The 105,334-nt window shown below is 40.6% G+C and overlaps 1 protein-coding gene and 1 long non-coding RNA gene across 7 annotated transcripts; one reads left to right on the plus strand and one right to left on the minus strand.

The window, feature by feature from the left end:
- Positions 1 to 2,352: 2,352 nt before the first annotated feature.
- On the minus strand, positions 2,353 to 4,295 carry LOC308063436. The gene is made up of 2 exons (XR_013927958.1): positions 4,217 to 4,295; positions 2,353 to 3,379 (listed from the first exon to the last, which is right to left on the minus strand). It is a non-coding gene; the product is annotated as an uncharacterized lncRNA (long non-coding RNA).
- Positions 4,296 to 4,885: 590 nt separating this feature from the next.
- FAM171A1 (family with sequence similarity 171 member A1) lies at positions 4,886 to 103,158 on the plus strand. Of its 6 annotated transcripts, XM_080386362.1 has the most exons (10): positions 4,886 to 5,222; positions 11,309 to 12,321; positions 13,037 to 13,182; positions 65,336 to 65,563; positions 71,007 to 71,099; positions 75,954 to 76,112; positions 81,081 to 81,257; positions 95,743 to 95,859; positions 98,297 to 98,411; positions 99,072 to 103,158. In XM_080386362.1, exons 3-10 carry the CDS (start codon positions 13,089 to 13,091, stop codon positions 100,771 to 100,773), a joined length of 2,685 nt encoding a protein of 894 aa, XP_080242488.1. In that variant the 5' UTR covers positions 4,886 to 5,222; positions 11,309 to 12,321; positions 13,037 to 13,088; the 3' UTR covers positions 100,774 to 103,158. The 6 variants fall into 6 exon arrangements, with proteins under 6 accessions (XP_080242488.1, XP_080242489.1, XP_080242491.1 ...); XM_080386363.1 differs by lacking the exon at positions 11,309 to 12,321; XM_080386364.1 differs by lacking the exons at positions 4,886 to 5,222; positions 11,309 to 12,321 and adding an exon at positions 12,352 to 12,479.
- Positions 103,159 to 105,334: the final 2,176 nt, after the last annotated feature.

Below are 105,334 nucleotides of genomic sequence, written 5' to 3' on the forward strand. Positions count from 1 at the left end.
GGCCAGCTGGGGCCATTAGATCACATTACAGAATATGAATTGGTTGTTCCCAACAATTTTGTAGCTAGAACTCCCTGCAGCCACCTTCTCCACTTTCCCAGTCCCTAGACTTCATCTTTGTCTCTCTGGTCCTTTCCACTTCTGTTTTCCTCCTTGTGCTCTCCCTCGGTTTAACATCTCTTAATTGCAATAGCAGGGAGGTCATGCTAATTATCTCAGCAGGGTTTATTAGCCTGGATTCCAGCCGCTGCCATGCTTTGTCTCCAATGTCATGACTCTCCTCTGAAGCATACCTTAGTGACCGGAAAGTAGGAACATGAGCTGTAAGATTTTACCAAAGTGCTTTTTTTTTGTCAAGTTGTTTTTATTGAATTTTTAATGTTTGTGTGCCTTTACCCAGGACACTACTTTTAAAGAATTTTACTAACTCCATGGACTTTAAAGTGAACAAAGAATGAAAGCCTTTTACTCAGTTAATACTTTATTGTATTATATTTTCTTATATTATATATATAGGCCTACAAGTGGCATGCACAGATACAGTTGTATGCATATATATGTGTATTTGTGTCAATATATATGTATGTATACGTTAACAATATATACATAAGGATTCAAAAAGAACAGTATTCCACAGTGACATCGCAAACACATGAACAAGTGCTTTTCAAGGAGTGGAAGTACAAGAAAAGCATGCTTGAATTGTACAACTTCTGCGTTGGTACTACTGGGTTTCCGTTTTCAATAGTTCGTGTGTATCTACATGCATGTGCATGCATACATGATTAAGTCTAACATTTGAAGAGTTCCGGTTTCCTACAGTCAACATTTCAGTAGTGTTTAAGTAGGTTATGATCACCTTGAATCCTTAATTTGAATGGGAATTGTGCGTCTAAATATTCCTGAGAACACTGTGCCTGACAGTCAGAGGTACTGAAGTCCTTCAGCCCAAAGCCAGCACATCTCAAGAGCAGGCTGGCGTGCACTAAGCCGGTCTGAAACAGAGGCAGACAAATTCGGCACACATTGGCACAGCACAGCTTTAGGGACTAATCTGAGTCACTCTCACACTGAAATAATGTCCCTGCAGCCAGGCCAAGTACAGGACTTCCAGAGCACCTCTCACTCTCTGCAAGTATGTGATCCAGTTTTGGGCCTGTCTACTTTTCGTCGGCCAAACCCACTCATTTTTATCTTCATTTTCTCAAGCTAGATAAAGTTACAGCATCATAAGATACATGTAATGAGTTCACATCTCATTTTCTGGGTTTTCCCAGAAACGTTACATTCATCACGCTCAAGCAAAGACATTGCAATGGATGTCTTTTAGTTGGCATTATGTTTTCAGTTGAAAGCAGAAACAGCCTGCATCTCAGTTTTTGTGGCGTATTCTGTATTCTATTTGATGGCCATACCATCTCTGTCAATGAGTAAGCTCAATACATTTCCCCAGTTCCGATCTCCCATACTGTTCTTTTGCAGTGTACAGGGGTTGTAAGGGAAGCTGATTAGTCCTTATGTCCTTGAGTCCTGCACTATGGGGATAACCTGGCTTTTATCTATGGACATTATTCCACAAACCCATGTTCAGCGTTCCTATAAGTATCTTCCCTCCTGGGGGAAAAAAAATAATTTAGATTTCTTATTAGTTTCTACCCCGTCCTCCCAACATACGGACGCAAACTGTCTTGCCTTCAGTAGTTTTCTTTTGCGTTGGATGCAAGGGCTGATAATAACACTTTGGGGTTTTTTCTTTCCTTTACAGAAGGCATGCGTTCAGCTGGAGGACTGTTCCTGGAGCAGCATGGGATGTGGGAGTGCTCAGTGAGGGGCTGTGAATATTCCTCGGGAAGCAGCACAGGGCTTGGTGTAAGATTAAACTGGGTAATCCGTAACCAGAGCAGGCATACAGTGTATCAGCATGGTGGGAAATACCAACAGATCAGGCAAAGGCTGTGAGCAGAGCTAAGGGGAAGGGCCTGGGAAAGCCAGAAGTTTGCTGCCTTTCCTAGAAGCAGCTGATCCCTGCTTCAGTGACAGCAACGATTTGTTACTCCCAGGAGTCTGCTCCAATAGGCAGCTATCCACTTTGCCTTTCTCAGAGCCAGTCCTGCCCACATCAGTCTTCAAAGGGTTCAGAACGCCAGACACAAAAGCAATTTCACAACACTTTAGCCCCCATCTCCTGAGGCTTGTGCCTCTTCAGAAGCCTCAGTGTTTTCCTAAGCAATCATGAAATGAGTCCCTCCCAGCCAGTTATATTTATGATGAATTACAATGCCTGGTCTTATTCACTCATGAGACAAATAATACAGTCCTGCCCATCATTTCAGTATTTCACATTTCGCTGTGTTTATCTTGCATGCTACTTAAGCTCTGTCTTTTCCAGATGATGAGTAATTCAGGCAAAACCACCTGCAGATGCTCCTTCTCTCATTCATGCCCCCCTCCCTTGGAAATCTCTGGCAGCATCTGTTTCAGACAGACAGTCCTCCAAAAGAATGGGAAGAGCTGATTGTCAGATAGCAACTGAGACAATAACCACTCTCCTATCTTTTTAATGTCATTTAATAAAAAATTCAGCAAATGTTCAATTCTGGTACATTTGTAATCAACAGCAAAGATGTCAGGTTTAATTAGCAGTCAGTGACAGGTTCTGTATTTGTGCCTCCATCAGTAAGATGTACTGTATGTTAATGCAAACTTACAGTGTATTGCAGCTCGAATGAACAGACTATTCAGCCATATCTATGTTCTCTGGACAAATATAAGGATAAAATGAAAAGGAGAGAACAGTGCAGACAGAGTTCTGTGCATTTCTAATAAGTATACAGAGAAATACGAGGGAAGATATGCAAAACCTGGCCTGGAAAAGTCCTGGCACAGGCGTATAAATATTTGCTAGTGTGGTAATTAACTTCTTGGCTGAATCTAGATTACATAAAATGTTCAGTCTCTGTGTACTCAGAAAAGAAAAGCAGCGGACCACAAAAAAAGGAAGAGTATTTAAATATAATAATGAATTGCCTTGTAATTTTTTAGTCTTCAGGTGAACCCCTTTCATTTTCAGTTCTATCATTTGTATTTTAAATGCATAGAGAAGGAGCTGCTATCTCCTTTTCACTAAAACAGGGACTATGTTAGTTCTCTCTTAAATTCTGGCATAGAGAACACTGTCATCTTCTTCTTTTAGCTGACAAAAACACTTACATTGTTCATCAGTCCTTTGGTCACCTTCCTCCAACAGGTTTCTGACATTGCCTGCCTTCCTTCCCTGCCAGACATACCTTTGACACTTTAAGTACAATCTCATTTCCATTGCTTCCTCCCTCTGTGTTTTGCATATAGGATGAGTGTGCTTGGGGTCTTCAGGGGCAACCTGAAAACAGCAGGACTGTAATCATCTTTACTTCCATGCATAAAGGTTGCAGGGAATGGCAAAATCTTAAGGGCGATGCATTTGGCTTTTGGTTATATCCAAAATAATGGGAGGTGGCAGGACAAGGAAAAGACACCACTACACCAAGATGCTTCCTGAGACAATGAACTCTGGAAATCGTAAGACTCAGAATAATAGCAAGTAAACCATCAGAACCATTTGTGAACATAAATACATGTGAAAAATGAAGCAGTTTCCACATATTAATATAATAGAATTTAATACTTGTGTGTTACATGAAACAATTTGGCAGCAAACTGTGTGCTTGAAGCTTGAGTTTAGTGACAGAAGGAAAAAAAATAATGTTGCCATGTGCATCACGTTAATTGTGTGGGAGGGACACTGTTTAGCACTAGCTAATTCAAAGCTGGGCCCTTGGGAGCTAAGAAACTAGTTGCATTTGCTGGCACAGCTGTAGCTGTCTAAGAGATTACTAAGCCATGATGAGATGTGTGTAGCACTCAGATGCAGCAGACCAGTCATTTGAGAAAAATATCAATGATTGCCTCAATATTTTGTTTTTAACTAGGTAGATAAAGCTAAAATATTCCAAAAATTATTTCCAGTAAGAACTGGTGGCATAATACAGTGAAATGAATACCTGAAATATTTTAAAAGTCAAGGTTAGACAGAGCCTGCAAAATTATACTTTACAGAGGTTCCAGAATTACAATATAAATCTCTGTATTTGTAAATTACCAATAGCTGTGAATTATTTTTAAGCTACTGTGTAACTGTATTTGGGAAAAAAAAACAAACAAACAAAGAAAGCTTTACCTTTAAAAATGGTAAGTCTCCAGTTTTTATGAAGAAACAATGAATCAAAGCAATGCAGCAATGTCTATTTGAGTCAGCAGGTGTGTTGGCACCAAAGATAAGGGGTGAATTCTGATCAGTCAGAAAGAACTGTTCCTCAGTTTAAAGAAGGAAAGAGGTTGAAGTAGGAAGGTGGGAGTTGATGGGGAAGAACCTGTACTAATAGAAATTTGGTAACACTGCTTGAATGAGACTGTGATAGTAGGCATTTTTAGGATAAAGCAAAGTTTAGAAAGATAAACTAGGATAAATGAATGAGATAAAACAGCTGGGAAGAAGGAGAAAGAAAATAATGGAAAGTACTGTTTAGAAGTATGGGTGAGGAGGAACAGTAAGCAGCTTTTTAATGGTAAAAGAAAGAACAAGGTTTTTGAGGAGAAGGTTATCATTTCCAATTCCAAAACTGATGTGCTTGAGGCTAAAAGGATGAAGAAAAAATTGGAGCAGAAAGGTAAATGAGATTTTGGTTATGTAGGCAACAACTGAAACCATGAGAATAAGTGAAGTGGCCCGAAGCGAGAGGAAGTCTGAGAGCAGAGGTAACAGGCAAATGGGAGGAAGAGGAACCACAGAAAGGCACAATTGACTAAAGAACTTCAGTGAAATTGAATTTTAAAAATCTTTCTAAGATTATGGCTTCTGAGAACGATGTTTGCCAGTTTTGTATTGATTTATAAAGTGGTTTGGGTTTTTTTTTCTTTTTTTCAAAAGACTAAAATCTGTACAGAACTTCTTAATGACAGCTCAAGGCCATTAAGCAAGACTCTCTTGCATTTTATTTTTGCTGACTTAAAAGGAGAAAACAGAAGGAACTGTCTTCAGGAGGTAAAGTGAAGCACAGGCACTCACAAACTCCTTGAATAGAGCTGTGCCTGGATGGGTGTTTTATCTCCTTCAGCTTCCAGAAGAGCTGTACTGCTGCAGTGGCATGGGGAGAGATAACAGAGAGCAACGGCGTGACTCAGTGGTGAGGAACTCTGATCTAAACTGCTTTGAGTGTATTTCATCAAGGTGATTGAATGGAGAGTGGAGGCTCTTAAATTTAGTCATTCAGAGGTTTAGGGAAGACAGCGTAGTAAGGAAGGCAGGCGTTACACCAAAATGACACTTTAGAAAGCTTCTATTTTGCTGGTATGCTTTTGCCATCCTTTTCTGTAGCACAAAGATAGCTTGGTTTGTTTAAATCTGATGGGTTTTGTTGTATTTTAAGAGCTGTGTGGCTGTTTAGACAATTATGTAAGTAGTGCCCAGCAGAATTTAAATCAAGCCTTTTCCAGAGAAAGTTTTAAGTTCTCCTAGCTAGTATCCAAATGATAGTCACCCCTTCAGCTAAATGGAGCCATAAATAACAAAAAAAAAAGGGAAAGGAAGTATTTTTGAGCTGAATAACAACTTCCTTTCAATTGTAGTCTGTGTAACCTTATAACAATGCCTAGTGTGAATGGTGTTACCTTTTCTTATTTTATTGAGAATTTGGTTACGTTGGTATTCTTACTAAATACTTAACTCCTGGAGTCAGGAGCTCATCTGAGACTCTCAGATATTTGTTGTTTGTTTTAAATTCATCTTTCAGAAATGCAGCAAAAAACTAGAGAGCATAATTACCTTAGAGGTTAAAAAAAAACCCTTGCTAGCCACAAAATGTGCTAAATAATTCCATTTGAGGGTGGGAGGAGGTGAGGTGTCTGGTTTTTAATTGGACATTTAGGATTAGTGATACTGAAAATCTGAAATTAATGCAGTAAAGGGTAAGGAAAAGAACTCTGTGTGTGTGCGCGCGCATGCATGCATCTGATGCATTATCATGGTGCTATGTTTTTGGGTACACAAGAAATAAATCTTAAGACCAGGACATAGTTTTCTTCTCAGCATTAAGCAAGACTGAATTTTTCTGTGTTTGTGTGAGGAGCAACTGGCAGAGGATAAAATGAATCATAATTGCAGTTCTCTTTTAGAGCATCTGTGGTCAGATACAGAGATCTTGATTTTCTTGTCAGTGTTCTAATTTTGCATTATCTTAATGTTTTGTCTTCCAATTAAATGAAATCCCTTCAGCCTAGTGCTAGTGAGTTCTCACTTGTTTGTTGTTAATAAGCTGTCCGCAAAGCAATACACCCTCTCTGGCCTGTCCTCTGCACTTATAAAACTTCTTAGTTCATAAAAAGATTATTTGATCCTATCCCCAAGTGTTGATTTTAGTATTTCTCCATGTTTTAGAGAGAAAGGCTTCCAGATGTTGTATACTTGAATATATTCTGCCCTAACTCAGTGGCAGCAAACTGAAGTATCCATGCCTGGCTTGCCAAGACATGTATTGACACTGGGAAATATCTAGGTACCAGGACTGGCATTTCAACATTGGACTGATAAACTAATGCCTGGAAGCCTTTTTCATCATATACTTCCACAAAATGTTTTTCCAGCAGAAGTACAGGTTGGTTCGAAAAAGTGATAAGTTATTGTACAGTATTTCTGAAATTGGATTTTCCCCTCTGGGAAAGGCTGAACAGCAGGATATGGAGTTTTTTTTAAAAACCCTTGCCCAAAGACTCCTGAGAGTCGTTGGGGTCAGTCCAGACCTTTTCTTCTTCCAAGAAAGATTGAATATCAATCAGTTAGTTGTTTCAGTCTTCAGGGAGATACAAACACTGTGCCTCAGCTATTCTAAGGAGGCTTTGTACAAACAGTGTCAACAGAGAAACCTAGGTTTTGATGTAGGCAGCTGCCTGGGGCAGCAGTCTACAGGAGCTGCCATTCACCCCAGTAAGGGACTGATGTTTCCTTTCAGCTCACCTGCTAATAGGGTTAAGCACAGCTCACTGCTCCCAGAAGTGGACTTCAGTATTTCTAGCTATGCACAGGGCCAGACTTGCTGTTGTTCCTGCTAAGGGAAGCGCTGGGGTGGGAGGGACAGTGGCCACTTTGAAGAGCAGTCTGCGATCTGCTGGTAGTGGCAGTCGCTTCTCTCTCACTTCTTCCCTGGTGCTCTCTTCCCTTCCATTGCTCTTGGCTCTGAGCCTGCTCTTCACCTTCGTGTGTCGTCTCACTCGGCAGGAGCAGAGCCTGGTCTTTCTGCTAAGAGGGAGAAGGTATCTGGGAAGGAAGGCAGCAGGGATCTGCTCATCTTCTGAGCAGATTGTGCTGGAGGGAGAGGCACAAGTTCACAGATACTGATATCCCCCATAGCTCGTGAAAGCTCCACAGATCCCACACAGCCCTTCCTTCATGCTTTCTTCTACTGTCTTAGAGCCCACTGACTCCTCGGTCATCCTTTCATCCCTGCTTCAGATCTACCGCGGTCTCCCAGTCCTTTCTCAGCTGCTGGAGCCCAGCCTCCTAAAACCCTCATTCTGAGCTCAAGACTCCCTGCTAGCCTCTCCTCTGCAGCTTTAGGCAATGCTTATAGATCTCTTTTTTTTTTTTAAATCTCAACCTAGTCCTATTCTGGTAGTTCCCACAAGATAAATATTATTTTATTTAATATAGAAATAGGGCAGTAAAACCTACTTCTGGCTCTAACATTTGTTGAAGGCTTGAGCTGGTTCACATCCAGATGTCTACCAAGGGATTTGGTGTGCAGTCAGGTGTGGGAATGTATTTCACACAGAACTGTTCCATACTGACTTCCCTACATAAACAAGAACTTAGGTCATGCTTAGGCAAACATTTCTTTACCTTACGAGCATGTATAGGCACTAGTTGACTTCATTTCAATGTTGACATACCTTTGCTGTACTATTAATATGATCTGAGATCTTCAGGCTAAAAGATATTTATGCCAAAGATAGTGTGCACCCACACTCAGCATGGTTACAACTAAAACAACAGTTGTATTCAAACACCGCTAGATTTCCAGTAAGGATAGGAAGTTGTTGTCCTGGCCATAAAACTTTGCTTTTATCTTTGAAAGCTCCAGGGCTAAGTAGCTTCTATAGTTTTTATGTGAAATGTTGAATACCACATAAGTAGTACCAGAAAGGCTCCTGGATAACAGCTTGCTGGAGACATGTCTTCATTACAAATACTTGTACCTCTTGATTCACTGATTTCACCTGCTATATAGAAAATATTTAACTATTAATCCAATATATATTTGTCATTGGCTGTCTGAGCACTGTTTTCTTAATTCACATTTGTGTACGTGGAAATAATACCACAAGAAAAACTGTCCTAGAAGTTGTGAGAGAGAACAGAAAATAACTAGTTATCCCAAATTTTTGCTTACGCATATTCAGCACGCCATTCAAGTGTGTCTGTGAAACTACTTACTATAGATATAAGCCTAACCCCAAGATAAGCCATAGACTCTTCAGGGCACTCTTTGAACATGTCTACTAATGATTGGTACAGAGTGCCTCATTAATAGCTAATCATGTTGTAAGTATATTAGTATGAATTAATTGAATAGTCAAGTATTTGGAAATGTGTGTGTTTGTACAATTTGAAATGTAATTTACATTATTTGTACAATGTAAAAATGTACAATGTGTATCCTCAATGTGGACTGGACCAATAGGAAATGCTGTAGGAGGCAAAAATTTCCTTTCCCACCTTGGGGTAGGAGTAGGTCCAGCCATCTAGTTCCCACTGCACCTTGAGTGCTAGGGCTCAAGTATTCTTTCTAAACATAAATCGCAGAAGAGTTTAGGTTGGAAGACACCTCTGGAGGTCATCTGGTCCAACCCCCATGCTCAGGCAGGGCCCAGGATTGTGTCCAGATGGCTTTTGAGTATCCCCACAGATGGAGACTCCGCACGCTCCCTGGACAACCTGTGCCAGTGTTCGGTCACCCTCACAGTGAAGCAGTGTTCCTGATGTTCAGAAGAAACCTCCTGTGTTTAGTTTGTGCCCGTTGCCTCTGGTCCTGTCACTGGGCACCACTGACAAAAGCCTGACCCCATCCTCTTTGCACCTTCCCTTCAGATATTTATATATGTTGGTAAGATCCCCTCTGAGCCCCTGCTTCCCCAGCATGAACGGTCCCAGCGCTCTCAGCCTTTTCTTGTAGGAGAGATACTTCAGTCCTTTTATCATCTTCATGACCCTTCATTGGACTCTCTCCAGTATGTCTGCGTCAATCTTGTACTGGGGAGCCCAGAACTGGACACACAGCGCTCCAGGTGTGGCCTCATCAGTGCTGAGTGGAGGGGAAGGATCACCTTCCTTGACCTGCTGGCAATACTTTGTCTCCTGCAGCCCAGGATACCGTTCCCCTTCTTTGCTGCAAGGACACACTGCTGGCTGGTGTACGACCAGAATTAGAGCTGAACTCTCACTAGAGCCTGACAAAGGTTATATTATGGTATTAATGTCATTTAGAATCATAGAATGTTATTTACTGACACTCTCGTGTTTACTCAGGCTGCAGTAAATTGGCTCCTTTTTATCTTTAGAGGTGTCTGGCCAATGGGTATCAGCAAATAAGGCATGAAGACATGACTGGACTAGAACTGATAGTTGCTTAAGTTTGAAGAGGATTTGAGCTCTAAGACATGAACTATCCCATGTGTTCATCCAGGAATCAATGGCATTACCAATATGTCAGTATTAGATACTTCAGTGCTCACTGAAGCAAGGGAGCAAAGATCATTTCAAGAGAAGATATTTGGAGGAATAGCTCAGCTTCATGACATGAATGGGTGCATTTATGAGAGTGCTACCATATAATTATATATATAAATTTATCTTATTCAGGAAGGGGACAAGCCCCGTGTGCCCAGCATATGTGGGCTGAAATAAGGTGGGTTAATGCAGGGAGTGTGTGGTATTATACACAGCTTGTGTTTTCAGAATCTGCATAGCCTATTTAGGATCAGGCATCTACAACTTGCTTTGGTAGATCAAAATATTTATGGGAATATGGTGGAAAAGTATGGGTCGTCTTTTTGTCATCTGCCATGTTATTGTTAGCTGAGATGTCATAATATTAGGAGCTGGATATTAACTTACACATAATTTGAAAATAAGAGATTTGTGAAAAACCACTCTCAGAAAAAAATTTTTTTTCTTCATGCCTAATTGGCTTTTGTGAAGTGGTAGATGTCATATGATGATATCTCTTAGTCATGGGATCCATATAGGTGAGCTAAATAAAACCCCAGAGCTATGAGACCACTAGCCTAATAAAGCTGAATTTCATAGCTTCAAAGTACTTTACTGAAGCTAGGTAGCAAAACCACACGGGAAGGCCGAAGCAGCCTGTAATTCCAATGAGCTGTGGTAGTTCTCAGTGCACAGGAGAGGGGAAACTGCTGTGGTGAGTGGCTCCAAGAAGTATTCTTTCTTCTTTGAAGGAAAAAGGCACCAACAAAAAGTTAGCCTCTCGTGTGCCTGTAGCTTGTAGTATGAATTAGAAAACATCTTTCCTTGAACAGCAAATCTATTGCAGAATGGGTCAAGTGAGCAAATGCAGCCAAACCTGAGTCTTGAAACAGACCATTTGTTTACTAGTGGTAAAGCAAAATTTTCTATCTTTGTAAAAGTTGATTAAGGGCTTATGTAAATGGCTTCATGCTTTCTTAAATGTAAATTCTAGACAAAGTTCAGTGCAATATCTCATTTCTTTTCTAGCCCAAATCATTATGTGCTATCCACTGATGTTCTGTGAAAACAGTACAGCTGTATTCAGGAAAATGCGTATTCCTCTCTGTGACAAATTGCTCTAGCTTGCTTTATGGACAGGAATAGGTTTTATATATGTTTCTAGCATGAGCTTATCTGATTTATGCCAATTTAAATCTGTGGACATCCAGAGAAAGTGAAATGGGATCTCAAAAAAGATGCTGTGTCATGTGTGATTATTTACCACGTGGCCCACCTCCTTTCTTTAGAAAGGAGCTGCCTCGCAGTCACTAACTGCCCCTAAACTTCCATCAGTTTTGTTGGAAATCCACTGTGCTCTTCAGACCATGATAACTGTTTAGACATGACATGAGTTTACTATATTGAAATCTTTGTTTTATGACAAGCAGGAGTAAGATCAGATGATCTGTGTTTGCTCATTTGGTCTCCTCTGTGAACTGATTATCCTTTTTGTACCTACTTTTCTTACAGGACCGAGCTTTACAAATAAATCCTCTAAATTGTCAGGATAAAAAGATGAAGTTGCGGTGTCTACACCGTATTTATCGGTTCTCAGAAAATGTATTTGAACAACCTAGCAGTAAAATTGGACTGAAATATATTGCAATCAGTGGAGTGTCTCTAAAAAGGAACTGGAAAATCAGTTTTAACAGTTTCTGAGGCACAAGAAGTTCATAAAATTCATAAAAGGAGCAATCTGTAGCTTGTGGTATAGTTACTCTGGTCAAATACTGAAGTGACAAAGTAAACAACTGTACTGCTTTCTACACATAAATGCACAACGCATTGCATTTTTATGGGAGATTTTATTTAAAAATAGGTATTACAAATAAAACCTGAAGCTTTAAGACACCTCTGTGAGAGATTAAACTTGTAGGTTTACAAACTTCAGCCTTACAGGCAAGCTGAAGCCTCGGCAGTGTTTGGGAGCAGATGGTGGGTAACGGTGAGCTGGCGGGGCAGAGGCTGCGCTTTGCACAGCTGTGTGAAGGCTTCCCCTAACAGCTGTCTGCGGCGGCGGCCCCTGCGCTGGGGGCACGCAGGGGCGCCGGTCTCCCGCCCCGGGAAGTGTGATGCTCGGCAGAGCCCGGGGAGGGAGGAGCGAGCGCTGCTGGCCCGCTGTCTGTGGCGGCCCGGAGGAAAGCACACCGCGGTGCTCTTAGGGACGGTGCAAAACGTGCCGGTGCGGGACCCCCCAGCGAGACGGGCCGCGCGCGGCCGCAGCTCCCGCCGTGCTGCCGCTGCCGTGCAGAAGCCCCGGCCCGGCCCTGCGCTCAGCGCGGCACCTAAGCCCCAGCCTGCGCCGTTCTCGGGCAGGTCGCGGTAGCGTTTTGTACACAGTTTTGTATAAAGACCGGTAGATGGATGCATTTTCCGTTGTGCTTTGGTCGTGTTTCTTTTTGGTTTTAAAAAACGCGCTTGAAACAGCAGCAGCGGGGGAGCAGGCCGCGGGGGACCCTGTGACACGTCTCAGCCGTGCCATTGTAAGCCACCGCGTCCGTCTTCCCCCTCGTCCCTCCCGCCGGGCTGCAGCTGAAGGCGAGGGAGGGAGCCGCCGCGGCGGGGGACGGCACCGCCGAGGAGGCCATTTTGCAGCCGTACGGGGGGGAGGTGGCGGCGGGCGGCCCCGGCCCCGCGGCAGGTAAGCGCGGCAGCACCTGGTGGTGCGGGGCGCGCGCTTCCAGCCGGGGCCGCGCGCTGCCTCCGGGCGGCAGCCGCGCTCGCGAGGCGACGAGACCCCGGCGGCGAGGCCGCGCGCCAGGCCCCGCTCCTCGCCGGGGAGCGGCCCCCGGACCCGCGGCCGGCGGGGCGGGGCGGGCCGCGGCCGGCAGGGGGCGCTGTCCCGCCGGGCCCGCCGCGCGGGGCAGGGTCTGCCGCAAAGGGTTAACCAGCGGGCGGCGGAGCCTTGCTGCCCCTGCCGGGAGACCGGAGGGGAAAAAAAAAATAAACGGGGGAAAAAAAAAACCCTTAAAAAATAAAACCAGGCAGGCAGCCGGGGCCGCGGAGCACGGCCGCCTCCCCCCCGCCGCCCGCCCGGGGGGACAACGCGGGACGCGGAGGCCGGGGCGCAGCGGCGGGACGACAATGCAGCAGGCGGAGAAAGCAGGAGGGGCAGCGCGCGGCAACATGGAGGGAGGCGCGGAGCGGGCCAGCCCCTGATGCGGCTCTTTCTCCTCCTCCTCCTCCTCCTCCGGGCAGCGGCTCCGGCGGCGATTCCCTCCCTGGCGGCGGCTGGCGGCGGCGGGTGGAAATGAGCAGGTCGGCGGCGCTTCTCCTCTGCCTGCTGGGCTGCAACGTGTGGAAGGCGGTGACCAAAACCTTAGGGGCGCCCGAGGCGACTCAAGGTCGGTGCGGGAAGGGCGGCGGGACCGGCCCGCTTTGTGCGGCGACCCCCGCGGGGCGGCGGGGGGCAGCATCGTGCGGGCGGCGGCAAACTTGGGGGGCCCGGCGGTTCGGCGGAGGAGCGGGGGCGGCCATGCGAGACCTCTCCCGGCTCCCACCGCCCGCGGAGCGCAGCGGGGGCGCCGCCTGCTGCAGACCCCCCGGGCCCGGGGTGGCGAAGGCAGCCCCGCGGCGGGGGAGCTTTTGTTAACGGAAGGGGCAGGGGCTGCCGCTGGCCTCATTGTGCTGCCCCCTCCCTCAGCGCCGCCGGAGCTATTGCATTGCGACCATCTCCCCCGGTTCCCCCCGCCTCCCCGCTGTGCCCGCTGCAGGGCCCGACGCGGCGGTGAGAGGCGGGCTGAGGGGCACCGGCGGCGGCAGGCCCTGCCACCGGCCGTGTGGGGCCGCCGGGCAGCGGGCTGGCCCCCGGGTCTGGCGGCGCGGCTCGGCCCGCCGCCCCGGGACGTTTCCGGGCCTCGGCCGGGCCTTTTGTTCGGCGCGGTGGGCTGCCCGCCGGCCGGGCGGGGGCCTGTCACGGCGCCGGGCGGCCGCTGCGCCCCAGGGCAGCCGGGGAAAGGCGCTGCCCCGGCCGGTCAGGGTCGCCGGCCCCCTCCGCCTTCGCCCGGGCGGGAGCAGAAGCCGCAGCGGGGCAGTACCCGAGCCCCCGGGAGGCCTCGGCGGCTCCCCCGGCATCTGGGGCAGCTCCCGGGTCCTCTGGGCCGGGCCGGGGTCCTGCCGTGGGCTGCTCTGGCCTGATCCTCACAGGTGCCGTGGCGAGCGGTCCCCTGGGCGGCGAGGTGCACCTGCCCTCAGCCCCGGTGGGGGCTTGGTGGGGGGACATCCCCCGTGCCCCGCTTGCCACGGCCCTTGCCTTTGGTGGCGGGGCAGCCCCTCCACCGGCCTCTGACGGGGACCCTGCGGCGGCGTCGCGCCTGCCGGGACCGCGGCTATGTGGGGAAGGAGAGAACTTGTCTACCTGGGGGTATGAAACGCATTAGGGGGAAATGCGACCTCCCCTGCGCTCAGCGCCAGCCCGGTGGCACGCGTTGTCGAGTGTCTGAACATGCCATGTGGGACGAGGTGGTAGGGCTGCTGCGCTTCGATGGCGAGCAGCGTCCGGTGCCTCCAAGCTTTCCTGTCTCATGTGTCGGTAAGAATCGGTAAGCCCTGCTTGCCGCAGGAAGGAAAATGTTAGAAGTAACCTCTTTGAACTCTGTCTTTTGCGGTATTTAGGGTATACTAACTCAGGTCTAGGTGGGCCTCTGCTCCGATACAGAGTATTCAAAAGGTGTTGGTACCTTGTAGCAAACTCTTCCAAGCTAGGCAATCTGGCATCAACTGTAATGTCCTATTTCTGCCTTTAAGGACAAAGCAATAGCAGTTCTGGAATAAGAAGTACTAAACTGTAACTCAGAAGGCCAGTGAGCTCAGGACTGTACTGAGTTTATTGATAAGTGTGCCAGAAAAACAGAACGGTGTTCATCCCTTGAAGGTAGCACTTTGGATACGAAGGTATTATCAAAATTTATTGTAATTTCTGTGTCATATGGAAAATCTTTTTCATATACGTGATCAGAGTGGTGAGGTGTTGGCAGAATTAGTGCTTTTCAACTGCCCTGTTGATCTCATCTTCTGTTGTCAAGCTCCATTCATGGTATGTGGAGACTTGTCTCTATAGCTGCTACATCCATGTCAAGCCTGGTAGCTGATGATTTGAGTAATAGGCAGCTATTTCAGTGAGTAGCAAACGTTTCTATCTAAATCAAATGGTCTAATTTTATCTTCCATGTAAGAACATCCAAGTTTTCATAGGTAGCATAGTTTTCCAAAGTGTAATTACTAGCCCAGTCTTTACTCTTCGGACATGTACATTAGTAAGTGGATATGTAGAGCTATTCTCATATTGAAGTATATTCTGCTGACTATTTACCAGCCACTTACCATGAGCCTTTTTTGAAAGTTTATGCAATGCCAGCCTGTAGCCTTGAGTAAGTTCCTAATCATCAAGCATGAACATCTTCTGGGGAAAAGAGTTTTGGTATTGGGCACAGTCCTTGTTTGTATACTGAGCATAGTAAGTGCTAAGTGGTTGTAAAATCTAACCCAACTGTTTTTCCCTCCTGCCCTTTTAGCACCATGGTGATAGTTGTAGCTACAGGTGAGGGACCATTGCCAAAGTTCAGGGATGTTTGCAGATGTCTAACTTTCCCCTTGCAGCTGGAAAGAGATTAGTGAAAAAACAAGGGATGGGAATAAAGGTGGAGTTGAGAAAGCCAGACAATGCCATCAGGGAGTAATTGTTTCAGCTGCAATATTTATTATTGGACAGTTTACAAGAGACTAGTGCGGAGAGCCCTCCTCGAAGAGCAACAGATTAGATGAGACTCAGTTAAGACATTCCATGCCTGTGTTAACAGACCAAATAAATACGTCTTGGATTTGGAGCTATTTGAAGATGGGATTTGTCATTGGTGTTCTGGTTAAGGAAGGGATAAGGAGCGATGCTTTGCATCAAGCATTTCTCTCTTCTGCTGCTCTCAGCCGTAGGTTCAGACAGTTCCAGCTTCAAATTCTGCTTGGCCAGACTGATTGCATAATCTGTGAATATGGAAAGTACTGGTAATTAAGCTCTGCACTTAGCACCCTATTTAGAAAATTGGATGACTGGCACACTGTTACCTTATTTGATTCATTATGCAGGTCTGTTGTGACCTCTGAAGGTCACAGGGGTACCCTCTAAGTTTCAGTAACTTATTTTTTTTTATTACAGTAACAGCCATACAGATGAGTTGTTCATTTTTAGTCAGTGTTGATGCTTAGAGCCCCAGCAGTGAGGTTGTGAGAAATCCATGAAGGTACACTTAGGGCTTGGTAAGGCTTTATCTCTTTAACTTTCCTCAAATGCTTGAAACCTCTCAAGTGTTTCAGGTGAGGACTAAATTATGGGTTTAAGGGTTTTTTTTTTGGGGGGGGTTGCTTGTTTAATTGTTCTATCAGGTATTCCAGAACTTGTTTTGAATGCTGCAATAAATGTGTAGAGATTTTAATTAAAACAAAGAAAACAAACCAACTCTTAAGCTGTACTCCTACTGGGAAGTGGTGGTTTGTCTGATGAGTACAGACAAAATACACAGTGAGTTTTCTTTATATGAGCAGATCCCTTTTAAACTTAGGGAGCCTTAGCAAGGGAGAATGTAGGCAAAATCAGTGTAATTTGAGAAGGGGTTAAATTTCTTTGTCGACTGTATACTTTGTTTTGCAGTAGAAGATGAGGGTGATTCATTTGTAGATGCTAGGGAGGGTCTTTTAAGAGAAAGCCTAAAATAGTGTGTTGCAATGCAGAAGTCCAGTATGACTCCTCTGCTGCAACGAGTATTGGTTTTAATTCATGTCTTCATATTTTGTTAGTTGTTCCAAATGAAGTAGTTATAATTATTTATGTTTGAGTAATAAATTGCACCTAATTCAAGGACTAGTAGATTAATATACTCAGGATATCCCACCTTCATAGTCCCAGAAGGAGATCAGGGAGATACTTCTTTTTCCTAGTATGATGGTGAATAAAAGTTCAGCTGTTGCTGCTTAGTCAGAATCCACAGCATCTTCTCCTCACTCTGTGCATGGAGGACTGGAGAGTTAATGCTTGAGTGCTGCTGTTTGGAATTGCCTGCCTGCAAACAGCCATTACATTACTTGACATTGTGAAAGCTAATTTCACAACCATTTCAGCTGGACATTTTTTAAAGGCTTCTTCTCTAGACAGCACAGTAACAGCTGTGAGAAGACCTTCAAGTTTTTGGCTTTTTTTTTTTTTTTTTTTTTTTAGTCAGTAATCCCAAGCTTGCAGTTTTACCCATGATAATAAAGTTTAGATGATGCAGAAATGAAGTCTTTCTCTCGTCTTGCACTGCCGTACTGTCTTTTCTCAGTCAGCTGCAAATTACTAATGACCTTCAAATGCAAGTATTTCTTTTATTGAGACCACAAATGGACTCCTAAGAGTAGAAGCTAAATTGCTCTAAAGCAGTACCAAAGTTGTTGTTTTATTTTAGTGGAGGAACAAATTGTTTACTTAGTACAAGATAGTATTGTAAAATCTTAATGAGGATGAGGTATTCGTTGCTTTTATCGGTTATCAGATCCAGGTAAGCAGTAGATTTTTTTTTTTTCTTGTTTACCTTCAACTACTGATGCCTGCAAATGCCTAGTAACTGATTTTCTGTCAGATGAACAAATTACCTAGGTGAGCTGAGGGTTTAAAACTGCAGTTTTTTTCTGCTAAACATTTGTATTCACCCTTTTGGCTTGTAATACCTTGCAGTAAGTGATTCATTTTACCTTAAATAATGTGTGTATGCACTTGTCAAGTGACAGCAAACTCACATGCTGGCTTTCCCTGTGGTCTTGTCCACTTGTGTCTTGAGATGGTGTTAATTGCCATGTGTTGCCTAACACAAAGGTTAAAACAACCTTCTCCTTCCCCCCTCTCTTGTCTTTTTTTCTTCAGACCTCGCACTGACGCCTCTTACTGTTTGAGACTAGAACCTGGTTCATGAAATTTTTAGGGACGGCTGTTTTCTGTGCCAACTTCTGGCCAAGTGAATGGTTTCAAATAGCAGTCCCCTCTACAGGAGAGGTTTCTGGTGGCAATGAAATGCAGTTTGACCATTATGCTTGTTAATGTAACAGAAGCCTGGGTATATGTATTTGTGTGCTAGGGAGGGAGAAGGATTGTGGTTTTAGGTTTGTCAAAAACATTAAGAAATCTCCAATGGTTTTGGTGCATGGAAGAGAAGAAATGTCACTCTGCCTTCTGTTAATACAAACTTCAAATGAGTTTTTTACTCATCTTCTGTGGGTAATGACTGGCTACAGTCTTGCTGCATGAAGAAAACTGAGAGGAAAATGTATGGCAAGGAAACTCGATGCATAGGTCATGTCAGTATAGTATGCACAGTACCTGGAAGCTTGGTGATTCAGCTTTAATGACATTTCTTAACAACCCTGCTTGAAGTTTGGCTGTTGGATAGCAGTATGGTCGGGAATGATGCTGCTTTTCCACATATCTCAAATTACTCTAGTACATTTGATCAATACAATTGTGTCGTGTGCCTTCAGCTTATAATTTAGGGGGATAGTTAGTCTTCCACTCAGCCAAAGGCAAACTAAGTAATCTCTCCAAAATACCTGCAACTTGAAATCAAAGTGTGCACTTTCAGTTTTTCTGTAACCTTATACACTGACTACCTTATGCGAGCTGCAATTTTTGTAGGAGTAGTTTCCCTTTGCTCCAGTATATGTCAGTTCTGCCTTTAGATATGAAGAAAGGCAACTTCTGAGAGAAACGACACTGTTGGTATTCTGCCTCTCTCACAGGTCTCAACCATTTATCTGTCAGGGAGCACAAATAAGGGAGGCAAGAAGTCTGTGTAAGTTGTTGTATTTACTAGAACAAATGAGTTTAATAATACTAAATATAATACATGCTAAATATACACTAAAACATTTTGTTTTAGGAAATAACAAAGAGAACTGAATGTTGCTTTTTTTTGTTTTCTTCAGAAATTCCAGAAACGCTTTCCTGTAAGCTGGCTTACATTAACTGAAAAGTTAATGTAGTATCTGGCTTGTTGTGCATGGTAAGAAGCATTATACACGTGCTTTTTACAAACACAATCTTTATTTTTATTGGAAACTGGAAAGTTACATACATATTTGTTAGTACAGAGCCATAAGAATGTAGACATACTGTAATTTCTTGTTGCTTTTAGTAAGTGCATTGAATCTTTCACTTCAGAATATTAAGACAGAATCGTACTTCACTTAATGGTGAATCTGAGCCCTTGAGAGTAGTATTGAAGTATATTTCAACATAGAGCTACATTTTCATTTCATGTAAAATGCCAATGTTGTGGTTCAGATATACCCATGTCACTTTTTTGCTGGTTTGAAGAGCAACAGATCTCAAGACTAGCTGAAGGAAAGATTAATTTATGTACAATATAGTCTGTAAGTTTAGCTCCCTCACTAGCTACTTGGGGGATTGGGTATATTAAAACAGAACTACTGTGGACATACAGTATATTTTGAATAGAAGCAGTCTCCATAGCAGGGCATAAAATTCCCTGAAATCCAACACTGAAGCTATCTTTCAATTGTTCCTACTCTTAGCTTTTGCAGTTCCGTGAGCTGTCACTGTCTGTGCCATACTGTGGAGGCACGCTAGGGAGTGAAATCCTGGCTTTATCTGTTATCCATATACCTCACGCACCAGGAGGTGAAGCCTCCCTGTCTCTGTGAGTAGGAACCTGCACTATGGAAGACTCTGCTGTGCTGGTGTAACGGTTGTTTTTCAGAGGGAGAGGTGAGCACACAACAGTAGAGGAGACCCCTGCATAAGCCTTGCTGGACTTGGAGTGGCTCTTGTAGAGGCCTCTCTGCTCAGTGGGAACCAGGCTTGGAGGAGACACAGTGGCAACTGCATTTAGCAGGGAGGAAATGGAGTGCCAGGGTGAAGCCAAGGGGAAGGAAGTAGCTGCATCCTTTTGGCTCTGGGATGACAAAGAAGCTGAATTCATTAAGGTGCAAAATGCTTCCAGTTTTCTTAAGTTCTAGCTGCAAAAGTGCTGACAACTACTGTACTATGTGGTAGGTGTTAGTAATACAATAGCAATGTTTTAACAGTAAAGGGGAGCTTACCTTGACAATCAGTGAATGCTGAGGTAAATAAGAGGTAGAGGCATAAAGTACTACTGCTTTGTTCAAGAAAAGAGTCCTTTCTCCTTAATGCAGTAATTACAGAGGTGGTAGCAGTGTTGGGACCTCCCTCTTGTTTCATCCTATCTTTGTGACTGAATTACTGAAAAAACTGTATTTCTTTCATCCTTTATAAGCAAGGACATATACAGCAATAAGTATTTCTCAGGTGATGTTGAGACTTGCTTGATAACAAAGCAACAACAAATTAAGATAAATGCTGTATTTGGACTGCTTTTGGAAGGGAATTAATGTATCGGCAGTTTTGTCCATTCCTCTTGCTCTCCACCATGTCATGAAAAGTTGTGCAAAGTGAAAGGTTAAGATCCAAATGTCTCATCTCTCGGTCTGTGCTTGATAGGTGGATGTAAGACTTCTCATGGGAGGGATATGCAATTGTCATCTGAGGTAGGAGGCATCTCGCCTAACTCAGGTGCCTGCAAGTGTCTACATCTTAGCTAGTCATCCACAGACATTTTACAGACATGAAGATCTAATCTTTTCAGCTAATGGGGCTGAGTGTCATTCCTGTCACCTGGAGTAAGCACATTTGGTCAGATGAATTGTGCTGTGTGGATCTTGACTGACTAGCACGGCAGCCTAGACAACGCTGTTTGTACTCCCATTCAGTCATATTAATCCTCCCTCAGATACTGTAACTGGAAGTTTCATCAGCGTGGTGTTGCCCTCTGGCTTGGCCTTAGAACTACTGAATATATACTATGTAATAAGCTTTGTGAAGGAACACACACTCTTGGGTTGTCTGGCTGGGTTATCTTGCATTTCTCAAGGCTCAAACAAGAGTTATTATCTATTTACATTTCTAAACCATTTGTCTTTGTAGCATTATGCTTATGAGCCTAAGTCTTTCGTTCTCAAGAGTAAATAAACAAAAAGAATGGTTTAGAAACAAGTAAGGAGGCTTGCAGAGTTGTTCGGGCTTGTCAAAGTGTTTTTTGCCATGTTTTTAATTACCTTTATGTTCCCAAGAGTTGATTTATTCTGGATTAAGCTGCATTGTTACTCTCACCTTTGTGTATTTTCTTTTACTGGCATTTGTGTAGAAATGTGGTAAACCAGATTGAGAAAGTTATCCAACTGAAAACTGCTGTATGCACCAGTTCAGCCTTCACCTGGATCATTTCCCCAGTTGGATTCATTGGGAATTAACACAATTGCTGTTGCTGTTGCAGAGGAAGGGGCTGAGAAGAGCTGATAAGGGAAAACAAGTACGTGGCAGCAGTGCCATTGATGCAGGATTAAACTTTTCGCAGAATTATAAAAGAAGGTGTAGGGCACAACATTTAGCAAGTTAACTGTTTTAAGAGTTACCGCTCAAAGGAAATGGCTATGGTCTGAAAATAAGATACCACCCCATTGTTCAAAGGAAAAGTGTAAAGAATTTCTTAAAAATTAATTTGCCTACAGTAGATGAAAAAACTGCATAAGAGCAGTGAATACTGGCAGACCTGGACCTAGGTACTGGCAGATGATTTGAGGTACTTTCAGCTGTGACTGTCTCCATCAGGACAGTTTTTTGTTCCTGCCTCGGTCCAGGTTGTACCCTGTGTGGTAGTTTAAACAGAGCTTCATCCACTTTTTCATTTCAAGTGAACTGTGAGGTGTAGTGCTCACGAGCGTTTCTCCTAGTTGTAGGGTAATGGGTGGGTTAGGACCTGGGTCATCTTTGCTCTCTGGATGTCCCAAATGGCTTGAGAGGAAATGATGCACTTTGACCCATTTAAATTCCAAAGAAATGTGGAGGGCAGTACTGGATGTTTAGTTTAGCATTCTGGAAGAGAACTTTTGTCAGCTAGCTGTGAATGTACATTTTGGCATAATGAGCGCGCGATGCCTGATGGTGTCTGGTCACTCCTCTCTGAACTCTGTCAGCCAGTGCGATTCTCACTTTCCTCCAGATAATTGCCTTGCTTTCCTTAGTTACTGCACTTCTGCATTGATGCCTCCTAGATTAAGATCTCTGCTGAGAGATAAGAAGTTTTCACTCCTTTTGCTACCCTTCCTTCTTCTGTCCCTGTATTGTTGACCCTCTCATATCTTGAAAGGCTTGGAGTGCTTTTGTTGCTGACTGGCAGGAAAGTCTGGTAGGGAGTGTTCGTGGCTGTTTCTTGCTTCTGTTTGAGTTGGGCAAGTATTGCTAGGGAAATAAACGGGTCCAGGAGCTCTGGAGACAGGACTGATGGTCTGCAGGGGTGAGGTGGATGAGGGTGGGAACGCGCAGGGGGCAGCAGGGCGATAAACTTGCCCAGGCGCAGCGTTGTGTTTGCAGAATGTGTGACATCAGCTCAAGATGGGAGCAACAGTTGCTCTCTTCGCTTCCCTCTGAATTGTGCTCCTGGCAAGTTCTGAAACCTGCTGAGTAGCATGCTGACCTGGACAAATATTACAGTAGTTCAAAAAGCTACTTGTGGTAGTAATGTTGATAGACACAGTGAAATACAGTGATATACTTGCTCTTTTAGCTTTACTGCTAGTACCCAGAGTATTCTTGCAACTCAGCTTATTTCAGCGTGTGGTGCTACAGTCAAGGTCCTGGCAAATAACTTAAGTTTGAGCCAGTCTCTAGGTTCATGATGTATGATTTACAGGAGCCAGGGACACAGATGTTTGAAATGAGAGCTGCATTTTCATTGTTTTGCAGAGTGCCTGTGTGGGGACTCACTTTTTTTTCCTACTGTTAAAACTTTTGAAGAAAACAAATTTCTTTATATTAAAGTTAAAATTTCCTTTGTTCTTGCAGGATAGTTATTTCATTCTTTAGTGTACTGCAAGTTAAAACTTTTTAGAGGTAACTATGGCATTAAACTTGATGTAAATATTGTTAGCAGTCTATATGCAAATTAAAAAGACACTTGCTTCAAGCAGCCTGAAGCAGTAGGAGCAAGAGCTTCTAACGGGTTTCATTCCAAGTTTACTTATTGCTGCAAGCTATTGAGTTATAACTGCAAGAGGCTTTGGAATGTTAAACTAGTAAAAGTACTTTAAAATTCGATTATTGAAGGAAGAGAACCTGATGTACTAAAATTCTTGTCAAAAACTTAGTTTTTCCAGACATTTGATTAGGTAAGGACTACCTTCTTTAGATCAGATAAGAATAGCAATCTGCTCTGTGAAGCTTTGCCTCAGTGAAAACTACTTGGCACTCTAGCTAGGTTCAAAATCTTGCTGGAGATCTTGTTTTAATTCATAACTTTACCTGTGAGTATGTAGTTGATCTTTCAGTAACTTTCTCTTTTCTTTGGGTTTTCTTTGTTTGTTTTTGTTTTTTGGTGGGGTTTTCTTGTTGAAGCATGGTTTACTATTGCTGCCAGAAGAGCTGAGCCCTCTCAGCAGATGTTGTCAATCAAAGCAGTGTCATGTCACAAGCTAACTTTCTGCACAGAAAAAATCTTTGGGTTTTGAGGGGTGAGTGGCTTCATAACAGAGTAGAGTAGTTTTTCTGGCATTGTAGTGGAAAAGTAATGGTTATTCCCATGTGCAAGTTAATGCATGATTTTAAGTGAATACTCTGTATTTTCATAAATTCTTTTCTGGTGAAGGCAAATACAAAAAGAGTGTATGTAAGCTGTCAAGATCAAAACTCTTACAGGTAAGTGATAGCCTTGTAGATTCCTTCACAGCAGTAGAAGGAATTTTGTTTACCATGGATGATTACAAAGATGCTTTTTAATATCTGATGCATTCAAGTAGTAACTCCTGCATCAGTTAGCCACTCAAAATGATCAAGTGTCATCTTGCCTTATCCCTACCTAGCCAACTGCATTGTGTAAAATCTTAAAGCTGGAATTCTTATGGCCAAACTATCTTGGGTGTTTCTTCAGTCTAGGTGTTATTTAATCTGTGTGCCTGTGCTTTACAAAACTCTGATGATACTGGCATTTTCAAGAAGGTATATATTGAGTAGGAGGAAGAGCAAATACACAGCAGCGTTTCCTGACCATGATGCTGACATGGGGCAGAAATTTAATTCCCTTCACTGTTACTTTATGTCATTTTGTCTAATGCTATACAGATTAACAGCTAGTAAGGATATACTCTAAATAGGCCATCATGAAAGAGCTTTGGTACCTCTGAGGACTGGCTATAAACAAATAGTATCTGACAGTATCAGGTTGCAGGGCTGATCATTGCTTACTTTCTGGTGTGTCTTTGTGGAGATAGTAGAGTGCATCCTTAATTACTCCAAAACTTGTAAAAATTCAGAAAAGCTTTTAACAGCCCAAAGGCTTTGAAGGAGAAGTGTACGTTTGCCAAAAGGAATAGCGCTTTCTCTTGCTGAGTTGCATCTCTAAGTTATTCTTACAGCAACTTGAGTGTATAATAAAAGTTAGCATGAATTAAAGGGTGTGTCTTTCTTGGAGAATAAACACTCATCGTTTACTCTCTAGTCACAGGATGAGGAAGATTCTTCTACTGTGCAGAAGAAGGTCAGCTGTAAAAAGAAAATGCAGTGACCAAGCTGGCACGTTGTCTAGGTCAGGTCCGGGAAGTAAACCAAGGCCACACAAGAGTTGGGTTTTAATTCATACCATTTTTACTTTAATGATTAGGGAGCTTTTAAGATATTTACTGATACTCAGTTATGGCAGTTTCTTCTTGGACCCTGCTGAAATAATTTTCAGATTCAGTCACCCATTTCTTGCCATTCCGTGCTTTGTTTTGTCACATTTGCGTGAGTGTAAAGGGTAAAGCCAGAGAACTGCCTGGCAGTGGGCAGCACAGTGGTGTGTCAGCAGTCTGGGCGCACTTTCTGCCTCCTGGGAAGGCAGACAGCCCCCACCTGCTACACTGATGTTCAAATTTGAGGATTATTTTGTAAGTAGATACACAGCCACTTGCCCCAAAATGGACGGCAAGCTTGGCTTCTGGAAAAAAAAAAAACAAACAAAACCAACAACAAAAACCCCTATATATATATATATATATGTATTCAATGAAAGTAAGGGGGGATGGGGGGGTGGAAGGCAAAAACAAAAAGCATAAAAATGACAGGATGGCATGTTGCAGTTGCTATATAGGAAATGAAGTTTGGGTGAGTTCCAGCTGCGAGTACTAAAAAGTTTTTTCTTTTTCCTCTTGCTCTTTCCCTCACCTTCCCTTCCCTGTTGAGTTGAGCTGAATTTGTAACTTTATTTCAGTCTGCCAGAAGACAACCTACATTTTAAAAAGTAGTCATGTAAACAAATCTGTATTTCAAACATGCTCACAAGCTTGATGTTGCTGGTAACATTAAAATCTCATTTCATGGTGTTAAACAGCAAGAGGATAAAACACCTCAAATCCAAGATGCTGTTAAAAAATCAGTACTTGTCTGTAGCTACAATGCAGAAAATACCATAAAGGGCAATTATTTTAATTCAAATAAAAATATTTAATTCAAAAAGTGAAGCAACGCAGGTAAATGTTTATTTCTGAGAAGTTTGCTGATAAGTAAATTATTAAAATAAGATGTAAATTATTAAAATAAAAACTTGTAAATAATGTTCTCTGTGCTCTTAGTATAATGCTTGGGTTAGCTTTTTTATTTTTAGACACAGACTGGTGAGCCATGATTTTATGAAGTAACCATGTATTGCATTCACTGGACCTCTTTGCCTGAGGGGGAAATAAAAATATTGTATGTTTTATACCATGTTAACCAGAATAGGGAGAAGAAAAGAACTTAATGATATGTCTATTGATCCCTCTCCTTGTCATGAATTATTAAGATACTAGCATGATTGGTTTTGTTAAATTCTAAGGTTGTTTTTTTTTTAAAGCCTTGTAAAGGGGAAACAAATGCAAACATAACCGGGTAGTATATTGATGCTAGGTATGGTCTTCGCACCTTAATTTATCTCAGTTTGCATTAACTGCCAGGTTTCTAAGACAAAAATGGGGAGTCAGTATGATTAGCTTTCCTGAATGACTGAACAACTACAAATTTAGTGTTTGTTGGAATCCTCCTGTCTTTTGCTAGAAAACAGAGATGGATACAATTGCGGGTTGGAGACCTCAGCATTCGTGCACACATGTGCAGACGTGCACACATGCTTGTGTTGTAAGGCCATATGGTATGAATCAAAGCTTACCTCACAGTAGTAAAACTGTAATGCATTTTCCACCGTTTTCAGTTATGTGTTCATGGCATGATATTCTGTACTTTGAACAACTTACAGTGATTGTCCTTGTAAACGGTCATTATTCTATGAAATTAATGTGTTATCCAGAATACTTGGCTTCAGTTTTGTCCTTGGATTACTGTGGCTATTTCAATAACACCAGAAGATGTGTCGTCTTTTCTGCTCAGTTGCTTTGTTCAAAGTATCTCTGGCTTGCAAACGTAGACAGATGTGTTTGTTCTTTCTTGTTCGTGGCAATAGATTTGAAATAAACCTTTGCTAGCAGATAGAATGAATTGAGTGTATGGGTTTGTGTACTTCCTTGTTCAAGATTTTTAAACAATCTGTTGAGACCTCTAATTAAGCATTGTTGGCTTCTGGTCTTTTTTTCTTGCAGTTTTTATGGTATTTGCATACTGTTATTGGGAGTACTTGCATGTTTCCAACTTTCCCAGAAAAAGTCAATTTTTATATTAGAATTTTAAATATTTCATGTTAACCTTTATTGCTTAGAATTTTTTTCTTTTGTTCTAGTAGCTTATGACAATTCAGCCTCTAGTCTGTGATAGTGCCTTCGATACTATTAAAAATTATCCTTTCTAAAAAACACAAATATGCTTAGCTGACCTGCTTTATATGTTTTTATCTGTATTAAGGTAAGTAGGAGTTCCAGAGGTAGTTAAGATATGTCTGATTCAACATCCAGTCAGTTTTTAGGGTATTTACTCCAAACTGGTGAATTCTGTGTATTTCTGTTTCTTTTTCCCAACTCAGTGGTGCTTTGTGCTAGAGTCTGTGTGATTCTGCATTGATGTTTTGTGACCAAAGTGGGGGGAAAAAATAAATCATACTTCTGAGATGGTATTATCCTGATGTAAGGTAAGACACACCCTTGTAAGAAGAGAATGAGAATCTTGTGGATATTCTTAATGCACATAAAAGTGCTAGAATAAAGTCTTATTCTGCAAGTTATATTAGTGAAAATTAGTACTAGTAGGTTCTTCTTTGGTAGTGGTAGTAGGTCCTTGGTTTCTAACTACTCCTGTACTCTCAATATACCTGTTTGGAACTGATATGCTCTTGTTTTTCTTTATCAGAAATCAGAAAGTATCAAATAAAATTATGCATATTTAGGTAGCATAATGTCTTCTATATTGATCTTTTTGTACAGTTTGTAAACACACTGATCCATCTCTTCAGAATATGTCTGCTGGCTGAATCTTCTGCCACACTTGTTTTTGACAAGAGAACTTCTGTTGCCAGCAGGTGTGATGTAGAAGTTGGCCTTGGTGAAGTGGCCAGTTACATCTTCACACAGTCATGACCACCTTGACTTTCAGAGGAGGTGAATGTCTGTCCTCCTTAGTGTGCTCCTGTGGTTAGAGCAAGGAGCACAGGCAGGCCAAAGTATGAGGGAGATGAATAGTTCATCAGGGAGTTGTGCTAAGACCTACTTGTTTCCTGAGTCTTGTTTCTGGAGGCTTTCCATCCTTGTGGCAGTTCTGGAGGCATTTTATGCTTTGTCACATTCACTTGAACTTGCCTCTGACCAGTGTCTCCAACTGTGCGTTATATAAGTTGTATTACCTGGATGTTTACTCACAGTTAGTTGTCCCTGACAACTTGGCAATGTTCCAACCTGTCCTTCCAGTTGCTTGAAATACAGTTTCATTTCAGCTTCCGAAATACTCTTTTCCATATCTCTTCTTCTCCCAGATTCTTAATCTATATCAGAAGGGATTGAGAAGTGTTTGGTTGCTCAGTGGTTCCTGGAGAGAGATGCTGAATGTGTAGGCGGTATAAGGCATTTCACTGGCCTTTACTACCATGCAGGGGTGTGCGTAGATGGGGCTGTAGCTAGAACAGTATGTTTCTGTGTGTTTTTCCTACTCGAGAGAAGCTTGGTTAGCTTGACAACCATGGCAGTACCTCATGGCTACTGGCTGTTGTGGTGTTGATCAGTCCTATGTATTCCTTTTTACACATTGCACGCAGACTTAGGTGGTCAGTTGTGTTGGCTTTCTGCCAACTGAGGATCCTAAACTGCGGCTTCTTTGGGGTGGGCTGGTGTGGCAGAACATACAGTAGTGAGCAGGCTCTTGGCATTCATTCCAGCCCCACTGCTGCTGCTTTTTGAGTAACTCTGCATCCAGGTCGTAGGGGTCTGTGCAATAATTGAAATAAAAGGGTGATTCTCATGAACATTTTGTGAACTCACTGAGGGAAGTGAAAAAATCATCTTGTTGGCTTCTGTGCAGTTGTTTTTGCCTTGCTGCGTGAGCTTGGAACAAATGTCTTGTTGTTTTGCTCTTGGTACTTGCAGGAGGCAGATGCTGGGCTTGCACTGCCTGCCACCACTGTAACTTCTTGCTCATACATATATATATCTGTAAATCTGTATTTCTTTGTATCTGTAAATAGCAATAGTGCATGAGGGCTCCAGTTAGTGGCTGGGGTTCTGCTGGGCTGTAATCTGTCGAGTTGCTGCATTATTTTTTTCCTTTTTCCATTGCCAGGGAGGTAAATAGCAGAAGTTCTGCTTTGTGACCACTTCTAGTGCTGTAAGCTGCACGGTAGGGAAAGGCAAATAAGGTAGAAATAGAGGAAAAAAGTTCATGTGGAAATGCGAGTAGTTGGAAGAGGTAAACAGAATAGAACAGATTACGTGAAAGGTACTCTGTGTCTTACTGGCTTTGTTCTAATGGTAAGAGAAGAATGGGTCCACCCTTGTTTGCCAAAGGCTGACATGCTCAGGACTGCTTCAGAACTATTGTCCTGCAACACTGAGTGGGAGCTGGAGGGCAGTTTACTGTTCATTAGATCTTACTGACAGCTTGGGGTTGATGGAAGTGGATACTTTGAGATGAACTAAATTTAGTGCAAGGTTGTGAAATGGCGGGGTAGCAGTTTATCTGTCTCTAAATGTTAGCTTCTCTATCCACGTTGGGTTTCTCTGCTTTGAGAGGGTTCGCACTGCCAGATATAGGGGCTTGATGTAGTCATACATGATGTTTTTATGATGGAATACCCTTCCTTCATAGGTGCAGAAGAGAGAAGCTTATGGGAAAAAGGGTATTTATTTGAAGAATTATAGACATAAGCAATTATTTTTCTTACTCAATTGCACAAAAGCTTCTGTCCAAGGTATTCTCTTGAAAGGCAGTCTCCGATTGCTGTGTGGTGCTTGCTCTTCAGGTCTTGCAATGCTGACCTTGTCTCTGATCTGATTTCACTGTGGCTGGGTTTTAGTGCTATACATTGGTCTTTACTTTCTGAGCACGTTTAACAAGAAACCCACGTGTTGTGTGCTTGAGTACTGCCTCAAACTGTTCTATTTTAATAACAGTACTCAAGGTTTTATGCTTTTGTTTGTCCCTTTCATTCAAGAGTGCCATTTGGCTCTGTCCTTGTCCCTCCTCTCTGCATATCTTCTCCCTCTAAGAAATCGTACTGCTCTCTTCAGCCCTACCCATCACATCTATATAGGTCGTGTCCAATTCTACATTCTCGTTTAATTTGATTTCTCTGTCTGCCTGGTCTCAGTCAGCTCCTGGCTACACAATAATTTATTACAAGTGACAGATTTGGAGGGGGAGGTCCTCTGCTGTGTCGTACCTCTGACTTGTACTGACGGCAGATGATCCTGCTGTGACATTCCTCTGCTTGGGTGTTTTTTAAAAAGTTCCAGGGTGAAGGAAATTACATGCTCTGCAAATTATAAAACCCAAAGGAGTTTAAAGTAACAGCTGCCAAACAGCTTTAACTCTTTACTTTCCATCTTGGTTTATATTATGAGTGAGGAATAAAGTTAGTATTTATTAATGAAAAAAAATTTGGACTACATAGTGAACTGACGAGAATCAGGTGCTAACTTTTTATTGTGCGATTCTTTAAAGAGTTAAAACATGATAACAGGGGTGTTAATCTAGCAGATGCCTTCTGTTCATGTTTTAAATCCAGCATGAACAGACGTGGATGTTTTTAATAAAAAGACAGATATTTAATTCCAAGAAATATACACATCTTATGCCACAATAAATACAATTTGTGATTTATGTTTAATTTATTATTATTATTATTATTATTATTATTGAATTATTTTCTTGGGGGCCATTTGTAGTCTTTGGAGCACTTCATAACTTTCAGTAATAGTCTCAAGACTTGGTGTATTACATAAAATTCAGATTTCCTTGCTAGTAATCTGTGTTTATTTGACTTTCTGAAACCAATTACAGACACCAGAAATAGCCTGTACTTGATTTTTGAATTACTGATGTGTTTTTTTTTTTAACTCCCCTTGCCCTCCCCCATTTCTTTGGTCTAATAGATCTACTGTCTCCTTTGCTTTCAGCCTGGAGTAGGATGATTGTTAACTGCAGAACATGTAAAGCAAATACTTGCTAGCTGAAAGTAACGGAAGGCTGTCTCATTTCTCCTTTTTGGTGTGCAAAATGATTGCATGTTGTTTTCGGAGTGAGTCTTGGTCTGCATGGTTCCAGTTGGTACTTGTATGCAGAACAGAAGTGGGGACTAGGTGAAATTCCTTAGTGTTATATTGTACATCATACCAAATGGCCCTTCTGCTATCCAATCTGCGAACGTATTACTGCAGAAATTACAGGTGGTGTGCAAGATGTGACCACAACTCTTCGTAGATGAGGAGAGGTAATGAAGTGCAGCAATATGTTAACTTCTGTGTTTGACCTAAATATGTTTGGAACACAGTTTTAAATATGAATCCTGAGCCCAATGAAAGTGTAGGAGTATGGGACTGGAACGGACTGTGTTGTCATCTCTGTAGTAGGTGCCATGTGAGCTCTTCTTGAATCTGATTGACCTCATCTTAAAATTTGAGTTATTGATTCTACTATTTGTGAATCAGAGGATGTTTCAAAGCATTTCACTGTTACTGGTAATATTGTACTATCGGTGCACATTTTTCAATGCTTCTTATCTGCAACAGCAACTAAAACAGTTAAGTCATAGTTCATGAGTGACCCAACAGCTTGATCTATCTGGTTGAATTCAGTGAAAGTCACAGTTGTACAAATGCTCTTGTGTATTTAAATTGCCCCCACCCTCACACTCCCCCAAATAAAAAAAACAACCCAGAAGACAAGCTTGCAGACATAAAGATTTTATCCATGTCTCAGATGAAGCTGGCTTTCCAACTTGTATGTACCTCAATACAATTGCGTTGACTTTAATTTGATTGAGCTCATGTCGAGACAGGTTGCGGGGGATGGGGGAAGAGAGATAGTTAATACTCATCAAAATGGGAAAAGGAAGGCATTAAAAGGGGGTGGGGGTGGGGCTAGGATCACAGAATCACAGAAAGGTTGAGGTTGGCAGGAACCTCTGGAGGTCATCTGGTCCAACCCCCGTGCTCAGGCAGGGCCCAGGATTGTGTCCAGATGGCTTTTGAGTATCCCCACAGATGGAGACTCCGCACGCTCCCTGGACAACCTGTGCCAGTGTTCGGTCACCCTCACAGTGAAGAAGTGTTCCTGATGTTCAGAGGGAACCTCCTGTGTCTTAGTTTGTGCCCGTTGCCTCTGGTCCTGTCACTGGGCACCACTGACAAAAGCCTGGCTCTGTCATCTTTACAATAAAGTAGGAAGTGAGGAAAAAATGTGAAATATGGTATTAGCATAATTATGCCACATTCAAAGCTGTTTTTTCCAAGTTGAACTTGGCTGCAAGGTGCTGCTACTGGTAAGACCAGAAAGGGTGGAAAGACTTTTGTGTTTGAAAAATTATCAAACTTTTACTAATTATTCATTCAGTAGGAGGTATCTGTCTTGGAAATGAAGCCTTGCATGTTTCCTCAAAATTATTAATTCCCTACTGGAGCCAAGAAGTTGCTAGCATGCCAGGTTATTTGGAGTTGTATTGCTTTCATAGCATTTGTTGTTAAAACACAAACAGTAAAGATACAAGGTGGACTGCCAGAAATTTTGGATGTTTAACAGTTGCCTGTGATCTCAAATAGCTCAAGGACAATGTTTTCACGTGGCGTCTTTCTATGCAGAGCTATGGCTGTGTAGAATTTAATATATAGTGAGCTGTGGTAGTACCCTGCTTGTATGTTTTTAGTGCCATATGTGTTGGCACCTATACCTTACTTGATAAGCAATTTTATAACATACTCCTTATACTGTTTCCTCCTTACAGTTAAGGTATGATCATATTATCCTTCCAGATCTAACAGAATCAGCTTCAGATGTTGCAGCCGTGAGATATTGCTATTCTATAGTTTGGATAACTTCAACTGATTTTCACCAAAAACCTGTCAGCAGTATTGGTGGATGAAGTCACTGGCAGGCTTCTTTTGCACTGATATAGATGAGGTGTGCTCAAGTAATGCTCTGCAATTCTACAGCTGTAGGAGTAATAATATGCAGATGAGGGATGGCGCTAGGCTGCTTGGGTATGAGCATCTTCATCTGCTGCTAATGTTTGTGATTATGCTGTTTCATACACCTCGGTATCCATGGTGAGTAGCTGTTATAACAGTATTTGATCCTATTCAAAAAGCAGTCTTATTCACTTGGCTTTTCAGAAGTGAATGTTATTTACCTATACAGAAAAGGTTGCTGCTACCTTGAGCTCACAGCTTGGCAAAGCCACGTGGGACTGTGTGTGTTCTCTTGATGTCAGTTTGTGCCACCTGGCACGGCTCCATTACATCAAATTCGTTTCTCCTTTCCCAGAAAGGAGGAAACAGGCACTTCAGGCCCTGAATAATCATCTAAACATCAGTGTGTGATGATTAGAGATAATAAATGAATTGTTAAACTTTATTTCTTGTTTGTATAATGTTCATTGCTACTGAGCTTTTGAACTACAGGTGAACTTGCTCAATCACACTTTTTTTTTTTTTTCTCATGGCATAATTAACTTTTTCTCTGGTACAGATTGCTCACATAAATAGTTTTGTATGATAGATCGTATCGACACTGTGGGTTTTGTTTTTACTTCCAGCTTTGTGACTTGATGCTGCATCCTAGTACTTATAAAACTCTTAGCTGTCTATCCCTCAAGAAAAGAAGAGAAGGGGGAAGGAGGGGGGAGGGAGAAAAAAAGATTTCTCAGTCAAGATGGTTGTCTGAAGGCCAGACCGTGCCATCCCCAGGTTAATCTGTATGACCTGTTGCCTTTCTTCAAGGATTTTGGGTAATAGCAGGTGCTTGAGCTCCTGACCATAGTAGGAATTGCCGTCACTGCCTCTGCACAGGAGTAGGTGGTGTAGCTGGAAATTCCCTATTTCAGGTGCTGGGCATGGAGCCGAGGACTTCTGCAGTCAGTGTCCTGGCCACTGGATGGCTGGCATGGGGCTTACACCCTGCCTTCGCAGTGCTTGAGACTGGATCACCTTTTAAAAGCACTTACTTTCTTTTTATCAGTTGTAAATCCCTAAGACTTATATTCATGGAAACATCACAGTTCAACCTATTTACAGCATTTATTACTGTAATGCTGTACTTTCAGTTGTTACAAATAGGAAGCTAATTCTCATATAAACTTTCCTAAACTTTTTTTATACCAAGATCTTTGTATACTTTTGCTTACCTTACTGTCCTTCAGGTTTTGTGGTCTTAGATACACAGTTGTGCTTTTCTTATGGAGTTGAAATACTCTTTTCAAAGTCAGTTACCAAAAAAGTATGTGCTTGCTTTATGCTGTTCTTTTGTTAATGGCAATCACAAAATGAACCTCATAATACTAATATTAAACAGCATAAATACGTCTAGTCATATCCCTATCCTGCACTTAGCATATACATTAATAGTCTTGAAATAAATGGTTTCATGGTGCGTGCAGTAACCTACTAACATGAGAAAGCATCATATTTATCAGGATCACTTTTTAGCAGTTTGATTCTTATATTTTTACTCATAATCTTTCATCTAACTTGATAAAGCCTTTAACATGTCTTTAGATTGCATCTGTATTTAGACTTCCAGAACTGATGCCTTGGGTTTTTGTACATTTTCTTGTTAGGGAAATTGTCATTTTATAGTACTTCTGCTCTTTTATTTTTAAAAGTTGGAAAGTGGCTGTGACAAAGAACATTCATGACTTTCTTCCAGTTGCTTTCCACAAAGCTGAAATTTTGATAGACAGACTCTTGTAAAAGCTATTTTGGATCTCTCTCTCTGCACTTGAGTTTTTGTCAATGTTGAATGGGACAGTACTGTCATTCTTCTTAAGCTTACAGAGCCTAAACCTTACTGTACCTGCAGTAACAAAGCTGTTAGTAATGTTCCATGAGGATTTTGCTTTCCATTTGGCATTGCAAAAGTATTCCTGTGTGACCAAGCACACCAGCCTGTGAATAGATACTAAATATTTTTACTAGTGTTTTTTCTAGTCACGCTTTTAATAATAAAATTTATAAACCTTTAATTTTATAACATTCTTTACAATGTGAGGCAACTATATTACAGTATGAATCTGTGTATTTTGGGACCAGTAACAAGATTTTCCAAGTTGGAGGCTCATCGGTTGTTAGTTATAGAGGAAGAAATGGATACAAGAGTCAATCACAGTGTTTCATGAGTCACCAAAGTGATTCTGCTATGGAAAAAGCAGATGTGGTTGCAGAATGTGTTTGGTGATTTCTTAGAAGAAAGGGTGATACTAATACTGATGTCGAGATGTTGGCAGCACCTTCTCTGAAATTCTGGCTTTCGGTCTGTTACATATTTGGAAAAGATGAGTTCAAACATTCGAAAATACCTTTTAAGTTGAGAAAGCAAAAGAGGGTGTATCTCAGATAGTGAAGAAAAAAAAAGGGGGGAGGGGGGCACAACTTAGAGCAGTCACATTTCACTTTCCATTTTGCTCTGCTAATATAGAAAGGACCTGTTTAAGGAAAGAATAACACTTGACAGTTTTGCCATGAGAAAAGTATGTAGGTAAAAGAAGTATCTGTTGAGGAATCGGGTTCTTAGCACAGCAGCCAGCTATGTAGGGGTGGAAGATATGTAATTACCTTTTTAAGATGGAACTTGAAAAGCTTGAGCTTTTTTTATTACGTATGTTTCTTGTGGTGATACAGGCCTGGATTTGACTACCCACAAGATTTCTTTATTCTAATTTAATGTCCTTTATTCTAATTTAAAACATTCCTACTAAGAACAATTGAAAATAATAGAAACACAGAAAAGATGTTATGGTACAATGAAGATCCAGCTAAAATATTTTTCCTTTGTTTTTCATTTTTGCTTTTTAGTGGAATACCAGAAAAAAATCCTTTTCTAAAAATGGCCAGAGGTGACTCGGTATTTAAATAAGAAAACTAAAACCAGCAGAAGAAGCTGAAAAAGTGACACTAATTTCTTGAGATTTACACTTCCTTTTATATTTGTATTGCAGTTTATTAGGGATTATATGTTAGTATTCCTTGATAATTTCTGTACAGATTACTTCTTTTAAGGTGTAAGTAATTTGTGTCCCTTCTTACTGCAAGAGAACTTGTGCTCTGAAAATAATCACATTTTATTCTCAGCGCACATGGAAGGTCATTAATGTGTGAATATGGGACTGAAAGGAAAAATATTGTAACTACAATTCACTGCTGATTTGAATGACTATCAAACATGGAATAATTCACTTCCTTGTTTGTGGCAGGTTTGGTTTTTATCAGTCACTAATACAAAACCACCATGGGATAGTAAGAGGAATATGAAAAACAAAACTTGTAAATGCGGATTCTAATTTTGGAAAAAGTTAAATGGCTGTTAAATGCCTATTCTATGATCACACAAAGGTGTGACTACTGCAGATGTCTTAATGAGTTGATGGAATAAAACTCATGTAATAGTGGCCCTGTTCTTCAGCAAACCGGCTTGCAGAAGGTCAGTCTGTGTGTTTCTTTGTGTACTCATTTGCAGTGTTAAAGACTCGGGTGATAAGGCGGCAAAGGTTGAAGCTTTAAATAGACTATCCAACTATTCTCAACACTTGGATGAGAACAGAGGCTACTCTTCAAGTTTAGAGAGCTAAGTCATGCAGTCTTTAGCTATAGTTTGATGTTATGACCAGCAACTGAGATACTTGGGAATTTTAGAAACAGTAGATTATTATTTTAATGCAAGATTTATAAAGCTTTAATAAAGCTCAGCTCATTTGGTATACAAATCAAACTGCTTTTGAGAGGAAGTGGTCTGATTTGTTTCAAGAAGCTTCCAATGGTCTTTGCTAGTCATAATGGCAAAGATGGGACTCTGGGAGTGCTGTTGACTTGGGAACATTGTATTGCTGAGTTTCACAGGAGAACAACAGAAGTCTCTAGTTTCTGTCTGTGGAAAACCATGATCTCAGAAACAGCTAATGTCAGTCTTTCCCTCTGAAATGCCATACTGTGTCCTGGGAAATTCTGTCTATTCTGCATGCTCCTTTGCTTTTATTTCACATCCACATTTAAAATTGAGTCATTTTATTTTAGCTCAACTTCTCTGGTTCTTGATGGGAATTGTACTTATGGTATTTTGCAAGAATGCTTTGAGTTATGGAATATCCTTCTTCATTAAGTCACTCACACAGCTAAGTCTGTCCAAGTTTACTGCAAATAACTATTTTTCAATGATATTTAATGTTTTAACTATTTTTCAGCTAAAAAATGTTCTGTTTCTACATTTGGTTTGACAAAATTTGTTGTTAGTTGCAATTTCACTTGGGATCAGATTTCAATAAGAGCAGATACCAGGAATGAGTCCTTTTTCTGCTGGGTGACCTTGTCTTGTGCCTTGCTAACTGCTCCAGTGTGGTGTACACAGTCCACTATGGCTTGCCTGCAAGCTGATCTTTTCCTGGATAGTTGTCTTAAGCAGTTTCCTATATTTTTCTTTTTTAGGGTTTGGGTTGGATTTTTTTCTGGCTGCTTTTTCTTCTCTCTTTTCCTTTGCTTCAGAATTTTGTTGGACCTCAACAGACCACACAATGCCATCCCATGGCCACTGTGTCTGTCTACAAGAAAGGTAGATTTCTCACCTAGATCAAGCTGAACTGAGCAATTCTTTGCCTGGGAAAGTTGTCTTTTTTTTTTATTCCTAATAAAATGGATATAGAAATTATTTTCTGATTGTCCACATAACTCCTTTCTTGATAACCATGAAATATTTTAAAGGATATATGTTGTGAGCAACTCTCCTGATCTCCAAAATGTAAAACTGAGTAAGAAAAATGAATATACTGATATTCCTGCATATGTCAGGGTGCATCTCCACTGTTCTTGACCTTGTTCACTCATCTGTCTTCTCTACCCCCTTTTGGCTGTACTGGCACCACCACCACCCACTGCGCAAGGTCAGTGACTTGATCTGGGTAAAAAAAAATCCTCCCCTTTAGGTTTTTTAACTAGGGTCTGTTAACCAGCCCATATATGTATGGAAGTTTAGGGATTCTAAAGCCTACAAAGTTTTTCCCTACAAAACCCTTAAGTCTAACTGGTAAGTCCCTTCTGGAACCACCTCTGAAGAAGGTCTCTCTTGCACCCATGGGAAAATTTTTTTCCTCAATCAGTTCTTTTAAAATTCCTTTATCAAATATAAGCGCTTGACAGACGGAGCCCCATCTGTCCTGATACCATTATCTGTTGTATTTTTTAAATTTGCTCTTGCTTGTAGTGCTTGTGAGAATACTTTGGCATTGTTCTTAATTGTTCCTTGGACCGCTTGCAGAGTTATGACCTTGAACAGTGAATGAACTCTTGGGAAACTGCGTAATTTATTACATGATTATGTAAGACAATACACTTCCTCCTATCCTTTAGTCTTTCAATTTCATATATGTATGTTATACATCTTTTATTTATTTATTTATTTATTTTAATTAGTCTGACTTTGTCTCTTTCTTGCCAATCTGCGGTATTGAGCCAATGCCGAAGTCAAATACCATTTTAGATACCACTCTGATTTGGTGTGGCAAATCCTATTTCTGTTCTTCGATGAATGGGGTTTTTAAAAATATATCTGTTATTATAAAGTCTGATTTACCTAATTCCAAACTGTGGTGAGATATTGCTAGTTACTTCATAATAATTGTGTATTTTTTGAGGCTGGCTGTAGATTAAGCTGTGTCTAAAAGCATAAAGGAGTCTATGGCTTTTGGGAGTGTCAATATAATGGCTTAATCAGGTGAATAGGTTTAATTATTCCAGTACTCACACTAGTAAATTGCAGAACCCAGCAAAAGATAATACACTTTATAGGATCAGTGGTTCAATTTCAGTCCGTGTACATAATTCAGGAGTCCCCAATCTGTAAAGTAATATTTGCCGCTACCATAAAAATATCCACCCAAACTGCCCAAAGGCACATTCTAGTGGTTCACCCTCATTTCCCAGCTTTGATGTCTGGTTTTGGTCAAAGCAATGACTGAGTTCTGTCACAGAGGATCTATCAGGTGGACTGTACCTACCCTCTGGCTCTGGATAACCCTACATTTGTATGGCTAAAGCCCATCTCAAACACACAAACAGAAATCAATGGATTAGTCAATTCTGTGCCTTGCTTGTTGTCAGTAAAAGGACAGTGTACCCTGCATTGTACTAGGGGAATAACTGGCAAACATTTGTTTTGTTGAGGATAATACAGTTCTATTTTTCAAAAATTCAATAATGGAGTGGTTTACTTTTAATATTTTGCATTGGTTTTGTTAATATATTGACAAATATAAAATGACTGGCCAGTCAAGAGGATACCTGGTTTTAAGTGGTTAGTTGAGGAGGTTAATGATAATTCATGCTCCATTGTAGATGTTTTTGCCGTCAAGATGTAACTTACAACATTTGACAACGGCTTGCATTGAACTTGACTTCATGCACTCCTAGAACTGCCTAGGGGATAGTTTTCACATTATATAGTTTTCTTGTCTCGAGGAAAAGCCCTTTTCAAACTTCTTATGGTTCAAGAGATTACAACCTTCCTCCAGTTCAGTGTCTGGAACTGGGATGCCCGGTTGTCTCCTCACACCAGCAAATGTGTTCATTTTGTGCTCTTTGTAACCTGTTGAAGATAGCTTCACTGGGAAGATGCTTAGGATGTGTGGAATATGGAAAAGTTGACATGTAAGGCCACTGACACAAGTGTTATGGGTCATAACAGGGGCATGAATCTGCAGAGTAGACATGAGGACTATTCATATATTTTTATCTGTGTATCTCAGCCCATCAGATACTTTTTTCAGACTCTCCTCTGTCTGATAACCACATAAAGATTCAAGTTGAAAGTTATTGAAGTTAGTTGTAATGAGTGTTCATCCCTGGTCCTTGCAACTGTTGGGCTCTTTTGTAGCTCTGGTGGGTACACTGTAGATACCGCAGTGCTACTGGGCCCCAGCTTGTCTCTTGGTAATACATACGTGCCTGAAGTACAGAAGTTGGCCTTTCTTCATAGAATCAACACCAGGGAAGCAGCAATTTGAGTAAAACCAAGGAAGAGCTTGACTCTTTGCTGATTTTATTTTTAGATGTAAAGGATAATGATAATAAGTAGAAAAAAATAGCTTATAGTTGGACATAAGAAGGAGGATATAGATCTTTCTATCTGGAAAAAGAATGAAGTATCTGTAGACTGAGTTGGAATCTCATCTGGAACCTCATGAAGGGCTTCCTGCATCAGTATTCATAGCAGGTTTCCCTTCTTCTTTCCCCCTATGCACATGCTCATGCTCACATTCACTCGCTCTTTTTAGTAACAAGCCAGGGCTTGAAAAAAGTAAGAACTGGCATTCCTGAATCCAAGACATAAAGCTCTCCTTGTAGCGTTACTTCCTGTAAAGTTGGAGAACCACTTCATAGGATCATGAGGCTACTAAAAGGATAAATGTCTTTACTTAAAGCACCTGTGAATATTAACATTCTTAATGGAGATTTTCTGCTCTAATCCAGACAGTATAGCCATATTCAGATAGCACTGATAAAGTTACAGAGCAAGGCAGGTGCTGAATGGGCAGACCTGCAGACCCTCTAGATCTTTCTAACCAAACTTCCTTTAGAGAAGAGGACTGCCTTAATGGTTCATTTCCTTGGTGTTCATCCTTTCTGAGGTGTGTGGTGCCTGATCTGGAGTCCCAAACTGGATGGCACCTGTGTGCTATTGCAGAAGAATTTGGAATAGTTATGATGTAGCCAAATATGGGGTCCGGTCCATTACAAGTTAACTTGCTTAAAATGCTAATTGGATTTGTACTTGCCTGTGATCAGTATCTTGGAGAAAAACTGTGACCAGTTTAAAAAAAATGGGAAAGTAATCAAATTATACCTCAAAATCCTGTATGCTTTGCTTCCATGTGATAATTGCATCAATGCTGTTTTCCAGTGGTGCAAGCCAAGAGGAGATTTCTGTCCTCAGGAGAAGGAAACTGTGCACATTCTTTCCTTTTGACCCTTTCCCTAGCCCAATGCACAAAGGCAGACAAGGGATTAGGGGTTGAGAGCTGCAGTATTCTTGTATGGTGTATACCCAGGAAAAAAACATCCCTTCAGTCAAATGTTCATGCAGATCATTGAAGATGTTTTGTGAAGATGTGAATTTGCTCTTTCTTCACTCATGTAGCTTTTCCGCTCCTCCACCCCCTGCCTTCCAAAAGTAGGTTGAAGTCCCATGTACTGTGTAGCTATGCAGGCTAATGTGGTTAGTGAGCCTTTTCTACATTCAGCGAGAAAGTAACTGAAGGCATCCATCCAATAACTTTCCTAAATATTTACCAAAATTGTAGAAGTTTTTGTCATTTACAATAATGCTTAAATCGGCTCATAGCCTTAGGAAATAAAAGAACCCAACTTTTAAAAAAGCCCACAAAAAACAAGGTAGTGATCTAAACCAATTTAAGTTGGCTAAATGTGAAAGATCATATGCAGTATTTTGAAAAAAGTGCAATTAAGTAATGTGGGTTTGATTTATGTTATTCTTGTCAGGTCAGTGGTGTTGCTTTTGCATCACCATATCACCTTTTGCTTGCTTGTGTCATGTTGACTTGTGAGCAACCATATTAAATTTACTTGAAAGTGAATATTTCATTGCTCTTTAAGCCCTGCTTGTGCAAAACATGCTTGTAATGAGCATGCGCATTTAACTGTAACAGACTGAAAACAGGACTCTCACAGCAGAAGAAACTGTATTTTGAAAGCTTGCCCACTACTATGCTTTGTTTCAGACGCTATGGTAAACTAATGCAGTGTTACAGCTCTGGCTTCTGCTTGTGGTTGGGCTTTTTTTTTTTTTTTTTTTTTTTGTTTGGGAGAGGGGGATTTACTGTAATTAAGGTGATATATCCATTATATTAACGTATGGGATCTGTCAAGGTACTTTTACCTTCAACTAACGCTTAATGTGTACGTCAAACGAAATTGAGGTGCAAGCAGAGTTGATAAGGTCTTGAGGAGGCATCAGGAATGAAAGTACTCCAAGGAGAAGTGGAATCCAACTGATTTTAAAAAGTGGCTTGATGAAGATAATGTTCTCTGTTAAGGATGGAGGAAAAACAGATTGCTTTTTAAACCAGTTTCCAGGCCACTTTAGTGTTATGTCTTTTCCATCCTACTCTTTCACTGTATTGTCTCAAAGGACATCTTTCAGCAAGGTCGCTCTTTCAAGATGGTTTAGAGTAAGTTGATTTATTGCAGCACAATTTGAGTGAGGATTTTTTTTACTGTATAAAATCATACAGCATCCAGTTTGCTTTCTCTTTTAAACATAGTGGACAGCAGGCAAAAAACGTATAGTTGCAAGATAGGTGACATCTCAACTAAAATCTCAACGCTACACTTTTCTAGGTGTAACTGAAAGAAGAGGGAAGCATATCAAATGCAGGAATCCTAATATTGTAGGCAGGCTTGTTATCAATATGTTTGTGGCTTGACAATGAAGATTCTAGAAAAGCTGGAATTGGACCATCTGAAAACTAGACTATCACTTAATTTCATGGCTGCTGTGTATTCTTTTAATTATGAGATGATTTTCCTAGAAAACTGTGGGTTTAATGCATTGCTTTCACCCTCATAGTGGTATATCAGTATTGATGACAGGCTGAATAACTACATTTTTAGTGACTTCGTAGTCGTCAGAAAGCAACGGGAGGTAATGCAACTGAGGGTTAAAGACTGCTTTGTGAAATTTCTCTAAACTGAAAAGTAATGGTTTGCTGTCTTTGACATCTGTTAAATAAAAGAATTCAGCTGAATTCAAGTCAGCTAAAGGGAACACTGCTCTTTTAATCAGTCTCCCTTTCCCCTTTGCTTCCCAAATACTACTCAGAAAGGCAGTTTGCAAACTTTTACAACCTTTTTTTCCAATGACCACATAATTTCTCTGCATAAATGTTCATGTAATCAGTTTTAAGTAGTACAGACATTTAACTTGCTTGCAAATCGAATTATCAAAGTAAGCATACTGTATTATTTGCATTGTCACTGGAGGAATGCTGACCTTCCCTGGAGATAGTGGATTTGAATGCTTCTGGCAGCCTAAAACAGATGATATAAACCCCCTTATTAAGTCTCCAATGCAGGATTTTTACACTCTTAGAGCTTTATCTGGTAATTGCAGCACTTTTGATGTGCAAAGGAAAGAAGTCAGAATAAGTTAAGAGATCTGAAAGGTAAGTCAAATGCCAGGGAGTAGCAGTCCTGCATTGAAACAGTCCTGTTGCTTTCTTTTGGAGATGAAACTTCCAGAGCCCCGGGGAGCTCTAGTCATGGGGAACAACCTCAGTAGACCTGGAAGGTTGCTGAAGACCATTGTGGTACAATCATCCTGCTCAAGGCACTGTCCTTCAACCACCGGTATGTGGTGTCTGGTTGGCAGAGGGGAAGGGGATATTTCCACAGAGTTCTGCTTCTGGCTCTGTCACTGTAGGATTTTACAACAAGGTCTTTTATTTATTTATTTATTTTTAATCAGTGGGCATGCTGTACATGGATGGTTTGATTCAAGCAGCCACACCGCATTGCTGGATCCATCCTGAGGTGTGACATGTTTCAATTCTTAAACATACTGTGTTCATATGGTACTGAATAAATATTCCTGGGTTTGCGCTACAATTCTGAGAACCTTCCAGTCCTCAGAACGTCAGATGCAATAAGGTTTTGCTTGCCACTTACAACTAAAACAACTGCCAGACTGAATGGTGCTGAACTAAAGTTTGTCTAGAATCGTAGTATGATTAAGGCCTTTCTTAAGTCTGTATTAATACCGTATGATGAAGTGTTCTAGCCCTCAAACAAAGCCCATGTGAAATGGAAACTGTGGTTTCTTGATTTAACTGCAAGGAAAGTTAGTCCTCGCTCTCCTTTACACATCTGAGCCAATGTTTCTATTAAAGATGTAATACATAAGGAGTGTAATGCATAAACCCCACAAAGTTCTGTAGGAAAATAATCTCCTAATTAAGAGAATACACTGAGGCAGTGAAATTCAGTGATATTCTAATTTTCAGATGTTTCATTTCTACTTGGTCTTGCTGAAGGAAATTATAAAGTTCCTATTTAATTGTTTCCTTTTTAATAAATGGCTCAAACATTCCTTCTCCTGCATGAAAATACAGTTTTAAGATAGGTGCTGTGGTAGCATCACTAATAGCTATAAACTATATGAGGGTGTATACTAATGAAATTGGTTGAATTCCTGTGGTGGCCAAGTTTTACTCTGCCTCTGGCACAGAGCATGACAAAAGCGCTTGGTGTGCAGCAGTGGACTTCAGAGCATGTCCTGCTGTGGTGAACTGTTGCAGTCTCCTCCCTGTAACCACAGATGCAATAGTAACCTTCTCAGAAGGGAAACTGCTACTTTTAAAACACCACCCATAGATTGAATTTTCTACTTTGTGAAATTTCAGCAACCTGTTACCTATTTCACTAGCTGTCAAGGTATAGTGTCAAGGACTGTGAAAGTTTATAATGCAAAATTAAAAACTCTGTATCCTTGTAGACTTGTCAAAAAGCTGCAAATCTGTTACAGGTGAAAAAAGCAAAGCATAATTAGATGCCTCTGTAATGTGAACAGTCTTTCTTTGCCCTTCACTTTTTTTTTTTTTTTGTGTGTGTGTGTGTGTTGTGTGGTGAAAAGAAAAGAGGCAGCAGCATCTCTATGCAAAGCTAGCCCAAACCCCCATAGCAGCCTTGGTTTTCCATTGAGGTGCTGTGAAAGTTTATAGGTCTTCTAGTCAGCCTAAGGCCCTGCTCAGAAAGCAGTGATCTCCTCAAAGAAATAAAACAGGAGTATTTTTCTTGTCTAGTGTAGCCTTGGATTGAGGATGGCTGTTTCCTCTTGCCTGGTTCTGCAGCATAACCTGGGACTCCGCGTGCTGCTGAGTTTGATTCATTGAGAAGATTTACATAAATACTTGTTTCTGTTTATGATAAATCCAGGCTAACTCCTTTATTACTCTCTTGATGCTTTTGCCCAATTAAATTAAAAAGAGAAGCCAGCAACTTATCCCTGCCTACAAATCAGACAATAACCATTGATCAAAATTAACCCAGTCTAAAATATTACCATATAGAAACCAACTTTAAAGTAGACTTTTCATGTTGGGGGTGGGGAGGCAGGGGTGGATGGCTGGGTTTATTTTAAGGCTGAGTAAGAAGAGCAGCCTCAGACTGTGTCTTTGGGACTTGAGTGTGGTGAGCCCACAAAGTGGTAGAGCAGTGGTTCTTGGTTCCCTGTCTGCTGATGTGTCTCTTGGTTTCAGTAATGCAAGGAAATCCGTTCTCAACACTCCCACATGATGGTTCCTGTGTTGCTGTGGCAGCAAAGCAGGGTGAGAGTTGGCTTCTGAAATAGGCACATGAGGGGATCTGCAGTAAAAAAATCAGGGCAGCGATTAGCACGTCACCAGATTCCTGCTTGTTCTTGCAAAGAGGTTGTCATCCTCAGCCCACTCGTCCCATTGCGAGCCCTCTTGAGCTAGCTTTGAATAAAAGAGATATTGTGAATGTACTTGCCAGGGAGGCAGTCTCCCCTCCAGCACAATGAAGAAATACTTCCACGTGCTCACCACACAGTTCACAAAATATCAAGCCCTTACCAAACTCTCATTAAAAACTTGGGGTGGGGGATGTGTGTCTGTGTGTGTGTGTTTCACAGAAACATCTGTTCCCCTGCAGTCACCTGGTTCTCTGCTGTTCCCATGTGTTATACTGTAGTGTCTCTGTCACACTTCCCTGAAGGAGCAATGTGGGAAAGAGCATGTTGGCTACACATGCCAGGCTCCTTGGCATGAGCAGTGTCTAGAACTGAGAAACTTCTCCCTTGTCTGCCCATGGTCTATTCCCTCAAACTCCAGGAGTGCTTGTCATCCTTTTTTCCCATAAAACTTTAGCCAGTCACGTTCCTACCTGACCCTGTCTCCATATCTGGGCAGAAACCAGGCTGGAAACTGGAGGGGTCTGGTCACTTGAGGAACTTCACAGCTGGTTTTCCTACATTAAAGTTACCATTAAAGTGGTATTCTTGGAACTAAGTTTCATACACATCAGATGATTTGCATTTTTTTATTATTTTTTAAAAGATCAAGTTCTGTGAAGGAAAGACTCTTTTTACTAGATGTGAATTGTAAATATCCATGTAGGACTTTTCAGACCAGATATAAGTAAGAATAATTTTAAATACCCTATTTTGCATGTTTTTTTGAAGCTGTCTTGTAAATTATGGTTTTATTGTGTGTGTTCTGTTTAAAAACACAGGTTGATTCAATTGTCACGGTAGCGTATAAGGCTTGATTTACATCTCTGTTAATAAGCTGTCCTCACTAATGGTGCTTTAGAATCTTTCAAAAATCCCGGTATAGTAAAAGCCAAATTACTGCAAATGAAGCCTGTTAATCTGTAGAACATAGGTAGGATATGCAGTGCTATTCACACTTCTAATGCTGTTAACCTTGTGTTGTCCATGTTCTTGCACCTTAAAAGCTTGCTTCTCTGGGTGCGCATTTATGGTGTTCTGGCAGCTGGATGCAAGTAGGATCTAGAACCAAACTGCCTGGTAAACACTTTCTATGTCCTGTATGGCCTGTGGCACTTCAAAGTAAAATTGGATTAGCGTTAAGAGCTAATTATTTTCTTTGTGCACTAACCTTTGAACAATTCAGAACTAGTTTGTTAGATTTATGCAGGCAGAACATTCAAAAATAGGAGCCTAACCTTACCCTCCAAATGTTGCTTGACTTTTTCCCAAAGGTGTGCTGCTGACATAGCAGCTGGAATCCCTGCAGCCTCTGGAATCATGGGGTACAGGCTACCCCAGACTTGCTAAGGCTTGCGGTTTCTAAAGTAGCTTAACCTGGAATTGAAAAAGTCCTACAGTTGTCCTTTGCAGCACCAGGGAGCATTTAAAAATAAAATTCTAGTGGAAAATTACTGTGTAAAAGCTAGCAAATATTTTACTGGCCATGATGAACATAATTAAACTAATTAAAAATCATCATCTATAGTCATTTAACATGCAAAAAACCACAAAGATTTTTGGAGTTAAGGTAGAATTTGCCTTTGGAGAAAAGGCAAAATGTATGTCATGGCCGCATTTAAGTGTACTATTTTTACTAGTTTTCACTTTAGGTATCTAAATAAATCATATCTCATTGCTGATGTGTTTCAAAAGGGTATAGATATACTCCACCACCGTTCATTACTGTGAGTGACAAATCTATTCTATTTGACTTTTTATTTTTCTTTTTTTCTTTTCTTTTTTTTTTTCCATAAAGCAATGTGCAGATCATCTTCTAGCACTTACTTAGCTGCTTAACCTATGGTTTCTTTAAGTGTTTGCAAGAGCCATGTGAGTGTTAGATGCCTTTCTCATTGCAGCTTGCTCTGGCTTTACCTTGCAAACTGCAGCAACTGTCCCAGATGCTGAGTGCTGTCACACAAGCTAGGCCAAAGCTTCAGGGGGACAGGGGTCCACCATGTGCCTTTCAGTTCTGGCCAGGGTGGGACTCAGATGGGTTACAGCTATTCTGAAATTTCATCTTGTGGAAAGCAAACTGCAGAAGTCAGAGGGGATGGTATACCCCTAGGTTTTCTCCCAGCACAGAACTGGAACTGGGATCTGCCAAAGCAGTGCATGCAGACCCAAGAGCCAAGAAATTTCCTTTGGTCCCATAGCAGAAGACTGGAGCTGGTGTTTTTGCACAACCTAAGTGATTTCAGGGCACGCTGTTTGATGTACTTTCCCCTCACCCCCAACGCCCTGCTGCTGGTTTTGATGCTTGCACGATGTGAAGGCAGTGCTTGCATGAGTCACTCTGTGCCTCTGGGGGGAAGGAGGGAGGGAGGGAGAGAGGGATGTAATATTCCTGCAGTCCCTGAGCAGCATCAGAGCACAATGTGTGGGTAGAGAAATGTTTGTATCTCTTAGAGTCTGTCTTGGCTACTGCGAGGGGAGAAGGCAGAGCCTTGGATATTTTTTTTTTTCTCCCCTCTCCACCTCACTCCCTTACCAGCTGGCTGACAGCCCTGAGATGGTGTGGTGAATGTGATATCTGTGGGAGGCAAGAGGCCAAGATGACCCAGTGGGCAGGAGAGCATGCCAGCTGGTGAGCGGAGCTGCCCTGTTCTGTGACCTAGCTCCATGGCAGTGTGGCTGCATACAGCCCTTGGACCACAGCGTCTTGGGACACAGCAGTATTGTAGTCCTGTGCAAATCAAATCCAAGGGAGCAGCCTGAAATACTCAATTATATTTTTTTTTTGTCCTGACACTCCCACATCCAGGGGGAGATGATACTTTGCATATAAAAACCCCACATGTGTAGAAGGATCTTAAACTTGAACAGCCAGCTGCTGTAATAAATAAATGTAGCAAATGATCCCAAAGAGAAAGGGGAAATGGGAGTCAAAAGGCCAAGGTGTTCTGGCCCAGAGCAGATGTTGGCAGTATCTGGGGTGGACGTGCTGGAAGAGGAGTGAATCTTGGATGATGTCAATGAAGTGTGTAGGTCCAACAGTGGGGGATGGGACAACTCCCCCAGCAGAGCACTAAGGAAGCCCAGCTGCTCTTTGCTGTCTGTGGAGAGCATAACTGTGCGCTGCCTCTGCTGCCTTACACCTCCGTCCTGAAGAATTTGGCAAATAAGGCAAGTGGAGTGATGGGTGTATCAGCGAGCAGGGCCTGTGGCATGGCGTAGGTGTTATTCTCTCACTACTGCACCAAGGAAAAAATTTCTCTGCATCTTGCTTCTTGTGATAACTTTTGGATCAATTTTAAGGCAAGTCTATGTAAAAGCAAATTGAACCAGTCAGTCTAGAGCTGACAAGAATTACTGGAATGTGATAAGGACTTACAAAGGAAGGTAAGTCCAGTATTCCGGGAGAAAACCCCTTATTTTTTTCAATACTTCAGTGTGATGGAGGGGCAGCATTTGCAGACCTATGACTTTCCCATAAGCATCTCTCCTTGTTCTCATTACTTTGTTGCAGTGGATATAGATTGTCTACCTCTTCCCATGTCTTCCTGTCCCCTTCCATCCTACCCAAGCTGACAGACATGGCAGGTAACCGGGTGGGCTTCCCGCTGTGTTAGCTGTCTTTGCCTGTGGTATTAAAGTCCATTTACTGTTCACCCCAACTCAGCCCAGAGGCGCTTCCCTTCACAAGGATGCACTCATTCTTTTTTTTTTTTTTTTTAATTTAATAGGAGGTGAATGTCCCACTGAACACAAAACCTTGTGTAGATCCTCTGCAAGCTAACAAACTGTTAGAATGTATTCATAGGCTTTAATTTAACTCATGCAAAAACTAGATGCTGCCCTATCTTCATTACATTTTTTACCTTCTGTTACTGCACTATTTTTCTTTCCAAGTTTGGAGCTCCTTTTCCTAAATAGTGTCTGTGAATATCAGTTTCTTAAGAACCCCAAAACAAGAAGCAACCCCACTGCCATCTTAATAGACTTCTCTCATAATTCATCAATAGCTTTTAGCCCTTTTGCTTTTATGGATTCTATTAAAAATATTTAAAAATCCAGTAGCAGTAAAAATGCCAGTATAACGCTGGTAAGCCTCATGGCTTGCTTTTTTAAGGCTTGCTCTTGTTCAGGGGTCATTCATGAATCCCTTGATATAATCTGTATGTTCAAGGGCCTTGTACAGAGCCTGGAAAACACTACCATGAAAACCAAAATTGACCAGTAGGGTCAGCTTTTCTCAAAAGGGAGTAGGTCAAGTACCCATCTGTGAACTGTAGCTGAGTGATATGCAAGAGTAATTACTGCAGGCTGCCCACACAAAATGAGAGGAGTATGCTGCTTTTGTTGTGGGTCTCCTGGAACCTGTGTTTCTTCACCCCAGGTATAGGAGCACCAGGACTCTGGTGTACCAAGGGATGTTCCCCCTACTCTGAACTTCATGATCATACCATGTTGCAGGTATTCAAAATACTGTGCTGCATGATTTGGTGGGCTTCTTTTAACTCTGGATTTAATTGATTTGGAAAAAGGTTTGGAGACTTCAGAACTGAGCTGCTACACTTGCTGGAATCAGTGTGCCTGCTGTCACTGCAGTAAGTGATCTAAAAAGGATGCATATTTTCAAGAGGACTCTTTTTGGGAGCAAAGTAGCAAAGGTTGCAGTGAAGCTGTTGAAAATGAGAAGTCTTGATTTTAAAAGTAATTTAAAATTTCTGTGCACTTTGTAGAATGAACTTCTAAAACCTGTTTTTCTCTGCAGATTGGTACAATCTCATGTGAAATTTGGGATGGGTTGTCCCAAATTTTTGCAGAGACCCAAAAGCAAAATATATGTTTGGTTAGCTGTGGCAAGTCTGCTGTGTAAACGTATTTGCTATAATTTGCTATCACTGCTACTTAAATTAAAAGTAGTTTGAACAAGGCATATTGTTTTAGTGTAAATGCACTTATTTCAGGTTTTTAAATTTATCACTTGATTGAATTTATCTCTTGCAGAGCTTTCATTTTTTTCCTTTTTTAAAATAGTATACAGACATACAAAGTAACTTTTATTATGATGTTAGTAAGTGATGGAGTCTTGGAGTGGGAGAACAGCAGGGCAAAGGTACCTAAATATGAAGCAAGGTGTTTAACAAACAGCTGTGAAAATCCTTAGCTGTGGTACTAAACACGTCATCTTGTCCAAGTTATTTCAGCAGTAGCTCATCAGGCCAAAGAGGTGGTGGTTTTATGCCAAATGAGACTTAAGCACAGGAGTGGAAAATAATCCAGACCGGAATTCCTGGGTGAGACCGTTCAGCTGTGAGCACCATGTTACGCTGTGCTAGGAACTTGGGCCAGGGAAGATGCCCTGCAACTCCTCTGGTTGCCAGAGAGGCACAGCTGCCTTTTGCAGACTCTTTCCCCATGCCCTCTGATGTAGCCTATGCAGCAGAAATGAAAAAACTGTCGAGGCTAAGGCCACATCTTCAGAGTCCAAGCTTTGTAACAGCTGATGTAACAGGCAGCTCCCAGAGCATTTTGCCAGGAAGCCCCTCGTAATTTGCAGAAAAGTGTAGGATGGTGCAAAAGTACCTTATGGCTCACAAAGCCATCTGCTTCTACCACTGTCTGTGTTGATGGCAAGTTTAGCGCTGCATCCCTAAGTGAATCATGAAATCTCACCCATTATGTTTCACAGGTGCCTATTTGATTTTTCTAGAAGTCCTTTCCACCAAGAGAATTGGAATGGTGGCTCTAGAAAATAATGTTTACTGAGATTCCTAGCTGAAAAGCAATTTTAAGAAATTCCACCCACCTCACTGCAGTTTTAACCTGTCAGTAACAAAAATGAATTTAAAAAGCAACTTCCGAAGTAGACAGCAATATTTTATACGTAAGCATGCCCATGTAAAAGAATACAAAATATATTTTGCTTGGCTTTGGTACTGCAGGTAACATAAGAATCACCATATTTTAAATGAGTGTCTGTATACTGTGAGTGTCTATACTTAGCTGAGTTATAATCTTGCATTTTATGTACTATTTACGATCCCAAGGATACTGTGGTCTATGTGAATATAACCATGAAGTAACTTTAGCCCAGTTTTAATATTCGTTTAATGGCTAGAAAGATGAACTTAAAGTTCAAATAGTAAAGGCTGTTTAATTCACATTAGCTATTAATGATTGTTACTTGCCACACTTTTTCTTTATTTGACTACCCACTCAGATGGGAGTATCTGATTGAATGATCCAAAGCCAAAGTTAAAATCCTTCTTGCTCATGTTGAACAACTTGGCATTAGCGTAACAGCCATTTCTTGCAGCAACTCTAGTCCGCAGATACGCTGTTTTACATTGCCATTTAAGGCAACTTGATTTTTAATTATTTTGTCTCTCCTATACTTCATCCACATGTATGTGGGTAGAGGATGTTAATGTGCCCGTATAATTCTGTTGTGACTACGTAGAACAGGAACTATTACTGTTTTGCTGCGCTGTGTTGTCTGATACTGTACTGGAGCAGTGGACTCAAAGTCCTTCTCTCTTTGTAAACATCTAGGCAACTCAGCTGATTGTCAGCATCCTTGGAGTAGACGTGCAATTCCTACTGGATGAGTGCTGCTAGATCTCCTAACCTCTCTGCTTTGTATGCTCTTTAACACAATGCATATTGTGCACTGCCAGCTGATGGCTGAAAGTTTGTCGTGCTAGTGTGGTAGCACAAGGCTGCCTGGGAATTTGGACTGGCTTTGAGCAATAATAGCAATCTGCTGTCCTTTTCCCTTAAGTAATTTTGTAACCTCAGGAGAATAACTGACCGCTTGAGTTAGTAGACCAGTTGTTGAAATAAATACATCAGCTTTCCCGTAAAACTGCTTGCTGCGGATTGTGAGTGTGTGTATGTACACACATCCACTGGGTTATGTGGTTAGGTTTTTTTCCCAGGGCCTAATGTGAGGCGACAAAAAAAAAAAAAAAAGTGGAGAACAGTTTTGATTTAGAACATATGCTCAGCGAAGCAGGAAGAGTACCTTATTTTTGTATTACAGAATGTTAATTTCCCAAATCCCAGGACCTGTTGAATTTATCTGAACTTTAAAATTATGTGTACAGTAATTCAGAAAAGTGGATGTCAAATAAAATTATATGTAGTGTGAAGTGATACTGAATGTATTGCTAAAAATTGATGTTTATAATTTCCTAAAGCTGTTAAGTTTCAGAAGGCAAGATGAGGATTCCTTATCTCTATTTTGCATATTTACAAGGTGGTTAGCACTCCTGTAGTGCTCACTGGAATTGTATTTATGACTAAATGTGGTAGAATAGGTTTTAAATGTATTGGGCTGGTCCTTTACAGTATTGGTTAACTCTTGTATACTGTTATTTTTATTAGTAGTTCCATTGTAAATGTGAGAACAGAATTAATTGCAAACAACAAAAAATATTATACCCCTGTATGAAATACGTATTTCCTTAACTCCCAGAAAGTATCTGTAAATTTATTTTTGCATTGGGTTTCAGGGCAGTGATACGGACTGGTAGTGTTGAGGAAGCTTCTAAGTAAATGCTGTTGGTTTTGGTGTGATTAGCTGTACCTTGTATTTTCAGTTTAATTTAGCATACATATATGTGTGCATGTATGCATAATATACATGAGCCCTTCATCTGCTAACCTTATATTCTTCTTAGGCCCAACGTAATAGAGCATATTTTGCCCTTTCAGAAGTTGGTTATTGGTCTTGTATATGTACTTTTTCATTTGCTTCCGAGCACATTCCCCATCTGTTAATGCAGATTCTGTATATAAGTTTAGCATCTGTATGATTTTGTTATTTAGAAATTCCTTCCTCTTTCTTCCTCTTTAAACATTGTACGCAGTAGATCACTTTCCAAACGTACAGCTCTTTGTTTAAACCAGTATAATGCTTTAAAATGCTTACTTAATGCATAGACTAAATGGCCTGCAATATTCAAGTTGCTGTCTGCACCAAGGAAGCAGAGCGTGCCACTGGCATGTTTTCAGTTCTACGTATCTGCTTGATAATGGGAAAGTGGATTTATTTGTCAAACTAAAAATGCCAGTGGCCCTTCATGGTAGTGTTCTTCTAAACAGATGTGTGTTTTGCAGCACAAGTGTAAGAAACAGAAGAGGTAAAATGAAAAAAATTGAGGGGTTCTGCACTGTGGGAGAGAGCTTGAGCAGAGTGATGTTTACAGCTATAATTTATGCCAGAGTGTAAGCAATAACCTTCTTCTGTTGTCAGATGAACAAACTGGTAAATAATATGAGCATTTGTCAGTCCAGTACTCTCTGACTGGACTCTTTTAGGTAGGCCACATGTGGACAGTATAATTTTAATATCAAATGTACTTATTTGAAGATACTTAGCATTACATGGGATTTTTGATTTAGCACAGTGATAGAAAATATACTGAAATCACAATACCAGTGTAATTTGCACTTAGGAAATGGCAGTAACATTTCAGTCACACCATCAATGTGTGATACATGTTGCTGGTCTCTGTAATATGCTCATCCATCATGACGCAGGGCATCACCAGCCACCAAGAAGCAATGCATGGGTTGAAACCAGCTTAAGCCCATTGCTGTCTTCGAATTTATTTATTTCTGTTGTTAGTTGTTCAGTTTTTATATTCTAGGCTGAGCTGAGCTGTGTATGTACCCTGTCTCCATGCTGGTCTGGGAGACATTCTCTTTTAATGAACATGGGAGAAAGATTTGGTCCACTCCACTCTGGTGTGGTCAGTTGATATACTGAACTGACATAGCTGCTCATCAAAAACAAACCCTCAGGTCCCATTTGTGTTGAGGTAGTCAGCTCTGTAGCAGCTGAGGTCAGTCACACCCTGCCTTATTCCCTGGGCTCCAGGGCATGTCACCCTTGCTTATCTCCTCTCAGCCTTCCTCCATTGTTTATTGGCTGGTCACAGCATTTTACATTCAGATTTATCTCTAAAGAGAACAGATAATTCACTGATTTTCTTTGATCAGCCATTTCTGCTGTGGTTCACTGGTTTGTTAATATTCTGATTTGTGAACCCTGTGAGTCCTTCAGCAGAGTGCTATTCCCTTGAGGCCCCTGTTAGGCAGGCAATTATACAACCTAAATGAACATGCTTCTCCAAGTCACACATTCCCAAAGCCTGGACGACGTACTCCAGGTTGAAAACCTTTGCCTTCTAGCTACAGTGCAGTGGTAGTCATAGTATTATTTAGGTTGGAAAAGACCTTAAGATCACCAGGTCCAACCATTAACTCAGGACTGCCACGTCTATCACTAAACCATGTCTCTAAGTGCCACATCTACATATTTTTTTAAACACATACCGGGATGGTGATTCCACCACCTCCCTGAGCAGCCTGTTCCAATGCTTGACCACCCTTTCAGTGAAGAAAATTTTCCAAATACACAATCTAATCCTCTGCTGGTGTAACTTGAGGCCATCTCCTCTTGTCCTGTAGCTTGTTATCTGGGAGAAGAGACTGACCCCCACCTGCCTACAGCCTCCTTTCAGGCAGCTGTAGAGAGCGGTAAGATCCCTGCTGAGCCTCCTTTTCTCTGGGCTAAACACCCCCAGTTCCCTCAGCCGCTCCTCATAAGCCTTGTGCTCCAGACCCTTCACCAGCTTCGTTGCCCTTCTCTGGACACGCTCCAGCACCTCAAGGTCCCTCTTAATGTCCAGATCCCTCTGCAGGGATATGGTTCTGCAAGTCATGGGACTCTGATAAGCATCACCGGGAATCAGAGCTACAAGATGACCAAGAAATACAAGGATATGTTCCGGTGCTCTGCCCAATCGTGGAAAGCAATATAAGCTGGATGAGCAGTGTATCGAAACCCTGGTCACTGTTGCTTTGAGTTTTTTATATAAAATGAGTCTGTAAGAAAGATGAATGTTTTATGTGTAACTGTTACTGTACTTTCCAATTAATGATTGTGAATTTGTGAAAGAGCAAATAATTTCTGATTTGCGTAATTGACTTCCAGTGTAGGGGAATAGAAAATATTTTTTTAAAATTCACAATTTTATTCTGATTAGAATTTTTTTCTCATAAAATCTTAACAGCCCTAAAATTAATCCCCTGCCAAGAATTGAGATCACCATGGCTGTTACAATAATTTAAACTGAAGCAAGCTTTGGTTGCTGAGTCAGTTGTTATGTTTTGCATATATATGCAGTCATCACAGCTGAAATATAGACAGTACAGCAGCCTGGTTCAAAAATATTAATTGAAAAATTAATTGACTTGGATAGAGGAGGCTTCTTCTGTGTGACTGAGATTGGATGAAGGAGTAAACGAAGGGTAATGACAAATGGCCGTGTGTCATGCTGGGGATGCTTTACAGTGTTAGGATGAAGGGAAATGTAGCAGCTCCTATTTAAAGTCTGTATTCATTATCTAGAAGATGACCTAGATCACAGGTTAGTTGATTTATTATTTTTTTAATTACTCTAAATGAGGAAATACAAACATTGTTTTGAACAGAAAAATCTCAAAAACTTGGAAACATAATAAATATTTTTGAAGGATAAGGAAGTTTCAGTATAGACAAGTTGGGGGAGGGGGGGATTAACCCTAGTGCTATAGTTAGGAGAAAACAGCCGTCATAGTAACTGGCACATAGAGGTGTCAATGAAAGCATGCTTTTTATTATAGGGTCAGGAGGGACCAACCGTAACCTCCCTCCACCCAGACAGAAATGCCAGCTGTGGCTGTAAACCCTGCACAGTGCCCTTGTGAAATTCCTCACTGCTCCAAGCAAACCCTTCCCTGGCATTGTCACTAGCATCCTGTGCTCATGGAGAAAGGAGATTGTACTGCTGCGGTGCCGGTATGCACTGGTAGAGGTACTGTAGTCAGGAAGTTATTTGGGACTAATGCAGAACAAACGTCTATTGCATCTGTTCATGCCAAGTACTGACCTAAAGCTTGTGGTACAGGTGAGCTGACCTAATTGCCCGTGAACCAGCAGGGGTGGTCCTCGTTCCCTTCTTTTCCTCTGCCAGTGTTGTACTTGGCCAGAACACTTCATGCCTCTCCGCCCCCACACTTGCCCTTTCTGCTGATTTTGGCACCTGGGGCTGCATTGCTTCAGCAGTTCAACCTGATAATCTGGGAACAAGCCATTCATTTTGTTAGGCTGGTGCTGTGCTGGGTTAGGAAATGGAACCAACACAGTGACAGGTCCAAGCAGCAGCAGAGCAGCACAAGAGAAGGAGCAGGAGTCCCCAGCCAGGCTATGGAGGTGGGAGGGGAAGGAATGCTTCTGGTTTTGCTCTGGAGTAGCTGAGCAGCTGCTGAGCTCTGCAGAGTTCTCTGCTTTGGCTGGCTGGGCTGGAGGAATGAGGTTGTTAACCATGTGTAGCTTTACCTATGCTTAATTTTTCTGTCTGCCAGCTGGGGATAACCTCCTCAAGGAATGAAGTGAAAGTGAATTGACTATTTAGATATGTGGAAAAAGAGAACATGCAAGTACCTAGATAAAATGTTAATGTAAGAATTTGCCTCTGCCTGTATTAGCTTACATGAGTGGAAGTCTGCACTGCAGAGTGCAGTGGAAATGTAGAGAGGCAGTTGAGTTGGGTTTGAGTTATTAGTGGTTTGTTTAAAAAAACCCACAAAAATAAACCACTAATAATAGTACACTTCCAAAGTGACATCTAGCTTTGCTTTCACAACAGGTTTTGGAAATAAGTGGAGATTAAACCTAAGATTAAAGCTACCTGGAAATAAGCAAAGAAAAGTGCTTGTATCCTTGCTGCCACATTGCATATACACTGGTTCACTTAAACGTAGCGTACATCTGCTTTAAATTGTTTTCATCAGATGCATACTATTTTTAATAGAGTTAGGAATAAGTTGTTCCAAGAAAATATAACACATCCATTCATGGCTAAGCAAATCCAAGCTTTCCCTTTCTGCCCTCCCCCAAACTAGACTGGGGATGCAGTAGGTATAAAGTTGGCTTAAAATCCCTGTGAGCTGTGCAGCAGCTGAGCTAAATGTGGTGTTATCCTCAGAGCTGATGTTGCAAAATCAGCTGTGGTCTTGTTTGAGTCAGTGGAGAACTCTAATGCTCAGCAACTGAAAAATATCAGTGCATTATCTTTTCATTCCATATTGATCTCCAAACAGAGTTTCAAAGGACTCTATTAGGAAAAAAGGGAGGTTTTAAGCAGGGATTACTTTTTCATGTCTTGTAAAGAATGCATTATGCGTGTGGCAAGCTAAAGCTTTGAAACTCAACTTCCATCTGCGCTCCATGACAGTATCTTTATATAATTCCATGTCTGAAAGACAAGGTTTGGAAATAAAATTAGTCTGTGTCATGCACAGTTCCTGTAGAGATCAAAAGCAGACCTGTTAATGCAACTATTGCTATTCATGAGTTTCATAGCCACGTGAGTTTCAAGTTAATTATAAATGCTTGTTTAATCACTTAACAATAGGGTATCAGAGACTCATCTGGGCATTATGCATATAGCTCTCGCTTTTTTTAATTAAAGCAAATTCCTACTTTTTTTTTTTTCCAAGAAATTAATTTTGGTGGTAGTGCTCTAGGCTCTAGTGGGTCAGGACATGCAAATCCTCTTTTAAATGTTGGACGGTTGTGTGATGAACGTCTTTATTATTCTTTAACTGCCCCGTCCTCCTCTTTGAGTATATGGTCATGTAGTAGCCTGGTTGTCACTGGGCATGGCATATATTGCTCTAGTTCTTGTACCAGAGTCCCTTTTGTGATGTTTTATTAAAATTTGTGTACATTATCACGAGGAAATAATGTATTTTGAGATAAGCTAATGTATTTATGGGTTTAGTTTCTAAATGCTTTTTTTAACAGATTTTAATCCTGAAGAGGCAAGTAGGGCACCTGTCTGACCATCGTTTCACAGACCACTGTGTTCTATTTGAATATTAAGGCTTTAGTCTAATTATTTTAATTAAAATAAACCATTTCAGCCCCCTGGAAATTAAATTCTTGTGTACTAGAGGAACCAGTCACAGTGCCAGCAATGCCTGAAGGCACTTGCAGTGGCAAGGAATGTTAGATGAGAAATGTAGATGAATCAAACTGTGCTGCAGAGAAGGGTGAAAAAGCCTCAAGTGCCACCTGAGAGCAGCCTCCTCTATGACCCTGGATCCTGCTTGTCTGCTGAGATGAGGTGAGCAAGATGCATTGACTCGTCGTTGCAGAAGGGCTTCTCTGTGCCAGCCAGGAGACTGGGTTATGCAGCTCCCATTGCATCAGATCCCTACTGGTTCTGAGGAACAGCAAGGTGGAGGAATAAAAGAAAAACTCAGAAATCCCAGTCAGTTGTGCATTTGGGGAAAAAAGTTCCTTTTTAACTTCCGAGATGTGAGAGTTAATTGTAGTCATCACACTACAAGTGCTCAGTGTGCTGAGGACGATACTGATAGTCTTCCAGCTGACCTATAAAGCAGAAATGTGTGTAGCAAATTTGGATTGCAGTGCTAAAAAGAAACACTGCAGACAACTATTTGGGCTGTCTTCATAAATGTTCTAGAATTAAACATTAATTGCAAGCCTTAACTAAGCACCTAGAACTAAAATTAGAGCTATTAAAAAAAAAAAAAAAAAATAAAATAAATCTTCCCATAGTCTGTCAGCACAAGTGAATCTGCCATCCAGTAAGCTGTTCTCTTGTTGCAAAGAAATGACATCCGAGTTTGCTTCAGCTCTGTGTACAGCTGTTGGGTCATGCTGTATCTCTGTCAGCAAGTCTAAAGGTCCTCACCTGACACTTTTTTGCAGTTTCCCTGTTATACACAGTGAACCAGCCTTCTCTTACAGTAACTGAAGAGGTTGGGTTCTTCAGATGGCCAGTCCTAATGCTGCTTCCCTGTCCCCTGGATTTTTATGTGTCTCTTCTCTGAACCCCTCTCCTTTCTAAATTCTTGAAGTGTGGGCCTGAGAACCAAGCCCTCTTGTGTGGTCCTTGCTAGAGTTTGGCTGGTAGTACTGTGGACAGAAGGTAAGGATCTTTCTGCTTGATGCTAGGGACTGTAGCAGCCCTAGTATTATCTTGAGAATTACTGAGCAGGCAATGAGCAGAAGCAGACCTCCCGCATCCCACCCTCTGCATGGTTGGGTTCCCTGGACATCAGTGGCAGACACTCACCCCAGTTGAAACCTTGGTCACATGTGGTGGAGGGGAAGGCTGTGTAGCACCGATGGTTTTCCTGTAATGTCGACCAGAGCCTGTTCTGAACAGAGGGTGTAATCATCTCTGCAGTGACTCTTCCACAAGCCCACCTATTTTGTCATTTGAGGTGGTACTTCTGAACTTACTTTTCAGGTGGTGACATCAATAAAGATCAGAATCTGTGTGCTTCTGGAGGGATTTTACATACATGTTTGTTTTTTCTTTACATGAACTTTGCTACTATTTTGAAGCATGGTTGTCGGTAGAGCCTTCTTGATGCAGTACGTTAGAAAGATATGATGGTATGTAAATGCTTGAATTGGCATCTGTGGCTAGGGGATGGAGAACACTCCTTTTTCTATGAAAATGTTTTCCTTTAGATTAATGAAAATCCTATTGTTGAGCAATGACCTTGCACATGGACAAAAGGTTAAGAGGCAGAAAGACTTACCCATTTGGCATGTAGGATTCAAAATCAGGCAAGTTACCAGTCAGCTCAGTCAGAGCGGACAATGCAGTTTTAAACAAAGTTCATAATGGCATTTTTTAAATGAGCTGGAAGTTTTCTTTTTCTAATCAAAGCCTAGATAATTTAAATATCTCTTTCTTTGGTAATATCCTGACTTTGTCCATGGATAGGGGACTCCCAGAGGAAAAGATAAGTGATAACAGTGGCCTGTGTCAGCCCATTCCCAAAAGGGATCATCTGTCCAGCAGACGTCAATGGGAGTCTGCCTGACAGAGGGGTTTGTGCGCAGAAACCATATTTCAGGATTGGGATCCAAATAAGATTGTGATCTTTGACTTCTAACCTGTGTCATAAATTTTCTCTGTTTATTTCAGTATTTGAGATCTGACATTGTGCCATCACTTAGATTGCTTAGGTTTTTCCTTTCTATGTAACATTACTGGCTTTTAAAAAACAACAACAACAACAAAACCCAAAGCAAAACAGTACTTTTCAGGAGTTTGGTTGTAGAAGACAGCGTTGATGATACCAGGAAGGATAACCTTCAGGATACTGAAGGAAACTGTTCTCAAACTGGGAGTTCACGGTAATATAAAGACGAGTTGTGAGTCTAAGAGGAGTTGCAACTGCAGAAATAGTTGTCTTAAGGTTACTTGTATTTCAGAGGAGGCAGTGTGGTTCATAAAGCAGATGGTACAGGAAGGATTGCTCAGAAAAAGTTTAGACTTAGTAAAATCTCAAAAAATCAGATTAAGGAGACAGATGGGCTTCTTGATTAGAATGCTAAAATGCAAGGGATTTTTTTTGTCTTTTTTTTTATTTCACTTTCCCAAATTATAACCTTGGAGTTGCTGGGGTCTTTTTTGTTACGTAGTTGACAATAAATTTAGTACTAGAAAACTGGGAGGGAGTTAAACTTAAGCAGATGTTTTCACTTTAACTAGTAGTTTTGGTTTGTGCTCGTTTAAAAAACAAGATGTGATTTCTGAGAGAAGACAAAGGACTATAAGAACTATAAGAAAAGAGATTTAGGCTAGACTTACTTGCTTGAGCATATACATGCAGCAACCTTGATCTCTATGTGGAATGTATGCCTGTATGTGCTGTTTTCCCATTAACCTCTTCCCACTTTGCTTTAGGATTCTTGAAGCAGAATTGCAGGGCTTCCCAAGATGGCTTGCACTATTTAACGTTTGTGAGTGACCTGTTCCTTGCTGCACTTTCAGAGAGGGGGACAGTCTTCTTGCACATACAGACAGGCTATCTGCCTGTGGTTTTATCTGCTGGAAATGAATGGTTATTATAAGTAGCTCTTGCTTTGGACATGAAATATTCCTATAGAAATACAATGCAGGGCACTTGCTAGTGGTGCAGGCAAATTACTCTGGCTCTACCTGTGCTCACTGTATTGCAAGCCAGCAGGGAACCATGTGCCAGACAGCCCAGGTCTGAAAGAGTCACATTCACACCACACTGGTCAGGACCCAGGTATGTTAGACAGGGCTGTTGGCTCAGGTATAGCCTGTCCTGAATGTGGCTGGCCTGTCTGGGGAGGTCGGAGAGATCGCAGCTGTCTCGAGTGAATTCATCAGCCCAGAGCCTGTCACCTTGGCCATCTCTGCTTTGCTCTGCAGTGAGGAAACATCAGCACTGTGCTTGATGTCCCCTTCCTTCCTCCAGGACCTCACCGGTAGTACAGAGCAAGGCTCCTTCAGAACTTAGTGATGGAATATTCCCATTGTAGTAAATAATAGAAAGCACAGCAGTATCACAAATCTGTGGAAGAATGAGGCACGCTTCTCTTGAATGAGGCAGTTCATGTTCTTGGAGTTCATCTTCCACAGTTCTTTCAGTTCCCTGCCTCCATCATGTTCTCCACTTGCTGCAGATGTCGTTCCTTCTTGGAGTCCATGTGTCTTTAATTCTGTGTGAGCTCCTTGCTGTGGTAGGCTGTACAACTCAAGAATAATGTATCTGCTTTATCCCCACTGTTTTGCTCGGAGTACCAACTAAAATGTTTGCCAGATATTTTAAAGAATCTATTCATTAGCTAATAACGAGTCTTCTAAGCAGCTTTATCTAATTAAACACTTCTTTTAGTGTACCTCATGCTTCAGTCTAAGACCTCTCTTAATTTGAGGTCAGACTGATCTTGGATCACTTGCTGTTCTTACTCTGCTCTCTCCTTTCATCAATCCCTCTGTTCTTCACATGTCTGAGTATCTCCTATATTCTGAAACTTGCTTATTGCTTTAAGTTTTCATAGCGGTCTGTCTTTATAGACTGTTCTCATCCCTCCCACTGTTTGAGAGGAGGTTTTGTTCAACAACTTCTCTCCACTTTAAAGCTTGTGATCATTATGTTGCTGTGGAAATTACTGTGATAATACAGGTTTAGTGTTTGTGACTTCACTGCTGCATTAGATAAGAAGAAAAAGGTGCTGTTGCATGGGAAAAAGCCCTGAATTAAGCAAGTTACATACATTTCACAAGTATGTCAGGGAAGATTAAACATGAAAAGGCATTGGGGTTGTTCAGGCTGCTAGGACTTTCTCTATCTTCTCAGGAAAAAACAAGTCTAAATATTAAGAAGAAGGAGAAAAAAAGCCCAGTGTCTGATCTAGTGACGGTGGTTTGGAACAATAGTTCCAGTCTGTTGGTCTTCAGGGCATCAGTCTTCCATCTTGGATGATGGTCTTTGTCATTTCCATTTGGAAATAGGATTTTGGAAACCCTTATCCTTCCTTATCAGAAAGGGAGAAGGATGCAGACAGGAGCTTTTGTATAGCGATAGAGTGAAGGATAGAGGAATTTCCTACTGGAGATATCCATGGCTAGCTCTCTTGTTTGGGAATAGAGAGCTAGGTATGTGTATACAAGAAAATTTTTGTTTATCAGTCTTTGTCTCTTGATCAATTTTAGTATTAGGCTCTATTCTAGAATTTTGGATGTCTATAAGGAATTAAATAATTTGGTACCTCTGTTGTTTTCTTATCCTCTTCCTTGATTAGTATTTAATAATACTACAGAGCTCCTTGGTTCTTTCTTTATGTGGTTGTTTTAGAAAAGGCTAAACTTTCATGTTACTGAAATTGCTAACCACAATGTTCAGCTTGTCCTGTTCCCTTGCTTTTTCTTTAATGCATAACCCATTATTCTTAACTGCATCTGTTCTTCAGCATTCTTTGCTAGGCAATTCAAAGTGGGAAACATGAACAGCACAGTTATCTGGCTTTGGATCTAAGCGTATTGTTCCTGCACATTTTGAAAATAAAAACTTATATTGCTTTGTGCCCTCACATTTGTAAATACGTGTACAGTTTGTAAATACGTACACACATATGTGTTCCTCCTTTGATTAATGAGGCTGCCTTTCACATGCACAAGATTTCACAAGTTGCTTGGTGGTCAGGGTAAGGTTTCTAAGCAGGCATTCTCTGCATGCGCACCAGAGTGTATGGACACCGTTTTTCAGTATATGTTTTTTTCTTTGACTACTAAATGCAAAACTGGGAACAAATCCAGAATCTTTAATAGCTAGAATGTATTTCATGCTGATCCCCTCTAACTTGGCATCCTCCGTTGCCAAGTTCTAAAGTGCAGGCTGCAATGATGATTAATTTCTCTAATGGGGTTTTTCTTCAGGACTGCCTGATATTTATATTTTCTGTACTGTAGGATTCAGACAGAAGGTCTCCACTTGTAAAAGGGCCCGATGTCTTTCTGGCTGAAATGCCCTTAGGACGGATGTGCTGATATTTTTGTTTTAGATCCTGACATCCTTTTAAAATTTTATATTGTTACAGCATGTTTCTCAGCATACTCGTTGTGTCATTTCACTATTGAAATTCACAACGGAGATTTTGTTAAGTTCTTTGCTGTTCTTCTTGCTGGTTTTATGTCTTCCTCGCTCAAGGTTTACACCAAGTAAGTTCTTAAAATCCTAATGCACAGTAATGATATAACAGAACTGTACCACCAATACTCTTCTGGGAAGACCAATGTGTTGTTTTTAAATATATATGAAAAGGAGGTCATGGTCTCTTTTCTGGGCAGCACATGAAGAAATGAGTTGGATGTGGAGTGTGAGCATCTTGCTTATTAGGGGCTGAATTCCCCTGACACAAAAAGGGAGTTCGCAAAATATTGTCTACTACCTTGGGGAATGGAGTAAGCTGAGGTAGGGGACTTCATGCAAGAAATCAGAATTTCCAAAGATGAGGGTGAGAACAAGAGAAAGGGGGAGATTGGGAGGCCAAAGAGGGAGCTAGGTTCTTATTTAGGAGCACAAGGTGACTGTAAGCGACAAAATCCAAGGAGTGGCTTGGTGGAGGCATTGAACCGTTGCTGGGTCATTTCAACACAGCATTTCGTTTAAGTCTAGTTACTGAAGAAAGGCAACAGCTGCTACTTTAGAGCATGAGGGAGAGGAACTATTGGAGGGGCATAAACATAATAGTAGATACAGAGGAATGCTTTCCAGAGGGACTGTCTTGCACAAGCCGCTCCACTTTATGTAACAAAAGCCTGGTGACACAATACATGGTTTAGTCGTAGGAGTGCCCCGGAGTGGACCGATATTGTACATCTGGAAACATTTAAACAAGTAATTTGTTTCTGGAAAAATGGCAAATTACTCAAGGAAAATGTAGTCCATTGTGTTTGCTTCTGACTGCATGTCTACAAGATGTATGATTCTCCTGACGGCCTTAACCATGACTTCTTTGCTTCTCGTACCCAGCAGTTGTGTGTGGTAGTATCAGGGCAGACAAGCAGGTATCACTAGGGGCTGTGACATTTTTGCCCCTTCAGAAAAAGGGCCAGTGGACAGGGAGGCAGGGGAGGAACTGCTGGCTCTCTGCATCCCACCTGGTTGTCCTGTGCTTTGAAGACAAGGACCTGAACCTGTGGGATTTCACTCTGGTTAGACATCACCAGGGAAGTCCTGTGCCAGCTGGGGCAATCTTTCCTACCAGGTTTCAAAACCTCTGACTGTAACACAGCCCACTGTTGCCCACTTTCTTTCTGGGCTTCTGTGACAGCACTTTCCTCTGTTCCCCTGCTGCACAAGGAGAGAAATGCTATGGGGAAGGGGTGAGGGAGCACAGCCCGCGTGCAGCCTTTCCCTCTCCCCACTGCTGATGGAGAAGGCAGGCTGGAGCAGAGGCATAGCAAGGCAGGGACCTTACAGAGTGACAATGCTGTGCTATCTGTGACTAATGCGTGATGTTTGATAGCACACACATTTAGAATTATGATGCTACTGTGAGATTCACTTGGTACCTGTTGTGTTAAAGAGGGATGGAGTAATTTAGCAGGAAATAACACACACCCCCCTCACAACAGTACCCATCAAAGGAAATGTTGACTGCCCCTGGTGATGTTCTGCCCAGTTGCATATGGGTCATAGGTGGAAGACAGATGCCTCCACAGCTGGATTTAGCAGTAGGGCAATAATTCAGGATGTGGTCTGGCTTGTGGCAGAATCTGCAGTGTCTCTAAAAGAGTGACTGCCAGAAATGGATTGCTGCAGGCCAGGACCAGAGGTCATACTTAGCACCAAAGTGTCAGAGGTTAGCACTGAGCCCGGTGTCTTTTTGGTCATTGGTGTGCTAGCATGTTCTAACTGCTGCCTCCTGCAGAAGCTTTTTGGACGATAATTGCTGTGGTTGTTTGTCATTACAGAAGTAACGCTGAAGGTCCATGTAAGCGATGCCAGCACACATCAGCCAGTAACTGAAGCCTTCATTGAGATTTTTACCAACCAGATCTCCATTGCATCTGGAACCTCAGGAGCAGATGGCACTGCCTTCCTCAAGTTTCAGTATAAGTTGGGCAATCAGCTGATAGTGACTGCTAGTAAACATGCATATGTGCCAAATTCTGCACCATGGAAACCTGTAAGATTGCCTGGTAAGAGATCTTTATTTTTGTTCTGAGGTAAGATTTTGCATCTAAAGGAAGTTACACAGTTTTGTATGAGAGTTTTAATGCTTGTGATCCTGGGTGGGAGAAAGAACATCTGTGTGTTTCAAAAAAAGCAAGGTTTCTTCCTCGGTTAATCTGTGACATCAGGGCTGTGCAGAGATTCACTCTCCTTCTGGCTGTCCTTGATACAGTGATACATCAGTTTTTAAACAACTCTTGGTGCTCTTACAGCTCCACAGAAACTACAAATCATTTCCAGATCTTTTTCTTTATGGGCACTCTGTTTCCAAGTACTTTGTTTCAAGAGCTGTGATGTACTCATTCATTTCTCTCCCAAGGTGTAGCAACAGCTGTTGCCCCGTAGGGTGTAGTGTACGAAATAGGCCCTGGACTTTCAGTTCTTGGCCATGTCCATAGGACAGTTTTAATCTGCATTTATGTTATCCAGATGTAAGGATTTTTTTTTCTAACTTAATTAGCATGTTTCTTCCACAGGCAAACAAATATAACATTAATACTTGCATGTTAGTTTTTATCAGAATGCCTCAAAATTTTATGGCAAGTGGTACACTTGAAATTTGTTGTACAGGAGGGGAAACTGAGTCATGAAGACTGTTTCTATACTGCTAAATAGAACAGATTGAGGTTGGCTTTCAGATCTTGAGTTGTAACATCTAGATGAAGGTCACATCCCCAGTTTTCATATGGACTTTCCTCTAATCCCCAACTACAATTAGGGTCTGAGTAGTTTGAGAATGATCCCAGGCTTGTATTATACCCAAATCACACCTAAATACCACCTGAGATTGGATAACTAAAGCCATGCCAGGTTTTAAGGGCTAATATTTAAATTGTATAAATGATCACAGGGAAGTGTTCAATCACATACCTTGGCTTCATTTTATGCATTAATATCAACATAGCCAGAGAGACTGTGTGACTTGCCGGAAGGTCAAGCAGCAAATGTATTTTCAGATAGGGAAAAGGAACTTGGATCTCTTCAAACCCAGAATTATGCTTTAGGCGTTTCAACATGCTATTTTCTTGCCTGCATTTGCTTGCTTCAGATAAGATAGACTGACTTCTTCCACATTTCCTCTACTGTATTCTGCCATGTTTTCTAGCTGCTTAATGGAACCATAGCAGAGGCTAAGCCAGGCTCTTAGGTGCATAGTGAAAGAATAAGAAGCAGCTGAAATGAGTTGCAGCAGGAAGAGTTTCAAATAAATAAAAGGGAACAATTCTTTACAGCAGCAGTAGTCGAAGACTGGAACGGGTTGCCTAGAAAGGTCATGAAATCTCCATCTTTAAAGATACTCATAACTCAACTGGACACCTCCTTGCCTGGTTGAAGCAGGTGACTTCCAGAGGTCCTTCCAACCATAATTCTTCTGTGACTCTGTTTAGAAACTTTCTTGATTTTTTTTTTTCTGTTTAAACAAGATGAAGTGCAGCTTCCCTAGCATACTCACAATTATATGCATAAAGTATGCAATAACCTTTTCTTGCCTTGTGTCTCATATCTTTCTGGCTCTGCCCTAGATCTTTTCAATGTGACCTACTCTTCCATGGCCTGGAGTTTGTTTGGTTAGGTTTTTTGCTTATTGCATTTTCTTAAATCTTGATTTTGAGGGAAGGGAATCAAACATGGCATTGTTGTTTTGGTAAGTCATTGAAGTTTAAAGAGCAGTGATTGTATACATTTTCCACAAAATCTTTTTTTCCATGGCTGAAATGTGAACTTACCTCAGAAAACAGATTACTTTGACCTCTGACCTTCCCCTGTTGGAACTGGTAGATATCTTGCCATTGATTTAATTGGGAGTAGAATCCTTTGTTTTGCTTTCTGTACCTTGAACTTAATCCTTTCTTTGATTAAAGAAACAACAAGCTACAATTTGATACACCCTATGTAGAGTTAATAGGGTTGTTCTTTGAATTACCCCTTAAAAGGGACATGACATAAAATTTCAGGCCCAAGATACTTAGGATGTTATTTTTCATATTGAATAAGATGCCTGTAGTCTTTAAAAAAACTTCACAAGAACTGTTTGTATTTAAACACCTATCATGCTTGTAATAGCATGGTATAGAACTTTTGAAAACCGTGGAAGTGGTGGTGGTGTTATTTTTAATCCGAGCTGAATGATGGGGAACAGGGAGCATATTTAAATCTTACAATCATAGAATGGTTTGAGTTGGAAGGGACATTAAAGATCATCTAGGTCCAGCCCTGCTGCCATGGGCAGGGACACCCTTCGCTGTACCACGTTGCTCAAAGCCCCATCCAGCCTGGCCTTCTTGATTCTGCAGTGTGCAGTCTGGGCACACGTGGAAAGCAGAATCCTCATTTCCCAAAAACGCCTTTTAACAGTATTAGCAGCTGTCACCTCACAGAGCAGAGACGCCATTCTGAGCAGTGTTCCACCCACGACAGTGGTTTAATCTCATGTGCCAACCTGTGTGGACGCATTTACTTTAAATTAAATGACAGCCACAAGCAGGGAGTAGGTTTGAGAGCTATAGGCTAGTAATGTTTAAAGTACTGTAACAGGACTGTGCCAAAGGATCAGGATTCTTCTGTCACACACTAGTATGCATTAGTTACAGTCTTACGTTGAGAAGCTGTGCAGTCACTGAACATGTGGTATTATTGTAATAGCTTTAAGGAATAAGCATCGAGGGTTTTCTGTTCTCATAATTCGGCAGAAATGAACTTTTCTCATATTAACCAAAATAATTACTAGCTCTTTACCACTTAAGCAGGAGGATTATTTATTTACATAGCAATAAATGGTAGGAGGAAAAGATTAAGATCTCTTTTTCCATTAAAATATTTATCAGCAGAGCCATGACTCCACTTATTAACAGTTCATTAATTTAACATCACTTGAGTTGTTGAAGTGTTCATGATGGGAGATGTGCTCATCTATCTGCTCTTGGCTACGCATAGATTTTTTCATTGTAAAAAATTGGGAAGAAAAAACTGTGTAACTGGTAGTCTGTATTTAAGAGGACATTTTTGGAACAGTGCATGCAATGGAGAGAGGGAAGTTGCTGAGGCAGCACAGCTCAGGCTACCTGACAGGGTCAGTCAAAGCACGCCATGGTATTCACTGTGGTGAAATGTAATTCTAGGAGCAGAGAACGCTCATGGTATTTCTGGGACAGGAGAGCTTATTTGGAAAACAGCGACTCTGCAGAAAACATGTGAGTCATGGTAGATGAATGGTTGGAAATCATCTCCCAATGCAGCACTGCAAGAAAGCAGAATAATTTGGTCCTTAGCTGTAAAATAAAAGCTGTAAAGACTGAGAAGGCAGAGTATAGTATATCAGAACTTGTCTTCGGTGCAGTTTCTCAGGGAAATGTGTGTCCAGTTCTGGATCCATGCTTCAAGAAAAATGCTTAAAATGGCAGGGTTGTATCAAGAGTGATTAAAACACTGGAAAATACAGCTTACGGGGAAAGACTTGGAGCTGCTTCATTTATTTTGTTCACCAGAGAGAAAGTTCATGGGGTAATTTGATCACAGTCCATCAGTACCTGCATAGAGAACAGGAAACGGGTAAGAGAGAATTCTTCTGTCTAGTGGGCTTGTGTAAAAAGAAGATCAAATGACTGGAAGTCTAACCTCAATAAATTTTGATGGGTAAAAAGGCACATAGTTAACTGCTCTCATAATTGTTTACTAGAGCATTGGTGATGCGGTGTATTCTTCACCACTGGACTCCTTTACAAGAGTTTTCTAGTTTAAGCACAGCTATTGGATCTGAAGCAGTAACTAATTCAGGGAAGGTTGTAGTTATGCAGGAGTAAGACTGGATCACCACAGTCATCCTTCTGGCCTTAAAAACTATGACTTTCTGCCTTTGTCATGCTGAGAAAAGATAGTGCAGAAAACCCCAAGGGAAGTTTAGAGGTTATATATGCATTTTAGTCTGGTGTATATGGAAGATGTTGGCATGGTTTATTGTATTGAGTTCCCCAGGGTGTCTAAATTATATCGGCTTTCTTCACACAAATTAATTGGAGTAGACACAAACAAATTTCATAATTGTGTGGCCTTAGTGCTATTTATTCTAGGCTATCTTACTTACGTTGCATGACATCTAGATCTGTTTCACATGTAGAGCATTGGAAAGAAAATTCTCAGCTGTACTTGCAATAACATCGGTTTTTATTTTATTTTTTTAATGTTCGCCTATGTTTTTAAGACCATCTTTTAGATGGTGTTTCTTAGCAGTGTGTTTCTCCTAGTTTCTTCTTTCTCCTGCATTTCTCTCAAACACTAATATTTCTGATCTTCAAAAAGAGAATATATGTTTTAAAACAGAAATAGTGTACAATCTCCTTATTTGTAGGTATCATCTGTATCATCTCTTGGATTAAGTAATACATATTAATTTAGAGGAAACTTATCTAATTCCAGAAAATCAGAAGAGTTTGCACTGTTCTTTTATTAATCAGTTCTGGAAATGTCTTCTTCAGCTTGTGGTCACTTCAGAATGGGATGAGTACTTTCCAGGTACAAATGTGGGATGCTGCCCAGTTACCAAATTACTGGTCTGCATTAATCTCCTCCTCTCCTTCTATCTTTGAAAGCCATACATGGACTGCAGGCAGGTCTACTTCTTACTGTTTTCATGGGTGCGGGAGTCAGGTGTGCTCAGTGGCTAGTCCCGTACATATTTCTGGTCCTCTGGGTCTTTAGAACTTAGCATGAAATGATACCGTGTTCTTCACTCTCCAAAGATGTGTGTGCATACAGACAGCCCCCTGTAAGGAATGTCAGTATCCAGTGGCAAAGGTGGTCCTTGCAGGCAGATTTCTTGCAGCAAATACCGTTTATCTGTCCCCTTTTACATCACTGGTGGAACGACAGTAGTTCTGCTATGTATAGCACTCTGCAGCGTAGGTGGTGACTCAGTAAGGACATGCTGTATTTTAAAGCAAATTGTTCAGACTTATTCATCATACTTTGCCTTTTTGTATGACTTTTTATGTAAGAATCTCAAAGTATTTAAAAGTTAAGTTTCATTAAAATATTCCTGAGGCAAGAAGTATAGCTGTTTCACAGAAAAATAACTCAGACTGAGTTAGTGTTTCACTCCTTTTTATGTAATGACAAGTCTTTCTGTGGATCTGGGAATTATAACCCAAAACCCTGCTTTACACCGCACTATTCTGTACTTTGAGCTACCATGCATGACTTGGAGTCAAAAGAGTAGAACATGTTGTTTAGTTCAGTAATAATTACCCTGGCAATTTAATTATTTGGTTTAGAAAATGCATGTGGTTTCTGTCATGTATACAATATGATTTTAATAGTTTGGGTGGCCTGCTTTTGCAAAATTATAGAAGAAAGTAAGTGCTGCTGTTGTTGCCTTATGGTTGTAAGAATTCAAATACCACTTCTCTCCCACAGTGTTCTCTTCACTGAGTCTCGGCCTTCTTCCTGAACGCTCAGCTACTCTAATGGTCTACGACGATGTAGTCCAGATAGTTTCAGGATTTCAAGGTATGCTGGTTTTTGGAAGTCAGAACTGAAATTTGAGAGACGCTAACCAAAAAGCCTGACAGCCTGATACTTTCTGAACTCTCTCCCATTGGTGAAACTGGTATTTCTTGGGGAGTTCCTCTGAGTTCCCTGGGGACTGCATCTCTGTGGATAGTTTTACAAAACTGATCAATAGCTAAATTCATCCCTAACTGCTGTGGTTTGATTTGAGGGGATTTGAGTTACTTGATAATAAACAAGTTTGGACTTCGGTGTGCCATTAGAGAGCTAGAGATTGAATGACTTTTGCTATCTGTTGGATGCTTTTTCATCTAGCCTCATTTAATCTTCCTTGCAGTAAACATTTTTTGATGTTCTTATTGTCTAAGAATTTTCTCTGTTTTTGTTTCTTGCTTCCTACTATGACTGCCTTAGAAATTTAGGGTATACAACAATTGAAAATTTCTTATATCTGCAATGTTGTATACTTTATATAAACTTGCTTTTCTTAAGTGCTTCCTGTGGACCCCTTACCAGACTGGCTGCAAACCCACATACTACAGGAGGAAACTCACTGTATTAGAAGAATAAAGTTTGGATCACCTTTTTGTAGGGCCACAGAAGTTAAAATAACTGTAGTATTAGTCAGATGAACACTGTTTTCTGAATTGCACAGTAAAGAATAAAAATGTTTATCTGACCTAACTTAGCTCAATTGATGTGATAGCTGAGATAAGTCTGATAGCAGAAGAACAGAAGTTTTTAAAGATAGCTTGATCAACCAAAACAGGGGGACATCCATCCTGTTAGCACTTTTGTTGTGCATAAACTGTGTATTATTCACGTGTATTACGATTACTATAATTTTAAACTCTACCAGATAGTTAATAACAGGGGAATACTACCTTCAATAGTATTCCAAGATAACAATGTTTTATCTGAGGAAATATAATACAATTAGGGCTTCCTGACATTTTTTTTTACGGTTAGAAACCATACACACACAACAGGCTTTTCATTAATGATAGCACTAGATACAACTGGAGCTGAAAAAGCACTAAACAAATTGGTAGTTGATGGAATGCTCAGAAGGAGCTGGAGAACAGCACAGCTGCCATACATATATTCTGCAATTTGAGAGCTGACGTTATCTAATGTGGTAAATTAGATGGATGGTGAACTGCGTTAAACCACGAGGGATTCCATTAGACAAAACATGAAACATTGTTTACCAGCAGTATTCTACTAGCATGGTGTATTAAATACTTTTATTCTTATACAAATGTGCTAATGTTATGCAAATAACTTAAAAGACACAGTCTTTTCATGTTTACATCTTCCTTTCTTCAAAAAAACGGGAGATGTTAAAAGGACATCTGTAACTGCCAAGTGACACTCATAAATATTTTGCACGTAATCTTGCTCCCTTCAGTGAATTGATCCAGGGTGTTTCCAATATATTTAAATTAGAATAACTGGTTCTGCTGGTATAGCAGAGAAAGAAGATAAAGGAGGAAAGTGGTACCTGGACTGTTCTAAGGGTTGGGATTTGAACTCACTCTCAGTCTTGCCCAGTAAAAACTGTTTTGTGGGACCAGCCCACACTCCTTTTCTTGGGAATTCTCCTAGGATAAAAACTAAATGAAAGACAGCCTAGACATGGTACCAGTATTTGAATGGAGTCTCCCTAGTCTCCATCCAAAATCCCTGTGACTTAGTTTTTCTTTTATTTCTCCAATGTATTTCCCAGTAACTTTGCAGTGCTTCAGAAGAGGCTATCAGAAGTTACTTTAGTACAAAAAGGAGAGCAAACCAGAACTCATTATACGGGGAACAGGCTGGGAATGCTGGTGTTTGAAGCACCAAAGGGAAAGAAAGGCCTGTCTACTACAATACGTTACCAGTTGCTTTTGAATAATTAATCAATCAAGCGACTTATGCAATTGAGAAGTTTGTCTGAGTTTATGCAGCCAGCTTCATTTTCATGATGGCATTACAATCCGCTGCTGTGGTCTGTCAGTAATTGCAAGGGATGGAGCTTGCCAGCCACTGGGTCATTTAAGTTATTTAATGCTGGCACAGCGATGAGCTGAAATTCAGCATTCAGTGAAAGGGAGCAGTATGGGTACCCTCTATCTGCCTTGACATCTGAGCAATCAGAGCATGAATTGATCGTGCTTCAAATGTTACTTCACATTGAAGCACAAATGCCGGTGTGGTGCCACGTGTCATGCATCCAGCCTGACAAGAGGTGCCTTACGGGGGCTCCTACATCTTCAGGTGTGCACTGGCAAACTGGAGCTGACAGCATTTGAATCATGGCTGGTGTGTTCAGAAGATGTTTAAAGAAGATAAGATCAGTGCTCAGCAGTCCTTTACCTCGTGCACTTGGCAAGTGCAGAGAGCTTACATGTCAATTCTATACTTGAATGTGTTTGGAGTTTGTTTGGATTTTGTAAATCAAAACTGGATATTTTCAGTAATAGAAGCTATAACAATAATCCACTCTCAGTGATAAGTGTTGGCTTGTTGAAATATACTCTTAGGAGTCTTTCTGTCCATTTTACCACTTCCAATTCCCTCAATAAGTCTATTCCCAGGCATATGCCCCAAAATCCTTTATGGCCTTTGCTAAAGGAGTATATTGGATTGTCTTCTAGCAAGGCAGTGAGAGAAGGCAAAAGCCTTGGTAGCTGCATCCCTCACAAGTCCTTCGCTGGTAGCTCCTGGCCTTCTGCCTCTTTAAAGTCTCTTTTCAGGTTTGGGGAGACCCATCTGAGGAGCTGAAGGGAGAGTTGGGATAAGTGGCAGGTTTTGGTTGAACATCCATATCAAGGAGTTTGTTAATCTAGGGTGTGAATTAACCACTCTGCACTGACTTATATGCAAATGCACTATCTACAGAGGCAATTATTTCTTCCATCTTAAAGCTTACATCCAAGTTGATTGTTGTACAGGTTTCCAGCCAGGTTTGGGGCTCAGCCATAGGAATGCTTTGCTTTGTAGGATTCAAGAAACTGAGGTTGGCTTTCGGGGTCCTCCCAGTCTGGTTAAAATTTGGCATCTTATGCCTCTCCCAATGCTACAAAATAACCATTTTTAATAGAAAACCTCAGAGCTTGCATGACCTACTGTGTTACAGACTCCACAAACACTTACTTTGGGTTTAGTTCTTAATTAGTTTGATCTTTGGAAATATAATACCTGTTCTTTGCAACCTGAATAATTAATCTTAACTAGAGATTTAGTAGAAAATCCTACAATTTTACGTTGAACTGTTAGAGATAATCCTAATGCCGGTTTCTTTGTTGTGGTGGGGTTTTTTTCTGATTTGTTACTGTGGATGTTTATCCCTATGGGCTGTAGGAGCCTGTTCAGCAGTTCAGTCTGAGGTTCCCAAGTACTTGAGCAGATCTGTCCCTGAGGTACAGCAAACTACTATAGTATTGCAGAGCACTCGAGAGAGAAGCCTTCACTGAGTTCATTGCAGTTGATTTATTTAGTCTTTTATGTCGTTTTCCATTTAAGACTAGAAATTGGGTAAGGCAGATTTCTTCCCGTTTCACATGGGTGGTGCTCAATGACTATCTTAAACACTTAAGGATACTGCCAGTTGTGAGAGCCTGCTGTAAATACTTAAAATGTTTCAGAAATTAAAAAAGAAAAGTGGTTTTATAGCTTTTTCTTGCAGAATTACCAAAGAAATGTCAGCTCTTTGGAGTTACTTGCCCACCTGCATAACAATTTTTGTTGGCCAATACAGAGTTTATTCTGTGGAATTTATACTTTCTCATGGCTAGAGCTCCTGCTAGAAAATAATGCAAGAAAAGATTCCAGTCTCCTGGTTAATGACATTGGCAGTTATAAAGCTTAGGAGTTGTGAGTCAAGCTCTTTAATCTTTCTTGCAGTGGAGTTACATGTAACCTAAAAGTGCTTGCCAGAGATTAATAGGGGAAAAGAAGCAAAATTGTTTTGAGTTGACATCTTTGAACTGCATAATCAATGTGAATTAAGAAAAAAACCTGCTTGCCTCTTGATTTTGTGCCATGTGGGGAATGTTCTGTGAGTACGCAAAATGAGCTCCGGAGAATACAATAGCTTTTGATTTAAAAATTAATTTGCATGTTGCACACACAAACTTGCAGATGGAGTCTTGCTGTGTGTTGCTAAACAGTATTAGTGGTGAGCATGTACTGAAAAAGACTACTGACTTTATAAACTGGGATTTAAATGAGACATGAAATGCCATAGTACATGAAATAGTCTTAAATCTTGTTGAAGCAAAGACCCTTCAATTAACACCTAGTCATCTCGAAAAAAACCACTAAAACTGTACAAGAGAGAGAAAAAGAGAGAAATCTAATCTGCCAAGTAATCTGGTTCTGGTTAGATGTGTTTTTGTGTGGGAAAATATGGAAACTCTTTTCACCCAAGCTTTAGGTGAATCTTTTTATCCAGTTATTTAAAGAAAAAGTGACTATTATCTCAGTACTAGAGATAGTTAACGTGGCCAAAGCTTTGTAAAAATTAAATGCAGAAATTACACAGCTTAGTTGGGACTTATAGGTACTACTATAGGTAGAATTGTCTTTTAGAAAATCACTTTAAAGAGGTGATCCACGGAAATACCAGTCAGAAAAGCTTCTGACATCAGGTGCATTCACAATTTTGCTCTGTAATATTTGTGAAAAAATAATGGCAACTGCAAAATAAATGTAAAAATCCTGGTTTTCCTCATCTTTTGTATTAGCCTTCTGATGTCTCAAGAAATCACAATTCATAATGAAAAAAAAACCTGTATATGTGCTTCCATAAATAAGAATGCCTAAATATTCTGCCCACCTTGGATATAAAGTCACTTTTAATTTTTTTAGGTGCACGGACTCAGCCACAAGTTCACTTTCAGAGAAGATCTGTGAAATTACCAGAGAACACTAGCTACAGTGATTTGACAGCATATCTGACTGCAGCAAGTTCACCCTGGGAAGTGGACAGTTTTCCTTATTTGCAGGGATTAGATGGAAATGGAACAGGTAACCCACTACTTCAGTTTTGCTCTGATTTCATATGGTCCAGGGATCAACTTTTGACCATATCATTTTTCCATTCCCCATTCCAGCAAACATTCTTTAAAATTTGGGTGATGTGATAGGTCCTACCAAAATGCTATTCCTATAAGCAAGAGAACAAGGTCCACTATCCCTTAAATGGGGCCACTGAACAGCAAAGATGAAGACTCCTTGGCCTTGGGAGATCAGAAAAGTTTGTTACACTTGTAGTTTAGAGCTGAGCCTCCAAACGTATCACACGTGCACATACAAGAACGGAGATTAATGTGAAGTGACTAAAGAGAATTTAACTTGAGGATGCCATAGAATTCTTAAACTTTTTCTAAAAATGAAGTGTCTATATATCAAGGATTTCATACTCTGTTTTTTCAGCTAAGTGTTGTTTCAATGGCTTTGTTAATACTTTTGAATCCAGCTTCAGCCAAAAATGTGCAGATTCATCTAGCACCAGAGGGAAAACAATGGAAATTCATAGTAGGAACACAATCACTGTTAAATTCAGAACTGTAATACATTTTTATTACTGTAACTGCCTGTTACTCTACTTCTCATTTAGTCTTGATTGAAATAATTGGTAGTGTGTAGGCTAGAGAAAAATAGAAGGATTGAGCATAGAAGTCTTCAAATTCTTAAAATGCTGGTATGAAAAGGAGAATAAAGTTTTCTCTGTGTCCATCATGGGTTAGAAAGCAAGCAGTAGACTTGCAGTGCTGCAAGAGGGATTCAAGACTAGTGATTAGGAAAACCTTGCTGAGGTGAGGATAGTTTAAGCTGTAGAATCAATTGCTTGATGGTGTTGGACAGAGATAGATGATCACCTGTGAGGATGGCATAGGCATAGCTGAGCCTGCTTTGAAGCAGGCTAAATAACCCCTCGAGGTCCCTCCCTGATGTTTCTTGGGATGGATTTGCTTGTGATGTGTTGATCTAGGTGACTTTGAATGCTAGGTAATGTGTGTAAATGGTGTGTATTGAGCTTGCTAGCTTTTCCCTGAAGAAAAAAAACCAAAACCAACCCACAAAATAAGCTTCCCCTTCCCTTTGTACAAATCTGAATATCTCCTTTTCTATTACAATTAGAAATGTGTCTGCTACCTTACTGCAGTCCTTCTGTCTGCACCAGTGAGTACACCTCATCCTATCTCTCTGTCATCTCCCTATTCTCATCTTCAGCCTTCAGTCTCCTCTGGCTCTTCATACTCAGACACTATCAAGTATCTCATTATCTTTTTTTAAAACAAAGGAATGCACTTAATCTCACTCATCTGTCTACTTCCTCATCTGCTTTCTTTTTATCTCTAAACCCACTGAACAAACTGTTGACTATGTGTGTGGGATTCCTCTCTCCCAAATCTTTCCTTAGTGCTCTGCAACCCAACTTCCCACCATTGCATTTATTTAATGAAAACAGGTCTTGCCAGATTTTAATCACCTCTCATGGGAACGACACAACCAGGACATGATCATTCTCCTGTTTTACCTCCTAGCCTCCTACAAAACAGATGAATACACCCTTGGTTTTTTAGTCTTCTGTATGCTTGCATGATGGGAACTTTTCTACTTGAGCATAGGGGCCCTGGTTTTGATGTTTATTAGCCTTCAAGTAAAAGTATGTCACAAAAGACCAAAATGACCAGCAAAGGAATGGGTTTTAAGAGACTGAGAAAGAGCCTTGTTTTCTGAATACTGTAGTATAGCATAATACAGATTATACAAATACAGTATATTTGTATGTGCACTATAGTATAGGTGAAATGTCCTCTATTTTTAGTAGAAGTTTCTCCTGCTGTGGAAAGATGGAGCTTTAAAATCCTAAACTTAGATTGACTGACTTTTCTTCATCTCCGAGCGGCTTGGTGAAGATTTCACCTGAAAAACTTTTGAAGAAATAAAAAATGAGATAATCTCCTACTGGGTATTTTTTAGTATTTCTGTTCTCAAGAGAAAAAGAAAAATATGTACAAATTTTAGACTTCTAAAAAAACTTAGCAGTAATTTGCATGGGAATTTTGCAGTGTTCCAGAACACTGCCCCTTCCCTCTCTTCTCTCTCTCCTCCCCTTCCCAGTTAGTCCTCTGTTCTTTCACAGTTTATTTACATTCTGTAGAGTTTTGGAGAGGTCCTCCCAGCTAATCCGCTCAGTTCTCTGGCTAGTATTTAGCCAGGGTGACTTAACAGTTTTTTTAACTAAAACCTATTATCTATGAGTTCGACAGTTTTCATAAAATCCCAACTGGGTGTTGAAGTAGTAATATGGAGTGGTGAAAATTCATTGCATGAATCAGCATGTTCCAAACGTAAAAATTGAAAGAATTTAGCTGCAAGTAGTGACAAGCCTGTATAGTGTTAGCTTATTGTTTGTATTAATCACCAGTTGGAGAGCAGTAGGATGGTTTCACAAAATCATGTTCTTTTAACCAAACTAATGCAGTAATGGACCGAGCTGGCTAAATAACCATTACTGCTGCTGATTTGTTTCTTTATGAAGAGTCAAATCTAAGTCACAGTGGATTTTCCTCTGACTATTTTTAGAGCCCTTTACAGGTCACCAGATGTCAAAAATGACAAGAAATAAATGAAAGCTGACATTTATTGAAGTTCATTCCGATTTAATTTGTGCTTGTGCTTATCAGTTTTATAGCATGTGAGAGTTTCATAAGCATTGATTTTAATTTACTTTCACAACAGAAAAGAGAAAACATTATCTTTTAATGATCATTTACGTACTGTGCAAGGTGGCAAACTGAAGGATTATTTCTTCTTGCCAGAGGTCAGTGGATTTTAGAAATTTCTTCATCTTCTAATGTAATTTGTTCAGCCTAGTACTGAGCAAAATGTCAGTGCATCTTAAGTAAAAGAGATGCAGTGTTTCACCATCAGAATGCTTTTTCTGGAGCTGAAACCTCATTTTTACTGAGGTTTACTAATTTCATTAAGATATTAGGCAGGTATGCTTTATCAAGACAGTAATGGAAAAAAGTCAAAACTTTCAATATCTGTAATTAAATAAAATATAAAAAGAATTAAATCTCAGATATTGAACTAAATGTTTCTACAACCTGAAATTATACCTTTTATCATTAGGAATTTGTATATAACAGAATGTGAACAGGTTATGATACTTGGAAACAGGAATTTTTCTCTGATACCAACCTGAGAAAATTAGGGGCCCAAGTCCAGTGACCTGGGGACAAGCATCAATCTGACAGAAGTTATAGGTGCATGGCAGAGGCAGTGGATTTAATGATCAGGGATAATGGAACAGCTTTTTCCCCACTGATTCTCTCCTCTATATCTGTCTTTTATATTCTAAGGCTGGAAGGGGATGATACTGTGCACCGTTGGAGCATATAATATACAAATGCTTGGGTAGGCTGGCAACCTTCCCCTGTGCCCTAGCTGAAATTCCAAGCCTTATTTTTCTGTTTTTTCTGTTAGCCGTGTGGCTTTCTTATATGGCCATCTTCAGAGTGTCTGTTTTCTCAATACTTTCATCCCTCTGGAAGATAGCTTTCTGCCCCTCTGTTCGCAGTAGATCAAAGCAGTGTGTATGCCCTTGCATGTCAGCAATGCAGCAGTGACACTTGCCTTGAAATCTGGGGGAAATGTGCATCAGAGTAGATGCTATAGTAAATAAGCCACATGCATAGTTACTTCTGGTTATTTTCCATGTCTTCAGTTTGGCACCTCTTGCAAAATCCAAATAATTTAAAATTCTGAGGAGTTTTGTCTGTCTTTTCCCTTCCTTTTGCCACCTGCACCTCCACCCCCTACCCGTGCCTTTCCTGGTAGTCTTAACTTTGGTGAGCTGTTACTTGGAGACACTGAATTTAGTAAGGGCAATTGCTTGAGACTTAACTGTTAAGAGAAATCATAAAGGTCCTAATGCTTTCCTGCTATTCCCTCGAATGTACTCATCCTCATGAGCACTGTTGCTGAGGTACTGCAGGTTCCTAAGGACCTTTTGTGCCTCAGCGTTGCAGGTGGCATACCACTGCTGGGTAGGAATGTGCTTTTGCAGGTACTTTACACTGATGTAAGGCACCAGGATTACCGGAGGGGTAGTACCCTGCTCCCTGCCAGCCAGGCACCCCTCTGCCTTCCCTCAGATTAGCCCCACGCCAGGATGAGTGGCTGCGTGACCCCTGGAGCCAGCACAAAGGAGAGGGCACAGCTGCTGCTCGTAGCAGCAGTGTGGACCTGTATGGCTCACGCCCCTTGCAAAACTAGAAGCTCCATCTCTTCCAGTTTAATCTGCTACTGCTGTTGTTTTGAGCTCCAGATCTCCTTGGTTTTAAACCTCAAGCATTTTCCCCCTGAATACATCTATATGTCTGTGGTATTTCATCCCTGTCACTGAATTCATTTGGTTAAATGGTTGAAGGGATAGAATGCTTTTTCAAATCATACTGTCATGAAATAACATCCTTTGGCATGCAGCTTAAACATAAAGAATAATTATTATCTTACACAGATAAGAAGATAACACTGTGTGTCCTAGTAATCCATTTACCTTGGTTTATTTCAGTGAGACGCCAAAGGAAATACATCCTGGCATTCTTAAACATACGGTGGATCATCCTTGCCCTGTCACTGCATGTTTGGGGGTGTGTTAGTTATAATATGGGCATGTGAGATTATTTTTTTTTTGCCATGATTATGGCTGTGATATTTATTTAAGATGAATTAAGATGAGAAAATATATGCAGGAAATTTTTGTATTGGAGTTTTCTTGTCTTCAGAATTTTCCAAAATTAAGTGAAAAATACAGAAGCATGTATGTCTGTCTTGTGAATTTTGTAAGGGAGGGTTACTGCTACCATCCCTTGAGAAATATGTTGGTGCAGTACTGCAGTGTTGAACCATGTGGGTGTGTGTATCTTAAATTCTGGGAAATTCTGTAGTCACAGTGTTCATTCATTCTCTTGGTAGGAAACAGCACTAGGTATGACCTCACCCCTGTCACTGCAGTCAGTGTTCATCTCCTCAACAGTGATGGGACTCCAATCCCCGTGAATGGCCCCATCTATGTAACAGTGCCTCTGCCAACAAACAGCAACTTGAAGCACAATGCACACGTTCCAGCGTGGAGGTTTGACCAAAAATTTGGTAGGTAACATCTCATTGTGATTCCATAAACGGCTTCGTTTGTCTGAAACTAATGTCTGTCTCATTTATGACGCTACCATAGTAAGGTCTTCACTGTAATGTACAGAAATCTGCTTTCTGTCTAAAAGGAGAGAAGAGTTTTATTGATCAAGTAATGCAAATATATGTATGTATGCAAATATACTTCAGTAGCATTGTGTGCCACTTCTAGACAAAATCTTTTGTAAATGTACCATTTTGCAATTATTAAATATTTTATGTAAAAAACATCTTGAAAGAACTTGATTTCACCTACGGACTGAGAAACAGAGACACATATTCACTACAGCATTGAACTGGAAGTCTGGAGGAATGGAAACTCGCCTTATCTTTGCCAGCAGCCAGCTTTGGTCCGTCTCTTGTCTAGCTCAGTTTCCTGCCTGTCAGATAGGAAACATAGTACTGACTGCTTTCGTAAATCACTTTAAGATTGACTAATACAATCAAAAAGGAAAGTACATGTGAATAATTAAAAAAAAATCATGAAATATTTTGAAAAGACAGAATGACTAATCAATATGAGCTGTAAAATGCACTCAGTTTTGTACATTGCAAGATAACGTTTGCTATTGTGAACAATAATTTTTCCCGAAATTTGTGGTTTAGGCTCTATTTCTGTTTTGGTTTGTTTTTTTCATTCCTAGCTGGTATACCATGCTGGCTGGCTTTACACCTTCAAAGTGTAAAGGATTAAGGGGTGCATAAGTCTTGTCCTGGTGATTCCCCTTCAGTTATTGCACTGTGCCTACTGAAGTATGTACCAGATGATTGTTAAGAAAAAGAAGTGAAAAAAGAAGAATGGAAGGTGAGAAACGTAGATGCTGGGAGGAAGGGAGGAAGAAAAGAAGAGTCAGAAATGTGGATCTGTATAGACAATTTGTGGAATTTTGTCCCTGCAAGGCAAATGTTTTGAGCCAGTTTATGATCACATCTAGAAGTAGAGCAATGAGCATGAAACCAGCGTGTTAGAGGAAGGGGAGGGGAGGGAGGAAGAGAGAGGTGAAGGGGGAAATAACATTTTTGCTTCCTTCCTGCCTCTGTTTATTGAACAAGGCGACGTATTTTCAAACAGCATGCCTATAAATCTTTTGTCAGACTTCAGCTGTATTAGAGAGTAGAGCAGTAGAATTTAATGAAGAATAAATCTGAATATGATATAAAAGTGAATAGTAGAAAAAAAGTGCAATGAATGGATTCAGGGTTTCCCTTAACTGTGGAAACAGCACTTTTCTTGTGGTGCCCTGGCATTAAGTTTCACTACGGTTTTCCTGAAACTGGTTTTGATGTGTGATTCTAGAAACTATTTTGTTTTCTCTTGTTCAAAAAAAGACCAGGAAGACTAACTCATGTTTACTTTCTCCACAAGAAGCAGTCCATCCCCCTTCCTGTCAGCTGTGTTATAGCTGCAACCCGCCTCACTGCTGGTTACTCACTGCTAGTGCAATGATTCTGATTTTGATTATGGAGCTTTCTCATTTATGGCCAAATTTCCATGCCCCTGCGGTGGGGCCACAGAAGCTTTCTCTTAGTATGGAATATGGGGTTTACTTTTGTATATAAAAGCCTAGTTACCCTATTGTGTGTGCTATCTATTAGTATAGATCAATACAGGTTAGTTAATTACCATGGCAGGCTTGAGGCTTCCAATCTTAAGACAAGCCCAGCCTTGTATGATTCATGCCAAACTGCTGGAGAACTTGTGTTACTGGAAGGGGAAGGAGTGAGGACCACTAAACAAAACACGTCTTTGTCAGGCCACTTAGCTTCACAAAGCCATGGAAAGGATGGTATTGAAGACGTTATGCTTAAGCTCCAGCTTACACTTCAGCTGAAGTAGGCATCTTTCTGGGCAACCAAAGGTGTTGAACAAAGATGCATTTAAGCTCTGACTGCAGCATGCCAGTTCTAGCAGAATTTTGGCCACATCCCAACCAATTTAAATTACAGTAGCCTAATTTAATAAGTAGAGCAGCCACTGTCTCTTATGCAGGCTACATTAGCAGCCTAAGGGCTGTCAAACTAGCCATATGTAGCGTGAACATGGTGGTACCCTGACATTCCCCATCCCCATTGTGCTTGGGCTGCGAAGGGGAGAGGATGGGTGGTGATGACTGGGATGGCTCCATGCTGAAGAAATCCTTAACTGGCAAATAAGTTTTGTATCCCGTTTGCACTGCCAGACCTGTGCCTTGTCAGGATAGGACCTCTAACCTCATAATTCTGATTGTGTCTTTCATTTCAGGAGCTGCTTTTTTCAGTGCTAGTTACGTTGCAGTATCTCCTTAATCTCCTTAATAGATTTTCAGTGGCTTAAACTTTCACACTTGTATATGAAAACTGAGTAAATGCCAGAGATGGAAAACTAACACTGTATTACCAGGCAATAAGGCAAGGCTTCTCTCTAGTGTGTGAGCAGTACAGTGGATGCTTGTTCGTGCAAGCTATTGTTTTTGTTTAGAGTCCATGCGGTTGTCGTCATTACTGCATGAGGTATAATTTCTGCTCTAAAAAGCAGAAATACTTTTCACTTTTAGAGCGGGGAGTGGAGAAGGGAAAGAAATACTGCGAATATATTTTAATCCTTAGAATCTCATGTATTTTGCTGAGCTCATGATGTACTAATATAAACCCAGTGGCATCTGATTGGAAGTGCAGAGATTTTCATAGTTTCTACAGGAATTAGGCATATTTGCATATTACAGCAGCCAAAAATAATTAATGGCTTTTTAGGATATTTACCATAAACAGTCTGTATTTTCATGACCTCAGTTTCTGTCCTTGAGAGATGACTGGGGAGAGAAGGGGGAGAAGTGGCATAGTCTACTTAAGGCTGAGGGTGGCTCCATTGACACTGATGAAACACACAGTCAGAAAAAGCAGGCCGACATCAAAATAAGACAATCTGCTGCATCTATTTTATACTGTTCCAAATGAGATTTTTCATTACAAAACAAACTCACTGCCTTGCACGCATAGCAAGCAAATTAAAGCAGTAACACCTTTTTGAATAATTAATAAAAGGAAGAACAACTGTCAATGCCCTGGCGAAGTTTTAAGGTAAACTAATACATCTGACCTTGCTCTTGTGTTGGAGATGCACTCCTCCACCTTTCTCTGCAGCATCTCTTAGTGTTGGTAATAGTAAGCACAGATGCATTGATGTTACAGGGATGTGTACACTCAAATGCAACTTAATCATTCCGTATCATTGAGATACCCATATCTCTTGTGTTTCACACTACTGTAGGAGAATGGTTTTATCTCATAGCACACACTTAAAGGCTTGAACATAACAAGATGGGGATTCTCATTTTTATAATCAGGATTGCTCAGTGGGGTTTTCTGGTTTGTTGGCTTTTTATTTCCCCCAAGCGCGGTGTCTTGTTTTTCTCAAAATCTGAAGGGGCTGAAAAACGTTTGGTTTTTTCTTTATCCATAAACAGATGGTTGGGATCATGGCTTCCTCCCTGTGTATTTGTCTTGATATCAGTAGGATTTACAATATATTAATCTCTCTATTCTTGGACACCACATTTCTATTCAGGACTTCTTTTTAGCCTTGTCCTCTTCAGTCAGAAATTAATACTGCAGGTCCCAGTAGAAATGAAACTTTGTACCTTCTGTATCATTTCCAGCTCCCACCAGCTGGACTGAATAACACAGCACTTGCTCAGCTGTATTCTCCTCAGCCCCATTTAAATGTTTTATGCTTTATGTTAAGGTGTCCGTTTTTTGTTGGACTCAGTGAGAAAAACTGAAAGACCAGCATTCTCCATCTTAAGCCCTCAGTTTCATTCCATGTGGTACGGAGGAATTATGTTGCACCTAGACCTCTAGATCCACATCTACAGCTGTATGAAGGACTTCAAAATATTACCAAATATTACAGAGTGCATAATATGGAATTTGGATTTATTTTTTGGTGACAATATTGGTGCATCTGCTAGTTTATTAATCCCACCAAGTAACAGGAAAATATTTCCAACACTGGCAAAGGCCTCTGGGAGTGAAGGAGATAAACCTCCACCCTTTTGCTCTTCCTTCTTAAAATGCGTTACTTCTCATGCACTATGTGCAAATGAAGTTCAGAGTACTGTTTCTCTGTTCTTCCTCCTCCCCGAACACTTGGTGTACATCTTTGACGTGACCTTGCTGTCTCTAAACTACTGGCTTCTTCACAGAGGAGGATGTTTCCCCAGCGCCTGAAATCTCAACCATGTTTTAATGTAAAGCAATGGCAGAATACGGAGAAGAGTATCTTGAAGAACTCTTTTTATAGCTTTATAAAGCATAATACTTTATGTACTCTGCTGTGCTTGGTCAGTGCTTTCTGATTGCATTTAATGCCATAATAGATTTCTAAATACATTTGGAAATCTGGTACTTACTTTTTCTGGATGACGTCCTGCCTTCAATGGTAAAATTTCCATTGATTTTTTGTAGAGTCAGAATTTCCTGATGTTCCTTTCTCAGCAAAATGGAGATAATGTTTTCTGTGCTCAAAAGAAGCTGTGATGATAGGCTCATGTATAAACAGTATTGGTGCCTACTTAAACTTGACTGCAGTATGGATTTGCTGTATTTCGTGGAGGTAAAATGATTCTTGGGTTTTGTTCATAGTGTTTATAGGGAGAGAGCAACAGCTGCTGTCAGGCAGAAAATGTAAGCGGGTTACTGTACATCGACCTGTCTAGTTCACTGCACATTATTTGTAAAAGTCTTTGATTTAAGCTTCCCACGTGGTAGCAATGATAACCCATCCAAAGAAAAGAATTACTTACATTTTCATAGCTTAAAAATAAAACATATTCCTTTTTGTTGTGAATTTGGTTAACTTCTGATTGCCATCACATTCATACACTGCATGAGAGATAGAAAATAATCATTTAACAAAAACTTTTGCAGTCTGTTGTTAGATCTGACACTGGGTATGAGTACATGCCTCTGAGCTCAGACAGATGGCCTGCATTTGGACTACACGCATCTGTGCGCATGACCTGGGTCTTCATGCACTTCTCTGTGGGTTTTATTGGGTTTTCTACATGTGAGGAATGAACGTTTCAGGAAAACACACTCCCTGCTCCCAAAAGTTTGAATTTAATATAATCAGATCCAGAACATTTGGTTCTAGATCAGATTCATTGGTAATATTTATTTGCAAATTACAAGGAGAAAACCAAACCTCCACAAAATTCATAGTTACACTATTTCTGTAGTTCACAAGTTCCTTGACAATTTGATTTTACTTCCTTTTTTATCGCAGCTGTAAAGGTTAAATTATTCTTAAACACTACTGAGGAATACAGATTTCTAACTAACTGCTCTCAAAGAATTTCATATTTTGTGTGTTGCCATAGAAATGGCAGCTACCAAACCCAGCTTTTTACCACGTATGACATCTACATAATAGGTGCAGATATAATTGCATAGTAGTAGACAGACCTCAGCATTGAGAGGAGAAGAAGCTCTTCCTCTGATGCTTCACTGTGTAGCTCACTGAGGTATGTTCTCACTATCGTGATTCCTCTGGAGAGGTGTGGTGGATCACAGGAGGCAGTTTGCTTGTTTATCAATATGTAGGTTGATTTTTAAGTGGATGTTGTGGTTTACATATGTGAAAGTGATGTGAATGGATTATGCAATCTCTCCCCACCTTATATACCGTCTGAGCTGCGTTTTTGGCAAAGCAGACATGGTATGGCATGATGGCGGAGCTTAAGAGGATGCTGAAGTAATCGGGTCGGTGCCAAAGTAGCGATATATGCGAATAATCTACTATTATGTAGCCAAGGAAATAAAACTGAAAACAAATAGTGTGGCTTCTGGGAACAGGGTTTAGTAATGGACCTTCCGTTGTATCACGTAGATGGCCCTGTAGCTCCACCTACAGAGGGCATGCAGTAGGAGGTGGGAAGAGGTGGACATCAAAATATCAGAAGTGGAGAAAAGACCATTGTTCTTGTGCAGCTGCTTGAGTTGGAGAGGACTTGGAGATCGGTGGAAATAGAGGCAGGAGTGCTTAGAGCAGGAGTGTGAACTCTCTGGGTGGGGCTGGAAGAGGCTGAGGAGGACCTGGGCCAGCCTTCCTCTGTGGCCTTGGGGATGGTAGGTCAAATCTCTTGTGTGTCTGCTTCCAGTTGCAGCCTGAGAAATAGAAACCGAACGTGAGCGTGATGTGAGGCTGAATGAAGGAGAAGGCATGCAGTGTTTTGAATTGCCTTGTGTTTTTATCTATTCCTTGTTCTAATAATTTTGTCAATAACTGACTGAATGTGATTAATAATGTGATACAGCGAGTATTAAGGGCAGCATCTTTCACATATACCAGTAACTAGCGATGGTGGTCCAGCAAGCATAACTAAGCTTTCACTTTTGAAATGCAATTGTTAACCAGCAATTATGTATGGAAGTAATTTTCTTTAATAGTCTCTTCTGTTCTGGCATTCTGGAAGGAACTGCTAAGGGGACCAAAGCAATGCAAGCAGTTCTCAGTGTGCCCTGTCTTCTGCCCAGACGTAATTAAAATTATTAAATAATGAAAACTGGCATGCTTTTTTTTAAACACTTGATAGGTGATGTAGGAGTAGAGATGGCAAAGACTACACAGCTTCTCAGACACGAGTAACAAATTGAACCATTAGACTTCCTTGCAAAAATCTTCAAGGTATGATGTTAAAAGCCTTTCCCTTAGAGTACACCAAGTAACGGTGGTGCTGCTAGAACAGTAGCAGGATTTAGCCCTGGAAGACTTGTGTAGCAAATTCTGTAAGAGTGGAAGAATAATGAAGGTATGAGCTCAGAGCAAGGACGTTTATTTTTTGATGTTGCCTAGCAACTCCAAACCCAAAATTGTAATATTAACTTAAATGCTACAAATTTTTAAACCCATGTGTATTGGGGGAGGGGGAGGAGGAGAGTAATCTCTATCAATATTCAAGAAGGAATTTTTCAGCTTCCACTGTTAGTGCCTTCAGCATTTTAGAACATGAACAAAAGTAAAACCAATAAACCCATCCTTTTGTAGTAAAACTTCCTGTGCTGATACAGATTAGAGGTGATTTTTGTTTAGAAGAAGTAATCTGATAAGCAGCTTTCAGCAAGTAGAATGAAAAGCTACAATTTATGTATGTCAGAACATGCTTTAGGAAGTTATTTTCACAAACTTGCCCTTGATTAACTCTACGTTATAACATTGCCATTTGAAGTGTCTAAATCAATTACTTCTAGGAACACTGTTACTATGCTTTGAATATCATTTGCTGTCTCACACTCTACCTGATAACAACCTGCCTCATTCCTTTTGACACATATATCTCCATTTAACTGTGAATCTCTGCCTAAGACATCATAAACATCACAGAAGAAATCCATGCTGAAAGAAAAGCACTTCTTAGTAAGGAATATTTATTTAAAACATCTATGCTATTAAGTATTACAGTTAAAAGTATCTTTCTTTCCAAAATTCTTTTGTCTGGGGTAGATAATCTTCTGAATAAAAATAAATTATATAATGGGATTATGCTTAATTTGCTTTCTGGCTAATTAAATCCTCTTATTTGTCAAACCTATTGGATGGAAATAATTCATGCTGTAAATAGCACAATTTTAGTTCCCTACTTGAGTGGGATTGGATGATCCCATCACCAGATACAAGAAACAAAACAAAAAGCAAACAGTATTTGATCAATGGAAGAGTTTCCTACCAAAAGCTCACATGTAAAAGTAATTTATGGAAAAAAAGCACCATCGCTACCGTATATTTAAACACTGACAATATTTTGACTTCATGACTGTCCTTAGGGGAAGCTGCTGACTACAGCACAGTCTCTGGCAGTCATTTACCAGAACTGTTTTGATCAGTGATAGGAAGAATACACAATCAAAGTCCTCAGGAGTCACTGCAGCAGTAATGATCTGGGAGGCTCTGAAATGGTCAGCTTGGAAAGTTAAACCTGAAGTAAGCAGTGTTGTACATCCTCCCAGTGAGCAGAGTTCTGTGCTGGAGTGCCATCATGCAAACTCCCCTCACAGCCAGCACACAAGAGGGGGATTTGTCTCCTTTCTTCTTGACTTTAATAGGAGTCATATGCGTGTCTCTAGAGCAGATGGCCTGGTGTGGCAGTCCTGCCTGCACGAAGTGCGGTCCTGCCTCACGTAGGCCAGTAGGAAGTTTGCCGTTTGCTTGGGCTGGAGCAGCATGGGATTGTCAGCGTGCATGGTCTCACACATGGAAGCCAGAGAAGCATACGATTCCCTGGATTTCACTGCAGATTAATTTAAAATAATAAGGTCTAGCTGTAAAATATGGAAGTAATGTCTTATTCAGAGGCATCGTGCATCTAGACTGCAAAAACAGATCCATTTGTGCTGCCTGGATCCAGCAAGCTGTCACATGGAGTAGTTAGTGTCTTTAAAGACAATAGGACATCTCTTTTTTGGGCAGACTGGCTGTACATGCAGCAACATAATTGTGCAGGGAGATAGTTGAATAGCTGTTCTGTAATGGCTTTTCTGCAGTAGCTGCCCATCTGGACACTCTCCTTGATGAAAGTGCCATTTTTCAGTCTGATTTAGAAGTAAACTAAATTAAATTACAAAAAGACATTTTTAGTGCGGCATGTGTGTTGAAACGGAGATTTAATGTGCAAACCTTTTGCTGTTAAATTTACTTATGATAACACGTTCTTGCCCCCATTGGCAAGTACTAAAAGCTGCCCAAGATAAATAAGCATGTTCATCAAAATCAAACTTACTGCGAAGTATTAAGATGCTTCTCTCTAGCAGAATTTATTTCTTCTGCTCTGCTGAAATCTTCAACCGATATTCGGGTATTGTTGCAGCCAGATGTAGCTCAGCTGTCTTTTATCCGATTGGTTTTTGATTTGTATTTCTTTTAATGTACTTTCACTTTTGCATTCTTTGTAGTATTAATGATGTTAGTTCTCTTACCTTGCTTCCATACACAAATGAGGCTGGGTAGCTGCTTTATAAGCTTTTAAAGAAGAAATTTGTTAAATGACACCATTTATTCCAAAAAGTCAGTAACACTAAATATAATTTTGGTGAGGAAAGAGTTAAGAAACATCTTGATTCTCCTCCTGCCATTAGTTTGAGCCAGGAGACAGCTCCCCTGACTTGAATCCTGGATCAGCATGTTGGCTCCGCTGAGTAGTAATAGAGGAAAAAGAGGAAGAAAAATGCAAAAATGATCTATAAGCAAGAATGTCTCTATATATAGAAGCTTTCCGTGAAGCATCAGACACTCTTTAAGAATTAATGGCAAATTGGCCCAAATCATGCAGTGCTTACAAACTGTACTGAACTTGCTGTTTCTACTCCGAAGATGCATTGACAAGTTTTCTTTGGAGCTACACAATCAGTCTTGAACAAAAATGATCAGATCCATTACATGCAGTTATGTGTACTGCTTTTTATTTATAATCCTATATTTCTTGTTAACAGTTACTGCACATCATGTACAAAACTGAATAAGCAGTGAAGCTAGTTGTTTGTGCTGAGTTGGGCGGGGAGGAAGTAGATGTTATGGGATATTGGGAGAGTAACAAATTAAATTACCATAACACAGCCATGCAGGGGGTAAGACCTCTCTTCCCTCCTAAGTCCTTCTGCTTAGTTCTCCTGCAGTTGTAATCCCGCCTACACAGGGGGAAAAAATTAATACTGCTTGCTCTTACTCCATTTGCAGGGTAGGAATGGACAGAAAAATGGAAGTTCTTTACTCACTGCCCCTCACTCTCCTCCCTTGCTTACAAGAACAAGTATGTGAGGATGCAGAGAGTAACTAGCTGCATTTTTAGAACAGGAAAACGTCTTGTTTACTGCTGCAAGGAAGAATCTGGGATGGGATAGGGACTTCATTCTTAAGGCTGCATAGCAATGAACTCTTGCTAACTCAAGGCAGCTTGAAACACTAGGAGCATAGCCAGTAAGTACAATGCAGTTGGGTTTTGCTCCATAGAAGGTCCGACCATTAGTCATTACAGCAAGGCATTGCATGTAGGGATCTACAAGAACACTGCTTGGCGTTTAATGATAGTTGAAAAGCACCAGGATATTAGAACCTATAAAGGATGTAATATAAGAGATACCTGGAAATGCCCCAGTGGATTTGCAGCATACTGAAGGCACATCAGTTCCCTTCAGTAATTACTGTCTTGGCTTTCAACTATTTGATCACACAAGAAATGATACAGGACTTCATGTTTCAACTGTTTCTGCTCAAACCTGTTCTGCCATTGCTGTTCTGAAGGACTGAGTTCTTTATTCTCTTCATCCCACCACGCAGGAGGGTGCTCTGTTTCATTAGTGGACTATTGGTAAGAGATGGTAGCATTATAAGAGGTGGGTTGATCACCAAAGTGTTGGACTATGAAAGTATTTTAAAAGTTTGTGTACCCATTGTTCCCAGGAACCTGCACTTGGTGTTGTCCTGATGAAGGAACTTGGGACAGTGTCATTTCAAAAGTAATTCTTTTCTGGCTGTCTTCACATCCTAGTGTGTAGGGTATGGTCAAGGAAAGCTTTGTCACTCTTCTTTAAAGATGACCAATATTGAGTATATCTGTTACACTTTTGAAAGTCTTACCTGTCCATAACAAAGTGAGGGAATTCCATTTTTCCCTAGTGTTAGACAGACCAATACATTTCCTCGATTATATCCAGTGATTAGCAGAAACAGGTGACTTAAATGAGCAGAAGGCAATGATGAAACCTGACTGACCTTGTACAGTAGATGCTATTGTCTGCTTCCGTTGCAAATACCGGGATTCCTTTCATTGCTAAAATATGAGCAATCTGAGCTGTTGGTTGTTTGGCAGGATGGCAGCTGAGCTCTGCTCCCAGCAATGAGTGCAGCTTCTGTTAGCTTCTTGATCACTGCATTATGCAAGCACAGTGTTACTGGGCAAAAGGCTTTTAAAGAGACATTAGGAGGATGGTGTTCATCAGAATGCAGTGTGATGTGAGTAAGGCAAGCTGGACGAAAGTTCCCCCTAGTGAGGGAATCAATAATAGCTTCTGCTTAAGGAGGTAGCTATAAAAATAGACTACAAAGATAATGAACTTTGCTTAATTATGTACGTATGCGTTCTGCTTGTGTGTGTATTTAGCAGGCTTAGAGGTAGTAAGAGAAGCATGGGAAGCATGATGAATTCATCACCCAGGTCCTTCCATTCTTTTTTTTAAATCAGCACTTTTATATCTTTTCTAGTCTTAACATTTTGTTTCACATAGTTGCATTCTTGTTATCTGAACCTTGCAGAAAAAAAAAATGACAAAGTTTAAGCTTACAGGAGTTGTCTTACCAAATGGCATTTTAGGCACAAGACAGAAGCAGTTTTTGACTCTATGGGCTATTTTTCATCTTGTGGTTCAGAGCTATTAGTATGACATCCTCCCCAAAAGTGCACAGGTAGAAAATCTGAAGGGATACTGGCCGTCTTAGTGGAAAAAGTGAATCTACTTCTCCTAGTTTTTCCAGAAACTTCACACATAACTGTGGACAATTCCATTCTATTATTCCTGATAAAGTTTCCCTAAAAGAGGTAAACTAATGGCTACATCAAGATGTTCTGATGTGCAAATCTGTGCATACAGATTGTGGTCCTCTTGGTAGTGTGAATCAAAATTACTTGTCTTGTGTGACCTTCTTTAGGGTAGCAATAGTTGTTATTTCATATACAGACTGGAAATTATACTTGGAAAACTGAAAATTACATCAGTGCGGTGGTTTGACCCTGGCTGAATGCCAGGTGCCCACCAAAACCACTCTGTTGCTCCCCTCTTCAGCCAGACAGGGGAGAGAAAATACAACAAAAAGCTTGTGGGTCGAGATAAGGACAGGGAGATCACTCAGCAGTTACTGTCACGGGCAAAACAGACTCAACTAGGGAAAAATTAGTTCAATTTACTACCATTTGTATCAGAAAAACACTTTTCCCCCACCCCTCCCTTCTTCCCAGGCTTAACTTAATTCCTGATTTCTCTGCCTCCTCCCCCCAGGTGGTGCAGGGGAAGGAGGAATGGGGGTTACAGTCAGTTCATCACACAGTGTCTCTGCTGCTCCTTCCTCCTCACACTCTTCCCCCTGCTTCAGTGTGGGGTCCCTCCCATGGGAGACAGTTCTCCATGAACTTCTCCAATGTGAGTCCTTCCTGTGGACTGCAGTTCTTCACAAACTGCTCCAGCGTGGGTCCTCTACAGGGTCACAAGTCCTGCCAGCAAACCTGCTCCAGCACAGGCTTCCCAGGGGTCACAGCCTCCTCCTCCACATCTACCTGCTCCAGCATGGGGTCCACATGCTGCAGGTGGGTGTCTGCTCCACCATGGACCTCCCTGGGCTGAGGGGCACAGCCTGCCTCACCAGGGGCTTCGCCAGGGGCTGCAGGGGAATCTCTGCTCCAGCTCCTGGAGCTCCTCCTGTCTCCTTCTGCACTGACCTGGGTGTCTGCAGAGTGGTTGCTCTCACAGTCTCAACTTCTTTCTCTTGCTGGTGCAGATTTTTTTTTTCCTTAAAAGGTATCCCAGAGGTGCTACCACTGTCACTGATTAACTCGGCCTTGGCCGGTGGCGTGTCCATCCTGGAGCCAGCTGGCATTGGCTCCATCGGACATGTGGGAAGCTTCTGGCATCTTCTCACAGAAGCCACCCCTGTAGCCCCCCACTATCAAACCCTTGTCATGCAAACCCACTACAGTCAGTAATTCCTTTCCCTTGTTGCCCGCAAATTCCGTTTGGTTGCAAATACAGCCACTATCTGGCAACAATAGTCACCTAGATCTAGAAATCCTCTCAAACATGTATTTTTCTAAATGTTTCACTATATTGAGATGGGTTTATGATTAGCCAAAGCTGGTGGACTTCAACGGTGTACTTAGACAGGAAAAATCAGTCGTAGAGAGGAAATAAAGAAAGAAAGCTGTTCTCATCTGTACAGGCTTTGCGCAGATGGACAATCTAAGGAACACAGAGGAAATCATCAAGATCTGAATGGTATTTAAAAAACAAAACAGCAACGGCATCTCTTCTGTGTGTTCTACACACAGCTGAGTGTTCGGGTGGCTGTCGTCCACAAATGCTCATGCTTAGTCCTGAGTGATGCCTGGGGAAAAGCACCATTTCGGGAATTACATGTAGGAGACTATTTAAAAGGAATCACAAGTACAAAATTCAGCTTGCCTTTGAAGTAGGAATTTGAAGCTTAGCGAAGGAAATAGAGCATTCTGTCCCCCTTTGCACAGAAATACAGAGCTGCGCTACAGAAGTGCAGAGAGGTTTATGCCTTCTTTGTACACAGATCAGCTGTACTGGTAGCAGCCACCAAAGCATGTGAAGAACCTCCATAGCGAGTGAATGCCTTCTGTTATGGCACCCGCTGGAGATGCCAAGCTAGGGCTGCAGCTCTGGGAAACGCTGCTTGGTGCTGGGATGGCTTCCCCGTGGCCGTGCTCAGTGACTAGGCCAGCAATTCTGTGTTTCATTCAAGGAGAATGAATACGGGAGCAGTTTGCAAGCCATACTGGACATCTGATATATCAGAAACAAAGGTGAATTTTTTCTTTTACAACCCCAGAATCAGAAGTCTTAACGAATTACACAAGGCTTACAGCTGATCCAGTTGTAAAGGTTTTTCGTAGCCCAGTTCTTGCAACAAAATTTGTCTTCTGAAAGTAGAACAGTTCTCAACTAGTGCAGATTGTCAATCTGGACTACTTAAAAAGAACTTAAATACGTTGTTTTAAAATTGTCAATCTTATTGATTTTGAATGATCATTTGATAATTCTAAAAAAATATTACATTTCCTTTGAGAAACACATTTTAAAAAATCATCATCTATTACTAAACAGTGTTCCTGGATGCGTGCATATTCTGAATGGCTGATGTTGCTGAATCAAAGTGATGGTGCAGCTTAATTCTATGTTTATTGGCAGTAACGTTCATAAACTTGTTTTCTTTATAGGAAAAATAATATTTTGAGGAAGTATTTTCTTCAGTCTTCTAGAAGTTGACAGCCAGAACTGATCAAAAGGTGGTGTGCAGAGCTCACATGTGGTCTGGGAAATGTGACATCTCTTGAAATACAGCTTTCAAGTGGGCTGTCTGCATATAATCAGCTTCGGGAATATCCTTCTTCAAAAAGGGGGAATCTAATATGACAATAAGTAATTTCTTTTAACCCTTTTTGTAATGGTTTTATTTAATCTTAAATAGGTTTTGTGTACAAAGCTTCTGAGAAGGCCACAGGGATGGCTGCCTGTGGGAGCTCTCAAATGCCAGTGACAAAAAGGCATGATCTCCCATTTCACAGCAATGCACACAACCCCTACAGCACATTGATAGGCTTTGTTACTGCTCCCTTTCCCACTCGTTTGCAGAGGAAGGTGCACATATATCTGTAACACCTTCCCACACCCTTTACATTTACAGGGACATGGCTGAAGAGTAGTTTGGGCCTTGTACAACAAGAAGGAAATCAGTTGACTTGGACTTACATTGCACCTCAGCTGGGCTACTGGGTTGCAGCTATGTCACCTACTATCCCAGGTAAGATGGAATTTAATTTTAGTGATGTTCGCAGCACAGAGTAATTATTTATTCATATATAATGTTTATATTTTTCAGAATGACCTCATCTGAGATGCCACAGCTTGATCAATAATGGATTATTAGAAAACAGAAATCTGAAAGTAAAGGGCTAAAATCTTTTGGGGATTGTGGGGGGCAACTCTTGTGCTCAAAATCTGAGTCATTTCAATGGGAGACTTTTTAAAGTGTACCTGTTTTGATGCATTTATTTCACCACTTCTTGGTAGAGCCATTGCTAGAAAACGAGGAGACCCATAATATCAATGTGTTGGTGTTCCAGCAGGTAGAAAAATACACGCTGTGAAGTTTCTGTAAAGAAACTCCCCAAAGAGATGGATTCACCCAAGGCCAATGTCACCCTGGGTTAGACATTTACTAATGGATTGACTAATTGCAACTTTTTTTTTTCCTTTACTCTGAAGATGCCCATTTTGCCCTGACTATATACTTTGCATCATCTTGATGACTGATCAATTTATACCATGAATAACTTGGCATAGAAGTTCTAGGAAGCGTATTAGCAGAGTGGTATTAGTAGATGAGCTGACTAGTTGCCATCTGCAAGCCTCTTGGCATAACGGTAGAAAATGGCTTTGAACTAGGCATTATATGTACTTCTGTGCCTGTGGAGGTTATCAGTGTCGCAGCTTGCTCTTCCTTGTTTCTGTCTGTGGCTGCCTCTGATTTCTTAGTATTAGTTCTTCGACCACCAATAATCAGAGATATCTCTGTGTATAGACAAGCCAATCAATCAAACAAAAAAAAGCTCCTCTTACAGCTTTTCTTTATTAGGTTTTCTGGATGAAAACCAAATACAGTAGAAATGAAAACATTCTTGCCTTGGCTGTGTAGGCTAAATAAACTATAGCTAACCAAGAAAACAAACTCTAACTTGAGGACTGTTTTTAAAGTCTGCTTGTATATGCCATGAAGTTGTTTCATGATATGCAGGCTTTTTATTTGAGTTTTTATTAAGTGAAACTGCTGGAATATTCAGTTGACTCATTGATGAACAGAGTTCAGAGGCAGGTGCAGATCTGAATAAGCTATCATATTGAATTTAATGGAATTTTACAAAATAATGGTACTTTAAGAAAAAGCGACTGCTCTGAGCCAGACATTTCACAGTTCAGCTCTGTTCCAGGCTGCAAGGAAGTAATGAAACTGGACCTGTAACTCCGAGGTTAGGAGGCCTGTAACTCAACAGGAGAAGGCTTATTTGTCCTTGCAGCTTTAACTAACTTAACCAGCAGAATTTCTACTTGTATTTTACTTCTCATTCTTTTTGAGGGATAGATCTGGGTTCCTAAAACTTTGTTACAATGAGAACAATGTTTTCATGAAAATTCAAGTGATTTATCTTTTCTTCTTTTTGCTTAATGTCCTGAAGCAACAGTATCAATCGGTTCTGTAAAGGTAGTGGTGGGACACAATGTATAAATACTTACATTTCCCAAATGCAATATAGTTTGTTATTTTTAATGAGTTTAATGACTTTTTGCTTATTTCATCTCCTCATTGGATCTATTTGATTTCTTATCTAAAAAAATGGACAAAAATGAGCTTTGTATTCCTAGCAGTGGCTCTACAGACCACTCAATATCCAAAGATAAGGTTTTTACAAATCTCATTATCTAGAACCTTAATGTTGGCCAAGTTTGCTGTCCTTCACAGTGCCTGCATGTTACTCTCAGCTGGTGCTGTACCTCCTTGCCTGAAGATGAAAATTTGGGCCTTTATTTCAAAATCACGACAAGGATTTTACAAATGAACAGGGTTACACATAATTACGCATAATTGTGAAGGGATGCTGTCCACATGTGTGCATCATTTGTATGTTAGAACATTTAGTAAGCATTATTGAAACCTGGAGCTAAAACACTGTTTCACTAGTAGCCTGTTTTTTAAAGCTGCTGAAGATCTGCTTGGCTTGGCTCGATCTAGACTTCAGAGCACCAACACATCTTCCAATGAATACACTGTTTAGTGCAAAGCACCACAGATTTTGTTGAAGAGAAGTTGTTGGCCACAGTGCTGCTACATGTACAGTGCTGGAAGGTGCTGCGATGGCTTTTCTCCACTGATGAGAGCTTTGGTGCACTGTTAGCATCAGGACCTGGAAGGCAGCATTCACTGATGCATGCTCCCATTGAAACTAACTATATGATAAATGATCTGTTTAGCCTTGCGGTCATGAAAACCAGCACATGCTTTCTCCACAACTTGCTCCCTTCTCCAGAGATGGTCTGCTCAATAGACACCAGGGCTATGAGCAGTGGTGTTGCTCGCTTAGCACCCTGATAACAAGGGAAGATGTCCCTCTCTTTGTTTAAGTGTCGTTCCTCTTCTGTTTGCAGGTTATTACAGGTCTAAATTCTCTTTTCTGGCCTTCCAGGTCCCGTTGTAACACACGACATTACCAGCTATCACACCATGTTTCTTTTGGCAATTTTAGGAGGGATGGCTCTCATACTTCTAGTCTTGCTGTGTCTGCTTTTATATTATTGCAGGTAAGATTCACCATCCTGGCTACATAGTTCATGTTGGCAGTAAAAGGGGTTTTGCGCTCATGATATTAAAAGCTTTTGTATTGAAACACGTTTAATTTGGGGGGTGGGGGGAAGAAGCAAGCAATCACTTGAAGAAGAAAGAACAGTGAGAAAAAATGTCATACGTTCCTAGTTACGTACAGCGTATATAATCACTCATTTGGTAGGATGGTAGTTGAATGAATCACACGCACCTGTACCTGTGTTTTCTTTGTAAGATGTTCTTAAAACCTCCTATCAAACATGGGCATAGGTCCAAGATCTCTGTCATTGTACCTGTTAAGCATTCGCAAGTGATCTTTCTATTAGTCTTATATTAAAACGTGTGTTAAACTTCTATCAGCAAGTGTATATTAATGAGTGATTTTGTATTTGCCTCCTCCAGACATTTGCTCCAATTTGTAATTGGTGCTTGAGATATTTCCCAGTTGACATTATTTATTTTTTAATTTTATCTTTGCTGCTGGGATAAGCTTTTAATTGTTAGGTTACGTAATAAAAGCTCAATTCCCCTAATACTAATCACTGTTTTGAAATCTCCCATTAAGACACACTTGCTGCTCTTGTTTCTGTGTACAACAGTCATAAATGTGTAACTTCTTTTGTTACCGGCTTTTCTAGAAGAAAATGTTTAAGACCACGTCAACATCATAAGAAACTGCAACTTTCAACAGCGCTGGACACTTCTAAGAAGGATCAAGCAACCTCAATGTCCCATATAAATTTAATATTTTCACGTCGTGAGTCAGAATTCCCTGGCGGGTTGTCCGTTGCTAGCAATGGACACACTGAAAACTCAGGTGCAAAGGAATTAATCAGTGCTGTCCACATGGAGATGGTATCACCTAGTGGAGAAGCAGATATGCATACACCTATGCTCAAACACTCATTCAGTACTTCACAGGAGTTTAGCTCCCGTGAGGAGCTGCTTTCTGAGAAGGAGAAAGACAAGAGCAGAATTTCCTTGGATGACCTGACTCCCAGTGGGTCTCTAAGAAAAGACTACCATAAATCAGCAGATAGTTTTCCTTTAAAGACAAGAAAATCTACAGAAACAGCTGAAGGCTATGAGTCCCCTATCAAAGACGAATATAGGAGAAGTTATAATGCTATGCTGTCTCAGCCTTTATTTGAAAAGCAAGAGAGAGAAATTCAAGTATCTATGAACCATATTGCTACTGGAAGCAAATACAATATTCAGGAACAAATATACCCCACACCTTCTGCCCCTGAAAAAGAACTGCTGGACTGCAGACCTGCTGATTGTATGATGTCTCGTTCAGTTGATCATCTTGAAAGACCTACATCTTTCCCTCGACCAGGTCAGTTAATCTGCTGCAATTCTGTTGACCAAGTCAATGACAGTGTTTACAGAAAAGTTTTGCCTGCGCTGGTCATCCCAGGTCATTACATGAAATTGCCAGGAGAACACCCTTTTGTTAGCCAGCCACTGGTTGTCCCAGCTGACCAGCAGATTGATGTAGAAAGACTTCAGGCTGAGCTTCCTAACCCTCACGCACGGCTTTTTCCGCACCCCCCGCAGCAGCTGCAACCCCAGCAGTTAGCATCCCAAGCAATATCTCAGCAGCATTTGCAAGATGCAGGTGCAGCTGAGTGGAGTCAACAAAATGCTTCCATGTCTGAATCTATTTCCATTCCTGCCTCACTTAATGATGCATCCCTGGCTCAAATGAATAGCGAAGTGCAGCTTCTTACAGAAAAGGCTTTGATGGAATTAGGAGGCGGGAAGCCATTGCCTCATCCTCGAGCATGGTTTGTTTCTCTAGATGGACGTTCAAATGCTCATGTTAGACATTCATACATCGATCTCCAAAGAGCTGGTAGGAATGGGAGTAACGATGCCAGTTTGGACTCTGGTGTTGACATGAATGAGCCAAAATCTGCCCGAAAGGGAAGAGGAGATCATCTGTCTGCGCCACAGAGTCACCCACCAGTGCAAGAGCACCAGCAGAGAGAGCGGAAGGTTTCAGATAGCACAGCTTACACACAACTTGTGTACTTGGATGATATGGACCAAAGCGGCAGTGAGTGTGGAACAGCAGTTTGTAGCCCTGAGGACAATGCTCTACGATGCCTACTAGAAGGCACTAGTAAGAGAAGTGGTGTGCAGTTGCCCAGCCTGCAGGAGGAAACAAGAACTGTGGATACCAAACCAGAGCCATTAACTAGTCCTGAACACAGAACATCAGTTCAAGATGAGGAGGAGGAGGAGGAGGAGGAGGAAGATGACCAAGGTGAAGATAAGAAGAGTCCTTGGCAGAAACGAGAGGAAAGACCACTAATGACTTTCAATCTGAAGTGAGCTATTGTGAAAATCCACCATTCAGTGGAGTATAAAATTGCCAAATATTCTTTCTGTGGAAGTGCTTGATTTTTTTTCTTCTTTTTTTTGTTGTGGAGAGAAAAGAGAAAAACAAACTGTGGTGAGCAACATTTGAAAGAACTTTTAAATGCATTACTGTGTAAATGTTAGAAAAGAATTAAAATCATTCCTCTGATTTAACAGCTGCCTCCGGTGAGATAGCTGAACAAAGAGTGTGATTGTTATTCCATATACTTGATATTGGTCATCCAGGATGTTGAAAATACTGACAAATTGTTTTGGTTAGTTTATGACCTCAATCTCCTTATGAATGGGAGCTGGTAAAGCTTTTGTTTTGTAGGCCAATTTTATGTTGATAATGCTACTGAAAGTATCTTAAAAACAAGAGTTTGACACATGGTGTCCAATATTGTGCATTATCTCAATGAAAGGCTATGCATTGCTGCTTTTAGTAATATTTTGCTTATACTATGCTTTTCTTAATTTTACAAGTTGGTTGTAAACATTTTATGTCCTTTATTATAAACTACTCAGCAATTTATTTTAATGAAAAACTGCAGGAAACTTGAGTAGCATCCCTTAGCATTGAAGCCTTTTTATGAAACCAAACTGAACTTTGTGTCGACTAAGATTCCTCTAATTCTGGTCCCATTTACTCAAAGTGCCTTTTTTACAGTAACAATGAACAGTCCCTTCTTTTGCTAACTCCTTTTAATTGACCCTACTTGGGATTTTATAAACTTCTGAACTTCTACCTTTTATTTTAAGCTGCATGCCAAGAGTTCCATTTTGTGCTGAGCATTTCTCATTTCAATACAGTGTATTCTGTAGCTATCATGTATATTGTGGATTCTGTTTAGCCAGGATAGACTTAGAAGACATTTTAAAGGGCCCAGAGTAGCCAAGAAGATAGTTTCATTGACTGTATATATTGTTAGTTTCCTCTGGAATCATAAGAGCTAATCATGCTCATATAAAGTGAACTATAGACCGAGCAAGTGGACTGAATGTGTCTAGAAAAATTTTGAAAAAAAAAATAATAATAATGTACTATCCAAAAGTGCCAGAATGACTCTTCTGTGCTTTCTCCATGCAGAGCTGCTTGGTTATCCAAAAATTATAATTGAAAATAAACTGCAAAAAATATCTTTGTGGATTTTTTCCTCTGTTGGTGGTTATCACATTATGTTATTTAATAAGAAAAATACTTTGGTTTCACTTTTGCTGCGCATATTTATGCTTGTGTGACTTACTTATGCAGTCCTCATGAAATTCAGTCAATACTGAAATTTAGATTCCTTTTCAGAAAAGCATCCTCCCTATCTTGATACAAATGTAGCTGTTTACTTAAGTGTCACTGAAGACTTTGGAAATGAAATCCTGGTATCACAAAAATTCTTTATGGAGTCATGCTTGCTGTGGGACCAGTTTTCTTCCTGAGATTTCTCCAGGCACTCACACTTCTTGCACACTTCTCACTTCTTCATGAATTCAAAGAATGGAAAGTATGTGACTTCCACTCTTGTGGAATCCTTCCTATAACTTTGTTTATCATGTTTCATTGAATTATTTTTACACAGCATTAGCAGCAGTCATGCTTAAAAAAATTATTATGTAATCTCTACAGTGATTACAGAAAGCGTTACATAGTTCCTATTTGATTTTTAATAATAAGCCTTGACTTGGATTCATTGCTCTTTTTTTCAATAGATTTCAAGGTTTTCTTAGGAGGCCAATGTTGTAATTTCTGTCTTACTGAATGTCTTACCTGGGAGTCTAGGCTTGAGCCAGGAACTGAATCCCAATTTCTTAGTTCCCAGGCCAGTGCTTCTCTCCATCCACAAAACCACAACCTCTGTTTTGTTTCGATTCATGTTTGGAAGTGGTATGTGTTGTGAAAGAAATCTAAAATAATATTTGTGGAGTGCACTGAATATTAAAGTTACTGTATTAGCAGTAAGTTATGTTGTACTCATCACATGCATTCCAGGTCCTTTCCTGTTCTGTTTGGAAATTTTGCTGCTGACCACAGGTGAACTGGCTCTGGGGTCTGGGTTACTTATTCTCGGTCAGTGCAAGGTCACTGAACAGAAAAATACTACTTTAAAGGAATAGTATTTATCAGATGTCAGTAAGTTCTGGTAATACAGTGTGACTTATTAATCAGAATGCTGCATCAAGTAAACATTCTGGTTAAAACTTCCGCATACTAGAATTATTGTGTTATTTAATTTTCAGATTTCTGTTGTCTTAAATGTGTCAGTTTTACTTACATTCTTTTTCAGATTCCTTTGCAAAGTTTCCATCATTATTATCTTGTAAAGTGAGATTGTTGCTATTAAATTGCAGTGGTTTGTTTCTTTACTTGTGTTGGTTTTATGTTCAAAACACATAGTTTGATGGTTTGGTAATTTGTGGTCCTAATAGAGCAAATATATTTGAACAAACGCAATGTGGGCATTGTACAAATCTTTTTTAAAATAGCATTTTTTTAATTGCTGTAATATCACCAGCCATATAATAGTTTGATTTTGCAGAATATATAGTTTATGAAATGCAATTCTTAGTGTATCCAACACATCTAAGCCACATAGATCAGATGATGGGTTGATATTAGAATGTGTCCATTGTAAAGACTTTGCTTAATATTACAGTCCAGTGACAAATTCTGTGTTTTAATTTTCAAAAACATACTGAGGAAGATGCTTTGATAAAATAGAAATAAATGTTGTTGCTTATATTTTGCAGTTGCGCAGAGAAGCAAGTACCGATAAAGCTTCTAAAATAGAGAACAAAGTATAAGTTGAATAGGTCTTGGCATCAGCAGCTTCAAGTGATCTTAGCCATGTGGAGGATAACCTAGAAAAGCAGTTGTTTTCTTGGGTTTTGATGGCAAGTATTAGGGGGGGAATGCAAAAGATTGTAATCACAAAGCTTACAAAAGTAATGAAAATATCTTGGCCTTTAAAAATTACAATGAACAGGTCTTCAATTAATCTATCAGCAATCAGGATTTTCAAATGAATAATGAGTGAAAAATTAAAGATAATTTTTAAATCGTAGGTTTTATTATGTAAAGTCCATTCAGGTCCTAGGGCCTATGAAATGTTAGGGCTGTTGGGAGTTAATACACTTATTAAGCATCCGTTCACTTCATGGTTGTCCCCCAGCTCCCACTTTGTTCCTGCTGAAATACTTTCTTCTCAAAGCTTATTCAAGTGTCTGTAAGGAACCTTGTCTTACTGTGATAATGACCTTTTATTATTTAAGTGCTTTGTCAGGGTACCAGCATGCTAAACCCTCTACAAATACAAATAGGGGAGGGGAAATGGTTCCTGCCCAGAGCATTTGCAACATAACACGTTACACAAATATACAAAATCGTGGTACTTAGCTTAGATGAACACCTTACAAAGAAACCGCACCATCTGGGAATTGCTCATGATGCTTTTCTCTCTTACAGGAAGGATTGAGTAGGTTTAATAGTGTGAATTAAGCACCCTTGAAATACCTTGGCAGTATTTTCATTTTCTGCCCTTCATTCTATCCATGAATGCTCTGGAGGACCAATTTTATTTCACTATCCTAAACCAACATGGTTGAAATTGGCAAGAAATTGCATGTCCCATGTAGGGTTTAGCCTATAGAATAGTACAAGTGTCAATGAGCGAGTGTTGGATTAGGTATTTACTCTTTATCTAGGAAGGTCCCTAGTGGGCCAAAAAGGCATGATTTTTTTCTTAACTATCAATAGGCTTTAACCTGGGGCATGGTAGCATCCGTCCGGTACATGCATGGACCTGGCCAAATGAGAAGAAGTCTGTTTCCTTTTCTAAAACATATGGGTAACAGGTAAGTTGTGGGGTTTTTTTCATCAGTGCTGCCTTTTGGTTCTCTTTAGCATTTGAAATTCTTGAAGTTGGAATACCTGCCACCTGGTGGGGAACTCTTTCTCCATACATATTGTGTATAAAACACGTTTTATCATTTCAATATAAGCACAGTTTATAACTTCAATACACCGGGAGGCAGTTGGCACAAGATCATCAGTTGTTTCATGGGCTGCTGTCTGTGCAAGTGTGAAGATCCCTGTCGGCTCAGGAAACCCTGCATAGCAACTTGGCTGGGGCAGTATTCAGCTTATAACATCTTCATTTCAATCAAAATGTATCATCACTGATGGCACTGTAGTGTGTTTTAAGTGTAAATGTCCCTGTTTTCTCTCACCTCATCAATAGTACCTTGGTTTTAGGTTAAAATAAAACAATTGTAGCTATTAATTGTTTCAAAACTTGAGAAAAATAGGAGCAACTCAATTGTTACTCTTTTTCCTGTTCTTCTGCTTACAGACAAACGTGGGCTGGCAGGTTCAGTGCTAACCGTATTCATTATATGTGATATATGATACATATAATACGATGATATATACACACACATAATACTTTCATGATACCATGTTATTTTCATAAAATCATTTAGGTTGGAAAAGACCTTTGAGATTAACAAGTCCAACCATTAACCTAGCACTGCCAAGGCCACC

Source organism: Falco punctatus, assembly GCF_963210335.1.
Source record: "Falco punctatus genome assembly, chromosome: 4".
Classification (NCBI taxonomy): domain Eukaryota; kingdom Metazoa; phylum Chordata; class Aves; order Falconiformes; family Falconidae; genus Falco; species Falco punctatus.

What these genes read in the sequence shown, in the direction of transcription:
- FAM171A1 (XM_080386362.1), top strand. Translation starts at nt 13,089, where the DNA reads ATGAGCAGGTCGGCGGCGCTTCTCCTCTGCCTGCTGGGCTGCAACGTG. An exon ending in GGCGCCCGAGGCGACTCAAG is followed by an intron (nt 13,183 to 65,335) that starts GTCGGTGCGGGA and finishes TTGTCATTACAG; the next exon opens with AAGTAACGCTGAAGGTCCAT. An exon ending in GAGGTTTGACCAAAAATTTG is followed by an intron (nt 81,258 to 95,742) that starts GTAGGTAACATC and finishes TTACATTTACAG; the next exon opens with GGACATGGCTGAAGAGTAGT.